Source organism: Dunckerocampus dactyliophorus, chromosome 1 (genome assembly GCF_027744805.1).
Source record: "Dunckerocampus dactyliophorus isolate RoL2022-P2 chromosome 1, RoL_Ddac_1.1, whole genome shotgun sequence".
NCBI classification, from domain to species: Eukaryota; Metazoa; Chordata; class Actinopteri; order Syngnathiformes; family Syngnathidae; genus Dunckerocampus; species Dunckerocampus dactyliophorus.
In genome coordinates, this window is record NC_072819.1 from 11,896,374 (window position 1) to 12,005,116 (window position 108,743).

The following is a 108,743-nucleotide window of genomic DNA, read 5'->3' on the forward strand; positions in this document are numbered from 1 at the left end:
TGATAGCAGGGGGGTAAATTAGACAGATCAATTTCTTCCAAGCTCTTAGCCATTACGGAAGTTTTGATCATGGCGGCACGTAGGCAGTTACAATGGCAAAAGTTGCTCCAATTAGATATGCGGTTATTGTTCCAGTCAATTGAGGGATTATGGAGTTTGAGCCACGTGAGGCCAAGGACTGTGGAAGCGGCTTGTGAGGGAATGATAAAGAATCTGATCTCCTCTACGTGATTGCAAGGAAATACACTCAGTCTGGTGTGTGAAGGTGGCGAGTTGAGTTCCCTCAAGCGAGTGCACTTCCTTAGGAACAGGTAGCTCAATGAATTTAATTCCTTGGCTAGATTAGTGTCGATAAAGCTATCATGTGCACCAGTCCACCAGAGCCGTTATATTGTGTCTACCCCCCCTTACAGTAATTATACCCTCAATTTGTAGTCTTTGTTCATCATACTGACAGTCCGTGTGAGTCTTTTCATACTCACACTCGGTGGAAGATTTGCCTTCTTTAGCCCCGAAGGAAGTCGTGGTCTTTACAGGTTGCCCCTCGCCGTCGGACCAAGGTGTGGGGCGGTGGGTTGGGCGCACCGGGCATCTGGCTATGTGGTGATTCGGTTCCCCGCAGTAGAGGCAGAGGTGGAGGCGGCGACGGCGAGCCCTCTTAGCGGAGGTGAGGCGTCGTCCTCCCAGCTGCATTGGCAATTCTCCATTGTCGGAGCCGACGTGACTCGGTGAAGTATCCACTCTGCGTTTGCCGAGGTCATGTAGTGTCGTGTAGGTCCTGCTGCGTGAGATGCGTGAATCCCCGGCTGGCTTGTCTCCTTCGAACAGCTCCCGGTCACGCTCCCTCAAACGATTATCAAGACGAATGCTGAGATCGATGAGTTCATCCAAAGTCTTAGGAGTCTCAAAGTACCGCTAGCTCATCCTTGAGTCGCGGTTACAAATCTTTGCGAAAAATACCGCGCAATGCGGCGTCATCCTACCCGCTCTCGGCGGCCAAAACCCGGAAGCTTACTGAAAAAGCGGCTACGGAACGTCCCCTTTGCCTCAGGTCAAGCAAGCGATCCCCTGCTTCACTTCCCCTCACAGGGTGATTGAAAGCTTTCCGTATCTCAGACAAAAAATAGGGGTAAAACAAGCTCGCGGCGGGTTTAGCTTTGCTGATTGGCACAGCCCAGACAGCAGCTTTGTCGGTCAATAGGCTCATAACAAACGCTACCTTGGCAGCGTCAGTGGCGTATGTGGATGGTTGTTGGTCAAAAACCAGCGAACATTGGTGAAGAAACTGGTCGCAGGACATGCACTCACCCGAAAAACGAGGAGGGTGGGGAATGCTAGGTTCACGTGTCATAGGAGATATAGTGTCGGTAGCAGTGTTGCTCACCGATGGAACGAGGTATATATGGGGAGTTGGAGATTGATCACAGGTGTCCCTGATTACTCATCAGTGCAGCCATGACACTGCAAGGATAAAACAGAGGCAGCAGCAGAGTGCAAAAACACAGAACATGACAAGTACCTCCCGATATGTCTGTGAATCACTTTAAACAGTGCTGTTGGTAATATCAATGTTGAAACAGTCCATGACTGTAGAAGCCTGTGTGTGTGATTATGAGAGAAAGTAAGAAATTCAATTTGTCTTGTTTTGTTGCAGGGAAGTACACTATGAAGGCTGAAAAAATTCAGGGAGCTTAATCTATATGTTTTTATTTAACTTTACAAGAGTTGCTGCTTAGCTTGTTAACTCCCTGTACTTTTTGTTGCGTTTGAACTTAAAACAAAGATAAGTTATATATAAATGTTACTTTATTTACTGTGGAAACATTTCAGGGAGCCATTTATTTAAGTTTTTATTCAACTTCTAAGAGATGCTTCTGAGTCTAGGAACTCCATGCTTTTCTGGAGCTATTTTTCTCTTTGTTTGGTTAAATAAACATGCTTTAGGCAGTTAAACTAAGTTAAGTGTTTGTTTTATTCCACATTTTTACAAAATTTTTTACACTTTTAGTGCAAATGAATATTGTCTCCAAATATCAGTTATCGGCCTCCTTAACTACTAATAATCCGTCTTGGTATTGGTCCTGAAAAAACCCGTATCAGTCAATCTCTAATGGAAACCATGGAAACACCTCCTGAATCTGTTTTCCTTCAAAGCATTCTTCACTCTCAGACAGGGTGCAACCTAGCTTGTAACCATTAATGCCCTCTGCAGCATGCGCCCTGAATTACAGCTCAGGAGTCTGACCTGAGAGATTCTTCAAAAAAACATGGTATGCCGCAAACTAAAACTGTTTACAAAAAATACATTGTCCCAAATGATTGGAGCATTTTGTCTGTGACATTCGAATCGGTTGAGAAATGTGAGAAATATGGAACTTTTAAAAATGCCCAATTCATTTTCATTGGGGAAAAAAAATGCTGAAAATCAGGATATTTTTCAGAAATAATTTTTAGATAGCACTTCTTTCCCAAGAATTGTGGGACTAGTTAGTGGACAAAAATGTGGATTGATAATAATAAAACAGATGAAAAGTGGTGCAGAATTTTACACACTATTAATGCTTGATGCCTGTGGCTGTATGATGTATGATGTCATGCATGCAGAAGAGAGCGAGGGAGAGAGAGAAAGGGGGAGAGAGAGAGAGAGCCGAGAGAGCAGGCCTTAGAAGAGAAGCGTCATTCCTCCACAGCGGTGTCTCTGCAGTGCACGTCGTGCGTCACCACTTCAGCTCATTCAAGCTCGCCAGTCAATCATTTTCTCCGCGTCTCTACCAACTTACCATATAGGTTATTTTATTGCCACAGTCAGGCTTTCTCTCCAAGTTTCTCTGACAACTTGGATGTAGCCAAGGGAGACGGCGACGCTTTGATCGCATGTGTGCGCGGGTGTGAATACAAACGTGCACGTCGTGGAGACTATGTCCCTGCAGGAGGTGAACGCGAGTGCGCCGGAGGGGACAGCCTGTGTGAAGCCGTGGAATATCAGCGTGGAAGTGCCCAGCATGAATATGAGCTACACAAACGGATCAGTCCTCCAGAAACTCGCCAACAGACCCAAAGGTAAGTATTTATTTCCCCGCCCCTCTCTTTTCCTCCTTTCCTCCACCAATCTCACCACTTCTGTCCACCCAGCTATCATTCATCCATCCATCCATCCATCCATCACAAATTGTCTTTTAACGTGGAATTAAACCAAAGTCTGATAAACAAGCAATTTGTCATTTAGTTATGGGCATTTTTGTTATTGAATTTCATCAGTCCATCTGAAATAGTTGTAACGAAAAACAGTATTCCTGCTTTAAAATGCAATCATCATACCTCATGTGATAGACACGTTGAATTAATGTAATCAGAAAAACTCAATATATGCTGCCTCAGAATTATGCTCATGCTTGTCTTCTCCTTCAGATTTGCAGCAAAAATTTGCTTTCCAATCCACCCTCCACTGAATAAATTATTCACACGCTTTCCTGTGTGCTGCACCACTTGAATTGAAACACAGAAACATAAATGACATGCACAGAGAGCTTTTAAAAACTGTATCCTTAAACTCCACAGCATTTAGTCTTCCATTAAATACTTTGCAAATTTTTTGACCAAAAAAGAACAGATGTGCTGCCTAGGGGTAGCTTTTCATATTCTGTAGTGATGTTGGTGTCGTGCTAAAAGGCACCTTGAGAGTCAACATCTCTCTCAACTTGTATTGATGATATAATTGTACTAATTATCAATAATTAAGTCCAGAAATATATGTTTTTACTATGGCTGTCAAAAATAGCTTGTTAACGGCGGTAACTATGTGCTATATAAATTAACTAACTAATAACTAACTATATAAATAACTACTAACTGGAACTAATTAAAGTAATTACATTAACATTTTTAGTGTAATGAATGCATGCGCACCATGTCGAGCCACCCCACTCTGTTGTGACGGCACACAGAGGCACAATAGTGTCCCTTTTATAACTTTATTCTGACCTGAACACAACAGCAGTGCAATTCCAACATCATGTATGTATCTTCAACTCACAAACACATCTGTAGCCCTCCTTGGAACAACACTTGTCACATTGTCACAAGACAACAGCGAGTTGTATTCAAGGCACTTAGAACGTCACAACAACATCTTTATTAAGCATTTATGTGTGGCCTAAATAAACAGTAAGACAAAGACAAACAGTAGGTGGATATTCTTCACTATTGTAACTCATACTGGGGAAGTACATTTTTCTGCATGCTGTATGCTCGGATATCCTAGAAATTACATCTACACTCCAAACACTGAATTCAACTTAAAACATTCTGTGATGTCTTTGAACGCAACCCATCCAGGCTCATAATAACACGGTTACAGTGTGATTCAAATGTTAAAGAGACTGGTGTTTTAGGTTTTCAGACGTGTAGTATCTTTTAGCATAATTTGAATTTTCAATTCGTTTGGAGCTGTTAATAGACTCAAATATATAAAGTTGTGTCCTGTCATTTAATTTTTTGTTTAAAAAATTACAGTAAAAAGGGCATGTTTCGTGATTAATTTGTAAACTGATTAATTTTATTAAATTTTTAATCATTTGACAGCCCTAATTTTTACATTAACATTTCACCGCTACAGCTGTCAGTCACGGTATTCTGCCTCATTTGCATACTAGTATCTTCTGTTGTGTAGACATAACATAGACAGGAAAACATCACCTTTGTATAGTCTGCCTTAACAAAAGGCATAGTATATCATAATGAATTAATGCTTGTTACCACAAGCTGTAGCTTTACCACAAGAGACAGTCAATGATGAGGAACGAGTTCAATTTGCATAAAGAAGTGCCCCTTTTATACACAGTATCTTCACAAAAAATACAGAGGGAATACAGCGTCATTAACTGCAGTAGCACTCTCCAGTCATTTGACTTTGGTTAGTGACCGAAAGGACAAGGTCCCGCGTACAAGCGGCTGAAATGAGTTTTCTCCGTGGGGTCTCTGGGCTCTCCCTTAGAGATAAGGTGAGAAGCACTGCCATTAGGGAGAAACTCTGAGAAGATCCGCTGCTCCTCCGCATTGAGAGGAGCCAGATGAGGTGGTTGGTATGTGGTCAGGATGCTTCCTGAACGCCTCCCTGGGGAGGTGTTCAGGGCATGTGTGACCGGTAGGAGGCCTTGGGGAAGATCCAGGAGAGGGTGCAGAGACTATTTCTCTAAACTGGCCTGGGAACGCCTCGGGATCCACCAGGAGGAGTTTGACGAAGTAGCCGGGGAGAGCAAAGTCTGGGCTTCCCTGCTTAGGCTGCTGCCCCGCGACTCGAGCTGGCCCGCGACGCTGGAAGGATAGAAGTACAGTCGACGCCCCTACAACATAAATAATCCATTTCGAGAACGTTTACGTGATAGGGTTTTTATGTTATACGAAGCCTAAAATACATGTAAATAGCTTAATCCGTTCCAAGATCTTCCCAAACTCACCCCTTTGGCCCTTCAAAATATTCAAAGTCCACCAAATATGGTGGGAAAATATAAGAAAACGTTAACAAACATAGTGGAGTAACATTCCAATATAAAATAAGGTAATAAATAAGATTACTGTAAATGATTAAAACTGAAAAACAAAAACAATCAACTAGTTTAAGGGCGACAACAAGTACGATGAGGAAGGGAGGTTGAAGGGAGAAGCCTGTCTCTCACACAAACACACGTACGCGCTGTATAAGTCAGCCAATGAGATGAGAGCGTAGGCGGTGCCGCGATAAACAGCCAATCAGATAAGAGCGTAGGTGGTGACCCGATAATCAGCCAATGAGATGAGAGCGTAGGCGGTGCCCCGATAATCAGCCAATGAGAGCGTGAAGCGTCAGAAGGCGTCATCAAGTGTACTCTGTTAGTCATGGAGAATGTTTCCCTCTCTCTCTCGCGCGAGCTATTCAAATAGAATTTCTGAAATTGCACCAACTTGACGCTTTACGTTATATGGAATTTCTAATATGATGCAAAAACTTTACATAAATTCTTTACGTTCAGTGGAATTTACGTAAAAGGAGGTTTACGTTATGCGAGGTACTACTGTATGTTTCACCTACTGACACCTAGTGACCAGTGTAGAATACTGCACATTGAATGTATCGTCTTAATGTCTTTTAGCCCTTTTTATGCTTCAGAATGCTTCATTTAGGCAAAAAATACATAACATTTGTTTAAATATGCATCCTTTTTTTACACTAATAGGCCGAATTTAACCACAAAAACAGTATGATTTATTAAATAATATTTTTTGATATATAATAATATATTTTTAACATTATATTTTTGAAAAACTGTGAGACTGTGACATTCAAACCGCAATGTAGCAAGGGATGACTGTAATTTGTTAAAAACCCTTTGAATTACAATATGCTGGTATTGGTCGACCAGACCTTTGATACTACACACACACACACACACACTACACACTACATTTCAATGTCCAGTTTACAAGATGAGGTTTTGTACCATGTTGTGATGGAGGGTTATGTATGGAAAAAGTGCTTACATGATTCTTTAAGCATTAATTACTAAATTGCATACAGTTGTATGAATCCCAAATTCAACCTCTGCCACCTCATGGAAATGTTGGGGCCTAGTTAGCAGCTTTGTAGTGATTTATGATTTACTGTAAAGGGATCAGGCACAATCCTTGAAACAGTAACCCCGGTTTGAGCTGGACTACGCTGGAACCCTTTACCAGCTTTACCTTGACCTTGCAGCTATACCTGCTGTCCATACTTAGGCTTTAGAACCATACAAAACAAAAACGGACCTTGTAAAAATAATACTAAAATTAAGTTTAAAATAAAATAAAGTGAAGTAAACAATTAACAATTCAACGTGACAATAATTATAATTACCAGTGACGTGTGGTCAAGAGAGCAGAGCCAAATAAAAGAATATTTTTACATTTTCTTAAGTAAAAATTGCTGAACTTCCTGATCAAATATGGGGCAGAAATATTAGATGAGGCTGCCGTGTGCGTCTCTTCTCAGCTTATTGTGCAAGCCCAGCCTACCTTCTGAGTGCGCTCGGGCAGTGCACTGAGTTGGATCAGGATCTGTTTGTCAGCATGTTGCCATAATATAATGTTGCAGAAACATTTATTATACCTGGGTTTCCCCTAGGATTTTTGGAAGGTGTGGTGGTGGGCTGCGTCGTGCCGCCGCTGTGTCGTGCTGCTGCTGCGTCTCTGTAGCAGAAATTTTAAAAAATTATTTAATTTAATGTCGGTAATAATATCAACATTAGGGTTGTTTCCACATGCTTGAACAACAAATGCATTAATTAACTTTAAATGCCTTTCTCTGTTATCTTTTTTCCACTCCTTATCTGTCAAGTGCCAACAGGGCACACGATTTTGCAGATGATTTCGGTGCATGTTTTTCAAAATAAAGTGTAGTGAAATGTTTTTATGATATTTGATAGATATTTTATTTCAAATTAAGTGTGGTCAACATGTAAATAATAGGCTATACATGTATCTATATAGCACACGGGAGCTCACATTTTTTCAGCCTGTGGGCTACTTTGCCCCAAAGATCTACAGTACCTCCCACTATAAACATAGAGAATATATATATATTTATTTATTTAATTGATAAATATGAGTATTTATGTAAATTATACATGTATATCAGGGGTGCACACAATCAAAACGATCTACCTCTTCCTATAAAACATATAGCATATATAAATTTAAGCGGGAAACCTTGTGACTACTATACTAAATACTAATGATTAGCATTTCACATTCACAGTTTCAAAGTTTACAGGTCATCAAAATAGTTGATATTCAGTAATTCACAATTCAAATCAATATGGCAATAAAGATAATTGCTCAATAGTTGTGTACATAAACTGAGTAATATGTCAGTGAAAATAGCTATCAGTTAGCTATAGCATTCATCATGTATTAAATCCAGTTAGCGTTTGCTGTATAACATTACAGATACTGTATACGTGAAATTAAAGGGATTATGCAAAAGATAATGCAGCCGTAGTCAAGGCAACATATTAAAAATCTTTAAACAATGGGTACATTTTCCATTTCATCGTGAAATAGTAGTTTAACAAATGAACTTGGAGAAAACACAGATTGCTATAGTAGTAGAGTTCATGACGCAAAGCACAGCCATGAAGCAATTGACGTTTTTTTCGACATAAGTAGCCGCTACAAGTGAACGGATAACTTTTGTGATAGATATAGGCATTTACCGCTGAGTTAGTTCATCCTTAATCAGAATAATAAAGATGACAGTTGCATTATCCGTGTGTGCCAGCCGACATCTATTCTCCACTTTAATTTTTATGCAGCACCGCGGCACAGGAGCGAATGAGAAGGGGCCTTAATGTCAGCTGACTGATGTCATATGACATCTATGAAGTGACAGTAATGATGCAGGTGACACGCAACCAACACTACCTTCATGATCGCTGTAATGGGCACCCCTGATATAACATACAGTATATGTCCATCCAACTTGATAAGAAGTCCTACCAACACTCATATTTGCCATTTATTCATGATTATGATTTTATTTTAGGCATTCACATTTCTCTCATTGTTTTCACGTAAAAAACCCCCAAGTCATTTCCAAGGTGTGGCAGCTTTTAATGAGCCGTGGCACGCCACCACGATCTATTATATGTAGTGGAAACCCTGTATACACCATGACTTTCTATAGCTTGTGTAATGTCTTTAAAGGAAAACTGCACTTTTTTTGGAATGTTGCCCATCATCCACAATCCTTATGTGAAACATGAACACATATTTCTTTCCCTTATATGTGCATGCTAAAGAGAGAAAACCAGTTAGCATGAGAGCGCTAACATTGCACGTCATGGGACACGCCTGTAAAACCTCTAAAAAACACACCTCTAAAAAATCTCTAATAACGTTTCATTGTGTTATATACATGCTGTAATCATGCATTAGGTACGTTTATGATAACGTAATACTCACAGTATTTTGCTGAATTTTGATCATTTTAAACTAGGCCTGTCAAAGTTAACACATTAATAACTTAACAGAAGTTTCCTTTTTTTTTTTTTTTTTTTTTTACCCCTGTCCTGTCCAGCCTTTAAAGCAGATAGAACTGTACATCAAAATGCCATCAAGTGCTCAACAGATTTACTCTGCCAGGGAGAAGTGTGATATACAATTACCCTGTTATACAGAATTTATTTGACTTTGATGCTTGTTATTAGGCAAATTTGGAGCGACCGGACCGGAGCAGGAGGGACAGAGAAGAAGAGAAAAGAAAACAGGGGGGGTGCGGGGATGAGAGGGGGACAAAAAAAAAAAGAGAGACAAGAGACAAGGACAACAGCAGCAACAACAACAATTGTGACAACAAGAACAGAACAACAGAAACATACAGAACTACATCAGCAAATAAATGTCTGTGACAACTATAAAGACGAACAAGGACATAAGGACAAAGGACAAAACAATATCAACAACCACAATGACAATGCTGTCAATGACAATCACACATAATAGCAGTCATGAAATGATGAACTATGATAGCGATCACAATGACAATACTGCATTGAAACAGTCACACATAATAGTAGTCATGAAATGATTATCTATGATAGTGAACAGAATGATAATTACTGTAATGCACATCATTGTAAAAAAAACTATAGTCATACTGCTGATATCACCGTCGCTGTAATAAAACCAACAACATATAACACCCTGGTTAACTCAGTGAGTAATGTGGGGAAGTACGTATGTACTGTGAGTGTGCATATGTACAGGTATCGCTATGTGGGGAAGACTTCATATATATAAAAGGTGCAAGAATGTGTGGGCGTGTAATTGTCACTGAGAATGCATGAAAGGAAAGGGGCCGCCCTCCACCTCCCAGAGAGCCCCGCCCCAAATAGCCAGGCCGAGCCCCCGCCGCCAGAAGGCCACCAGGCCCACAGGGGCAGGCAGCACAAATATCAGTGCCCCAAGAGCCAGCCCAGAGAGCACTCCCCCCCGGGAAGACCAGCAAGGGGCCGAAGAGAGGTAAACGAGTACCTGGGGCCACAAACCGGCAGGCCCAGAGACGCCCCCACAACCGGAAAGAAGCCCGCCCACCCCGGAAGCGCCAATCCCCCCCCACCGCCACCCCCACTCCTAGGGAGCGGAGCCCGGCCTTCCCCGGGCCAACCCCCGCTCAACCCCCAACACAGGGCCCAGGGATGCAGGAGGCACACCTTCCACCCACCCGACGGAGGCACGGGTGGCAGAGATGTACGGACTGCCGGGGAGCAGGAAGACACCAGGCCACACCCTCCCAACGGTAGGACGCCGCCAGCAAAGCAGACAGAGGAGTCAGCGAGGAGGAAAGCGGGAAACTGAGCAAGCGGGCGGGAAAACGGGCGAGCAGCCAGGCGAACCACCACACAGCGCCAACCAACACCCGTGGGCCAGCAAACCCCGGAGAGGGAGCGGGAGCACCGCACCCGAAGCCGCAGGGAGACGAGAAGGCGAGACCAGCAGCAGACCAGCCGACGGACCCCACCAACCACCAAAAGCCAGACCAGCCACATGCCACCAGAGTGGACAGCGCACCACCCACGCACCGGAGCCCCACCCCCGACAAGCCCACAGACAGACCGGGGGAGGCGAGGACACAGACAGCGGCCCAGCAGACCACAAAGCGCAACGGCGACAAACGCCCAAGCGCCCGGCAGAGCACAACCCCCCCCCCAGCGGGCCCGGCCCCAGGGCACACGCCCTGTATGTAGATGATAGCTAATGATGCAATTAAAATCGGGGGACAGCTGCCGCTCGGAGGGCCACTCAGCTGACCAGCCCCCCCAAACCCTAAGTGTCTACTCTGCGATTAAAATTGGGGGGCAACAGGTCAGTGGCACGGTAGGGGCAAAGGAGCCCCGCAAGGCAGCTCCCCTCCCCAACCACGCCCGACCATAGGCCACCCCCCAAAGTCCTATATGTATGTGAGGTGGTGCAGTGGAACAGGAAGGATGGGGGCCCCATACCCCAACGCCGCCCAAACCGAGCAGGGGGGGGGACCAAGGACACATGACCGACCGGCCACCCACCACAGCCCAGGCTCGGACGAGCAACAGGCCGCACGACACACCACAGGCCCTACCCGGCCCGCCAGGATGCCCAGTCCGGCCCACCCAACCCCCCAGAGGCGATACCCCCAGCGTCCCCCAACACCGGAGCCCCACTGGAGGTAGCGTCCACAGCGCCACCCCCAAACCGGCAAACACCACGGACCAGCCACACGCCCCAAGGCAGATCCGACCGCCACTAGAACAGCGGGAACCGCGCCCACGCGCCCCCCCGCATACCACCACGGCCGGCAAGGGAGCAACACTACGACGACCACAAGAGCACCAGACCCCACAAAGAGCGGAGCACGGCCACACCCACGAAGCACGCAAGCCAGAGGCGCCAGAGAGAAGCAAGCACCGCACAACAGGGCCCACGAGAGGAGCGGCCCCCCGCCCAGCGCCCGCCCCGCCCCCCGCAGACCGGCCACTACTCCACCCCCCGCCCATCCACCAACACGCCAAGGGAGAAACCCCAGAAGGAGGGAGACAACCGCCGACCAGGAAGCAGAGACCAGCCAGACACCAGCAGGTAGCAGGGACCGCCTGCCAGCCCCACCCACAAGCCCCTGGCCAAAGCCACCCCCGACCGCCCCACCCCGGAGCAAGCATCCCCCCGCCGATCCCCGCCAGCGCCACGCAGTAGAACACCACCACGCCGCCCGCCCCCACGCGCACCCACCCGGGGGAGATAGCTCCGCAGGGGCAGCTGGGCTCAAGCACCCGCGCCCCCACCAGGGGGAGAGGCCGGCCCCCACATCGGACGACCCCACGCGGCAGCCGAGCAGGAGGGCCCTGGGCAGACCCCGCCCCACCCCCAGAGGCAAAGGAGGCGAGGGAGAGCCAGCGCCACCAGCCACACACGGGCCCCCCCAGCAGCAGTAGGCGCCCGGCACCCGCAGGATGCAGCACCCCGCCCACCCACCACCCCGGAGGTCAACCAACGCCGCCCCCTGGACGGCCCCCCCGACCCCTCCCCATCACCCGACCCGGACCCCTCCCCACCCCCACCTTTGGCTAATGAAGGGCAGGTTACAAATTGGGATTTCATGGCTAAGTGATTGTTCTATGTCTAGCCATAAATAATCCAATGGGTTAGGTTTGATCCATTTTAAGATATACTGTAACCTGTTTGCAAGGAAGTAGTTGGAGAAGTTGGGGAGTTCTAAGCCCCCAAATTCTTTAGATTTTTGTAATGTTTTGAGACTTATTTGTGCTGGCTTATTTTTCCAAAGAAATTTATTTATGTACAGTATGAATCTAATGACTTGAACCAAATTATAGATGGTTTGGTGGGGATCATGGAAAACAGATAATTAACCTTTGGTAAAATCATTATTTTCACAGAGGATACTCTGCCTGTAAGTGAGATGGGCAAGGTTCTCCACCGTGCAAGATCATCCTCGATTGACTTCAATAGTGGAGTATAATTCAAGCGGATCAGGTCTGACAGGTTGGAGGAAATGTTAATACCCAAATACTTAATGTTTCCTGAACACAGTGGTATAGAGGGGGTGCTCTGGAAACCAAAGTTAATGGGCAGTACTGTGGATTTAGACCAGTTAATGGAGTAATCTGAGAAGGTGCTATAATTGTTAGAGTGAGATAGATTCGTGAAGTGAAGAATGTGAATTATCTAGGAAGAGTAATACATCATCAGCATAAAGGCTTCTCTTATGATGAACATTTGTGGTGTGGATCCCTTTAATATTTATATGTTGTCGAATTGCAGCTGCAAGAGGTTCGATAAAGATAGCAAATAGTGAGGGAGAGAGTGGACACCCTTGCCTAGTACCTCTTTGTAAAGTAGATTCTGGAGAGATGTGATTGTTGGTCCGAACAGAGGCCTTCGGGGTGTTATATAGTATTTTAATCCATGTTCTAAATGAATCTCCAAAGCCAAATTTTTGTAGTGTTGCAAAGAGAAATTTCCAGTTTACTCTGTCAAATGCTTTTTCCGCATCTAATGAGACAATTGTGGTTTCTAAATTATGGATGATAGAGTAATCAATCAGATTGATTAGACGGCGTATGTTGCTAGTTGAGTTTCTCCCCTTGATAAATCCTGATTGATCAGGGTGTATTATATGAGGGGTAACTTTTTCCAGCCTTATAGCTAACGCTTTGCATATTATTTTAAGATCTGCATTAATCAGTGAAATTGGACGATAACTGGAAGGTAGTGTTGGGTCCTTATTCGGTTTCAGCAGGAGACTGATTGTAGCTGAGTTCACGTTTGGAGGCAAGCATGAACTGTCTTTAATTTCCAAAACCATTCTAAGAAATACTGGAGATAGTAATGACCAGAATGTTTTATAAAACTTGGCAGGGAAACCCTCAGGTCCTGGTGCTTTGTTATTCGGCAACCGGTGTAGAGCATTATGGAGTTCTATTAATGAAATGGGTACATCTAAGTTTGTCACCTGTTCGTTATTTAATTTTGGTAATTCTATGGTGTTGAGAAATGTTTCGATATCTGGGAGAGATGGTTTAATCTGAGGTGTATATAGATTTTTATAAAAGCTCCTAAAGACGGAATTTATTTCCAGGAGGTGAGTGATATGACCTACTGAGTTTCTAATGTAGGAGATAGAGCTTTTTCTTTATTGACTTTTAGTTGGTTAGCTAAGTATTTTCCGTGTTTATTGCCATGCTCAAACTTTTCCAAACGTAGTCTCTGCAGTTGGAACTGAATTTTGTGGTCAGTAATTTCTTTTAAGTCTAGTTTCAGTTTCCTTAGGTTACTTAGGATATGCTCATCTTGTGAGTCAGCATGAGCTGCTTCGAGGATTTGGATTTTTTTCTCCAACTCTGATTCTAGTAATCTCTCTTTCTTTTTCTTATATGATGAATATGAAATGATTTTTCCGCGCATTACTGCTTTTGCTGCCTCCCACAGAATACTAGCCTCGACACTGGGTTGGTCATTGAAGTCTAAAAACATTGTCCACTCTCTTTCAAAGTATTTTAGGAAGTCTGAGTCTTTTAGTAATGATGTATTTAATCTCCAGCATCTAGTTGAGCGCTCATAGTTTGGTTAGTAAGAAAAAGAGAGACTGGGGCGTGATCACTAGTGGTGATAGGGTGTATGTGAATGTTTGAAATGTCTGATATGATTGAGTTGCTTGTCAAAAAGTAGTCAATACGAGAGTAGGTGTGGTGCACTGGTGAGAAATAAGTATATTCCCTGTGAGTAGGGTGATAAGAGCTCCAAGCATCACAAAGACCAAAATCATTCATGTATTTCTTCAGTATCGATGTTGATTGAGGCTCACGATGTCTCCCAGCTGGACTAGACCTGTCCACTTCTGGATTAAATACTAAGTTGAGGTCCCCTCCCAAGATCATACTTGTATCCAAATGTGCAGAGAGAGAAGAACAGAAGGCATGAAAGAAGGAGGGGTCGTCAACATTCGGACAATATATGTTGGCAATGCAGAAATGTACATTATCAACAGATATGTTCATTATTATATATCTCCTTTCTGTGTCTGTAATAGTGTTCTGGAGTGTAAAATTCACCCTCCTGTTAATTAAAATAGCTACCCCTCTCTGTTTGGAGTTGTAACTTGCTAAATATGTGTGTGGGAACTGTGGTGAGTGAAGTGTATGGACAGCTGACTTGGACATGTGAGTCTCTTGTAATAAGACAATGTCTGCTTGGGTGTTCTTCAAATGATTAAACATTTTTTGTCTTTTTTCTATTGACCCAACTCCCCTGACATTCCAAGTGACAAACTGTAGTGAGTTCATCCTACACTAGCTTTTGGTGATGTGTGTGTAAACAAGATCAAATGTGAAGTATGTGTACCTGGAAGTAAAATTCATGAGAATATATACAGTACATTTAAATGTATGCTTAATTTGTACATAGGCAAAGTGTAACATAGTAATCCTGAATGAACTGAGCCAACTAAAGCGAGGACGTGATGTGGGTTTATGCATAAGCGAGATGAGCGTGCTTGTGAGTAGTTGTGATATCCATATCAATAGTAGAATATGATGTGTATGTGTAGGAGAATGCGTGCACGTGTATGTATTTGTGTGAATAGCTTGAATTTGGTTGGGCTTGGACTTTGAGGGTGTATGATGTTACTGTGAAGAGATGCTGATGAAGGAGAGAGCTGGCAGACAAGATGATATGTGACAATATGAGGAGGGGAGAAAACGTGAGACAGAGGGAGGAATAGAAGAGGAAGAAAGAAAAAGAAGAAAAAAAAGGACAAAAAAGAAGAAAGGCTGTGCATACATACAGTGGGATAGAGAGAGAAAAAAAACAGGGGGGGGGGGTAAAGTGGGAGCAGACAGTAACATGCAAATGCTACAAGTGTGCGCGCTGCGAGATAGAAAGAAAAGTTACCTGGTTGAGATAGATCATTAGTTACCATATCAATACAGTCATGGTGTTCCTTCCTGGTCGCGGTAAAGTTGTCTATTGACGAAGAGTTTATCCACCGTGATGACAGCTCGGCATCCCTCTTAATGAACTTCCTCCGAACAGGGAACAGGTGTCGGCGCCTGTCGAGGATTTCTCGGGGGAATTGATCGTTGACGCTGAAGTCCGTCCCCTTCAGCTCCCGGCCTCGGCCCTTCACCTGTTCCTTCTGCTTAAAATGTTCGAATTTCGCCACGATGGGTCTCAGCCTACGGTTCTCTGGCTTCTTGGCTACCAGGCGGTGAACGCGGTGAAAAGTGATGTTTTGGATGGCGTTCGCTGGGGGTTTGAGTTGTTGCGCCATGAAGGCCCTCACCGATTCTTCCGGGTCCTCCTCAGATTTTTCGGGAATTCCCACGAAGACCAGATTGTCCCTCATGCTCCGGGCCTGGAGGTCTAAGATAGTCTCCTTCATGGTCTTATTTTCTTGGACGAGTTGTGAAACTCCGTCGGTGAGGTTTCCTTTAACGACGTTAATTTTTTTGACACGTGATTAATGTGCACTGCGATAGTTGATTACCAGGAAAGACTTTCAACACACACGTAACATACAGTACATACATTATAGAGATCTGATTTATGTTATTCATTATGTATTGTGCAAAACTACGACAGGAACAACATCAAATTCAAAGCACTAAATTAATAATGAGAGCCACCAGCTGCCAGTGCGAACCTGCAGGACTTGTTTTTTTCAGAGAGGTGTGCCAACAGATATGCACTCAATATGGTAATCAAATCTTACCTGTATGCATTCCCATGTAGTATCAGCATTTGGGACCAAATATGAGGTGAAAGAAACACCAGAAAAATATAGTAAAGGTGTCTTATCTGTGCATAGTGGGAAAAGATGCATTGCAAAGTTAAATGGTGTGTTCAAGGACCGTGGAACAGAGTGGAACAAGTCGCAGCTCGTATTAAACATGCAAAAAGTGTTGGGATTTCTAACTAAATATATATATATATTTTTTTTAAATAAAACAATGGCACATATTTCCAATATTGTTTGTACACTGTATCGAATTGTTCTGTTTTTAAAATATATAGTTTTTTAATCATATCTTAACTCGTGTACCTAGATGCGTATGGAAGCGTTTATCTATTATAAATAAAAATGTCTATCTGCGAATAATGGCGATTAATTCTGAATTAACTATGAACAAAATGTGATTAATCGCAATTAAATATTTTCATCGATTGACAGCCCTGTTTTAAACTTTACCGGAACTTCTTTCCTTGACGCATTGATTTCACACAGCCAATAGGACTTAATGCTACTTCCGTCAACAACAGCAGCAGCATAGACAGATTGTGTCTGTTTGCTATTACTAATCATGGCAGACTTCGTGAGAGCTGCCTCTACTACTTTTGGACAAATAATGATCCAGGGTACGTATTCACAAAGCTTCTCAGAGTCCTCTCCGAGAGCTCCTAACTTGGCCTAAAAATTCCTAGCAAGGAATTTAGCTTAAGAGTGATTAAGGCAGTTCCTGAGAGCAACTCTGAGCAAGGAGGGGACAGAAACTTTTGTTAGTGAGGAGGTGTAGTTGACCCCGTTGCTAGGTAAGACGCAGTCTTCTAAGTAGGCCTGTCACGATAATGGATCAATCGATTTATCGATTGATAACAAAAACCCCCAAAACAGGTCGATAATTATGAGCCCTCGATAAATTGACATGTACCTGCGCGCCTGCTCCATATGTTAGTCTCTCTGTGGTACACAGCTGGATGACAAGAAGGTTCACTCTGCATGTGTCTGTGCGCATTGGCTCTATATGAAATTAATTAGGAAGCAAGGCCTTGCTTATGCAGCTCGACAATCCGACCACGTTCAAAAAAAGAAAGCTTCTTAGTTTTAGCCATCAGGAGGGCATGACAGTGTGAATGCCTGATAAAAAATGAAAATTTTGAGCAGATTTTGGCTTTTATAGCCTGTGGTCTTAAACTTTTGGTCAAGTGATAAACAACCTATTTCATTTTTTTTGTTTGTTTAAATTACATGTTCCAAATGTTTTTTGCCTCACTCCCCCTTCTTGCTTTTGCATATTGGAGCTCTACGTAAAAACTCATTAAGATCCAAATGTACAAAATGCAAATTCTAGCAATTTTCCAACTGGTCTTAAGATTTTGATCAGGAGCGTGTGGTGTTTGAATTGCGCTGCTGTTGATGTGTTCAGGTCAGAATAAAGTTATAAAGTTATAAAGGAGCGACAGACTCTGTGGGGAGCTACACTGTGTCGCTGTCTGTCGTCAAAACAGAGAGCAGTATGCGCTCAATACGCTAAAGAATTCGCGTAATTAATAAAATAAATTAGTTATCACCATTAACGTGCTATTTTTGACAGCCCTACTAAAAACTAAGTCTTACAGATCACTTACACACATACACAGTACACATATAGGTGAATAATAAACTGTAAATACAGCAACTTCTGATCATCCATCCATCCATTTTCTATACCGCTTCTCCTCATTAGGATCGTGGGGGCATGCTGGAGCCTATCTCAGCTGACTTCGGGCGACAGGCGGGTACACCCTGGACTGGTCGCCAACCAATCGCAGGGCACACTCACATTCATACCTATGGACAATTTAGAGTCACCAATTAACCTAACATGCATGTTTTTGGAATGTGGGAGGAAGCCGGAGAAACCGGAGAAAACCCACACACTCACGAATATGCAAACTCCACACAGAACTGCCCAAGGGAGAATCAAACCCAAGTCTTCCTGATCTCCAGGCTGTTATTGTGTTGGCCAACGTGCTAACCACTAGACCACCGTGCGGCCCATAACTTCTGATCAATCCATGCCAATTTCAGACTTAAAATAATGTACCAATTTAAGCCCCACCCATTTCTGGTTACACCCCGCCCATTACAAGTACTAATACGGATACAGATAATTTAGATGGGTGAACAGATACACATACAGATTATGGTGTACTTGCTCATCTCTACTTACAATGTCTGCTCTCATTGGGAGGCCGACTGAGCAAGACTTCTTTTCTTTAGTTTTTTTTTTTTTTTTAGGGCTTTATAGTCAAAATAGGTGAGTCTTGTTATGTGCATTGTTAGCTCCCACATGCTAACTCATTTTCTCTCTTTAGAACGCACAGAAAACGGAAAGACGTGTGGTCATGTTCCACATAAGGATTGTGGATGATGGGCAAAATAAATAAAAGTGCAGTTTTCCTTTATTGTAGACATCATTATTATTGCTAATCGGACAATAAAATACAGAGAAATGTCATACAGGAGGTCCTTGTAGTACTCACCGTATTCTGAAGGGGCAGGGGCGTGCAAAAGCTGGAAGGTGCTTGCCACTGCCCTACTTCCATACTTCCTTTTTTTGATAGCAGCAAAAATTGGAGAGCAGCAAGTCATATGCATTAAAGATAGTTTTGTGTTCTGCTGAATGAATAAATAAATTTGACTGCCAAGATGGAGGGTTATTTATACAGTATATAAAGCTCACCAGAAGGTGATCAGACTTTTACAACAAAGTATCAGGGCCCGTATTCACATAGCGTTCTAAGGCTAAAAAATAGCCCTTAGTGATGTCACTCTTAGAAAAATCTTAGAATTCGTTGAGTTTTTTTACTTGCTAAGATAAAAATTGTTCACAAAGCGTCTTAGGCCTTAAGAGCTCCTAAGGCAGCAAAATGTTAGGGCCCTGTCACACCTTGACGATTTAGGCAGCGCATGCCTGACGTGATGATTTTGATGGCATACGTTGAACTGTGGACGTTTTTTAAAATTTTGGGCGTATACATAGCGTATTCATAACAAGTTGGACGTATACATGACGTATTAGTAACTTATATAGAATGTTTCTATAACTTATAGACAACTTATACCAATGAATGTGTAGCGTGTTGCTGGCGTTCACAACTTATGCCCAACATCAGTCTAACTTATGCAAACCGCACGGCAGCGTATGGCCGACAATGACGTGCCGTAGCCTATAAAAAGGCTGCCAGTTGATGACTCACCTCGCTAGACATCGCAGTGTCAACATCAGCATCATGCCAAAGAACATTTCCAAGACTGCTGCCGTCAGGGCAGTGACAGAGGGATCCATCACCACCCACAGCCTCCTCCTCCCACTCCCACTCTGATGGAGATGACGCAGGTTGTAATGCCCCTTCCCCTCCTGTTGGTTCCATTCCCCAAAGTTGTTTGAGTATTATTAAAGTGTTGCACTGTGCAATAACACTTGAAGGAATACGTTTATTATCGTTCATTACTGGGGTTTGGTGTCATTATGACGGATGATCATGTATTGTCAAACCTGTCTTAGCAGCCACCTGTATAGAACGGCCACTGAAAAATCACCCGCAGAAAATTTGCATGTTATAGACCCTGTGTATAGCAGTCACCTGTCCGACGTGGGCAGCGGCCACCCATTTTGTATCCCTTGGTCAATATCTGACCGCATGTAGCGGCAAAAATGACGACTCAAGCAGAAGCTTGATGCACGAAAAAGTTTTGTTTTTTAAGCAATGAAGCCGTCGTGTGTAGACTTTAATTACTGAGTCCTAGCTCAGTCACAATCATTCACAAGATCCACACAAACTGTCAGTTGTTCGACATAAAAAAAAGCCGTCTTCTTTGGAGCTTGTTGCAGACAGTGACACCGTTTATTTCCTGGTGTGAGACAATGTGCACTGGTCAATACTGTAATGCCCCTTGTTGTGGGGAAGGAGAGACTCACATCGCCGATGCACTTTAATCGCTTTATAAACAGTGGTTTATTAACCTAGTAGTGCTTTACAACTTTTATCCGCAGTCCCACAGTGCCCTCTACTGGTCAACATGTAACAGTATAATTATATGTATCTGCAAAGACAACAAGCTTCTAATCACAGACATGTTAATATGTGCGTGCACAAATTCAAATCGGCCGCCAACCTGTCTATAACGGCCACCTGCCTATAGCGGCCACTTTTGCCATTTCCCTTTAGTGGCCGCTATAGACAGGTTTGACCATATATATATATATATATATATATATATATATATATATATATATATATATATATATATATATATACATACTTTTCTATACGTTCAGTGGAATTTACGTAAAAGGAGGTTTACGTTATGCGAGGTACTACTATACAGTAAAAATGGGCATATTTCAGACATGTAAATGGTCATTGTTAAATTTATTTTGAACATCGAGGAAAAGGCTTCTTGAGACGTCATCTGTACTTCTGTGTAGAAGGTGTCGGACGTTTCGCTCCTCATCCGAAGAGCTTCGTCAGCAAACTAATAAGTGCTGGTAGCTTAGGCCTTAAATACAGTAAGAGTGGGCAGAATTGGTGTGCCAACACCCTCCTCCTATTGGTTCGTTACACTAAGCCTGGGCGGAGCAGTGGTATAATCCTATCCTGTTATTCACACCTACGATAAAAGGGAAGTGTCGCTCCCTGAATTGGGTATGAACGACTCTGATACTGGCTTGTTAGCATCTATTGTTCTGGCTCGGCCCTGCCTTCACCTCATTTGCAAGACTAAGAGCTGTGGGTTTTGGTCTCAGTAACCTGCTGAACACAGGGTCCAAATTAAACCTCAAACCACCATTCCGATTCAATGATGGGTTCTGTTGTTTGACAAAAATAGCTTCCTTTACTCCTCTTTCAAACCATCTGTTTTCTTTGGCCAAAATCTTTACCTCGCTGTCCTGAAAAGAGTGATTGGTAGCTTTCAGGTGTAGATGTACTGCTGATTGAGGACCACTAGCATTGTCCCTGCGATGTTGATAAAGCCTTTTTTGGAGCATTTGCTTAGTTTCCCCAATGTAGTGCTCTTTGCATTCCTCATCTTTACAGTGGATGGAATAGACCACATTGCTCTGTTTCTGGTTTGGAGCCTATTTTGAACAGGTATGCAAGTTACATTGGAATACATCATATAGTACAATTCACAGTTCTACATGTCCAAAAAGGAGTCACATCAATTGCAATACATTTGTTCTCTTCCTGTATTCCAAATGTACTCTTTGCTAGTTTAAAACACACAAGAAAATGATAAGGTAACATAAGATGTGACATGGTGATTAATCATGATTAATTAATTTGAAAACCGTGATTGATCTGATTACAATTTTTAATCATTTCACAGCCCAATATTAAACATTACAATTACAAATAAAATAAATGAAATCAAGTATGGAAATGACAATTCAGCCGAAGTCAAGGAAACGCATAAAAAGCTGAAGCAATAAGAATATATTACAAGTCATCATAAAATAAAAGCAACAATAACTAGTGTGTAGAAAAACACACTCACGGCTCAGTTGAATTTTGAGTTGAAAGGTTTTGCATGGAACTAACCGCTACAAATGCAGTGAGGACTTTTATTGTACCGCTGAGTTATTTTATCCGGACTTTAGATAATAAAGATAAAAATGCAGTTATGCATGCTGCTTGAGATGCTATCCGCCACAACAGACACCAGTGATTGCTTCCACTTGCAGGGATTTTGATGTCAGTTGATTGATGTGATGTGGACTACAGTATTACTGTACTCAGAAGGGTTATACTCTATTGAACTGATCGATACAGATACATTTATTGTTGCACACCTAATAGCAATGTAGTGTAGTTTGTGAGGAACAAACAAAAAACTATTGGCAACACTGAAAAGAAGTGGATAAGCAGATACTGGATAGTCTGAAACTAAATTGTGTTTAGTTACATAGTTACATATCCTTACATATGTATGGATACTGTCATTAAGTATGAAGTATTATTCACTTAAAGATAAAGGAAAATGTCAAAAATACAATTTACAATGTTAAAGATGGTACACATAATGTTTTGTATCCATATCTTCATCCAGATTTACACAAAATTGCAATGTATTCCTCCGTGGCCCATGATCTTGTCAAACTGTCGTGGAAACTGGTGTAAACTAGCAATAATATGATACTTTGTGTTATGTGGTCACAATGTGTACACATTGGAGACAGTTTACATGAGAATCTGGCCCTTTAAACTTATAGTTGATGTGTTTGCAGGAGGCGCAGTGTTGATGCAGATTTTCTGTTTGTAGTCCTCCGGAGAGACTGCAGTGCCATAATTCAGCTTCTGCTTGTCTGGCTTCCCTTTAAATAGATGTGAGATCACACCGACTGTACAGGCCACTGCACTTCTTCCGTCCTCCCATTTTTCAATTAGCAATTGTTGTACAAACTATAAATTCTCTCACCAAATGTGGACAAGAAGCACAAATTAATAACTAAATTACATCAATGGTGAACAGATATTCTTGTAGAGACCTTGTAAGTAATTCAATACAGGTTAGCTTGGTGCTACCAACAAGATCAGAAATGGTCCATATAATGTAGGATCAAAATATTTTCCTCCATGGGATAGCACTCTGGAAGAAGTAATTGAGTTGGATACTGCTGAATGTATCTTTAAGTTGTCTCACAGAAAGGAGCTCTTCAAAGGACAAATTTGCCACTACTTTAATGAGAACCTACAAAGCACTGCAGAATAACAAGAAGGTATTTGGTTCTGGTGAAGTGCTTATCCCCTTTGATCTTCCACTCCTCTGGAACCCTGTTATTTACAAGGGTTCCAGTCACAGTCAGCCCTTGTGTCATCAGGAGGAGGTTGATTGTTGTAAAGAACCATTCAAGAACATGAGGGTTCCTTGGGGAACAAATGCTGCCAAATGAAAAACATCTTGTTCTCCAAAACCCTTTCCACCTGTGACTATGAAGGTCTTGCCTTGGAAGAATACAAAGTCTAACACCAGACCAGTTGGTATTGCTAAAACAAAAACCTTCAATCCATTTGGGTATGGTTTGCGTGGTACATACGGGTGCACTAGGCATCAACAGTAAACCATTTGCCATTTGAACCATTTGCTTGTCAATGCACAATTTTCCTCTTCTTGGCAGACTTTAGTCATGAGTTTTCTATCAACAAGTCGCAGTAAAATCATCTCTCATTTGAGAATGACTACTTTTTTTGTCATTTGAAAATACAGAACAAAATAGAGTAAATTAATACAAATGTCCACTACAGAGGACACATTTAGACACTTACTATGCTAAAGTAGAGTGAAAATAATTCAGACAATGTTTTAATGTGTTCTTAAAAGACTTTAAAATATCTCAAACCAAAATTTTCTTAATAAAAATATTATGCACACTTTTCCTCTTCCGATAAATTGGACTTGCACTGATGGACGCCGCTTTCCTTAATGAGAAAGAGAAACTTACCAGACCCTCACCCCTTCATACTTGGTAGGAGGCAGGAGGATATGTGCGAGTGCATGGTCAGATCAGCAGACAGCAAGAAGTGACAAAGATTATATACACAGGCAACAGAAGAGGGGTGTTATTTGAGAAAGCAGGTTTGGTGAAAATGTAAATCTGTTTGGTGAGTATGTAAACCCTGAAATGAGGGAAACTCTGGGTTTTCCATTCCAAAAAGAGAGGTACGTCAATCTCTGATTAATCTTAACTTATTCTGTGAGCCTAACATGCTCGTTTTTTTTTTTTTTTTTAACAAACCCTACCCTGGCTTTGTTATGTCTCCTCCCTCCTGCTGAAACTGAAGCAAGCTGCCAGACATGGGGTGTCTGAGAATTTTTAGTCCATGGTTTGATATACTGTATTATTATTCCCAGATTAGGATCTGACCGTTTTTTTGGCACACTCAATGACGTTAATAATTTCCTGCAGCTATACATATCCAATATGACACACCCAGGACATGCCCTTACGTCAGAGTGATGCAGAAATTGCAGAAAACAGGGAAAGTCACTTGTGTATACTGTAGAGCTGTAAAGAAAAGTATCTCAGATTTTATTACGTATACACATAGGCAAATTGGTCAAACATAGAATGTGCCTAACATGAATAATCTTGTTGATAAAAAAAATAATCTTGATTTTAGAGCTTGCTTATGGCCCTGTCACACCTTGACGATTAAGCCAGGGCCAACGTATGAAAAATTTGGCAAATACGCTGGCGTACGTCAAATAAGTTATGGGTAAGTTTTGTACAAGTTAAGAGCACGCTGAAGCACGCCGGCATACGTCGTAGTACGTCCAAAAATGTTGTGCATGCACAAAACTTTTCGACGTATGTCAACGTATGATTCATACGTCCCGCATACGCGGGCAATAAGTTATGCGATCGTTGACGCCCGTTCACACACGTTATTTGTGAGTTACGCACAAGTCGTAATACGTCAAGATAATATCAAGCTACCTTGGCCTTCTTGTGCACTCTCCGGTAATCAGTCTTCTTGATGTCCCAGAGGATGGTGTTCTCACGTAGGAAATCACACATAAGCTGCTCCTCTTGGACATTGAGACAAAACTGTGTCTTCTTGGCAAGGGTTGGCTGAGAGGAGATGGAGGCCACTGCGTCATCTCCATCAGAGTGAGAGTGGGAGGGGGAGGCTGTGGGTGGTGATGGATCCTTCTTACGTCCACGTCCTCGCCCTCCATCACTGCCCTGATACTTCTTGGCAGCGGTCTTCGAAATTTTCATCCGCATGATGGTGATGTTCAAAGGGCAGCCTTGGCGGAGGCCAACGTTCACCGGAAACAGGCTTGACATACTACTGGCAATGCGAACCAGGCTCCTGCTCCGGTTGTACAAGGACTGAATGGCACGTAGTAGCGCGCCACCAATCCCATACTCCTGGAGCACCCCCCACAGGACACCGCGAGGAACACGGTCGAATGCCTTTTCCAGGTCCACAAAGCACATGTAGACCGGTTGGGGTTCTGTTTATAATCTGTTTATAATTTTCATGGACAGAATTTCTAGGCGCAGCCAAGGTGTCGAGGGAGTCCAGTTCGGGGGCACTAGGATCTCATCTCTGCTATTTGCAGACGATGTGGTCCTGATGGCCTCATCGGGCTGTGACCTGCAGCGTTTACTGGGACGGTTTGCATCTGAGTGTGAAGCTTCTGGGATGAGACTCAGCACCTCCAAATCCGAGGCCATGGTTCTCAGTCGGAAAAGGGTGGATTGCTCCCTCCGGGTTGGGAATGAGGTCCTGCCCCTGGTGGAGGAGTTCAAGTATCTCGGGGTCTTGTTCACGAGTGAGGGAAGGTTGGAGCGTGAGGTCGATAGGCGGATCGGCGCAGCGTCTGCAGTAATGTGGTCGCTGTACCGGACCGTCGTGGTGAAAAGAGAGCTGAGCCGGAAGGCAAAGCTCTCAATTTACCGTTCGATCTATGTTCCCACCCTCACCTATGGTCATGAGCTTTGGGTCATGACCGAAAGAACGAGATCGCGGATACAAGCGGCTGAAATGAGTTTTCTTCGTAGGGTAGCGGGACTCACCCTAAGAGACAGGGTGAGGAGCTCGGTTAACCGGGAGGAGCTCAGAGTAGAGCCGCTGCTCCTTCACATCGAGAGGAGCCAGCTGAGGTGGCTTGGGCATCTAGTCCGGATGCCTCCCGGACGCCTCCCTGGTGAGGTGTTTCGGGCATGCCCAGCCGGGAGAAGGCCCCGGGGAAGACCTAGGACACGCTGGAGGGATTATGTCTCACAGCTGGCCTGGGAACGCCTTGGTGTCCTCCCGGTGGAGCTGGAGGAGGTGGTCAGGGACCGGGAAGTCTGGGCTTCCCTACTGAGACTGCTGCCCCCGCGACCCGGACCCGGATAAGCGGAGGAAAATGGAATGGAATGGAATGATGGTGATGTTAATACTGCGATGTCTAGTGAGGTTATGATTTGAGTCATCAAGTGGCAGCCTTTTTATAGGCTACAACACGTGATTGTCGGCCATACGCTGCCGTGCGGTTTGCATATGTTAGACTTGCGTTGGGCATAAATTGTGAACGCCGGCAACACGGAACACATTCATTGGTATAAGTTGTCTATAAATTATAGACACGTTCTATATAAGTTACTAATACGTCATTTATACGTCGAACTCATTATGAATCCGCTATGTATACGCCCAAAATTGAAAAAAACATCGACAGTTCAACGCATGCCATCAAAATGATCACGTCGGTCATGCACTGGCTAAATCGTCAAGATGTGACAAGGCCTTTAGATAATGTTTTTAAAAAAATATGATGGAACAAGTTACCAGTAGATAAATCACACACACAAATATACATACAGTGGTACCTCGGTTAATGTCCGCCCTGGTTAGCGTGTTTTTTGGTTAACATCCAAAATTTTTCACATTTTTGCAAAATGTTTGCCCACTTGTTTAGCATCCAAAATACCATCCGGTTTGTTTATGCTGCCATATTGGATCACAGCCCAAGACGAAATCTCACGATACTTGCACGTGATTGCCCAATGCATTTTGGGCTGCGAGCACCATTTTAGGACAGTAGCGTTTGTTTATATCAGAGTTGTAGAGAGATGATTACATAACTGAGACAAGGGTGCAAGACTTCACTCCGCGGTAACAGTCTACAACCGGGCAGCGCATTGAGGGTGACACTCTATATTTCTGCCTGTCTCATTTACATCCATAACACTCATTTACGGTTCCAACAACAAAACGTACGCTTTCAAACTCACTGTAGCATGTTCGCGGCAGCCGGAGTCAAACATAGCACATGGCCCGAGACACCTTACCTGCCGGCGCACTTCCGCGATATCACTGCTGCCACTGTTTTATTTTTTTTTTTAATATTACATAATTTTATATTTTTACATTTTTGAAAATTGTGGTTGCAGCAGAATAATGTGTATTGTGTGTTATTTTGTTAATTGATGTTGGGGGGGGGGGGGGGGGGGGGGGTTTCCAACAAAACTAGGTACAAGTGATGTTAAATGGTCAATTATTTTTGCATTATTTTCTTTTGTAATAGCATTTTTGGGTTTCTGGAAGGGGTTAATTGGATTTACATTATTTTCTATGGGAAAATTTGCTTTGGTTATAGTTCATTTTGGTATGAGTCTGCCCTTCTGGAATGGATTAATAATGTTAACCTTCTTGGCTAGAACCTTCTTTCTCCTACTGTGCTTCTCTTTGATGGCAGCCCTACGGTTGCTCTCAAAGGAGGAGACTGACTGGCGGACAGCGCGCCGCCAAGCCCCTCGGTCAGCAGCTAGGACTGACCACTGTCGATGGTCGATGTGGCAGGTAGACAGGGATTTTTTCTTAGACTCTTTGTACCTCTTCTTTGGTCCTCCTCTGTCATGGTGCCCCTTGGAGAGTTCACCATAGAGGACGATCTTGGGTAGGCGGTGATCCTCCATTCTGGAGACGTGCCCTGCCCAGCGTAGCTGCGTTTCCATCAGCATGGCCTCGATACTGGTGATGCCCGTTAGTTGAAGTACTTCAGTGTTTGTGATGTAGTCACTCCAGTGAATGCTGAAGATGGAACGGAGACACGGTTGGTGGAAACGTTCCAGGAGTCGTAGGTGGCGCCTGTAAGTGACCCATGACCATGACCCATGAGGGTGGTTAGTACCACGGCTCTGTACACGCTGATCTTTGTGGCTTTCTTCAGGTGTTTGTTGTTCCAGACACGACTATTAAGTCTGCCGAAAGCACTGCTTGCCTTTGCCAGTCTGTTGTCCACCTCTTTGTCGATTCTTGCATCAGAGGAGATGATGCATCCCAGGTGGGTGAACTGTTGGACTGCCTTCAGTTTTGTCACACCAATTGTAATGTGTGGTGGACAGTACGCTTCCTGTGGGGCTGACTGATGGAGAACCTCTTCTTCAAACTGACTTCGAGACCGAAGAGCTGGGATGCCTCTGCGAAGCAAGATGTTACACGTTGCAGGGCAGTCTCTGTGTGGGTTACGAGGGCGACATCATCAGCAAAGAGTAACTCCCGAATCAGTTTCTCTAGGGTCTTGGTTTGGTCCTGTAGGCATCGTAAGTTCATCAGTGCGGTATCGAATGTAGATGCCATCTTCGTTACCGAGGTCATCTGTGGCCCGTTGAAGCATCATGCTGAAGAAGATAGTGAAGAAAGTTCGTGCGAGGATGTAGCCTTGCTTCACACCGTTGATGATCGGGAAACGTTCTGAGAGGTCCTTGCTGTGTCTGACCTGACCACGCTGATCTTCATGCAACTGCATAACCATGCTGAGGAACTTTGGGGGACAGCCAAGACGCTCCATGATCTGCGACAGGCCTTTTCTGCTCAGTGTCGAAAGCCTTTGTCAGGTCTACAAAGGTAACGTATAGACCTTTGTTTTGTTCATGGCATTTTTCTTGGAGCTGTCTGAGCACGAAGAACAAGTCAGTGGTACCTCTGTTCGATCTGATGCCGCACTGGCTCTCTGGGAGTTGGAGTTCTGCCGCAGCTGGTACCAGTCGATTTGGGGAGAATTTTGCCCGCGATGAGAGACGCGTTATACCCCGATAGTTTGAGCAGTCAGACTTTTCCCCTTTGTTCTTGTACAGGGTGATGATAACAGCATCTCTGAGGTCTTGCGGTAGCTTTCCCTGTTCCCAGCAGTATAGGAAGAGGTTGTGAAATTTGGAGTGCAGTGCTGCTCCTCCGTGCTTCCAAATCTCTGGTGGGAGCAGGGAGCAACCACTTTCCCTGACACCATAGGAATGATCCAGCATCTTTGTACTGCTGCTACCACACTTAAAAACCTCACTAATCGTGTACGTGTTACTCATCACCGAATAATCCTAGAAGGTAGAAGGTTCTCCGATCATCTCTGGTGGTCTGCTATGAAGCCTCTTTCATCCTCTCTTAAAGATCAAACCAAACAACATGAGGTGTTGAAACTTTGCTACCTGTGAGGCAGAAGAATAATGGTGTAGCTGACCATGACTGAAGTAAGAATCATTCAATCAGACATAAAGTGTGTCGAGCAATCATGCTAAAATGTTCCATGTCAACACTCTGGGCCATGTGCTTTTGTTTGTCATGTACAAACATTTATAGATGACGCACAGTTGTCATACTTGAGGAGTCAATGCAAACAAAGTCAATTGCCCAGGACCTGGGGGAGTCGACATAGTGCTGTCCCTGTGGGAATCCACATACTGTAGTGCTGTTTCTCAGTCCCTTTTCCCTTCACACTACCACAAGAGATTGAGAGGGTGACATTTGTGTAGCAGCTAGTTTCTATGATGTTATTGCAAATTACAGTAACACATGAGTCAAGCACACTTACTTTTATACAGAATTATTGAAGGGGAAATGTGATTAAACTGTGGTGGCCTTGTTATGACATAATGTTTTTTATGTCCATGTTTTTATTTTCTAAAATTTCATCATGTCTGTTAGATTATTTGGTTGAGAAGAGTAAGAGCTGAATGAGTGACACACAGACACACACACACACACACACATGCCTTTTCAGGTCATATCTGTTGGGGAATTTTCTGATAATAGTCAAATAAAAAATTTATAAAACTGATAGTACATTTACAAATGACAGTGGCTATGAATATGGTTGAATATGGTTGGTTAAAAATTGGTTAAATGTTAAAATTTTGTTGCACGGGTTGCAGTGCAGAATGAGTTCCTGTGCCAAAATGTGTCTGGAGGCTTTGCTGCAGACTTTTGAACTTCTGCCTCGTCACCAACTTTAATCAGCGTGCTCAGTCAGCGCAATGCTCAGCCTTTCTCGACCTCGTCCTGTCACATGCTTTCACTCTCAAACAGATTGATGGTGACTGCGGAGTGCCCCTAAAAGGCCGTGTCCGTGCTGCCCTGCGCTCAATGATGATGATGCTGGTGTGGTGGTGCTTTGGAATCAACCTGTGAAATAGGTCTTCTACAACCATGAAACATGGTTTTACTGTCTTTGAAAAAAACCCTGTGTATAAATATTGATCTCAATCAAGAGACGGATGTTTAATTTTAATCTCCCTTTTCCGGTTTGACAAATGCTTCCTAAAGCAGTGTGCTTAGCCCTGTTGAGGCTGTTTTGCTTCATCTTTGATGGCAAATATTGACATGAGGAAACTTTAATCTGTTGATTTAATGACTCTGGACTCTTACTTCCCTATTGAGCAACAAAATGTTCTCTGTCTCCTTTCCCTAAAACGAGGCTTGTCACGATAATCAATAAATCAATTAAACGCACGACAAATATAAATGAACTAGTTAAATTTTGCTGGCCTCGATATATTAACATGAGCATGGGTGTTTGTTTTCCTCCTCTGTCTATACCAAACAGAATGGATGACAAGATCGCGGTTCCAGCCTCCATCTCTGACATCTCTATGTTCTCCCCGTGCATCGTTTTTTTCCGGGTACCCCGGTTTCCTTCCACATTCCAAAAACATGCATGTTACAGTCGGTAAATTGGCGACTCTGAATTGTCCATAGGTGAATAGTTGATTGTCTATACAGTATGTGCCCTGCAATTGTCTGGCGACCAGTCTAGGGTGTACTCTGCCTCTCGCCCAAAATCAGCTGGGATAAACTCCAGCATACCTCCAACACTCTAATGAAAATTAAGCGGCACAGAAAATGAATGAATACACACCACTAGAACTTATGTTTCAGCTGCCGCGATTCCGGAAGTATAACACACCAAACGCATTTTACTAGGGATGTCGGTGGGCCAATATTATCGTCTCGATATTGGCATAAAAATGTAACATCGGTTGATCTCTATATCAGGTTTTTCCCCATAATGAAAACCGATAATAATAACTGCTGCATGTAGGCCTGTGGGCTTCAGTACTTGCCGTCATCGAGGCATCAAGGGGCGGCATTACTTGGAAATACTTTGTCACGTCCTAAGTTATTCCTCGCAGTCGTCACTGGGCTGGATATGTTGACATCACAGACGTGGGTGTGCTGGTGCAGACAGCACCAGCGTTAGCGAACTCATTGTCAATCGACATTTTTACCCACTTCAAGGGTCACCAAATGTGGAGATGCGATTCACAACGAGACAGGAGTCGAGGTAGGTGGCATCAATCAATTTATCGGAAATTAAGAGTTGAACAATATCAGCATATCGGTTATTGGCAAAAAAAAAAAACAATATCGCACATCCCTTCATTTTACTGCATCCAAAACATGTACTTTGACCAAACTCAGACAAAATGTTACACCTCTTAAACGTAAAAAGCATATTCCACACACAAAGTTGCTAAAAGTGAATCAAGAAAGCATATATGCAAATGAGCTGACGTCTGCGTTAACACACAATGTGAACTTCAGAGTATTTCCGGGTCATTTCTCAGCTTTTTTGTCAATTTTCAGACATAAACAAAAGTGACTGATTCAAAATCAGAAATATGGCGTAGTGTCCATGATATGCATTACATTTTGCTTTTCTACAGATCTATTTGTTCTAATCAATACACTTTGGGGAGCTATTGTTTTACATCATGTTTCCGCGCGCATTTAATTTTACTTTAAAACTCTTGACATTACAATTACAATGTTAAATACTCTTGGGAAATTAAAGTTTATTTCTTTTGATACAGTGTACTTGCATTGTTATACAATATATTATCATTACGTTCATGAAAAAATGGCCTCAAAATAATGTTGACAATAATATCATATATCAGCAATAATTTGTTGGTTATCGTCCAGCAAAATTATTAAATTGTTATTGTCTACCCAAAACTGTTCCCATATTAGTGTTAAGTATGCGATGGTTGTCAGACATACATGTTAACCTGCATGCGGAAGAAGAAAGACTATTTCTATTTTTTTTTCTCAGGAGAGGTTAATATTCCAGTTTCCTTTTGGCATTTTATTCTTTGTTCTTCATCTCCTCTCTGGACTGAAGCACATTAACTTATTTTGTTATATAATGTTAACATATTATATATATATATCATATAATTTACTGCTCAAAAAAATGTAATGAACACTTCGAAAACACATCAGATCTAAACTGGGGGAAAAATGATCTTGAATATCTTTCCTGATAATAAGTAGGTGATGTATTAGTAACAAAATGATGCCACATAATTTGATAGAAATGAAAATCCCCCAGGACACCATCCGTAGTCTCATTAGGAGACTTTCATTTTTGGGGTGTCTTTGATTTCCCCCCTCTATAGGGTGATCATTTTCATTTCTATCAAATTATGTGGCATCGTTTTGTTACTAATACATCACCCACTTAATATCAGGAAAGATGTTCAAGATCATTCGTTTAGATCTGTGTTTTTGAAGTGTTCCTCTAATTTTTTTGAGCAGTATATATTTTTAAATGCAATCAAAATGAGATGCTGTGGTCATGTTCTCTCCTTAGAGACGGACTCGGTGCGCATTCTGCTCTACACGCTCATCTTCCTCATCAGTGTCTTTGGCAACCTCCTTATCATCACTGTCCTGATTCTCAACAAGCGCATGAGAACAGTCACCAACTCCTTCCTGCTGTCGCTTGCGCTCAGTGACCTGATGATGGCCATCTTCTGTATGCCCTTCACGCTTATCCCCAACATACTGGAGGATTTCATCTTTGGGGCGGCCATGTGCAAGACAGTCACCTACTTTATGGGTGAGAACACTTTGTTTACAACTTGGCTTCAACTACAGTGAGTTTTTATCATTCATTTTTCTAGCAGCTGTTTTACAATTATGTGTTTCAACAAGGAATGGGCGTAACAATAAAATATTGTAATTATCATTAAGAATGCTGCCGATTGTATGGACCTGATTGATGAATAATTGTGTTTTGAAGAAGTTGAGGTAAAATAGTGTTGATGGGCTGCTGTTGATTCAGTTTCAGTTGCAACAGTTTCTGCAGGGATGCTGCAGTCTGTTTCCTGACTAATGCCTGCATGTGTGTTCTGATTCTTGTGTGGTGTAATCCTTGCAAGAAAATAGAATAATTATTTTGTCTTAATTACTTAATTGTCAACTCAATTATCTGTTTAAATAAGGAAACGTTTTTTTTTTTTTTTTTACTTTCCCTTGAGGTCGATAAAGGAAATATGTGTGTCAAACACCCATAAAAAAACAGTAGAGGTGGCGACCGCTACAGATCAGCAGTTGCCCTGGTAACGACTGAAAGCCAGTGGAGTGTTGTGCATGGCTATATCTCAAGTATCATGATTCAGATTTTTGACGTTATCAGCACGAGAACCACCAAACATGAGTGGATTCTAATCAGTGACGTGGAGTGAGGTTCATGGCTGGGGAGGCACTACACTGCTTTGAGGTTTTGTTTTTTTATGTTGCTTCGGTTGCTCACTACATAACAAAATAACAAGAAAAAGAGAATATTTCACTTTTTGTTAAAAAAATGTTTTCAAATACTTCTTAGTCCTATTTATTTAGTTAACGAAAAACATTTATGATCTTACCTTTTGGATAAATATGCCATCATTATCCAGGAAAAACTGATACGTTGTTGTAAAAGTCTGATAATCATCCATCTTTGCAGTCAAACCCATTCATTCATTCATTCATTCATTCATTCATTCATTCATTCAGCAGAGCATAAAAATGCCTTCAACGCATTCGAGTTGCTGCTCCAGCTTGTACTGCTGTCAAAAAAAAAGACGCTGGCTTTGCCTCTTTATGGAAGGACGGCAATGACAAGCGCCTTCCAGCCCGCCCCCTTCCCTTTAGAAGTTGCTATATACTGTATTTTATTATTTATATCAACAAAATCAATCATGTCACACTTATATTAAATACATTACACAGGCTGTAGAAAGTCATGGTGTATAACAATTGTTTCTGCAACATTAGATTATTGGCGGCTTGCTAATGAACAGAAACTGGCAGGCGCCATCATCCACGTTTGCGGCAGTCTCATCTTAGGTTTCTGCCCTGTATTCAATCAGGAAATGGTTATAGTTTAATTTATTTTGAACATGCATACCGTTTACATTGAGTGCTTCATTTTGCAATTCATAATTCCACATGTCCGAAAAGGAGTAGGAAGAAGCAGAGCTTATTTTATCCTACCCACTCTACGTATCACATCAATTTCTAATACATATGTTCACTTCCTGTATTCAGCATACACTAATTCACTGTTTACTCATTCTTCCAATAAACAATCAAAGAATTTAATATAATAATTATTCATTTATTTGTTTAACTCTTTTTTTAAGCAAAAAGAAAAGAATAAATAAATAAATAAATACAGTCAAACTTGTCTTAGCGGCCACCTTTATAGAAGGGCCACCTGCCTATAGCAGCCACTGAAAAATCCCCCCCAGCAAATTTACATGTTATAGACCCTGTGTATAGCAGTCACCTGTCCAACGCAGCCAGTAGCCGCCCATTTTGTCTCCCTTGGTCAATATCTGACTGCATATAGCAGCCAAATTACCAACTGAAGTAGAAGCTTCATGCACGAAAAAGTTTTGTTTTTCAATCAATGAAGCCGTCGTGTGTAGACTTTAATTACCGAGTCCTAGCTCAGTCACAATCATTCACAAGATCCACACAAACTGTCAGTTGTTCCACATAAAAAAGCCGTCTTCTTTTGAGCTCGCTATTTCCTAGTCAAACATGTAACTTTAAGAGCATTTGCACCAAAACATTACCGCAAAGTAGGCTGGGAACAGGACGTGCTCCCAGCGACGCTACAAAAAAAAAAAAAACATATGCTAGCATGCATGCGGCAGCGGGCGCAAAACTGAGTTCGGTTGTACTTAAATGAAGTATTTTATCAGTTATCAGTTATTATTAAGCCTCTAGCTTCCTTTTAGTAAGTAAAAACCTTGGCTATGATTGCACTACATTGTCATGTAGACCTACAAACTACACTTGGAAGAACAAGAGGTGAATAAATGTATTGCAACTGATGTGAAACTGATGAGGGGTAGGATTAACTGTAGGCCACCTGTCAATAGCGGCCACTTTTGCAGACTCCCTCTAGTGGCCGTTATTGACTGTACATAAATAAATACAAATACAACAACAAATACAAAAGTTCTTCCTTTTCCCCTGTTGATATCCGGATCCACGTCCTGCTGTCTTTCCTGAATATAGATACATGAGTTCCTAACTCCAGTGATTTTGTTGAGCAGGCCCTTGCAAAGATGATATCAAATGTCCAATGTTATTGAAGGTAATCCTAACTGCATAGATTTTTCTTTGTGGGTTGTATCCTCCATTTTCCTTGTTGTCATGGTAATATGATCTTTAAAATGTATCCAGATCCTTCATATCTTTGACAAGAAGCACTCTTGCTTCTAGTGGTGCTCCATTTAGCTTGATGTAGATTTTGCCGTTGGTGCTCCTCGTACTTTGTATCTCCCTGCTTTCTCAAGTCTTGGGCTTTCTTGATGTCAGCGTTACGTTTTGTCACATGCTCATTCATGTAGACGTTTGTGCCTCTCAGCTTCTTTCCCTGTTTCAGCAGTGCAGTTTTGAATTCCCTAACTCAGGATTTCCCCTAGGATTTTTTGAAGCTATGGTGGTGGGCTGCATGGGCGGGTGGACTGCCGCTGCTGTGTTGTGCTGCTGCTGCGTCTGCATGTTTGTTTGTTTTTTTTAAATGACAAATAGCAATTTTTATTACTTATTTATTCAACGTTTTTTAACAACCAGCAGGACATTAACTAAGAATATTGCAAAACTGTTAATTTAATGGCAAAGTTGCTGAGAGCACTTTAAGTGAATGCCGAAACTCCTTTTGTGGTTATGTGACTAGTAAAAAAGTACATTTTGTACTATTTGACACAAACCTAAATTTAATTTGATTGCCTGTTTTATAGTTATACGAATACATGAGAACTTAATTATTCAATAATATATTTAGTTCAATATAACACGAATAACAAAATAACAATTTAAATATTTTTGTTAGAAATCTGTCCTATATAAACAGTATGAATTGAGAGTCCAGGCTTATGATAACACAGGTGTATCCAACTTGCAGCACTAGGTATTTGTGTTTTACTGTATGTGACTGCCAACATTTAAATGGCACTTTATTTACAAAGCACATCTCCACTCAGTGTGCTCCTTTGTCATTAAATACAGTATATATTACTTAAATTTACAACACAGTATATTACTTAAAATTGTTTTCAAGTTTAGAAATAAACCCTCATTTTTAAGGTGTGGCGGCTTTTATTTTGTAGTGACGGGCCACCACGATCATGTAGCGGAAACCCTGCTAACTTAACGAAGATGACAGGTGTGGTGTTGTTTCTGCCATACATTGGGATGCAATTGTCGATGGTATTGATATCTACATCCACCTTCTATGAAACTGGAAATTTGCAGCTACTGTATGTTGAAGGAACATCCATTTTATTTGGTTCTCCTCTGTTTTGGACTACACTATCTTTTGACCTCGGTGTCATTTGTAGCCCTGTGAGGATTGCCATCCCTGTTTGCCATCACTGGATGTTTGCATGAATCATCAACTTCACTCAGATCATTTAAAAGTGTTCCTTTTCCTTTGTGATCAAAAACATAATTTGAATCTCAATTTTGAGTCTGTTCTGTAAATAGTTTTCAAATAAACAATAAACTTAGCAACTTCTGATCAATCCATGTCAATATCAGACTTAAAATAATGTATTGATTTAAGCACCCACCCATTTCTGGTTAAACCACGCCCACTTCTGGTTTATTCCCCCGACCACTCCAAGTACAGATACGGATACAGATAATTTAGATGGGTGTACAGATACAGAATGGTAAGGCCAAGCGACTCAACTATGCACAAAAACATAGAAATTGTGGTGAAAAAAATGGCAGAAGGTGCTCTGGACAGATGAGTCAAAATTTTGAATATTTGGCTGGAGCAGAACGCAGTTTGTTCCCCCAAAGCGTTAGAAAGTGTACAATAATGACTGTCTGCAGGCAACTGTGAAGCATGGTGGAGGTTCCTTGCAAGTTTGGGGCTGCATTTCTGCAAATGGAGTCGGAAATTTGGTCAGGATTAATGGTGTCCTCAATGCTGAGAAATACAGGCAGATCCTTATGCATCATGCAGTAAATTGATTCTGCAGCAGGACAATGACCCCAAACATACAGACATGGTCATGAAGAACTAGCTTCAGCGTAAAGAAGAACAGAAAATCCTGGAAGTGATGGCATGGCCCCCACAGAACACTGATCTAGGCATGGGCTAGTTACCAGTTTCAAGGTATACCATACAAAGGAGTGCAGAATTATGAGGCAAGTTGTATTTTTGAGGATTAATTTTATTATAGAACAACAACCATGTCCTTAATGAACCCAAAAGACTCATTAATATCAAAGCTGAATATTTTTGGAAGTTGGAGTGGGGCTTTTTTAGTTTTAGCTATTTTAGAAGGATATCTGTGTGTGCAGGCGACTATTACTGTGCATAATTATTAGGCAACTTAACAAAAAACAAATATATACCCATTTCAATTATTTATTTTCACCAGGGAAACCAATATAACAGCTCAACATTCACAAATGTACATTTCTGACAATCAAAAACAAAACAAAAACGAATCAGTGACCAACATAGCCACCTTTCTTTGCAAGGACACTCAAAAGCCTGCCATCCATGGATTTTGTCAGTGTTTTGATCTGTTCACAATCAACACTGCGTGCAGCAGCAACCACAGCCTCCCAGACACTGTTCAGAGAGGTGTACTGTTTTCCCTCCTTGTAAATCTCACATTTGATGAGGGACCACAGGTTCTCTATGGAGTTCAGATCAGGTGAACAAGGAGGCCATGTCATTAGTTTTTCTTGTTTTAGACCCTTTTTGCCAGCCACGCTGTGGAGTACTTGGATGCGTGTGATGGAGCATTGTCCTACATGAAAATTATGTTTTTCTTGAAGGATGCGGACTTCTTCCTGTACCACTGCTTGAAGAAGGTGTCTTCCAGAAACTGGCAGTAGAACTGGGAGTTGAGCTTGACTCCATCCTCAACCCGAAAAGGCCCCACAAGCTCATTTTTGATGATACCAGCCCATACCAGTATCCCACCTCCACCTTGCTGGCGTCTGAGTCGGACTGGAGCTCTCTGCCCTTTACCGATCCAGCCACGGGCCCATCCATCTGGCCCCAAGACTCACTCTCATTTCATCAGTCCATAAAACCTTAGAAAAATCAGTCTTGAGATATTTCTTGGCCCAGTCTTGACATTTCAGCTTGTGTGTCTTGTTCAGTGGTGGTCGTTTTTCAGCCTTTCTTACCTTGGCCATGTCTCTGAGTATTGCATCCCTTGTCCTTTTGGGCACTCCAATGATGTTGCAGCTCTGAAATATGGCAAAACTGGTGGCAAGTGGCATCTGGGCAGCTGCACGCTTGACTTTTCTCAGTTCATGGGCAGTTATTTTGCGCCTTGGTTTTTCCACACGCTTCTTGCGATCCTGTTGACTATTTTGAATGAAACGCTTGATTGTTTGATGAAGCTTGGCAATTTTAAGAGTGCTGCAACCCTCTGCAAGATATCACACTATTTTGGACTTTTCAGAGCCTGTCAAGAAAAGTAGGGCAACTTAACCGTCACTGCCATTGATAGCACCAACGTTAGCTGCCTCGTTATCATCAAGTGGCACTAGTGTGATGAGATGTGTGCCCTCGTTTTCATCCCGTAGTGTGTGGATTCAGTGTGTATTTTACCTGTCTTTTAAACTAATGTTTAAGCACGTAACACTATTTGAGTACATTTTTGGCATATTAACGTGAATATCATAAACTAGTATGTCATTTAATCACTTGTGTAAAATGTATAGTTAATGCCAAAATACACCAATATAGCATTATTTAGCAAAAACATTGTACTCACTCAAAGATTTCTTCAAAATGCACGTTTAGAAGACTTATTCCATTTACAACAGGTTTTCTTGTATGCACCGTAGCGCTAGGTGGCAGAACTCGATGAAGGCACACATGGCATATTACTCATGTCGAGGGTCACCAAATGTGGAGATGTGATTCAGAATGAGACAGGAGCCGAGGATAAATGGTATAAACTCTAAACTGTTTACTTGCCACTGAACAACAAACAACCACTTAGCAACAGTTGCAAACAACAATCACATGACCCGGAAACATAAGTGAAACTTGGTGACGCAAGCAAACTAATCAAAACTCAGCTAATACGCAATCCAACAACTCCAAAACACTTGTGTTGTTGTGACCTGCACATTCACAAGGTCTACATCCACAGAAGATCTGTGGTAAGTTCTCCAAGATGTTTGGAGCAACCCACCAGCTGTACAGACTATCGAGAAGAATTGATGCCGTCTTGAAAGCAAAGGGTGGTCACACCAAATACTGATTTGATTTAGATTTCCCTTTTGTTAATTGATGGAAATAAATGTAATACTTCAATTTTTAAAAACATTCTTAATTTATAGCATGTTGTCATACCTATGTAAAACTTTTGCACAGTACTGTATGTACAGTATGTAGACACGTTCTTTTTCTTTGTTTTGTTTATGGAGGGTTCGCAAACAAAGTTTAGTTGCATACTGCTACCTACTGTATCGGAATGTAGACTCGGTGCCCAGATGTAGACGCGTTCTGCACATGCGCAGTGACACAATGTTCCATCATGGAAAATGCTACGAAACGCATATGATGCCGCTTTCAAGTTAAAGACGATTGATTTGGCTGTCAGAGTAGGAAACAGGGCTGCTTCGCTTTAGTTTAGCATAAATTAATGTATGGTGAGACATTGGAGACGTCAACATAAAAAGCTGACGCAAAGCAAAAATACAGTAAAAGCTTTCAGAGGTAAGAAAAGTAGATGGCCTGAACTATAAGATGTGCTTGAAGACTGGGTAAATACACAGAGAGCGGATAGCCGAGGTGTTTCCACTGTGCAGATCCAACTAAAAGCCAAATCATCGCCCCCGAAAAGAAGATTGAAGATTTTATAGGTGGCCCATCTTGGTGTCTCAGATTTATGAGACAAAAAGGACTGTCCATCAGGGCACCCACGACTTTGTGTCAACAACTCCCTTCCAACTACGAGGAAACGGTTAGAAAATTCCGGATATACACTCAAAGATAGCCGAGAATTCCATGGGACCAGATGACATAAATATGGATAAGGTAACTTTGACATTTGACCTGCCTCTCACTAGGACTGTTAACAACAAAGGTGACTCGTCTGTCAAGCTGAACTGGACATGAGAGCACGCATTTCACGTGTTCCGGCCTGCACAGCATCCAGACAAAAACTTTTTATTTTTAAGCTGATGACAATGCCAAAAGAAACACTTCCGGAAGAAATTGTTGTGGAAGTAAACAGTAAAGGGTGGATGATGGAAATCCTAATGAAGAAATGGTGCTACGGCCAGCAGCCTTGGGGATTTTTTTTGCCAAAAAAAAATAAGCATTGCTTGTTTTGACTCTTCGTCCGGGAACAAACGGTGCATGCAGTCAGAAACTACCATGAAGCGTTGCGAAAGGAGGAAGATTGTGCGAGTGACACCTGGATGGCAGGCGAGTTTGGTACTGTGGGCCCAGCATAGGACCTCAGGACGCAGCTTCGGAACAACGTTCCAGGGGAGAGATGTCCTTGAGGGCCTCCATCATCTGACTGTCAAAAGTCCCAATGCAACTCCCCCAACATCTCGGACTAAGAGATAATGGTCTCCTTCCTCACCCCCTCTGAGGGGGGAGAAGAAAGTCTGGACAATGCATCTGACTTGCCATTCTGAGAGCCCAGGCGGAAGGTCAGGGTGAAGTTGAATCGTGTGAAAAGAGGGCCCATTGTGCCTGTCTGGGGGTTGAGACATTGGGCCGTTCTTGTTCTTGTGGTCGGTGTAAACGACAAAAGGCACCTCCGACCCCTACCTCCGACCCCTCCAGCCCGTGCCTTAACTCCTGCAGGGCCATAACCACAGCAAGCAGCTCTCTATTACCAATGTCGTAATTGCATAAGGCGCAGGGGTACTGTTTCTGGTCAGAGGAGGAACGCTGGGAAAGGACGACCCCCACGTCGGAGTCAGATGCATCAACCTCGAGTCTTACAAACGAGGTGTTGGCTTCTGGAGTCCAGGTAAACGGTACCTTAGTGGATGTAAGATTTGTCAATGGCTCTGCAACCCGACTGAAGTTGTGAATGAAGTGGCGATAGAAATTGGCAAAGCCCAGGAACCTTTGAAGGAGCTTTCTTGATGTAGGAGTAGGCCAATCGACCACAACCTGGACTATAGCTGGATCCGCTTTAAGTTGACCCTCCTCCACAATGAACCCCAGGAAAGGGACAGAAGCAGCGTGGAAAGCACATTTTTCTGCCTGTTTGAGAAGGCGCTGGAGGACAAAACGGACTTGTTGAATGTGTAACTCAAATGTGGGGGGAAAAATAAGAATATCATCCAGATAAACAAAAACAAAGCAGCTGAGCATATCCCGGAGGACATCATTGATGGAACTTTGAAAGACAGCGGGGACATTGGTAAGTCCACATAGCATCACAAGTACTCAAAGTACTTGTACCCCCTCCCGTATTCTAAGTAGATGATATGTGTTACAGAGGTCTTATTTAGTGAAATTATCTAGCAGTGTGGAGAGAATTGAAGGCTGAATCAAGAAGTGAAGTGAATATTCTTTATGGTGATGTCATTTAGTGCGCGGTAATCAATGCATGGCTTCAGAGATTTAGCTAACGGAGAAGAAGAGGGGCGGATGACACCGGATGGGAGGGAGGACGAGATATAATTTTCTAACGCCTCTCTTTGGAAATATTGTCTAGGCGAGAAGATGGAAGTGCAGCCCATGGGACCATAGACCATAACATACCATCCAACCGTCTCTTCTGTATTCCTCTGCCGAAGCATCCACTCATGGAGCCTCAGTTTAATATTGATATCCCCACTCTTTCAGGGGCAGTTATTAGATAAATATTGTAATATTTGCTGTGGATGTGCATATGTAGTCTTTAATCAAGTTCATGAAGCCATGTGGCACGTTTGTTGCTGCTGGTGTGATGCAATTAGTAGCCAACTTAATGGCTCAGTCTGTCAGCTCCCCTGGAGCTGTAGTTTACATAATGTATTTTTCCTTTTCTGCTCTCCAGTGAGCCTGTGTAGGCTTGAAGGCTATTTAAGGGAAAGAACTGTTGTTTTTTAAGTCATTCATGGCATCATCAGGTATAAGCTTGGATTTAATTTCCATAGTTTGGGTGGAGGGGGAAAAAAGCGAGCTTGAGATGTGCCGGGCAATTCAAATAAAAAAACATAAGTCAAATGAATAAAAAATAAAAACAAAATGCGCAGGATGTTAATACATAGGAATGTATATATTCATTGTTACTGTTTCATCAAAAATCAAATTTTCTTAACTAAACAATGCAATTCGTAACCTGTTTGATTCCCTCAGGCAGGAGTAAAACAGAATGTATGTGGACTGAAATGATTTATACATTTGGGCTTGATACTATGGAATCACAGGAGTGCCAAAATTAAAAGGGAATACGTGCGGAAATACAAAGAGAATCAATAACACAAAAGTATACAAATGTGGAAATACAAAGAAAAACAATAATAAAAAAAAAATGCAAATAGTCATATTTTTTTACTATTTTGTCTTTGTTTTTTCTGTATTGTCTTTGTTTTTTCCAATTTGCCGTTGTTGTTCCTGTTTTGTACTTGTCTTTTCCACTTGCATTTTGTCATTGCAGTTGATAATACCATGCAAATGCGGAAGAATGACCCGCCCCCAGTCATTCAAAAGTAAAGGGGGGGAATTTAAATAAGATAAAATAAGGCATTTATTTACCTCTTAAAGAGTGCGCCACATAGCTTCATCATATTTGCATTCATCAACGCAGATATAGACTTTTTTTTATCAAAACTTTCCATGACATTTTCCACCAACTGAGCAATTGCTCATAATTCTCGTTGAACACCTCTTCTCAATTGGTCACCTCAGCTTGGATTGCCAACAGATTTTTTTGCCCTGGGGAACCAAGAAATTCTTTTGTGAGAACATCTAAAAAAACTCCAATTTTTGAATTATATTTTCAAATTAAGCAATACAGCACAACAGGCCATGGTATACGGTCCAATTTACCACTGCTATGGGGTGTTTTGCTTAGATAGCAGTGTTAAATTGGAGCGTATATCACGGTCTGGAGTGGTGTATTGCTTTTACAAAACGGTCACCAACGATGGTAATATGAACGAGGAATACGCGAAAGTTTTTTAATCAAATGAAAAAACATATCAAAAATAACTGTGAAAAATAGTTCGACCTCTTGTAAGTTAGCATTAGCTTGCACTGCACTTGACTGCATTTGGTTGTTGTCATGGAAACGTTGTAGCATCCCTGAGGCGGAGTGATATGCTGTGATAAGGCTTTCATAGTGGGTTATGGTCGATTCATAGCTGCTAACAGCCAATAAGATTGCAGGATTTCACCTTTCCGTTTTACAAACAAAATTATACTTGTCATAGCATAAAGATATAACATCAGTTCCTGTAATCAGGTGGATGTGAAAAGCTGGTCTTCAGTTGTCGTTTGTGTGTCAACATTGCTAGCTGGCCAACTAATTAGTCTCCAGCAGTTAGGGTTAGGGTTAGAGTTAAGATAACGGCCAAAACTACAAATGCACCTGTACCTGTGCACCTGTGGAGGTAATAACCCTCTGAACCTTTACTACAGCTTTTAAAAGGGGGAAAAAAGAAAAACCTTACCTTTGGAAGCCTTGGTCTTATCCTCGGTCGATTTCATCCTTTTTCTTTTTCCTATAAAATAATAAAACATATTAATCAACACTGGTTACATTTGTATCCTCCTAAAGTTTGATTCGCAAAGTAGTAACTAATGATTGTCTTATTTTGATACAGTCTGGATCCCTATGAACAGTTGCGGAAATTTAATACAAAAATGAACATATCCTGGGTATGTTAAAGTCCCTTCTTCATACAGGCCCCATTATACACTTAATCTACAGTATCAGGGCTGTTTCCAACCATTTCTACAAAATTCATGGAAATCTGTCCATAACTTTTCAAGTTATGTTGCTAACTAAAAGAAGGACACATAAACAAACCCTGGCAAAAAAATAACCTCCTGGTGGAGGTAATAACCCTCTGAACCTTTATTACAGCTTTTAAAAGGGGAAAAAAAAAAGAAAAACCTTGGTCTTATCCTCGGTCGATTTCATCCTTTTTCTTTTTCCTATAAAATAATTAAAACATATTAATCAAACTACTTACATTTGTATCCTCCTAAAGTTTGATTCGCAAAGTAATAACTAATGATTGCCTTATTTTGATACAGTCTGGATACCTATGCACACATACCTATGTGGCAAATTTAATAAAAAATGAACATATCCTTTGTATGTTAAAGTCCCTTCTTCATACAGGCCCCATTATACACTTAAAGTAGTCAAAAAGCAAAACCCCTTTTGGCACATTGTTTGGTCTATTTACAGTGTCAATTTTTTTTAAACTTTATTTCATACCTTTGTGGTACCTTTAACGCAACGAGAGGAAGCTACAGCATGTTGATTTTCATCATTTAGTATTTTTCTATATGGTCTTCCCACCACAATTCATCATTCATGCATACTCGACTATATTCAGTACATACCCCTTGGTCCAAGGACATGATCAGACCCATTGTCATCTCCACCACTGTCATCGACTCCACCGTCATGGTCACAGTCTTCATCTCCACCACCGCCATCATGTCCACTGTCCTTGTCATGTCCACCGCCACCATCATTTCCATCATTGTTGTCGTCATCTTCATCACTTTCATCATCCAGCTCACCCTCATCTAGCTCTGGGTCCAATTCATCTAATAAAAAGCAAGATTGAAGGTAAAAAAACATTGTTATGTCAAGTTTGGACATTATGCATGTTTTTATATTTATGAATTCGTGGCAACTAAAACAAAACCTTAATGCATATTTAGATTTGATATTGTGAAAGCCGGTATTTAGATATTCAATAAAAAATAAAAAAAATACCATCACATACCTTCAACCTCAATCTCATCAAGAGACTTTCCCTGGAACTTTGCAAGTGATCCTTTCTCCATTGCCAGTAGAAGTTTTGAGATTTTTGCAATTTCTATAGTTGCCTCTGGCAGCCGATAATGGTCTCTACGGACCCGAATATCATGTCCCAAAAAGTTGGCAAGTTGGTCCAGCTCATTATCCTTGAGGTTGAGTATTTGGGACAATGTTGCTACATGCTTGCGAAGATGTGTAGACCTGAGATATTCAGGATTCTTTGCACCACACATGCATGCAAACTTCCTGATGCAGTCCTGTCCTCTAAAGTAACTAGTGGAGGGGCACTGTGTCCGTCCAAACAGGAAGGGATTATCCTTGTGCACATTACATGTGTCTCTCTTGTCTGCAATAAGTGCTGCTGCTCTGAGGACCTCAGGACTCAATAAAACGGCAACCTTTCACCCTCTTTTGGCTATAATTTCTACCCTGCTGAAGTGCTTGGCTAGCTTTTGCTCAACTTGCGAGAGGCCAGCAGCTATGTCCTCATGGAGCTCAGTCTGATCTCTTCTTTCAAAAGACTCGAGTGTCATTTTTGAGACTTCTCCTGCGCGACGTCTGTTGAAGATAATTATTTGAGCAAGACTCCCGCTCTTTCGGGTTTTCAACAGCCTCAGCTGATTTCTTCTCCAGGTACTGGTGCAAAAAGCTGAACATTTTCTGTGAATGGTAAGGTAGATGGTTTCTTAAACTTTGATTTGGTCAAAGTACCAAGTGCCATGTGGGAAACAAGTCCTGTCCATTCTTTTGTGCAGAGATGTATGAATCGCTCTGCTGCTTTTATCATCTGTTCATCCTCTGCTGCAATGGCCCTACAGAGAATAATGCCACTGATCTTCTTGAGCGAGTGTCCCAATTTCATTGCAAGACTTGGTGTGCGATAACAGGTCTTTTCTTCATCATAACCAGCAACTGTTCTTACAGCTTCAATGACTTTATAGAAGTTTTTTGGTCTTGTACTGTAGCATCTTCAAACCTAAAAATAGAGTTTGTTTTTCTCAAGGTCAACAACAGTCTGCCCATTTCTCGAGCCTTTTGTCTCATATACTCAAACTTTGTTAGATCAGTTCCATGCTTGTTGTAGAGAAACTGACTCAGTTGTAGTATGAGGAAATCATTTCGAACTACAGATGCTACCTCATCTTGCCTCATATTTTTAAGAACCTTCCATACTCAAGGGGAAATTGCTTGGGCACATGTTGACTCTGCAATATCAGCTAGAGCCAAGCATTTTGCTTTACCAGTGGCTTCAGATTCTGAGGCTGTTTTAAAAGGGCACCTCCGTGAATGGCGCCACAGCTCTTTACGGATAAACATGCCTCTACAATATGCACACTGCACAAACGTTTTGGTATTTACAGTCTTTTGATTGTTTTGATTTTCTTTTTACTTTCAGTAAGCCATCGTTATTTGTGAGAACTTCTTGATTACGTATGTTCATAATTGCCTTTGTTCCGCAACTTTTCAAGTAACTTTTTTCTCTCTTTGGAGTTGTTTGGGTGCAAAAATGCTTCAGCAATATCGGGTTCTTCTTTTTCATGCTTTTTAAGGTGACGAGCAATTTTCGATTGAGGTGTCTTACAAACGTAACAGTAATTTTTTTTTGTGCAAGAAGACCCTTTAGGAGCTTGTGAATCTGTTGAAGTTGTTGGAAGGCTCTGGGTATTGCTTGTGGTTGGATCATCATCAGAAGATTCACGATCAGGAACGATGTCTTCTTCAATGCCAAATTCAACAGAGGTTGTGGCATCTCTGTCCTCCTCACTCATGCGGTCTATGGGCTGTGGCACTCTCTTCCTAATTTGCTTAGAAGAAACCAAGTTAGCTGCACGAGCCATACGATGGAGTGGGCTTGGATGAGTTTTACAGACAGACAGATCATCACTATCTGTTCTTGATGCTGGTACACCAGTGCTGGTACATGAGAGATCTTCAGGGCCGGATGCATCACTACTGACTGACGGGCTAGGCACATAGTCTTCATCTGATCCACAGCCGTCACTACTATTTAGAGAGTCATGGTCATCAGGTTCAACATCCTGCACAGCCAAAAACAAAACAAAACAAAAGAAGATAAGAAAAAAAAATAAAAATATTGCTGTGTAAGTCACAATCCAACACTCAAATGTTCAAATTTCATATGGAAGAGAAGGAAATGTACATACCAGTGATGAATTCCTCTTGAGAAAGCAGGATTTGTGCCATGATTTTGAGCACACTAAAAGCACATTGAAATGAAAAATTAACAAGTAATGGTGATACTGACGTGTTCAACATAATATAACTGTGCTTGTACTGCGTGCTTGTACGCCCTGTGCTCTTCATAAGTGAAGAGCACACTTGCACCAGTGGTGTAGTTGCCAATCGAGCTCTACGGTGCTGGGTAGTGAGCACAGGGCCCACTACAGGACGTCGGGCCCTCAGGCCACCCTCATGGAGCCTGTTTCTGGTTGTTTGGTCAGAAACATTCACACCAGTGGCCTGCTGGAGGTCATTTTGTAGGGCTCTGGCAGTGCTCATCCTGTTCCTCCTTGCACAAAGGAGCAGATACCAATCCTACTGAGGGTTGAAGGATCTTTTACAGCCCTGTCCAGCTCTCCTGGAGTAACTACCTGTCTCCTGGAATCTCCTCCATGCGTCCAGGTACCGCAGTGATGCCCTGCTCCACATCTGGGAGGAGATCCCCCAGGACACCATCCGTAGTCTCATTAGGAGCATGCCCCAACGTTGTCAGGCATACGCACAAGCACGTGGGGGCCACACAAACTACTGAGAATCATTTTGGGTTGCCACAATGACATTTTAGCAAAATGGACCAGTGTGCTGCATCATTTTTTCACTTTCTTTTTTGGGGTGTCTTTGATTTCCCCCCTCTATAGGGTGATCATTTTCATTTCTATCAAAGTATGTGGCATCATTTTGTTACTAATACATCACCCACTTATTATCAGGAAAGATATACACAATAGTGTTCTTTTTAAACCACCACTAAACCACCAGGTCTAAACCAGGACTAAACCAGGTCTAAACCAAGTCTAAACCACCACTAAACCAGGTCTAAACCAAGACTAAGACTAAACCAGGACTAAAAGCTTGCCTTTTGCTCCTGTGCTGAGCTGGGCAACTCTTTCTTGGACTGTGCTGTACATGGTTCTTGACAGCATGTCTGCAATTAAAGAGAGGAAATGCAAGTGTTTCTCAAATGTCTACAAACGTTTGAACAACATGTTAGTGGTGGGTGATGTACTCAGTTTTCTTACTCAAGTAATACTACACATACAGAGCAACTCATTTACTTAAGTAAAAGTATCGGAATAGAACTCTACCCAAGTAAAAGTGTTTTTTTTGAAGAATTGTGCTTTTGTGTCAAACCAGGACAAACCTGAAATACTTCCTAGTCTCGATTAAATGGAACACAATTACTGTTCATAGTCACATTTAGTCAATACATAATTCATCAAAGCATGCCTTCCCATAAGAATGGTAAAATATTGCTGTAAACATGGCATAACACACAAGAAAACCTTTTACTTTCACAGAGCATGTTACTAAACTTCCTGACTTTCCAGGTTTGGAAACTAGTTTGTTATTCATTGACCATGACAAGCCCAAATCTAACACATAACCAACTTGTGCGACTTATTGTGTCAATAAATACATTCAGGAAGACATGTCCTCATAATCCAGGACTGTGACATGCCCATCCCCCACCAAACACACACGCAACTTTGCTTCATCAACATTAGTATCGATAAATACATTCAGGAAGACATGTCCTCATAATCCAGGACTGTGACATGCCCATCCCCCACCAAACACACATGCAACTTTGCTTCATCAACGTTAGTATCGATAAATACATTCAGGAAGACCTGTCCTCATAATCCAGGACTGTGATATGCCCATCCCCCACCAAACACACACAACTTTGCTTCATCAACGTTTAAAATGTAAGCTCCTGTTTTACAAGAACACTGCGTCCAGACAGTCCTGTGCTGTCACAGGTCTTTTATAACATGACAATGTGCGGACTTCAATTCCAACTAAAAGAACACTATTGTGTAAAATATTGACATCACAAGAATACAAGCAACTTACATCATCGTCCTCTGGTGTACCAGGAGTTGCTGTGACTTCAGTCGTGGGCCGACTTGTGCTACCAACGAGTTCCTGTAAAAAAAGAGTTGAAAAAAAAAAAAGGCACAAATCTCAGAAAATTCAAAACTGAAATGATTATGGTAGAAATTTCATTTAATAGTCAGCAAAGAAAGCAGAAACCGGGAGTCATGAGCCTGTAATGTAACTCTGAAAGCTTGCCTTTTGCTCCTGTGCTGAGGTGGACAACTTTTTCTCTGACTGTGTTGTACGTGGTTCTTTACAGTGTGCCTGCAAATGAAGAGAGGAAATGCAAGTCATTTTCAAACGTCTACGAATGTCTGTTCAACATGTATGAAGGTTTCTCAAAGTGGCGCCTGTGGTTTGCCCATATATAGGAACTGTGTGGCAACAAGAGAGGAGCAACATTACAACTCGGTGTCTGCAGTTTCTTGTAAGGAAAGGAGCTAGGATGTTAACTGTGACAAACTTGCCCACGCCTTTTCAAACACCAATAACATCTCCATGACCACTCAAAACATGGAACATTGACAATATTACATTATGTAAACACTGATTATAAGGAAATATAAAACCTGAACCCACCTTTGAACACCATGGCCAAGGGGAATCACCATAGTTATAGGTTATTTCTTCGCCTGGAAATATTTCTTTCAAAGCAAACAGGCAAGTGTGGCCTTCCTTTTAGCATTATTTTTTTTCATTTTGCAGTTCGGATTGATGTGATCATTTACTAGTCGCCCAAGCGTTCCATCTTCTTTCAAAGCATCTATGCTGTGGGACAAATAGACGAGACAAAACTTAAAATTTTACATTAGGATTAAATTAAATTATTCAAAATGTCATAAGGGATAAAACTTCAGTGTACTCCAACCTTAGTTTCATGTAAAACATTAATAGCATTTTGTTTTGTTAGAAAGCTATAGTCTAGTCATTTAGCCTACCACAATATCGACAATTTTGAGAGCGAAGGGAGATGACTGATAATAAGTTGCACATCCATTCTGCTATGTCCAAGTACAGTTGTACTCATAAGTTCACATACCCCAGCAGAATTTGAGATTGAGAGTATATGATTCAGAGTATATGAATGATAAGAGAAACTGCATCGAGACAAGCCTTAAAACGTCTGGAACAAAGTAATTAGAAGGAGTGGTGGACAGTAACTAAGTCAAAAGTACATGTACAAGTAAAAAAGTACAAATTTTAGGTATTTTTACTTTTCAGAAAGTACATTTTAAGATGAGTACTTTTACTTCACTACTTTTCAAAGCAGGTATCTCTACATGCAGGTATTCTACTCTACTACATTTTTGGACTGCTGTAAAAGTAAACATATGTTATGGTAGTTTAAATGTGTACTTTTGTAATGAGAGAGGATTATGTTTAATGTTTAGATGTGATTTAGGTTTATATATCTTGGTTTAGACCTCAGTTTGTCCGGGTTTAAACATGGTTTTAGCCCTGAAGTTGATCTGGCCCAGCTTTAGCACAGTTGGACATGTAGTGGCTAACATGCAGCAAACTTACCAATAGTGCTGCCCGTTCAACTTGAAATCAAACAAATAGTTGTTGTTTTTGTCATCGTGGGCTTTACTCAGAGACAAAACTCCACGGTACTCCACCACAAAACTTTTTGGTTCAATATACTCCTGTGTAAACACACCTCTCCCTAAAGAGAAGAATGAAAACATTAACCTAAACTCAACTATTAAGAAGCAAACACTATTTATGTAACAATAAAAAGAATGAGAACAACATATAAACATACAGTCAAACCTGTCTTAGCGGCCACCTTTATAGAAGGGCCACCTGCCTATAGCAGCCACTGAAAAATCCCTCCCCAGCAAATTTACATGTTATAGACCCTGTGTATAGCAGTCACCTGTCCAATGCAGCCAGTAGCCACCCATTTTGTCTCCCTTGGTCAATATCTGACCTGCATATAGCAGCCAAATTACCGACTCAAGTAGAAGATTCATGCACGAAAAAGTTTTGTTTTTCAATCAATGAAGCCGTCGTGTGTAGACTTTAATTACTGAGTCCTAGCTCAGTCACAATCATTCACAAGATCCACACAAACTGTCAGTTGTTCCACATAAAAAAGCCGTCTTCTTTTGAGCTTGCTATTTCCTGGTCAAACATGTAACTTTAAGAGCATTTGCACCAAAACATTACCGCAAAGTAGGCTGGGAACAGGACGTGCTCCCAGCGACACTACAATAAAAAAAAAAACATATGCTAGCATGCATGCGGCAGCGGGAGCAAAACTGAGTTCGGTTGTACTTAACTGAAGTATTTTATCAGTTATCAGTTATTATTAAGCCTCTAGCTTCCTTTTAGTAAGTAAAAACCTTGACTATGATTGCACTACATTGTCATGTAGACCTACAAAGTACACTTGGAAGAACAAGAGGTGAATAAATGTATTGCAACTGATGTGAAACTGATGAGGGGTAGGATTAAATAAGCTTTGCTTCTTCCTACTCCTTTTTGGACATGCAAAATTGTGAATTGTACTATGTGATGTGCTCCTGTTTGACTCATGCATGTTCAGGATTAAAACCATGAACCATGATAATAACAAGCCTAGTAGTGCTGTACAACTTTTATCAGCAGTCCGCAGTGCCATCTACTGGTCAACATTATTATTATTATTTTCCCTTTTTTCCTCTACTGGTCAACATTCAAACTGGACGCCAACCTGTCTATAGAGGCCACCTGTCTATAGCGGCCACTTTTGCAGACTCCCTCTAGTGGCCGCTATAGACAAGTTTGACTGTATTTAAAAAACGCAAGGACATAAGTGCTCAGGGTTTTGCTGTCGCTGTCTAGACAGCGCTGTCAGTAGAGCACTGTCTCTACTGCAGGTAGTACAGATAGATGAGCATAATTACTCATTTAAAATATATATACAGTCGTGCTCAAAATTATTCATACCCTTGCTAATTCTTGTGATTTTTTTCATTTAATGAATAAATGAATGCATTTTTTCAAGTTTGCATGTCAGTGTATGTGAACAACAATTGAAAGAATGACAATACAAAATTCAAGAAAATCTTTATTTCATGGGTATTTTATTGATGGATTCCCAAAAAACGCCATGTTCAAAATTATTCATACCCCTGGCAATATTTCAAATAAAATGTGCCAAATGTGGTAATGTTTCTCCAGTAGTTACTTCAAGGTGTCACAATGGAACAAAAAACACCTTAATATTGTTGGCCAAATGTTAAACACTCATCTAAAAACTAAATAAGACTTCTTTCCAGAAGAGTATCAATAGGGGAAAAGTGTTCAGGTCATTCTCAATTTCTGGTCATCATGGTCAAGAAGGAGGAGCTCAGCAAGGACCTCTATCAGGGTCTTGTATGTGCCCACAGTGAAGGAAAGGGTTACAAGGCCATTTCCAAGCAGTATGATGTCCCTGTGGCAAGCGTTCAGAGCATCATCAACAAGCACAAGAGGTTCAACACTGCTAATAACCTCAGTGGGCGTGGCGGGAAGCGTGAGGTGTCGCCCAAACTTGGCAGAACATCCGCTGAGAGGTCAACAAGAACCCACAGACCTTAAACAAGGCCCTAATTAAAACACTAGACCAGGGAAGGACAAAGGTGTCACGGTCCAGCATCGAGCAAGTCCTGCACCTCCTCAGTGCAAGAGAAGAAACATCTGGAAGCTCGCCTGGCCTGTTCTAGATGTCATCTGAAGCAAGGTCCCAGCTTCTGGTCAACTATTGTGTTGTCTGATGAGATAAAGTTGGAGTTATTTGGCCATATGGATGATCAATATGTCTGGAAGAAGAAAGGAGAAGCTTTCAGGCAAAAGAACACTGTGCCCACTGTCAAGTATGATGGCGGAAACATAATGCTGTGGGGATGTTTTTCCTCCAGCAGCACAGGGAATCTCATCAAGGTCCAAGGAATCATGTAAAAGGAGGAATACATCAGGATCCTTGACAAAAATGTGAAGCAGTCTGCTGAGAAACTCCAGCTTGGCCACAACTGGATGTACCAGCAAGACAATGACCCTAAACACACCGCCAAGGTAGTGAAGAAATGGTTCAAGGACAATGATCTCAACGTCCTGGAATGGCCAAGTCAAAGTCCTGACCTAAAACCCATTGAAAACTTGTTGCATCACTTGAAGACAAGAGTGATGGCTCAGAAACTGACCAACCTGACCCAGCTTGAGGCTTTTGCCAAGGAAGAATGGGCCAACATCCCACAGGAGACATGCAGGAAGCTTGTGGACACGAACAAGAATCGTCTCGAAGCAGTGATAAAGAACAAAGGCTATGCTATTGACTATTGAAGGAAGACAATGGACGAAGGTCTGAATCATTTTGAACATGGCATTTTTTGGGAATCCATCAATAAAATACCCCTAAAATGAAGATTTCTTTGAATTTTGTATTGTTTTCATTATTTAAATTGTTATTCACCTATAACTGACTCAAAAACTTGAAAAACTGCATGCATTTCATGACTAAATGAAAAAAATCACAAGAATTACCAAGGGTATGAATCATTTTGAGCACGACTGTGTGTGTGTGTGTGTGTGTGTGTGTGTTGTATATATATATATATATATATATATATATATATATATACACATACACATATATATACAGTATATATATATATAATTAGTTTAACTAGAGGGACTGTAATGAGATTATGATGAACACCTACCTTTAAATGTGTTGATAAATTTTCCCTCTAGGAAGGGTTTGTCTCTTGCTTGTAGGATATGATCCACAGCATCCTGCTCAGGACTCTTTCTCCTCCTCCTCATCCTTCTTTCTGTCATATTTGCTTTAATAATATATATCCATGTCCAAACATTATCTGGTAGTGTCGATATGACTAAAACTCTGAGTGGCACTACAGTTAAGATTAGAGATTCACAGTATGAGAGAAAACATTACTTTACATCGTCATACAGCTCTAAAACAATTTAGCAGAAATGTTAACAGCATGTTTCTTAACTCTCCTGATGACACTGTCAGTAACAAACAGACTATTATAGTTGAAAAATAGATCGTTTTAGGTAGCTTGGCCCGTCAAGTTCTGGGCATGTCTGTCTGCTCCACAGGTGTAGCTAGCAGCCGACATCGGTGCTAGTTGGAGGAGCAGGCACGGTACCTCGTGTTGGTGTCGGACCTTGCTTAGTTTTACAGACCTACTGCATTAAAATCCCCTACCGAAATATTGTGCATTGTCACTTACCTGCACATTAAATCAGGTGCCTCTGTGCTCATTTCCTCACAATGGCTTCCACACTGTTAGAGGGACTTCCAGCTCAGCCAATCGCCGATCAGAACCCGACGCTGACTGACGTCCAGCTCAGCCAATCGTCGATCAGAACCCAAAGCTGACGCTGACTGACGTCCAGCTCAGCCAATCAGTGACCGTGGGTGGTTAGCCAATGAGTGGAGCTCATTTTGTGTGTGAACGGCGGGAAAACGTGTGTGAAAGGCGGGAAAACGTGTGTGGGCGTCTAAATTTTCCAGTGTATGGAAGAGTCGCTGGACACACAAAATGTCAAGTGAACCAGGTTGTGAGGACATACCGAGAAAAAGAGATATGTGCTTCACAAAGACCTCCTAAGTGCTTCTACACTGTTTGAATTACGGGGACACCAGGGGTGTCCTCATAATTCGGTACTGTCCCCAAAATGTAAGTATGTAAACCGATAAAAAGTCCCCATAATCCGGATATACCAACGCGCACACACGCACACATACCCAACGCCCATTCTGACACATTCACTGCAACAGTTGGACTAAACACAACTCATAACATCACACAGATGTTCAGGGTCACTGCACTAAATAACAAGTGACATTAACTAATGTACGGGGTTACTATTCACATCCCACCAGGAACAAGTGTATGTTGCGTATATCCAAGCGCTCACATCACCACGATGACACCTGTCAGGTTGGGATAATACAAATAAGAGAAACATGAGTAAGTCCAAGCACGTAGAAAAACACTTAAGCACAAATGGGGGACTCAGCCCCTTTGTCCCTTATTACCACGAGATTCAAAACTTAGTCTGTAAAATGTGGACAACTGCTTGTCACAAGGTAAGCCAATTGATGCCAATGTGTCTGATCATTCGCCTATGGTAATGGTTTAATTTATTTTGAACATGCATACAGTTTGTTACATTGGAATACATCCATAGTACAATTCCCAGTTCCATATGCCGAAAAAGGAGTAGGAGGAAGCAAAGCTTATTCAATCCAACCCCCTCTCTGTTTCACATCAATTGCAATACATTTGTTCACTTCCTGTATTCCAAATGTAGTCTTTGCCAATTTTAAAATACATAGGAAAATGATAAGGAAGTATATAAATGTGGTACAGTAGGAGTCAAGGTTTATAATCACTGTTAATAAATGATACAACATCCATCTATGCATCTTCTATGCTGCTTATCCTCACTAGGGTTGCAGGTCGTAATAAATAATAATAAATATTAAGGCTGTCAAAAAAAAATTGTGAACGCCTGTGGTTAATCTGAAAATCTTAACGCATTAAAAAAATAACGCAATTTAATTCCAACGTCACCCCGTAGTCCTCCTGCACAGATGTTTGCGTTCCTCGAGTTGAAAGGCGGGGCACATGCAGCCGGCAGCGATGAATGAGGAGAAGACCCAGGTTTGCTTCACGGGAAATTTCAGTTTCGCTGACGAAGCTCTTCGGATGAGGAGCGAAACGTCCGACACCTTCTTCACAGAAGTACAGATGACGTCTCAAGAAGCCTTTCCCTCGATTTTCATCCAAGAGTCAGTAGCACCACCTTCGGGAAAAGCATAGCTTTACTAATGTTAGCAAGGATGCTAACAACGTGGGATCAAGCCGTGATCATCAAGCTACACGGCAGAGTGCACCAGGCTCGGATTTAACAAAAAGACAACAACTAGGTTAAATAGTGCAGTTACTGAATGGGTTGCCAGAGACAGCAGACGCATCAACGTAGTTGAAGACGAGGGGCTTCACAACCTCATACAGATAGCCACAGGTAGTCCATTATATAGAACACCTTCAAGGGGAACTGTCGTCACAAGAATTCATGAACTGTATGGAACTGAAAAAGCAACAAAGTTGGACAAGCGGGCCAAAACCACATTTGTTGCACTGGCAGGAGACCACTGGACAGCAGTAAGCAATCATAACCACCTCAAGGTAACAGCACTTCTGATTGATGATAGTTGGAGGCTGCACTCATTTGCGCTAGGTGTAATGAAATCGGAGGAAAGACCCTTTTCTGTAATTGAGGGGACGAAGGCCCGCGGAGAGGCTGATGAAAAGTTTCTTTAGGCGCTCCTCATAGTGGTCCTGCTCTTGGAACATTCATCCATCCATCCCAGGACAGCACCTGGCACTGAATTTGAGTGAAGACGTCTCCTCTGTGTGCAAACCTTGCTTGGAATGGAAAAACTCAGACTTTTTGTGCACATTTCACTCCCACTAGGCCACTGCCTTAAAGATCACAAGGAGGATCATGATTGCATCCCACTGAAGAAATCTCAGACAACAGTGTCTCTCCTATGAAAGAATCTAACAGCCAAGATGATTTCAAAAGCATGTGCTCGTCAGTTTCTTGATGTTGCTAAGAAGTGGGGGATAATAGACAAGGTTAACACTGTAGGGACAGATAGTGCTCAAAATATGATGGCAGCACTTGCTGTGTGTCACGCAGCAAATGCTCAGCAAATGAAGACATTTTATTGTCTTTATGTGTATAACTGTTAAAGTTTAAAATGTAGTAAATTGTAGTAATTGTAAGTAAAGGCTACTTAATTAAGCCCCAGGTAAATGTGTGATTAATAATGATTAATCATGGAGTAGACATGTGATTAACCCGATTATTTTTTTAATCGATTGACAGCACTAATAAATATATATTGTAATAATAACTGATGAAAAGGTTAATAATTGACAGAAATGTAGTTGGATGATGAGTTAGTGTAAACAATACAGTATAATACTTCAAGAAGTCCTAAGAAAGGAAGAGTTAAGAGAAACTCCAAGAATGATTAGCCATAGCACTATATGTACACGGTGGTTCAGAACTCTTCTTCCGTGTACATTGTAAACATCAACTGTTTGTACTCTCTTTAAATCGCTCATTTTAGTGCATTGTTAGAGTTTTTTACTCAATCCGTTCCTTGATTCCACATACTAATATGCTGAAGGGTTTTAGTATTGTAGTTGCATACAAGTGTTTTAAGTTTTAAGTGTTATCACTGTTTTACTCCTCTCTTGTTGAGAAGAATTGTATTACGTTTTTTGGGTAGCAGACTTTTGTTTGCTTTATGTATAATTTTAGTTTGAAAGTCTACCAGATCTTCAAATTGTGTACAGTATGTTCTCTGTAAACGACATTATCATTTTCCTAACTGACACTTTTTTTTTAGTTTTTAGAAAGTGAAGTGAAGTATAGTTATTTCCCCATATCTCCACACAATAAGTCAGATATGGTACACCAGAGAGCAATAGGGAGTATGGAGTGATATTTGGTCCAAAACAGTTTTGCTTCATCCAGTACTGAGGTATTTCTTGCCACTTTATGTTGTATACTTTTAATATGAGATTTCCGGCTCATATCATCATCTATTATGACCCCCAGAAATGTATTTTCATTCACCCTCTTAATGTCCACACCGTCAATTTGTACATAAATGTCCTTCTGCTATTACTAATTAGCATTATTTTAGTTCTACTTAGGTTCAGGGATAGTCTGTTTTTATCAAACCATCTTTTTAGTATTGTCATTTCATCTGTGACTTTTTTTTATTTGCTGTGACTTTATTTCGTGACTTTACAGATGTCATTAATGTATAGGTTGAACAGTGTTGTGCCCAGTATTGAGCGCTGGGGTACGCCGCCCGATATATTTAAGCTTGCAGATGTATACTGTCCTTGCGTCACATACTGTATTACTTCCTGTTTGCTAAGTACCTTTTACCCAGCTCAAAACAAACCCTTTGGTTCCGTGCCTTTCTAATTTTTTAATTAGGATATTGTGATTAATTTTATCAAATGCTTTCGTTAAAGCCACGAATATTGTCGCTGGTCACTTTCTGTGGTCTATAGCATTGGTAATTTCCTCATTTATTTTGATCCATTTTGGCTTTCTGTGAGCAATTCATTGTTATTAATAAATTTATCTAATAGCTTTTCAGTGATTTTACGAAATTGTGGTAATAAGGAAACTGGTCGGTAGTTTGGGAATTGATGTTTGCCTCCATTTTTGAAAACTGCTACTGTTTTAGCTATATTCCTTTTGTTTGCAAATATAACAGTCTGAAATGACAAATTACTGTTATACTGCAAGTCAGTGGTTATGCGAGCTCATGAATAACCCTTTTTATTGTTTCAACTCCATTACAATTCGTTGAGGTTTTTGATGTCTTGTTTTTTTCACATCAGTGAGGAACATAGAGTTGGGATTCCTGTCTATAATTTAATTCCCTAGTCTGCTGACCAAGTTTGGTCCAATATTTACCAAGTAGTTACTGAACCTTTCAACTACCTCGTTCATGTCATCATTTTTGGCATTTCCATCTGTAAAATATCGAGCCTAATCAGCTTTCATAGAAACATTCCTTATAATACTGTGTAGGATGTCCCATGTTGCGCTAATGTTGTTTTTATTCTCATCTAGTTGTTTTTATTCTTGTCATCTACGTGTAACCCAGGTCTCATGTAGTTAATTTATAAATACTGGAGTGATTAATACAGTAAGACTGGGCCTGAGTTTGTGTGTTTTGTACACAATAATTTGCAATGTATATTTCTGTCCAATTGTAATAAAGACCTCCACAACTGTATTTTAAATATAACAGATGAACATAAATTTATTTACAATATTTACACCCAAAATTCAAAATGACCCTTTCTGATGAAAAGAATAAATTTTAAATAAAAGATGTCCAAATTGTCAAATAAATTTTCCCAAATAAAATACCAGAGTAATTTATATGTTCTGAGTCTTTCAAATGATCTCTTGGTCACAATAAAGTGAGCAAAAATAAAGCACAATAATAACTCAAATGTCCAAACAGTACCACTATTTAGTTTCCTTGTTTAAACTCAGTTCAAACTTAGTTCAACCAGTTGCAGGCCTGTGTCGTTGCTTGGGTGCAGTGAGGCCTACAAACCAAAATGGCTACTTCACTCAAGAACAGCACAAAATAAAAGCACGTGCACAATAAGTCAATTGGGTACTCACGAATCCTTATGACTGGTTAGGGATATCGATAACGTGTGGATATGCAGTCTTCAGATGTTCTCTTTGATGTTAGCACACTTAGCATCCAACAGCAAGGCAAGGCAGAGCAGCATCACTCAGCAGGCACAGCGCAGAATCATATCCGAAATACAGCAAACAGGGCAAGAACACAGTTCAGCAGCACAGCAGAACAGCAGTGCCCATCCACCCGGAAAGCATCATCTCCTTTAAGCACATAAACTCCATTGAGCTACCATGAAACACTACATCATGTCGAATTAGCATTAGCTTTAGCCGGATGCTAAATTGTGATACCAAGGCCTAATCACATGTGCGATTGCTAGGCTAACTAGCGATTGCTAAATGGCATTACATTTCCATACTTTTACAGCTACAACAAGTAGTTACATAATATATTCACCTTTTGCAGTTCACAAGAAATTAATATCAGGACCATGGGTAGTCGACCTTTGATGATATACTTATTTGTTACTACTTAACGATGTCTCTCTGCTTCCCGCTCCCTCTGTCTAACCTGCACTTTCTCTTAGTCCTGCCCCAAACACTTTGGATTAGCTGTCACATTTACAGAGACCCAATGACAATACAGACATGAAATAATTGACAGACAGCTACTAACAAATTAGAAATACAACTAATACATGTTGCACATTAACCACACTTTCAAATAACAAATATTGCAAACGACTATAAAACATTATTTATTCAACTATTGAACTATAAATAGCTTAACTTATTAAACTGTACATATCATGTCACTGTCACTGTGTGTCTGACAAGGTACTCTGCAGCACAGGTGCCCCTCAGGGTACGGTGCTCTCCCCTTTCCTCTTCACCCTCTACACCTCGGACTTCACACACAACTCCACACAGTGTCACATCCAGAAGTTCTCCGATGACACAGCCATTGTGGGTTGTGTTTCAGAGGGGAACGATCTGGAATACAGGACGGTCATCAGGGACTTTGTCAGCTGGAGTGAGCTTAACCAGCTGCAACACAACACCAGCAAGACAAAGAAGATGATCATTAACTTCCAGAGGAAAACATCTCATTTCACACCGGTGAACATCCAGGGAGCGGACATAGGGTTGGTAGACAGCTACAAATTCCTGGGTGTTCACCTTAACAACAAACTGGACTGGTCCGTCAACACCCACGCCCTCTACAAGAAGGGCCAGAGTCGCCTCCACCTGCTGAGGAGACTGAGGTCCTTTGGTGTGTGCAGGACTCTTTTACGGACCTTTTATGACTCTGTGGTGGCCTCAGCCATCTTCTATGCTGTGGGCTGCTGGAGAGGGGGCAGCACGGACAGGGACAGGAGCAGGATCAATAGGCTGATCAGGAGAGCGAGCTCTGTCCTGGACAGTCCTCTGGACTCCGTGGAGGAAGTGGGGGAGAGAAGGATGTTGGCTAAGCTGACGTCCATCATGGACAACACCTCTCACCCGCTACATGACACTGTGGGTTCCCTTAGCAGCTCCTTCAGCAGCAGACTGTTACACCCACGGTGTAAGGAGGAGAGGTTCCGCAGGTCCTTCATACCGACCGCTGTCAGGCTCTACAACACCTGTACCACCTGAACCATGTTGTAGTCAATATGTATTCTTTACACTGTATTCTTTACTTGCGTATCTTGCCTGCTGCTGTAACAAGTGAATTTCCCTGCTGTGGGATAAATAAAGTACAAATACAAATACAAATATGAGATGTATATATTTTAACCAATTTGAATATTATGAACTCCTTTAATGCATTATCACAATAATTAACTTCCTATCATGCACTGTATGTTGGATAATTTTATACAGGGCTACATACGGAACAATCCGCCTTGCTTCTGGTCTTGTGTGATGGTCCATAACTTGATGTGGGGAAATGCAGCTCCACAATGCTGTCGCTTTAATGCATCACACACACAATCAAGTGAATTATAGACCTCTTTGAATGGCAGTGTGTCCTATAACACAGTTTGACAGAGCAATGGCAGGTGAGCGTCGACTTTGGTCATGAGATAACCAAGTCTCTTTGCTCACAGCTCTGAACACTTCCTACAGCCAATTGAATTCCATTTTACAAAACAAAAGTGCTTCAATTAGTTAGGATCGTATAGTATATTTTTTGGCTAACAATTTCAAATTCACAACATTTTAAATTATGCTATTTTCACATTTTATAATTAACTCACATGTGCTATGGCATTAATGCAATGAAATCTTTCGTAATCGAATTTAATAATAAATTATAACACACTTAACACATTCAAAACCTCCTTTGCGTGATGTCACACATCTCACATGGCCAGCTTGGCTGCTGCTGCACAACATACAGCATGCTACACTAAATGAAGCCCAGCAGTTAGCATAGCAACGTAACAAGCGGAAACAGCATCTTGAAAACAAAATGGTTACAATGACATAAAATATTAAAGATTTGTGTTGAGATTGGCCTTCAATATTAGTATTGGCCACGGCCCTAGTAAGGACAAGCGGCATAGAAAACGGATGGATGGAATATCTGTATAGGACGATATTTAAAGCTGCTTTATCGGTATTGTATCGGGAGTAAAAGGTTGTATCGGGTGAGCACACTAGTGAGCACACAGTCGCTGTCTGTGCGCTGTTTGATATAACCATGTCTTGAGAAGTTGTCTTTGGTGTGACTCAAGTCTAATTAAAAGGGACTGCATGTATGTTGCTCCAGCCGCCAACATTCAAACGTATGTAAGTATTACAGTAAGTTCCGCCAACGTAACACACGCACACGCACCAAGTTATGTTTGTTGTCAGTCAATGATAGCAATCTGGCAATGTTCACCTATTAACCTTAGCTATCACTGAATTTTTAATAACCACACTATGACTCCAAATTGTTGGTCGCTCCTCTGAGACTGCTTGTGTGTACAGTGGTGTGGAAAAAGTGATTGCCCCTAAACCCAATAACTGGTTGGGCCCCCTTTCGTGGCAACAACTTGCGACAACTTGCAATGAGTCTTTTACAGCGCTGTGGAGGAATTTTGGCCCGCTCATCTTTGCAGAATTGTTGTAATTCAGCCAAATTGGAGGGTTTTCGAGCATGAACCACCTATTTAAGATCATGCCACAGCATCTCAATAGGATTCTGGACAGGACTTAGACTAGGCCACTCCAAAGTCTTAATTTAGTTTTTCCTTCAACCATTCAGAGGTGGACTTGCTGGTATGTTTTGGATCATTTGTCAGGAGTGGCGGATGCCACAGCAGGAAAAATAGGATCCCAACGCAAGACTAGGGCGACTTCGTAATACAAAATAAAGTTTAATAACAAAAAGTATCCAAACAGGTAAAGTACAAACAAAGGAAAATCCACTTCGGGTAACAAACATAAAACACTGACAGCATAAGGCTGTCAGGAAAAAAAACTAGAAGTAACAACAGAAAACGCTGAAGGCAAACCAACAGGAAAACACTAAAGCAGTACAGAGCAGGTAAGCACAAGCACAGGTAAAGGGCCAGAAAGCAGGGTAAGGGTAGTGGAGCCGGACTGAGCGGTAGCAAGGAACGGGAGGTCAGGAAGTACAATCTGGCACTGAACAGACGCTGCTGCCTTGCTTAAGAGGAGTCCAGATTGCAGATTGCCCGCAGGTGCGCTCCGGCGTCTCCGCCCACGCCGGCTGAGGTGCACTGCGGACAAATGGCAGACAGGCGGCAGCAGAGCGACAAGCAAAGCGTGACAGTATGTCCCCCCCTCATAAGACGCCTCCTGGCGGCTTACCTGGCTTGTTAGGATGGAGACGGTGGAAGTCGCTTATGAGTGACGGGTCCAAGATAAGGGAGCGGGAGACCCAAGAACGCTCCTCAGGGCCGTAACCCTCCCAGTCGACCAGGTACTGGAATCCTCTGCCCCTCCTTCGGGAGTCCAAGATGGCCTTCACTGTGTATGCTGGATGGCCATCGATCAGGCGCGGCGGAGGAGGCGACTCGACCGGGGGGCACAGGTGACTGGAGGACACAGGCTTGAGGCAGGAGACATGGAAAACCGGGTGTACCTTGAGTGCTGGTGGTAGTTTAAGTCTGACGGAGGAGGGACTAATGATGGAGTCGATCTTGTACGGTCCCACAAATCTGGGTGCCAGCTTCCGGCTGGTTCCGGCCAATGGTAAGTCCCTGGATGACAACCAGACTTCCTGGCCGACCTGGTAGACGGGTGCCGGAATTCTGTGGCGGTCGGCCAGGCGTCGATTGCGGTCCGCCATGCGGTTCAGCGCGGCTACTGTCTCTCGCCATACTCTTCGGGCGCGGCGTAGGTGGATTTGGACCGATGGCACCGACACTTCTGCCTCCTGAGACGGAAAAAGAGGAGGCTGGTATCCATTAGCGACTTTGAAGGGTGACATACCTGTGGCCAAGCTGACGAGTGTTATGCGCGTATTCCACCCAGGGGAGGTGGATGGACCAGGATGACGGGTGTCGGTGGCAGACGCAGCGTAAGGCCGCCTCGAGGTCCTGGTTGGCTCGCTCTGTCTGGCCGTTGGTCTGTGGATGGTGACCGGACGATAGGCTCACCGATGCCCCGAGTAACTTGCAGAAGGACTTCCACACCTTGGAAGTGAATTGGGGTCCTCTGTCGGAAACAATATTGAGTGGAATGCCGTGGATGCGGAAGACATGTCTCACCAAGAGTCGAGCTGTGTCCAGTGAAGTAGGTAGTCCAGGTAACGCTATAAAATGTACCATCTTGGAAAACCGGTCAACAATGTTCAGAATTGTGGTGTTTCCTCTGGAAGGGGGTAGTCCAGTAACGAATTCCATCGCTATATGTGACCAGGGACGGGTCGGGATGGGCAACGGTTGTAACAAGCCCGCCGGAGGTCGATTCGACGACTTATTTCTGGCGCAGACAGAGCAGGCCGCGACGAACTCCTTTACATCCGCCGCCATGGAGGGCCACCAAAACCTCTGCGCCAATGCCAGCTGAGTTCGTCTGGTTCCAGCCGGACAACCCTCTGGAGGCTCCTCCCCTTCAGTTGCCTCCGACACCTTCTTCTCCACCTCCCACCGAACTGCGCCTAACACCCGGGCCACAGGTATGATGGTTTCCGGCGCTGTTCCCTCCTCCGTGGAACTGAAGACTCTGGACAGGGCGTCGGGTTTAATATTGTGTGATCCGGGTCTGTAGGTGATGGAGAAATTGAAGCGTGTTAGGAACAGTGACCAACGGGCTTGTCTGGCATTAAGTCTCTATGCGGTTCTGATGTAGGACAAGTTCTTGTGGTCGGTGATAACTATAAAAGGATGAACTGCGCCCTCCAGCCAGTGCCGCCACTCCCGCAGCGCGAGAACGATGGCCAACAGCTCCCTGTTGCCCACATCGTAGTTCCCTTCAGCCTGTGTGAGGCGACGCGAGAAGAAGGCGCAGGGATGCAGTCTCTGGTCGACCGGGGATCGCTGGGACAGCACGGCTCCCACTCCCGTATCAGAAGCGTCAACCTCAACAGAAAATTGTAAGTTAGGATCAGGATGTACCAGAACCGGAGCGGATGTAAACAAGGTTTTGAGTGTGTTAAACGCAGAATTAGCCTCTGGGGTCCATACAAACGGAATCTTAGGTGATGTAAGCCTAGTCAGAGGTCCTGCTTTGCTGCTGAAATTACGTATGAATCGTCTGTAGAAGTTGGCGAACCCGAGGAACCTCTGCAAGTGCTTCCTTGATTTAGGAGTAGGCCACTCGACCACCGCCTGGATCTTGGCAGGATCGGCACGCAGTTGACCCTTCTCCACAATGTACCCCAGAAATGGCACCAAAGTGGCGTGAAAGTCGCACTTCTCTGCCTTCACGTAGAGCCTATTTTCCATTAATCGCTTGAGAACTAGTCGGACATGAGTGATGTGGTCTTGAAGATTCCTGGAAAAGATAAGTATGTCATCTAGATATACGAAACAGAATTGATTTATCATGTCGCTGAGGACGTCATTAATGAGGTTTTGGAACACCGCCGGGGCGTTCGTGAGACCAAAAGGCATAACCAGATATTCGAAATGCCCCAGCGGTGTGTTAAACGCGGTCTTCCACTCATCTCCATCCTTAATGCGTACCAGATGATAGGCGTTGCGGAGATCTAATTTGGAGAAAATGCGTGCAGAGTGTAAGGCGGAAAAGGCAGAATCCATGAGCGGCAAGGAGTAACTATTGCGGACAGTAATGCTATTGAGCCCCCGGTAATCAATACAGGGCCGTAGGGATTTGTCCTTCTTGGCAACAAAGAAAAAACCCGCCCCAAGTGGCGAGGAAGAGGGTCGAATAAGACCGGCTGCTAGGGAAGAGGATATATATTCCTTGAGGGCTTTTTGTTCTGGAGCGGAAATGTTATACAATTTGGCGCTCGGAAAGGTGGCGTTAGGCAGTAATTCTATGGCGCAGTCGTACGGTCGATGAGGGGGAAGTGTTTGAGCACGATCCTTGCTGAACACTTGCTTTAAGTCGTGGTATTCGCTAGGAATCCCTGTAAGATCTATTTCTTCCTCTGGAGAAATGGAAGGGGGAACATCGGATCGAGCCGAACGGAGGCAATTAGCATGACAAAAAGGGCTCCAACTGGAGACGTGCAACTTGTTCCAATCTATGAGTGGGTTGTGAAGCTTAAGCCAGGTTAGCCCCAGAACTAGTGGCGCGGACTGGGAGGGCATGACGTAAAAACGGATGGTTTTGGAGTGGTTACCGGAGAGATGGAGAATAAGCGGTTCGGTTTGGTGTGTAATGGCCGCCAGGAAGCGCCTATCCAAAGACCAGACCTCTTTACTAGCAGGCAACTTAATCATACTGATATTATTTTTGAGAACAAACGCTGTGTCCAAGAAACAGTCATCAGTGCCCGAGTCAATAAGGGCGACTATGTCAATGCTTCTACCCTTATTTATGACTACTCCCTTAATTAGAAGTCTCTTGAAGGGAACCTCCTCCGCTGTAGTGGCTGAGTTCTGGAGAGACTCACAGCTCCCCATGGCTGGACTGTCCTCCGGAACCGGTTGGTTGCTCCTGGATTTGGGCTTCAGCTCCGCTGCTGATCCAGGAGTCGATCCCTAGTGACGATGGGGTCGAATGGGGCATTGGAGGAGTCGATGCCCCGGATTACCGCAGTAGAGGCAGAGGTCCAGCTTGCGCCGACGTGCTCTTTCCTCGGCGGCGAGGCGTCATCCTCCAAGTTGCATGGGAACCTCTGGCAGTACGGCCACAGCGTCCCCGATCCCTGGTTCGAGCGTCTGTCCCTCCGGAGGTGGTAATGGTATCCTTGTCGACACAGGGATTGACACCCTGCCGTAGTATCCCTCCTTGGCGTACTCTCACACCCTTTCCTTTATGCGGTTCTCTAACTCAATGGCCAAGTTAATAAGGCCGTTGAGGGAAGTAGTGTTGTCCTTGGCCACCAACTCATCCTTAATGTGTGCATCGAGTGCCTTGCGAAAAATACTTCGGAGGACGGTATCGGGATACCCACTCTCTATGTACAGCAAGCACTCGGAAGTCAATAGAAAAGTCCGCCACCGGGCGTCCTCTCTGCTTCATATCTAGTAGTTGATTAGCTGCTTCCATTCCCCGAATGGGATGATGAAACACACGTCTAATTTCTTCAAGGAACATAGGTAAGGAGGTGCGTAGGGCAGGCATAGACGTGCTCGCAACCATAGCCCACGTAGCGGCTCTACCCGAGAGTAAACTCATTATGAACGCTACCTTAGATTGGTCCGAGGAGTACGTGGTGGGCTGCTGGTCAAGCACGAGAGAACACTGGTGTAAGAACTGGTTGCAGGAGTCCGAGTCTCCAGAAAAGCGAGAGGGGTGAGGGATATTTGGCTCTCGCGGCTGATGAGACACAGGTGCGTGTGCAGCTGCGCCATTAGGTGTGTCTAAGGTGTGTGGGGACATACCGACCTCTGGTGGCGGGTGAGAGGAGGTGCTGGCAAGTTGTTGGTTTAGAGCGTCTATGCCAGCAGATAGAACCGATATGGCCTCCATGATGCCTTGGAGAGTCTTCTCGTGACCACCGACTAATTGGCCTTGATGTGCCAGAGCCGAGCGGAAGTGCTCCATGTCTGCGGGATCCATCTTGGCCAGATTGTTCTGTCAGGAGTGGCGGATGCCACAGCAGGAAAAATAGGATCCCAACGCAAGACTAGGGCGACTTTGTAATACAAAATAAAGTTTAATAACAAAAAGTATCCAAACAGGTAAAGTACAAACAAAGGAAAATCCACTTCGGGTAACAAACATAAAACACTGACAGCATAAGGCTGTCAGGAAAAAAAACTAGAAGTAACAACAGAAAACGCTGAAGGCAAACCAACAGGAAAACACTAAAGCAGTACAGAGCAGGTAAGCACAAGCACAGGTAAAGGACCAGAAAGCAGGGTAAGGGTAGTGGAGCCGGACTGAGCGGTAGCAAGGAACGGGAGGTCAGGAAGTACAATCTGGCACTGAACAGACGCTGCTGCCTTGCTTAAGAGGAGTCCAGATTGCAGATTGCCCGCAGGTGCGCTCCGGCGTCTCTGCCCACGCCGGCTGAGGTGCACTGCGGACAAATGGCAAACAGGCGGCAGCAGAGCGACAAGCAAAGCGTGACATCATTGTCCTGATGCAGAACCCATGTTTGTTTCAGCTTGAGGTCATGAACAGATAGCCGGACATTCTCCTTCAGGATTTTTTGCTATACAGCACAATTCATGGTTCCATGTATCATATTTTACTTGGTTCTGGTTATGGTTTAATTTATTTGAACATGCATACAAATTACATTGGAATACATCAACTATTACAATTCAGTTGCACATGTCCAAAAGGAGTAGAAAGAATCAAACCTTATTTAATGCTACAGCCATCCATTTTACAATAATTGCAGTTCATTTGTTCACTTTCTGTAGTTTTTATTCACATTTTATAAGACATGGTTAAGACTCTCCATTGAAAAGAGACAAGTTGAGTTTTCTATTCAAATGTTAAATAGATTTCATCCTGTTTACAGTTGTGTTGCACTGGAACAGTGTTAAATTATGCTGTAAACTATGAAATGTATTTTTTGTTGGATTTTGTTTCACTCTATCGCCGTATCAAGATATTATCGTTACTGTAAGCTATGTACTGCAATTCGTATTGTATCGTCAGGTATCCTGAGATTCCCAGCCCTACTACTCACATCATACTCTGTTCCCCTTCACACAAGATAAGAAGAAGTCCAGTACACAAACTCCATGTAATGCTTCCTCTTCTCTGGTCTCTGCAATTTTAGATAATGAAGGAATTTTAGGTGCTACAGGTGAAAATACGCTGCTTAACACAATTCATTCTAATCAGTTTTCATAAGCACTTCCTTATAACAATCTCTTCAAGATGTAGGGCCATAGATCAGTCCTCAAAGAATTTAAAATGTTTCTTGTAAATTGACTAGAAATGTCAATGACAAATTTAATTCTCATATGCGAATATGGGATTTTAAGTATCGTAGTTAAGTATAATTTCGACTTGTGCATTACAAAGAGACGATGGATGAGAAATCAGGTGCAGCAGTAAAATGGCAGTTTGTGGTGGTTACTACATGTTGCAGCAAAGCATAATGCTGTGGGCATAGTCCTGAGGGTCTCCTTTGTACTTGCTGGTGATATGCAGGTCCAGATTTATTATTGTTATTTGTGTCCTCTAGCCTCACAGACAACAGACTGGCTGAGCTTGCTTTGGTCAGCAGATTGGGTGCCTTTATTTAAATGCATTATGCTGTACCAACATCCTTACAGAAATTACCCTGCCATGTATGTAGAGACTGGGAAATGTCAGAGGATTGTATCTTGGTTGAGGAGATGAATGAAAGGGAAGGGTGCAAAGAAACACTCATTGGTCAGTGTGTTCACATTTTAGCTTCTGGGTGTTAAAACATTGCTTGATGATGGCACAGTAGGAAAGGTCAAGTTACTCTTTTTGCCAGGTGTTAAAGAGATGTCCGCTAAACCAACCCAAGTATTGAACGTATTAAATGTTGCTTGTCTTTTCTTCCCTTCAGGACTCTCTGTCAGTATCTCAACCTTCAGCCTGGTGGCAATTGCCATCGAGCGATACAGTGCAATTTGCAACCCACTGAAGTCCAGAGCATGGCAGACCCAATCCCATGCATATCGTGTTATTGCTGCCACCTGGGTGCTCTCTCTCCTTATCATGATTCCTTATCCAGTGTTCAGCATCATCAAGACTTTCCCCAAGACCAATGGCACAGTAGGCCACATGTGTCGCCTCCACTGGCCTAGTCAACAAGCTGAGCAAACATGGTTTGTATTGTATACATTATCCATCTTCTACCATTTAAGATGTTCAAGGTTATGGTGAACTGGAGCCAATCCCAGCTAACTACTGACACCACTGAGATATAACAACAGGGCAACAGGCAGGGCAATTGCTTTTTCACACAGGGCCTTATAGGTTTGGATTTTTAAGTGTTTTTTAAGGTGTTTTTTTTAAGTGTGAGAAACATGCGAAAAAATAAGAAATCAGGAAGGGGACAAACACTTTTTCACACCACTGTACATAATGTAAAAAAAAAGCATAAACATTGAATGTTCATGCCGAACAAACATTCATGTTTCATTCAGAATCTGTTGTTTAATTCAGCTCCACATTTTACAGGGAGTAGTGATGTAAATACTGGCTCTTTTTAGAGAGCCTATTCTTTTTGCTAGGATCACTAAAAAGAGACGTCTCTTTTGGCTCCAAAGTGGCTCCTCAGAATTTTTTGTCTTATTACCAAACTATGTGTATTGTGTAAAACTAGTTACTAATGTAAAAAATACATGATTTGAAATGTTTACTATTTAAATTGATTTATTTAAATCCTCAATGAACAGCTACAAAAAATATATATTATAGTAGAATGCTATAAAATACAAAACAACACAACATCAACAAAACACAAATTAAAACATGCAAAACAAAAATAAAAAGCAGCAGCTAGGTAACAGTTGTGTATTTACTGAAGATTGGCATTCAAATAAACAACAACAAATGCCTAAGCTTTGAGGGGCTGATCCTGTTTCTCCTTTCTGTTATGATGTGAAGTGAGTAAAAACACCTTAAGTTTTGAACTACAAATAAACTTGGTTCTTAGTTTGTTAATGTAAAATTGGACATCACTTCATCATTCATTGAAATAAATATCATTATTTACAATAATAATTAATATGTTATCTCGGCCTCTCGAAGTCTTGACAGCATAATGATTACATCCAGACTCACCTTCAGCCTCCACCATTTATCTTGCAGTTAGGACTGACAGGTAAGTGACTGAGTCCGAATGAGGCTGAGTGTAATGAGTAGTAATTTCATGAAGATTAAGAAACATGTACGTTTTAGAGCTCGCCCTGTAAAAAGGGCAAGATCCACCTCGGCGGCAACGTGCCTCTCGGTTGTGTAATTCACGGATGTGCACAGCTCCACTATGCTTACAAGTGTGCCCCGGGAGCTGACTGCATACTGACCCCTTGTGACTTCTTTTGAGCGGGGCTGACCAGCGGAGTAAAAACAGAAACTGCAGAACAATACATGCTTTCACTGTTAAGTCCCCAAATACCAGAAAACTCTCCAAAAAAGTTGCTAGATTTGTCGCTAGTCGCTTTTGTGAAAATATCTCGCCAAGAGAGTTTGGAATATCACCAGATTGAGCGACAAGGTCGCCAAGCTGCCAACACCGATGCGGTGTGTGTTTAACCCCGCCCCTCCGCTGTTCAGTGTGGACACAGACGCCGCCACACATCTTGACCAATGACATTTGTATTTAACAGAAAAAAAAGACGTGGAAAAAAAATAATCGGCTCCCAGTTGGCTCCCAAAGACATAAGCCGACTCCTGTTCATTTCAAAGACTCTTTAAGCCAATTCATTCGCTACCAACACATCACTAACAGGGAGTCAGTCCAGCAGAATTGTGATCTTTTTTCCGAGTTTTAGGCAGCACTTGAGAAGCAGGATTCTGTCTGCATGTCAAACTAATCTTGATTTCTTTAACCCTTTCTTAAACCCAGTTTACTCAACTGATTAATTGAATCAAGTCACACTGATAAAGTTGTGTATCATTCACATAAACATTTGTATTTGCTCAGTGACTTAAATAATAGCAGTGGGAAAGATTTTGTAAATCATAACTGACATGACAAACTTTTAAACACACAATTCCCATACTTACTATTTAATTGCAAGTGATCTCTAAGCCTTTGTCTGATGCAACAAGGAGGTCATTAGAAAATGTCATCAGCATGATGCATTCATTAATTCGTACATCTGGTTTCTAAATAACCTATAAGGAGGTTATTTTTGGCCACTCTTCATCAAACTGAGAAAGATAATATTTAAAACTGTAAAGATAAAGCCAGACATCTCCAGCAAATACAAAGACAGTATGGGTTTGGTTTTCCATGTGTTTTGTTATTGGACTTGAAGCTTACAACAAGGCAATAAAACTTGAAATAAATGTTTACTTTATCCTGTCTTATCCTCCTTCTCCTTTTCTTATTCTGGCTTTCTTTCAGGTATGTGCTACTGCTCTTCATTTTGTTCTTCATTCCTGGAGTGGTGATGGCTGTAGCCTACGGTCTCATCTCCAGAGAGCTCTTCCGCGGCATGCAGTTTGAAATGATGCAAAATAACACAGAGACTACTGGTGAGAAAAGTGCTGTGTTCACCTTGGCTGTATGATAAACCATACCAGGGGTCAATTAAAAGTTAGTGGTCTACTCCAGGGACATGTCTTCAAGCCAAAGTCCTGATATATAATGTATTGCAACTCAGTCCCATATATTTGTCAATCACCAACTGTCAAATAAAACTTTAAACATACAATTCTTGGCAACAACTAGTATTTGTTGGTTTTGACACAGAAGTAGAAGCAATATCCATCCATCCATTTTCTATACCACTTGTACTTATTAGTGTAATGAGCTGGAGGCTATCCCAGCTCTTCAGTCGATTGCACGGCAAAAAAGACAACCAACCAGTCACACTCACATTCACACCTTTTCATAGCCTTGTAGAAAAAAAGCCTGGTAATTTAATCAAACTGCCACTTCTTCCACAGAGCTGAAGAATGGGGCTGTTGCAGAGCATCCAAATGATGGTGATGATGGTTGTTACATTCAGGTTTCCAAAAACCCCTCCTCGACCGTGGAGCTCCCCACCCTCTCGTCTAGCGCTGCTCAGCCCAAGACTGAGCGTGCTCGCAGCAACACCTCTGAGGCCAAATTACAAGGAAAGAAGCGTGTCATTCGGATGTTGATGGTGATTGTGGCTCTTTTCTTCATCTGCTGGATGCCTCTGTACTTCGCTAACACCTGGAAGGCCTTTGACCTAAGGTCAGCCTCCAAAGCCCTCTCAGGGGCACCAATTTCTTTCATACATCTGCTGTCCTACACTTCCGGCTGTGTCAATCCCGTCATATACTGCTTCATGAACACGCGCTTCCGCAAGGCTCTGCTATCCACCTTTGCCTGCTGCTGTCGCCACCACCTCTGCCGCAAGTGCTGGTGGTTTAAAAAGCGGGAAGCAGGAAGAGATGACGGCACCACCGCCACTACCATGGGGATCACAATGGCTACCTCTGTCTCAAAGTACAGCTACACAACTGTCAGCACCACAGCCTGATAAACCTCCATAAGAGTGCCATGGAGGGCAGTCTTTTCCTTTACCTGTCATTCTTCATGTTCAGATGTTTTGAATAATGTGCTGAGTAATGCAGCTGCCCTTTGCCCTGTCACTCATATTTGAAGTGTATGTTTCAGAATGTGAGCCAGTACAGTACTTCTGTTGAATTGTCAAGTGCCTGAGCTCCTTTATTTGGTCATATTTACAAAATTATATTATATTATAGATTATTAATAAATACAATATAGTAATTGCACCAAAACATGATCAAGGCTAGATTAAATCCGATCAATTTGAGTAGGGTTACCCAGGCTTTCTCTCAATTTCGTCTTGTTTTGTTTTTGGTTGTCTACCATTATTTATAACTGGTGTTGTAGCTCAGTACAGTCAAACCTTGGTTAGTGTCATTCCAGAAGGTCTGACTCAAACCGAAACATACTCTAACTAAATACATTTTTCCTGTAAGAAATAATGCAAGTAAAGAAAGCCAAAAATGTTAACACAAAACACGTTTTTATAGCTTTACAATTATAGTTTTACATGCAGAAAATAATTCAAAATTCAGTACATTAGTGTTTCTCACCTCAAGTCTCTGCTTTTGTTTGGATCACAGTTGCAAAATAACCCACTATAGAGACAGAAAGTTGCAAGTGCCAGTATTTGATTTAAAAAAAAAGGTGAGAAGCACTACTCATTCAAGAAAAAAAACTCATAGCAAAACATGTAGGCGGAGTCCATGTTGATCCCGCTGCCACGTCGCCGTCTTTGTCAAGTCTCACATCTTCAATTAAGGTAAAGTTAACCTTAAATGTTCATTTATCTCTTTCATTTGTGATTTATGTGCATTTCAAATAGATTTTTGCATGTAAAACTTTAAAAACAGTTTTTCTATTAACATTCTTGAGACTTATGCTGTAACTATGTTAGTGAGCAAATAACTACAGTCAAACGCTGATGATATAGCATAATAGACAGAGCTGACTTCCGGTTCCTGTTTCCTCATATTAGCAAGCTAATAGGCTGCTAACAAGGACGTCTTGCGATGAGAAAAAAAACAAAAAAAACATTATGGACAGTAGGGACAGGCCTCAGCAAGTGTATTAATAACGCATCAAGACGGGGGCCATATTATACGCTAACTGGAAAATGTACACAAACCATGTCATAATTTTGGTGTAAATTTTTTACTTTAACCCAAGTATACGTACTGGGGTGTACGCTAACTGAGGTTGCACTGTACTAGAATATGTGTGGTTTTGCATCTTTGCATCTTTGTTTCTTTTTCCACATTTAGTTATGTTTACAGCTCTATTCCAAAATTTACAAAAAAACATTTTCCCTCTAAAATTTCACACACAATACCTAATGCCACACTGAAATAAATTCATTCATTCATGAATGTTTTTAAGTTTATTAAAAACTGAAAAACTTAAGTACCAAGTGCATAAATCGTCACTGCCTTCACTATGACAGGTGAATTCTATTTCCACTGATTATTTTTGTGTTGGCTGTACAACTTGATTGGAGTGCTCCTATGTTAAATTCAGTTACAATAGACCTGTCTACGGATGGTCCCACACTTGCGAGTGCATGCTCGTGCACAAACCAAGCCAATGCCAGACATCAGAGACAAGATTAGAGGCACAGGAGAAGGGTACACAAACAAGTAGCAACACATGGGGTTGAAGGTGTCTTTAAAAAAGTAATGGGTAAAAGGGTGGATACATGCACATGGTATATTTGAGTGTTTTCCTTTAATACATTTGCTAACATTTCAAATAAATTGTTTCACTTTGTCATTATGGGGTATTTTGAAGGAAATAATATTTAGTCCATCATTTACAGTATATGTGTTGGTTTTTATAGGCACTCTATAGTGTGTAACTATAGTAAAAGTATAAACAATACATACAAGTAAATAATATCAGTTTATGTAAGTATAAATAATACATATAAATTAATATTAATATTTTATTGATAAATGTGTATTTGTAATTTGTCAGCATCTGTGAAATGTCTAATACACATGCTTCTAGCAGACTTTTACTAAATCTGCCATGGAAAAGTGCTTTAGTGAGCTTGATCTTGTCTACCGTACTCTCTCTGCCTTAGATTCAAGATTCAAGATTCAAGAGAGTTTTATTGTCATGTGCATGGTAAAACAGCAGTTATACCATGCAATGAAAATCTTATTCTGTTCATTCTTCCACGAAAAGAAAGAAAACACAAGAAAGAATAAGAACATAAGAAACATAAACACATAAACATATATACCAATAAATTAAGCAACAAAAACAGAAGAGACATTAATACAAATAAATAATACAAATAAATAAATAAAGTGCTATGAGTGTGTGCGTGTGTTGCGTGCGGCGTGTGTGAGTGCTTCGTTGAGAAGCCTGATGGCCTGTGGGTAAAAGCTGTTTGCCAGCCTTGTGGTCCTGGACTTCAAACTCCTGTAGCGTCTGCCTGACGGTAGGAGTGTGAATAATGAGTGTTGTGGATGTGTGCTGTCCTTGATGAGGTTGTGTGTTAGACCACTCTGCTGCAAAATGTGCTCAACATTATTTAAGCACAAGGTTATCGCAAAGCTGAAGTGGTTTAAAACGGTTAAAACAGTGTTTGGTTTTAGCAAACACAATTACAGCCGGAATTCTCTTAGCTTGACATACTGTAAACACTTCATACACCTCTTTAATGCTGTAATCCAACATTCAGAGCACTTTATGTTAAAATAAGAGTTTCAGGTCATGTTCAACCCTTGAACAATACATAACAATACGCTGTAGATAAAATTGTTGCAATACTTACACATACAATACAATACAAAGTGACAATGGAATATAAGTCGGTCCTCCTTTGTTACTATATAACAGCTTCAACTCTTTTAAGTGGACTTTATACAAACTGTTATGAGTGTGTCTGCAGAAATATTTGCGCATGTAATCCAGCATTTAGAAGTTAGAGGTCATCATAGTTCAGGGATCTCAAGTTCTTCCAGTCCAAACCCATCCAGGCATGCCTTTATGGACCCTGCTTTGTGCACTGCACACAGTCATGCTAGAAGAAAGCAGGGAAGCATAGAATTGTCAAGATTGTCTTCTTGTCTTTAAATAATAATGCTGAAGGGCGACTCGTGCTTGTTGGTGTAACAGTATGGAATCACAGGAATGCCAAAATTAAAAGGGAATACATGTGGAATTATAAAGAGAATCAATAATTTAAAAAAAAATTACAAATGTAGTCATATTCTTTTTCCATTTTGTCATTGTTTTTTCTGTATTGTCTTTGTTTTTTCAATTTTTTTCACTGCTTTTCCTGTTTTGTCTTTGTCTTTTCATTTGCTTTTTGTCATTGCATTTACTTGATGGCTCAAGTAATGGCGAGTAAAGGCAATGGCAAAACAATGACCCACCCACAGTGTTTGTGAGGGCGAGGTACTCAGGGCGGGGTATTCTGCCCGGGTGACTTGTCCATACCTGATCACACGATTACTGCTTAAAGTGCTCATGACACCAAAACAAGTTAGCAAGAAACAATAACAAAATGAAAGTACAGTGTTCCCTCGCTACATTGCTGTTCACCTTTCGCGAATTCGCTCTTTTGCAGATTTTTTTAAAGTGCAATTTTGCACATTTTTTTTAAACAGCGTATGAACGCGCATTATGTTTTGCGTCCTGGTGGTGTATTATTTGTGCTCCGTTGCTTGGGTCTGTTATTGTATTTACTACTGCTACCAGTAGAGGGTGTTATATACGTATGTGAGAGTTGAAGATGTGTCCAGACCTGTCCACTTCATCTCAGTATGTATACAGCCACAACAGTGCCGATTGGCCAAGGGAAAACCCGCCCATTGTGTTCTGCGTTCTGATAGGCTGTAGCCTATAATCAATCTCCTTCATGCAGGACTGCCTGTTATCTGTTGTAGCGATCATACATGCTGAATGAAGGCGGAAGTTACGTGGCTGTAGGGCGCCTGGAATACTATAATTTAATTTTCAGTTCATGGAGGACGACGAGGTGGAATATGTTTTAACAAGGATACAAAAACACTACAGCCTGTACAAGCCACGATCAGAGGAGTGAGTGACTTAATTTCTTGTGTCCAATCTCGTAAGTTGATCATTAAAATTCAAACGAAATTTGAAATTTGAGAGTGTTTGAACAACAGAGAAATGTGATAAAATGTTAATGCCTGTCTGAGAAAAGTTGAAGACATTCAAAAAACAAATAAAAACTTTCAAAATTAACAAGATGCCGAACACCAAGAACACCAAGAAAATTAATTAATCTATTATTCTGTGTATCCTCTTAAAATAAGTACTTTAATTTAATTTTCTTTTCGATACGTCCTAATTGCAGAGAATTTTTGTGGTTTGACCACAAAGTGGAGCTGTCAAAGAAATTAGATGTTGTTTGTTGTGGTGTATAACTGTAAACACCAAGAAAAGAGTTTCTCTTTTCAAAGCATCGTCACTGTGAAAAGGAGTTCAATACTCTATCAAAAAAAAATAATTAAAAAAAGCCAAGCCAGGTAATGAGGTGCCTCATAGAGACACATGTGGAGAAGAGAGATGAAAGCTTATACACTGGTACCTCGATTTTCCTTATAACCGTAATTTAATTCAATTAAAAAGATTTGTGTCTATACTTTGTAACATGGGATATTTAGTACACAAAAAGGTGTTACACAAAGTTTGTTTTTAAATTTGTATTAATTTTTTTTTTCTAAATAGTGTCAAACATTGCATGTAAAGCAATTGGTTAGTAGCCTAACAGAAAAGTCAGTCATCGCTGTCTTAATCTTCCTCCTCGGAATTGAACAGCCTCATAATTCGCCTCGTCACACATAGCTGTTCAAAACCCATTGGTGATAGTGGATTTTTGACAGTGTTCCAGTGTCAGGATCCACTGGCAGACTAGTGTTTTTGACCTTCTTTATCAAACCTGGCATTTCTATGGCTCAATGGCGTATTATTTCACAAATGCAGTGAGTCACCAACCCATAGGGCACTCACTGCCGTGGAATGATACAGAACAGGGCAAACAGACTAGTTTGTTTTACACAATATTGTACGATAACTGATACAGTGTATGAACACAGAGGCAAACTTTTGGCAGACATTTTCAGCAAAAACCTAATCATACGAAAACTGAGATGTTCGAAAACCGAGGTTTGACAGTTTGACTGTATTTGTTGCCATTTAATATAACTGTTTATGACATTTGACATACATACTGTCTATGTATACATACCAAAGCTTTTATTTATTTTAATTTGTTATTGAGTATTTGTCACATCTGGTGCCTGCTTGTGCCATGTGGTAATAGTGTACAATTTGTACTGTAGTGTTTCAATGTGTCACGTTATTGTGAGGCTTTGTTGTAGTATATGTAAGGTTATAGATGTTATTAATCCTTTGTTTTCTCTCTTGTTTTCCATGGTTTAGGTTTGTAAGTTATTCAAAAAATGTAATAAATATTGGGGAGATGTTGTGTCTGTGTATTTGTTTTATTCATAAATTAGAAAGTATGTGGTTTGACTCAGAATTTTAAAGAGCCTTTTGGAATTCAATCCTGCACAACCTATAAAAAGTCCTAAAAGTCAGGCATTATTGCCTTTGCAGTGCAATGGGCTGCATCGAGACAAATCTTTCTGTTTTTATTAGTTATTAATATCAACACTTTAGCTTCTTCTAGTTACGTTTTGCCTTTTTGCTCTATTTTTCCACTTTTGCTGGGTTTTTCTTTATCTTATTTCTGAAATGAACCACATTTTTGATACCCATGCGTGTTTTGCCACAAAGGCGAGGTGTTGCCGACGACGGAGGAGTGTGTCCAAGCCCTGCCTTCTTGGCTCTGTCGCTGGGGTTGGGTTGCATTGTGGGTGGGTTTATGCAGCTTTTAGACTGACATTGCATGGCAATAAATCTGCACAATTGAAGGTGGAGCTCCACTTCAGCTCGCCTGCGCGGCGGATACTTCACCTTTGTTGACCGTGTGTATTTAATTACTGAATACATGCATGGCGCAAGAAACACTTCCTGTCTTTCACTTTTGTGTACCTCTACTCTCTAAATATAGTGACCATGTTGCTAAATTGCCAATACGGCTCTCTTCTACGTATGAGGTCAGCCAAATGTAACGAGCAAGGGTGAGGGTACAGACAAGTCCGGACATCTACGTGTTGTGATCTGACAAATATTAAGTACCTTTAATCAAATGTAGAATTATTACAGCTTCTAAAATGAAATACTGCAATAAAATTTTAACACTGTGGCACTTTATTTATTACTGAACTAGACTGTGCAGTAATCCCTCATTTATTGCGTTTAACTGGTTCCAGACCCATTCTCGCTAAGTGAATTTCTGCGAAGTAGGATTCAGTATTAATAAAGAAAATAGTTTCGTAGGTAGAACATAGAAAACCTGTCTATGATTTTCTAAATATGATTGTTACCATTATTGGAGCCCTCTGGGCATAAAATAAGATCCCAATAGTCACCTTTACTGTCATATTACCCAATATAGTAACTATAATCAGAAAAAATAAGCCATTTAAGACATGAATAAGACTCATGCTCGTGTGTATTTCAATAAATGTCGTGGACAGGAAGTGAATTCTGGGATTCAGAGCTGCATGTGTCATTGTTATGACTTATTATTATTATTATTATTATTATTATTATTATGCTATTATTGTACTTGTTGTGAGATAAATAAATATGAAATAATAAAAGCCTGTTGTTGGTGATCTAGTCTGGTGCGTGTTACCAATGACACCTACTGACCAGTGTAGACTACAGTTCATTAACATCTTGTATTGGCTTAAACTGTATTTGTATTTTAATTCCTTTAAGAACATTGTTATGCTTGAAAATGCTTAATTTAGGCCAAGAATACATAACATTTATAACTAAATATGCATTTTTTGACTAATATTAGGCAGTAGTCAACCACAAACAGCAATAATTTATTAATTTTTGAAAAACCAAGATAGAGTGAGGGAGCGGTGTTTGAAACATGATGCAGCGAGGGACAACTGTATTTGTTTATAGATGAAGACAAAATACAGTGTCATAGAAGATCTCTACCAGTGCCCTGCACACACCAAAAACGACGTCAGTCTCCTAAATTACTGGAGATGACTTTGGACTTTTTTGTACAGGGCGTTTGTGTTGTGTTGTTGTGTTGTTGTGTTGCGTTGCGTTTGGTGTTTGTTTAACCCCTCCACAGGGGTTAAATTAAGGTCCAGACACTGGGTAGGTCACAGAATTTGAATGTCCTTCTTCTTGACCCACGCCTTTGCTGCCTTGCCTGTGTGTTTTGGGTCATTGTCGGTGGAACATCATGTGTTAAGTACTAGAGAACAGTATAAGTAAGAAAGTAATATACCACAGAGTATACAGTGATTTTTGGTCAAGGACGAATTTTGCTTTATTTATACTGCAAAAACAACCATACTTGAAACAGGCCCAAATTATCATAAAATGAGACCACTTTTCTTATTTCAAGCTAAAAAATCTGCCAATGGGTTTGCTTGGCTAGAATTCTTAAAAACAGAATATTTTTCTTGTGACTTTAAGAATATAATGAGTCCTAAAATAAGAAATCAGGTCAAATTTTAAGCAACCTGTTTTTAATCACATCAATATATTTAAGTAAAATGTCCTTATTACAAGTCAAGATTAGGCCAAATATTCTTATTAGATTTATAAATTCATATAAAAGTTACTTTTATGAGGCAAGATTTAAGCAAACCCTTATTACATATTCTAGATTTAGGAAGATTGTTCTTTATTGATAAGAAATGTGTGCTTAAAATTACTAGTTGTTCTAATGTTATGCTTGTTTTTATCAGAAATACAAGAACTCCTAGATATGTAAAAAGGAGATAAATCTAAAAATAAGACAACTTTAAAAGATGTTTTCCCATTTTACATACTTTATTTAAACAAATACCAAAATACAACAACCATGCTGTGTCTGTTAAATGGTTAACTCTGAATGGTCATACATATACAGTATATTGTCATGACGTGGCATGGTGATTTGATGGCAATGACTTACAGAGTTGACCCAGTGCAGGTAAAAACTATTTTTATCAGCCGTAGAGCAGAAACCAGGAAACTTGCAGCAGAAATGTGTAACAAAAGACAAAAAGCTAAGCAGATAACAGCCGTATGGCAAACAGGGACCAACCTCACACATAAAATGGTCCAACCAACTAAAGCGGCACGCGGCTGGACTAAATAATAACAAACCAAATTAGCCACAGGTGCGTCCCAGCCAGCCATTTATGGTTTCCAAAACGTTTGCAAAAACATTTTCTGGTTTGGTTTTGAGCATTTGTTGTTTTCCCCTCGGTTAAATTGTTGGGTCCCTCAGGGTGGGCCCCTTCTAACGTTCCCTCAACCCTAACCCTAGCCCCTAATGATGTCTGTATGTTGTTTTCGGGTAGATGTTGGTTGCCCCATAGTTGCAGTGGCCGGTTTTCGGTCCTTTCTGTTACGATTGTGCGTGGGGTGGACTACAGAATGTGTAGGCAGGAGGAGCGAATCACAACTCTTTTTATGTTTGTTCAACTCAGAGGTAGCCACAAGAGGTTAACAAAAAGCGCTGGGGTCCACAGCTTGCGGTGCCCCAGGAAAAAGTCACTAGCATAAAACTCACAAATATATAGGATCTGGGACAACAGGAAAACCCCAGCTGTGGAGACACCGACTCGGTAAGCATAGACGAGCCACGAGCGAGCAGACTCGAATACAACGAAAAGAAACCAGCGCCTCACAGCTGCACCTACTCAGTCTTAAGTAGGGGATTGACCAATTAGACGCAGGTGTGTCCAGCTGTCCCAGCTCCTGCCGCACACCCAGCTGTAGAAGACGGAGAGAGAGAGAGAGAGAGCAGAGAAGGGCGCAGCAGCAGGTGATCGTAAGACTTTCTATGTTATTTGTTTGTTGTGCTTTTGGTTCTGCTGCTTCAGACGTTCCACTGTCCTCATTCTTTCCCAACTGACCTAAAAAAATAATAAAGAAAAGTGTGAAGACAAGAATAAATACATAATCAAAGAAACATGACAAAATTGCAATTTTTCTCACCACCACAAGCGATTGAAAGATTTAAAATTAATTTCATATTTTGAAAATTCACCAACTGAGACAAATGAAGAAGCATTTTAATTTACCGTGTGTGTGAGGCAAAGTTCATTGTGTGTCAAACTCCACTTCTTTCTGGCCGGTCACTACAGTGCAAAGTGAAAATGAAGCCAAGTTACACATCAAAATCTCTTCAGTCAAACTTGGCATTCAACTGAAGTACAATAAACTAACACTAACAAAAGTTAGTTTGCAACTTCCTGGTCATGAAATGGTATTAAACTGTAACTGAAAAACTGAAAGCCACACACAGGGTCCACAGATGTATACACTGGTGGAAAAGACCGTTCCAATCCCAGGTGGCAAACTGGTTTTTGAAAAGATTCATCAGGGTGCGTGGTGTTGACCCCACACAAGCAAGCACTTGGCGACAGAGGCAAGGAATCAAATCAGTCACATAACATACACCAAGTTATTCATCATGATTGTTAGCTCCAAGCTACAAAATATGAATTTATTGGCAGTCTTCTTAAATATGTGCATAACTATTAACTTACAGGGCTTGCAGGCATACGGACAGTCCTGAACAACTTTCTTGGTTTCTGACCACATTCATCTGGAAAGAAAGAGCATACAATGTGTACAGTTAGGGAAAAGAATATTGAATTGTATAAATAATGTAGTCTGAAGGGGTCTTACCATCACTACAATATAAGACTGATGCCAACCTCTTTGGGCATCTACGCTGCCTCAGAGTAGGGATGGTCGCATCATCCTCCATCTTCTTCAGTGTCCTCTGCCAGTTGTTGTTGTGGTTCTGGTAACTGGTCAGGATGCAGAAGTAGTCGCATTGCTTCTTGCACACATAGCCTTTTCCACTTTTTCCACTTCTCGCTGTGCCCTCTTTTATCGCTTTGTGTAGGCCTGTGGCCAATCTCCGTAAACTTGAAATTGGCAACAGGCAATCCCTTCAATGAAAATTAAAACAAAATCATATGTGCCAGGATTTGCATTTCTCTGGATTGCATTGGAGCACCTAGTAAAGCATGTTGTTTTGCTCAGATCACTCAATAAGCCAACGTGACAGACGCAAGCTTGATAAATATAACTGTAGGTGAATTGTACTGGATGTACAGGTACGACTATTACATGCTGGAGAAACATTCAGTCATATCAACAGCCACTACAAGTCCATTAATGAATGGGGTGCAGCAGAGTGAAAATGGCCAAGCTATGTTAGCAAGTAACATACTTTATGCATGCCCAGAGGAAAATTTTATTAAAAATAATTTTGAGATTCTCATCTCACCCTCATTTTATTTTCTCTTTTGTCTCAAAATGTTTCTCAGTTATTTCTCCTAAAAAAATGGAGAAATAAAGTGAGACTGGATAAATGTAAGATGCAGATAGATGGATGTCGGTGAGCATCTTACCGTGATATTGTGCACTTAAATCTGCACTGCACAGCTGTAGCTAGTTTTAGTTTGCCCTCCTGCGATTGGCTGGCACTAGTCCAGGCTGTACCCCGCCTCTTGCCCAAAGTCAGCTAGGATGGGCTCCAGCATACCCGCGACCCCTAGTGAGTATAAGTGGCATAGAAGATGGATGGATGGATAGTTTGCCCTCTTTCAGCTGACATTAAAATGACATTAAATTACATTAAAATGAACATTAAAATGACATTAAAATCTCTATGAAAAGGTGATGTTCTCTGAGTAATAGAGCATTGCTTACGTGGAATAAATCCTGATCTTAGATTCGAAAAGGTCAGTTCCCACAGTCTATTAGGTGGTAATGATTAAAGAGATGCCCCCAGATAAAGATTTTTATATACTTCCTGTCATGTGCTGTAGTTTTGCTTTGCTTCCGCCTGTCTGCCTTGTTTTGCAGTGGCCCAGCAGGGGCGGAGCTGTCAGCGCAGACCTGTCACCAGTAATCTCTACTTGCTCTTAAGCATGGCTGAAGTTACTCCTTGTTGCCAGATTGTACCTTCATGCACACCTTTTTTCTTTTTTTTCTTTTTTTTTCTTTTTTCTCCTTGACGGGGAAGGACGTGTATGGCAGGAGCTCTGTTGATGATACTGGAAATTTTAACTATTTTGGTGCTTTCTTGACTACACTTCATGAACACAAGATCAGTGCTGATGGCTGAATCCCCCATCTGAATTCCTTTAACTTGGATAGTTGAGAGGTACAGATACAAGTATGGATACCTGCTATCAAGTCTAGCTAATTAGGGAAATGCTGAAGTTTAAAGAGGTTGCTTAGCAACAATGTCAAACACAAAGGAAAATGATACTGGCTCTGAACTTGCAGAGGAAAATGATTCTGGCTCTGAATTTGTAGTGGACGTGGACATAAAAACAGAGTCAGGATACCTAAATATTCCAGGATACCTAGAGTGGAAAAATGCTACCAATAAGTTCAATGAAACCTTCGCTAGTCGCTTGGAGATTAGAGAGATCACTCTACCACAAATAATGCAAGCAACTGAGAAACTGCATTCGATGGCAGAGAAACATTCAGCCTCAAATGTAGCTATAAGGAGGGCTATAACGTCTCTGGAAAGAGATGTTCAGAGTAATTACAAAAACCTCCTTATAGTCACAATGGATGTCAGTAATGGTATCACAAACATTATGGCAGAAAATAGAGCACAGAGCAAGTCTATCACAAACATTATGAAAGAAAATAGAGCACAGAACAAGTATATCAAAAAACTAAGAAAAGAAGTCAAGAAGTTGCAAGATGAAAATGCAGACCTGGGTGCTGCTCTTAAGGAGGTTTAATACCCTATGGAAGATATCAAGGCTCTGCAGGATGATATTAAGGAACTGTTGAATGACAATGCTGCCTTGCGCTCTGCTCTTCAGGAAGCGATAAACTGTAAAGAAAATACAGCATTTTGCAAGGATGTTAGGGTTCAGCAGGAAGATAATGCTGCCTTACGCACTGCTCTAAAGGAGGCTACAAACCCTAAGGAAGCCATCGCATGTATTGATCTTAAGGACGCTAAAGACCCCAGGGAAGAAAATACAGCATTATGCAATGATATCAACATTCTACAGGATGACATCAAGGCACTATTGAAGGATAACGCTGACTTCCGCACCACCCTTGAGGAAGAGAAAGAAAGCAAAGGAGAATATCAAGGAGCAAATGAAAAACTACATTGACGAGATGGATCAGAATGCACGAATTAATGATGTGGTCCTCACAGGGCTCCAAATTACACCCAAGTCAAGACACGTTCCTACAATAAAGCAACAGATTGCTAACGTCCTACAGTCGAAGGAGGTGGATGTGGATGTAAACAGTATTGACACTTGCGTCCCACTCCATGGCAGAAACAACACCGCACCTGTCATCATTAAGTTCACCAACAGGGAATTGAAAGCTGCACTGCTGGGAAAGAAGCTAAGAGGCACCGACGTTTACATGAATGAGCATCTCACAAAACGCAATGCCGACATCGCCAAGAAAGCACGAGACCTGAGGAAGCAAGGAAAGATTCAAAACACTTGGAGCACTAACGGGAAAATCTACATCAAACTAAAAGGAGGTCCAAGAGTCGCAAGAGTGCTTGTTGTCAAAGATATCAGCGATCTGGATACATACAGTATTAAAGATCATACTACTATACACCCTACAAGACAGACCAATACAACGAGAAGGACTACATTCCATAGCAATAACCTTGACATAGTTAATAAAAGGAACTCTTGTATACAAACCCAGCGTCACTAGCAGTGCAACACCAAAGAGGATGTGGATATCAACAGGAGAGAAACTACTTGATAAATAGAAAGGGAAAAGGAAAGGAAACGGAGGAAAAAATGGGAAAAAAAACAACTTACCTGTATACTGTATACTGTCTATGTATACTGTATATGTGTGTACTTGTGTAGGTGCAGATGTAAGTGTATATAAAGTATATGTATGCGCGTGTTCGTATGTGCACACATGTATGTATTAGCAATTGATGTGCTACGAAGGGGGGTAGGATTAAATAAGTTCTGCTTCTTCCTACTCCTTTTCGGACATATGCGTGTTTGAAATAAATTAAACCAAACCAAACCAAACCAAACCAAACACCTGCTCTGCGCTCTGCCCGGCCTCGTGGTGTATCTAGCGTTATCCATAATTCTGGCTTTTAGCTCTATGCCTTGTTGCCTTGTTGTTCCCTGCTAAAGTTTTCTCAGCAGCAATTTTCAGTTGTACCCTTTTCCCTTGCAATCTTTTTTCTGCAAGCGTTTTCTGTTTTGTGTATTTTTGGACTTTTGGGTGTACTTTATGGACTGCTGTCAAGTTACCTCTCTGCGAGGACACTTTTTGTATTAAAGATCTTTTTGTCATATCCCGGATTGTGTCTCCTCTGCTTTGGGATCCAAAACCTGCCACTGCCAGACCTGACAGAGCAATCTGGCCAATATGGATCCCGCGGAGGCGGAGCACTTCCGTTCTGCATTATCACACCAGGGACAGTTAGTGGGCAGTTACGAAAAATCCCTGTGTGAGATCATTGATGCTATTGCCACATTCACTGCCAATGTACGTGACGTGCGGTGCGTTGACTCAATGGCTGGAGAGGGTATGCATGCACCTACTCCCGGAAGATGCAGCTCCGCCCTGCGGTGCAATAGCCACAAGTACTTCCACGCCATCTGTCGCGGCACCCCTCGTGCACCGAGAACCCAACATTGCTCACCCCCACGTTTTTTCAGAAAAATGATCCTGTGAACAATTTTTAAACCCATGTTCGCTGGTATTTGATCAACAGCCCAGCACATACAGTTTTGATCAGTCCAAGATCGCGTTCATTATGCGCTTGCTCACAAACAAGGCTGCTGCTTGGGCTTTAGCCGTAAGCAAGGCCAAGCCTGCCTCTCGTTCATCATTACCCCTATTTTTGACCGAGATAAGAAAGGTGTTTGACCACCCTGTACGTGGCAGAAGGGGGCGGGGGTCGATTGCGCAATATTAAGCAAAAAGGACGATCAGTTGACTTCTGGGTTTTGGCGTCCAAGAGCGGCTATGTCGAGGTCGCGTTACGTGGCATATTCCACAAAGCACTGAACGCCCGTGTTAAGGACGAATTGGCAGTTTTTGGACAGCCTAATAGACCTCGCTATCAGACTGGCATTATCCGCCGGCGTCGACTCCACCTTTGCCTGTACTGTGGCGGTCCGGATCATCCGATACCCAAGTGTCCAGTCAGACCTGCTCGACGTCGACCGTCGCCACCATCAATCACTTGCTGCTTCCTGTGAGTATGCTAAGGAAGGGGCAACAACAGGCGAGGAAACATGGGCTAGACACAGACTGCAGATTGTTGGACCTATTTCGGGGGGCGGAGGCCGTAGCATCCAGATTTCGGCCTTGATTGATTCCAGGGCAGACAACAGTTTCTTGGACTCATGGTATTGCTAAAATTAAGCTTTTAGAGCCTAAAGACGTACATTCCCTGGATGGGTGCCTCTTGGCGGCGGTTACGCACCAGACGGAATTTGTGTCACTCCGACTGTCGGTAATCATCACGAGTCCATTCGTTTCTTCATTATTGAGTCCCAGTCCGCACCGGTAGTATTAGGGTTTACGTGGCTCAAGTTCCATCATCCCTTTGTCGATTGGGGGAGGGCTCAGATTACTAGCTGGATTACCCTTTGTCACACCAATTGCCGACACGGCAGTCGTCAGAAGTGACAGGGCAGTACATATCGAAGTGATCAAGGCTACGAGTTCTAGCAGCTTCATCAATGCATTACGGAGGTTCTTCGCTGTTAGGGGCCCAGCCAAACAAATACGATCTAACTGTGGTACTAATTTCATGGGTGCCTCTCGAGAACTGAACATGGATAAACCAAGTCAGACGGAGCTCTGACTTGGACTGTGGAGAAGTTCCTCAGCACCCAGAGCTACTCGTGGGTCTTCAATTCTCCCCGGATTGAACGCATGATTGGCATCGCCCGGTGCATGCTAGACTTCATGCTGCTTGAACAGAAAAAATCCCGGCTTACCCATGAAGTCCTCACCACCCTCATGGCTGAAGTCATGGCAGTCATGAATGCAAGACCGCTCATCCCAGTGTCATCAGATCTTGAATCTCCCGTCATCCTCACACCAACAATGCTTTCGACAAAAACAAGCTCCACTCCTCCTCCCGCTTGCAATTTTGAGGAAGCAGATCTTTTCAAAGAAGAATGGAAGCAAGTGCAGAGCTTGGCTGACACTTTTTGGAACACGTGGAAGTGTGAATACCTCAAAACGGCAAAATGCAGTGGCAAAATATTCAGGAAGGTGATGTCATTCTCCTGAAGGACAATCAGGCAAAGAGGAACGAATGGCCTATGGGCATTGTGACAAAGACCTTTCCCGGAGAAGATGGTTTGGTTTGAAAAGTTGAGATAGTAGTCGTCAAAGATGGAGTCAGAAGGACTCTCTCTCTCGACCTGCCATCCACTTGGTGCTGCTTCTTTCCCCAAAGACTGTTTAATTTGGGATCTCTAAAGACCCCATGTGGGGAGTGTTCAGTCTCCTCAGCAGAGCCTATGTTTTTTGTGTATAGCACCCCCTTGTGGACGTTTTAAGCAATGCTCAGTATTGTACATCCGGGTGTTTTCCCTTCTTTGTAAACATGACATTAACGTGACTGGTCAGTAGTCATTTCATATCGCAGCTCTCGTTGATCTTTTCTTAGTGAACAATTCCACTCCTGATCTTCATGTTCGTTTTCCAGTTCCACTACCCTGTCTTTTCTTGTTCCTGCAGCTAAAAGCAACGTCTGTAATTGCTGTTTGTGTTTCTTAATATTAAACAGTCCTGCGTAGCTTTTTCTTTTGTATTTTTGGCTATGTAGCTTTAATTTTTTATCCCTGTCGTTAACTTAACTTACATGTAGCCAACATTTGTGATATTCTGATTTAACTTCTGTATTGTATTGTATATTGATTTCTGTACAGTTTCACAAAAATCCTATAAATGCTCAAGAAGATAGACCTGCTTCTGTCACCTTTTTGGAACCGTTTAACTGGTAGGCTAGCAAGGCCTACACAATGAAAAGACGCTAATTGGCTAACCCCATGATACCTATGTCAGATTAACTCTTTGACTACCAAATTATTAAGACAACATGGGGAACTAACACAGCTAAAAATGAAGATCGGTGATCTACAAGCTCATGTGTATCCCGTTCATCAAGCGGCTCAACAAAGGCTAATCTTGCCGTTGCCATAGCAAAAACAAAAGCTGAAGTGGCACAGGCTACAGTAGCTCATTCAAAAAGGGAAATGAAAGTTTGAGCAGGCTCGCATCCAAGCTACTCTCGATGCACTTAAAGAAGAAAAAGAAATGGCCTAGCAGAGGCAAACACATTGCAAGCCGCTTCATCAGAGACAGCATCAGAGTTTGAAAAATTAGAAATACTCAGTGAAGCCCATAGTCAAGCTCTTTCAAACAGACAATGTCAACACACTGCCGCCTATGTGTCAGAGCAATCCAGCCTACATTCAGTGCCATTTAGCATTTGTGAGCTACCATTTGAAATTGACAGGGATAAAGCTGTTGAGCCAACAAAATCTAACCGAGAGAATGTGCAAGCTACCTACAATATGCCTCATTACACATCTCAGGCTACTTCTCCATAGAAGAGTGGCCCATCATTTCTCATTCAGCGGTCGGTAGATGGAAACTCTTACAAACCCAGTTACCGGAACACTGATCAGCAGTCACTGATTCACATCCAGCAGTCACTGCGTGAGATGCTCCATGAGCCTAGACAGAGCCAACCTGAAATCACAAACTAACTGGTGGTGACCTCAGGGCTCACAACATACGACGAGCAGCCACTAAACTACTGGGCCTAGAAAATCTCTTTCCGAAGTGCTATCATCGACTTGGACCTTACTGAGAGGGAAGAGCTAAACCTGCTAAGTAAGTACCTAGGAAAGGAGTCAGCTGAGCAGGTGAAAAGAATTGCAGCAGTGAATGTTAGAAATCCACCCCTTGGACTGGCAATGGCATGGGAACGGCTTGATGAAACCTCCGGCTTACCTGAGGCTGTCGAGCTGGCTCTCTTCAGTAAACTAGAGAGCTTCCCTAGAATTACCATGAAGGATCCTCAGAAGTTACGGGATCTTGCAGATCTGCTGTCAGGTGCCGCCTATGGTTACCTACGGTTACCTGGACACCTAAAAAAGAGTTAATCCTATCGTGGAGAAACTCCCACACAACATACAAGAGAAGTGGATGTCATTCATTCAAAGTACAAGCGTGAACATCAAGTCAGCTTCCCAGGCTTTTCTCTGTTTCTTGACCTCATCCGTACAGAGGCAAAAACTCATACAGACCCCAGCTTCAACTTCAGCCAGTACTCTACGGGAAGAGAGAACGCATTGGAGAGATCTCCGAAGACACTCACGCATGTTCACAAGACTCAAGTTTCCCCAGCTGTAGATGGAGAAGATAATGAAAGATGTGACCCAAACAAATATTGCTCCATTCAAACCTCACCCTTTGACGAAATGTAGAGGCTTTCAAGAAAGGAGTTGGAAGAACGCCAACAACTTCTAAAGGAACACTCCATCTGCTTCCAATGCTGCTCCTCCACTCAGCACCTTGCCAGAAACTGTTCAGCTGACATAAGGTGCTCAGAATGTGAGAGCATAGGCCATGTAGCAGCTCTCCACCCTGGATTCTCTACCTGGAAGTCTAAAGCACCAACTACGACTTCAGATCACTGCGGGGAGGAAGACAAAGTAGATGTCCAGGATCCCATTTCTAGGCAGGACATCGCTTCAGCTTGCACTCAAGTGTGTGGTGAAGGACCCAGCGCGAGAGCATGTGCCAAAATATGCGTCGTCAACGTATACCCAACTGGACACAGAGAGAAGTCCAAGAAAATGTATGCAGTACTCGAACAGAGCAACTACTCCCTTGTATGGTCTCAGTTCTTCGACCTCTTCAATGTTTCAGGGTGCTCCTACCCGTACACGCTGAAAACATGCGCTGGGCTTAAAGAGACTGCAGGGAGGAGAGCCAGTGGAGTCAAAAGATCAAAGTGTGAGCATTCCCCTGCCGACGCTTCGAGAGTGCAACCAACTCCCCAACAACTGCTCTGAGATACCTACTCCATATGCAGCCTACAACCACACCTACCTGAAGCGAATCGCCAACAAAATACTTCCACTTGATCCGAATACTAGCATACTCCTCTTGCTAGGCAGAGATATATTGAGGGTACACAAAGTCCATGACCAGATCAGCGGTCCAGACAATGCTCCATTTGCCCAAAGGTTGGATCTAGGCTGGGTCATCACCTCAGGTGAGCAGCTACAAAACATACATCCTACAGAATGGCCACAAAAGCCATCTACAGTCATGCACCAGCCAAATCAGAGTCAAGGCGAAGTTCAGTCACTCATCTACGCATCAATACTGACCAGCACCTACCTCCACACTGTTCAGTAGAGACAGCTTGGGGCAGAACATCTTTGCACAAACAGCCAATGACCACCGACTCGCACCATCATTAGAAGACATCAGATTCCTTCAGATCATGGACAGTGAGTTCTATCAGTATAGCTCCAAGAGCTGGGTGGTGCCCTTACCTTTCCGTTCGCCAAGACAATGCCGACAATAGGAAACAAGCACAAGACCGCTGGCTCTCACTCCAGCGCACTCTGGAAAAACATCCTCAGATGAAGGCTCAAAGTTCACGGAGAACCTGTTCAGCAGAAAACATGCAGAGGCCGCACCGCCCCTACGAGACGGACAAAAGCACTGGTACCTACCTCTTTTCGGAGTATACCATCCCAAAAGGCCTAACAAGATCCGTGTATTGTTCGACTCAAGTGCACCATGCGAAGGAGTGTCATTCAATGGCGTCCTGTTCAAAGGCACTGACCGTAACACTGACCGTCTGTTAGGTGTACTCATGAGGTTCAGGAAGGAGTAGGTGGCTATCACTGCAGACATCGAGCACATGTTTCACTGCTTCGTTCTGAGGGAAGACCACAGGGACTTTCTCCACTTCCTATGGTTCAGGAACAATGACCTTAACTACGACATGATGGACTACAGGATGAGGGTCCGCCTCTTTGGCAACAGCCCATCCCCTGCTGTGGCTATGCACAGCCTACGGAGAGCTGCCAAAGAGGCAGAAGCGGACTATGGCAGTGATTACAAGAGAACTTATCGACTGCGAGTTCTACGTGGACGATGCACTTAAGTCCTTCAATAATGAAGAAGAAGCTGTTAGTGTTCTCCGCCGAGCTCAGGAGATGCTTGCAGCCTCCAACCTCAGACTGCACAAAAATGCATCAAATCGTTCAGCTGTCATTGATGCATTTCCCCCAGAAGACTGCAGCAAGGATGTCGGAGACTTGGACCTCTTTGTCGATGACCTACCCGTCCAACGTAGCCTGTATTTGTCGTGGAATACAGTATGTGCACAGACTCACCTTCCAGATTGCAGAGAGCCAGAAGCCATTTACTCGCAGAGGGGTGTTGTCCACAGTGAACAGTCTCTACGATCACCTAGGCTTCCTCGCACCTGTCTCTGTTCAGGGAAGACATACTCAGCGCGCTTACCACTCAAGCAGAAGATTGGGACTTCCAAGAGACATGGAGACTGAGTGGACCAGCTAGAGAGGGTCTCTCCACGACCTAATAGAATTATAGATACCACGCTGCTACACACCCTTCTCCACGTTGGGGCCCAAAGAAGAGAAGTCTTTGTCTTTGCAGATGCATCAGTGAAAGCAATAGCCTACATTAAGGTGACAAACAAAGATGAATAAACTGCAGTTGGCTTTGTGTTCGGTACTTGTAAAACAAAGCTGGCTCCGCAGCCCGATCTTACAATTCCCAGACTCGAACTGTGTGCCGCTGTACTCGCAGTAGAGATCGCCGAGATGGTAGCTGCAGAGATGGACGAGATATTTGACAACATAATATCATAGATTAACATAAATCTCTAAAGACCCCATGCAGGGAGTGTTCAGTCTCCTCTGCCTATGTTTTTTGTGTAAAAGCACCCCCTTGTGGACATATTAAGCAATGCTCATTATTGTACATACGGGTCTTTTCCCTTCATTGTAAACATGACATTAGATTGTACTTTACTGTGCTTTATTAATCCCACAGCAGGGAAATTCGCTTTCTTTTTTTTTTTTTTCTTTAGATTAACGTGACTGGTCAGTTTCCAGATCCACTTCCCTGTCTTTCCTTGTTCCTACAGCTAAAAGCATCGTCCGTTTATGTTTCTTAATATAATGGTAGCTGGTGTAGCCCTAGTAGGCTAAGATAGCTTTTTCTTTTGTATTTTTGGCTATGTAGCTTTAATGTTTTATTCCTGTTGTTAACTAAAATTTACATGTAGCCAACATTTGTTCTGATTTAATTTCTGTATCGCATTAAAGTTTCACAAAAATCCTACAAAAATCCTATAAAGGCTCATAGACCTGCTTCTGTCATCTCCTTTTGGGAACTGTTTAACTGGTTGGCTAGCAAAGCCTACACAGAGGAAATTGACATCTCTGGACGTCCGCCCGAATGTCATGACCTACGCTAAGTTTTCAGTAAAGATAGAACCCAGACATTACCTCCGCACCGACCGTACGAATGTGCTATTAAAATTCTTTCTGACGCACCATTACCCAAAGCCAGATTATATAATATTTCTGGTCTGGAACAGCAACCCCTTAAGGAATATCTATCGTCTTCTTTTGCCGCGGGCCTTATTCGCCCTTCCTCGTCGTGCCGGGAGCAGGATTTTTTTTGTTGAGAAAAAGCATAAGTCTCTACGGCCCTGTATTGACTACCAGGGGCTTAATGAAATTACTTTTGCAAAGCGCTACCCTTTACCGCTCATGGACTCTTTCTTGGACGCTTTTTCTTCACTTCACTCGGCGCAAGTATTTACTAAATTAGACCTTCGCAATGCTTACCATCTGGTGCGGATGAGGGAGGGGGATGAGTGGTAGACCGCTTTTAATACCCCACTCGGCCATTTTGAGTATCCGGTGATGTCGTTTGGCCTCACCAATGTTCCCGCAGTCTTTCAGAACCTGATCAACGGCGTCCTCAGAGACATGAGTAACCAGTTTTCCTACATGTATCTTGACATCTTAATTTTTTCCGGAGACATTAAAAAGCATGTCCACCATGTCCACCTCGTCCAGCGGCTATTGGAGAATCAGCTTTTTGTAAAAGCGGAGGAGTGTGATTTCCATTCGGCATCCCTATCATTCCTGGGGTGGAGGTGGAAAGAAGGGTGTTGGAAGCTACAGACGGAATGGAGCCGCTGGAAGGATGCCCTCCAGGTAGACTGTTCGTGCCACCAGACTTAAGATCAGAAGCGCTGCAGTGGGGACATGCCACTAAGGCGACCTGTCACCTGTTAGGCGCACCCAGTTCGCTGTTACACAAAGGTTCTGGTGGCCATCGGTATCTACGGACGTCAAGGAGTTTGTCTCGGCTCTGGTGGCATGTGGTTGGTCTGGCTTCTGGTGGCTGGTGGGGTCCATCGGCTGGTCTGCTGCTGGTCTCGCCGTCTCGGCTCTGGTGCTTGGCCTCCCTGCGGCTTGGGGTGCGGTGCTCCCGCTCCCTCTCCGGGATTTGCTGGCCCGCGGGTGTCGGTTGGCGCTGTGTGGTGGTTCGCCTGGCTGCTTGCCCGTTTTCCTGCCCGCTTGCTCATTTTCCCGCTTTCCTCCTCGCTGACTCCTCTGTCTGCCTTGCTGGCGGCGTCCTGCCGTTGGGAGGGTGTGGCCTGGTGTCTTCCTGCTCCCCGGCGGTCCACGTTCTCCACACCTGGGTTCTGGATTGTATGTCTGGGACCCCGGGGTCCCCGGCTCCGCTGCTCCTTGGGTTACCAACGGGGGATAGGGCGAGGCTTCCGGGTGTTGGGCAGTCGACTACTGTGTGTGCGCATGTGTGTGTGTGTTTGTGTGCGCGTGCGTGTGTGGTGTGTGTGTGTGTGTTTGTGTGCGTGTGTGTGTAGGAGTGTGTATGTGCGTGCGTGTGGGTGCGTAGGAGTGTATATGTGCGTGCGTAGGAGTGTGTATGTGCGTGCGTGTGTGTGTGTGTGTACTTTTATTTATTTATTTTTGGGGGGGGGGGGGGGGGGGGAATACAGGAGTTTGCTCCGTGGGGTCGGGTGCTGGGTGATACATCTCTGCCGCCGGTGCCTCCGCCGGGGGTTGGAGGGTGTGCCTCCTGCATCCCTGGGCGGGGCAGCCCTGTGTCGGGGGTCGGGCGGGGGTTGGCCTGGGGCGGGCCGGGCTCCACTCCCTGGTAGTGGGGGTGGGGGGGATTGGCGCTTCCGGCGTGGGCGGGCTTCTTTCCGGTTGTGGGGGCGTCTCTGGGCCTGCCGGTTTGTGGCCCCCGGTACTCGTCTGCCTTTGTGGGGTGTGATCTCTCGCTGGTCTCGGGGGTTGGCTGTCCTCTGGCCCGCCGGCACCCTGTCTTTGGCTGGGATTACCTCTCTTCGGCCCCTTGCTGGTCTTCCCCGGGGGGAGGGCTCTCTGGGCTGGCTCTTGGGGCACTGATCTTTGTGCTGCCTGCCCCTGTGGGCCTGGTGGCCTTCTGGCGGCGGGGGCTCGGCCTGGCTATTTGGGGCGGGGCTCTCTGGGAGGTGGAGGGCGGCCCCTTTCCTTTCATGCATTCTCAGTGACAATTACACGCCCACACATTCTTGCACCTTTATATATATGAAGTCTTCCCCACATACAGAGATACCTGTACATATGCACACTCACAGTACATACGTACTTCCCCACATTACTCACTGAGTTAACCAGGGTGTTATTATGTTGTTGGTTTTATTACAGCGACGGTGATATCAGCAGTATGACTGTAGTTTTTTTTACAATGATGTGCATTATAGTAATTGTCATTCTGTTCACTATCATAGATAATCATTTCATTACTACAATTACTGTATGTGTGACTGTTTCAATGCAGTATCGTCATTGTGATCACTATCATAGTTCATCATTTCATTGCTACTATTATGTGTGACCGTTTCAATGCAGTATTGTCATTGTGATCACTATCATAGTTCATCATTTCATGACTACTATTATGTGTGATTGTCATTGACAGTATTGTCATTGTGGTTGTTGATATTGTTTTGTCCTTTGTCCTTATGTCCTTGTTCGTCTTTATAGTTGTCACAGACATTTGACGGCATTTAGATCTACAATTCTATCTGCTTTAAAGGCTGGACAGGACAGGGGAAAAAACAAAACAAAAAAAACAACAAAAAAAAAAAGGAGTTTGTCTCGGCTTGCTCTTTGTCAGCTTGCTCAAGAAAGTCATCACATTGCCCACCCGCTGGCCTTCTACAGCCGCTGCCCGTCCATCCCGTCCGTTGTCTCACATAGCCCTGGACTTCATCACCGGCCTACCACATTCCACTGGCAACACGGTCATTCTTAATGTCGTAGACTGTTTCTCCAATATGGCCCATTTTATTGCTCTGCCTAAACTGCCATCTTCCCTGGAGGTTTTAGGTGAGACAAGTATTCCACTTGCATGCTTTACCAATGGACTTGGTTTCTGACAGGGGTACCCAGGTTGTGTCTTGTGTATGGAAGACCTTCTGTAAAGCGTTGGGAGCAGCAGTCGGTTTATCGTTGGGTTACCACCCTCAGACCAATGGACAGACAGAGCGGGCCAACCAGAACCCGGAAGCGGCGTGGCGCTGCGTCTGTCACAGACACCCTTTGTCGTGGTCCGCCCACCTCCCCTGGGTATAGTAATTTCCCAATTTCCTTCAACTTCCAAGCAGCTGTCAGTCTAAACTGACTCACAAGTTCACACCATCACCTCACACCATTTTGAAATGTGCCGTTTGACCTTTCAGCAGTGTTTCGCCAAGGGAGAATGAACTCCTGAACATTTGACTTAATATGTAAATATTTTAAGTCAATAAGCCTGGTTTGCTTCAAATATTTGTTCTTATGTGCAAGCCCTGCAGCATGCAAATGGTTTTTTGAAACATAGCAAACAATGATAAACTAGAAACCCAACTACGTAAATATCTTACAACATTGTGCAATATAAAGTGTCTTTAAAACCATTTTATTTTTCCACTAAAAGAGTAAACTTTTACGAGTGAATCAGTGATTGAAATGCATATGTTGTATTTTAAATATTACTAAAGGCCTTTAACTGTATACTCTTTGTGACGTTTATGCTGCAAAAATCATTACAATTTATTTATGCTTACTTCTACATGACCCGCATTGCATCATGAATTCAGCCATTATGCTTACTGCCAATCGCCAAAGCCTTTTCGGCCCTGAAAAATGTGCAGTTATCTTGGGGACAAAAAAATTACACCTATGAGGTACATCAGTGTCCACTTAATTTGACTTCTGCTGTAGCCGAATCTATGACAGTGTTGTGAAGGTAAAAGCACCCCAGATCATGATGGTGCCCCCTCCATTGTGCCATGTGAAAAACATCTCAGGTGGGCTCTCCTTGTCTTGCTGGTAATGTTGGAAGACATCAGGACTGTCAGGGTTACAGTTTTTCTCATCATAGAATAAAACTTTTTTCCGCCTTTCAAAGTCCCGTGTTTGGTGCTCTCATGCAAATTCCAAACGGCAATTTTGTGGCGTTGAAGGAGACAAGGCCTTTGAAGACGTTTTTTTTCTTGAAACCCTTCTCACGTAGATGGTTATTGGACTGCACTTGGCACCAGGTACAACCTTTATTTGGGCTGAGGATCGGCCGTGTCTTTACAGCCAATCAGATCCTCTGGCTCAGGGCTGATTAATTTTTTTTTTTTTAGTTCCTAACCTTCAGTCCTTTAAAAAGTTTCAAATGACTGTCTTACTGTGTCGAACCTCAGCAGCGATGGCATGCTGCGAGAGGCCTTGCTTCAACAAATCGACTGCTTTCTATCTTTTTGGCCTTTGCTATCAAGAGATCATGACTGTGCGAATACCTCACAGAAAATGACATTGAATCCACATTTTTCCATAATTTGGGCTTTTAAAGGCTGTGGTCTTAAACATTGGATCAGCTGATGAACAGCCTATTTCACTTTAATAGTCGTTTACAATAAATTGCTCACTGAAATATTTTTTGGCTCACTCCCATGTCTTCTTTTTGCATTTTGAAGCTCTACTTAGAACCTCTTTAAGATCCAAACAGTGCAAAATGTAAATTCTTACAAATTTTCAACTGGTCTCAAAATTTTGATCAGCAGTATATACAGTAGTATTTCAGAAGACGCTGTGATGATGTGATGATAGTATTCTACACTGTTCACTAGGTGTCAGTGACCAAGCACAGTAGAAGTACCAGATTTGATCAGCGGAACATTAGGATTTATTGCAGATTTGAATTATCTCACCACAGGCACAACAATAATAACATCCATCCATTTTTTATGCTGCTTCTCCTCATTAGTGTCGCGGGAGTATGCTGGAGGCTATCCGAGCTGACTTTGGGGGACAGGCGGAATACACTGTGGACTGGTCGCCAGCCAATCACAGGGCACATATAGACAAACAACCATCCACTCTCACATTCATACCTATGGACAATTTAGAGTCGCCAATTAACCTAACATGCATGTTTTTGGACGGTGGGAGGAAACCAGAGTACCCGGAAAAAAAACACGCACACACAGGAGAACACACAGAAATGCCCAACGGAGATTTGAACCCAGGTCTTCCCGATCTCCAGACTGTGACTGTTTGGCCAACATGCTAACCACTCGACCAGGGGTCACAATAATGGAAATCTGAACAGACTTACTCCGTCCGCTTGAGTGTTCAAGCAAAATCTTGTCATCACAACAAGCAGGTATGATATAAAAAAATATATATCAACAACAGAAAATAAAAAAAATGCACCAAACAACAGATAAACGATGTATTCTATGTGTAACCCCCGCTGAAGGCATGTGTAGATCTCGGTGGTACAGGTCTCCTGAGCTCTGCATTGTGTTTATTGGTGGGAATTAACAGGAGACTTGGAGCTTGCTGACAGCTACACCACATGTTTGTCGCACTTACATGTTTCAGATCATCAAGCAAATTTAAATATTAGTCAATGACAACACAACTGAACACAAAATGCAGTTTTTAAGTAAAACTTTGTTACTATTAATGGAGAAAAAAATCCAAACTTACATGGCCCTGTGTGGAAAAACTGATCAATCAAGCGTTTACAATAACTTGCAATGAGTCTCTGAGAGCTCTGTGGAGGAATTTTGGCCTCCTCATCTTTGCAGAATTGTTGTAATTCAGCCACACTGGAGGGTTTTCGAGCATGAAGCGCCTTTTTAAGGTCATGCCACAGCATCTCAATAGGATTCCGATCAGGACTTTGACTAGGCCACTCCAGAGGCTTCATTTTGTTTTTCTTCAGCCATTCAGAGGTGGACTTGATGGTGTGTTTTGGATCATTGTCCTGCTGCCGAACCCTAGTTTGTTTCAGCTTGAGGTCACGAACAGATGGTCGGACTTTCTCATTCAGGATTCTTTGGTGGACAGCAGAATTCATGGTTCCATTTATCACAGCAAGTCTTCCAATCACTTTTTTCACACAGGGCCAGGTAGGTTTGGATTTTTTGTCTCCTTTAATAACAAAAAGTTTAATTTAAAAACTGAATTTTGTGTTCAGTTGTATTGTCATTGACTGATATTTAAATTTGTGTGATCTGAAACATTAAGTGTGACAAACATGCAAAAAAAAAAAAAAAGAAATCAGAAGAGGGCCAACACTTTTTCACACCACTGTATATATTCCTTGAAATATAATGGGTCTAGGATAATATACACCAAGAAAAACACATTATTGCATAAATTGGCTTAAAACCAGCTTTTCAACAGGCATGTAAACACTTCAATTGGATTGTGTTTGGCTTTTAAAGATCGGCTTCACATACCTAGATGTCACAAGTGGAGAGGCCACTTGTAAAGGGGCGGATCCCAAATGCAGAGACAGACAATCCAAAATCAGATACAAAAAGGTTTAATAACAAAAGGCGACTCGAAGGTGGGAAAAGTACAAACAAGGCAAAAGTATTAGACCAAAAGTATAAACAGAAGACGCTGCCAGCATAAGGCTGACAGGAAACAACTACAATGCAACTAAGAATATTACAGGCAAACCTGAGCAGGATATAAAGGTGAGTATAGCAGGCAAAAGCACTGGAGCAGGTAGCAGCAAAGGTGAGCCAGAAAGCAGGGTACCAGGTAAGGACCCGGACAAAGTGGTACAGGTAGCAGGGGTTGACAAGGAGTACAATCTGGCAAACAGTGACTGCTGCCGCTGGGTATATAAAGGGCACAGGTGGAATTGCCTGCAGGTGTGCGTTGAGGACTCCACCCACACCGGCTGAGGTTGCACTGCGGCCTACCTGGCTTACTAGGGTGAAGACGGTGGAAGTCGCTAATGAGTGAAGGGTCGAGGATACAGGAGCGGGAGACCCAGGAACGTTCCCCAGGACCGTATCCCTCCCAGTCGGCCAAATACTGGAACCCTCTACCCCTCTTACGGGAGTCCAAAAGAGCCTTCACTGTGTAAGCTGGCTGGCCATCGATCATACGTGGCAGGGACAGCGCCTCGGCCGGCGGGCACAGCTGGCTGGAGGAAACTGGTTTAAGGCAGGAGACGTGAAATACTTGGTGTACCTTGAGTGATGATGGGAGCTTGAGATTGACGAGGAGGGGCTGATGATGGCGTCAATCGAGAAAGGTCCCACAAATCTCGGAGCTAGCTTCCTGCTGGTTCCCGCTAATGGCAAGTCCTTGGCCGACAACCACACCTCCTGGCCTAGTTAGGTGCCGGGACCCTATGGCGATCTGCCAGGCGTTGATTGCGTGCAGGTGTCTGTTTTAGTGCCGCTATAGTCTCCCGCCAGACTCTTTGGGCGCGGCGTCTCCGACTCCTGTGAAGGGAACAACGGGGGCTGGTAACCGTAGGCAACTTTGAACGGTGACATACCTGTGGCCGAGCTTATGAGAGTGTTGTGGGCATATTCCACCCAGGGGAGGTGGGAGGATCACGATGACGGGTGCTGGTGGCAAACGCAGCGTAATACCGCTCCGAGGTCCTGGTTGGCCCGCTCTGTCTGGCCATTGGTCTGAGGGTGATGTCCCGAGGATAGGCTGACTGATGCCCCCAAATCTTGCAAAAAGCCTTCTATACTCGTGAAGTGAATTGAGGCCCCCTGTCAGAGACAATATCATGTGGTATGCCATGAATACGAAACACGTGTCTCACCAATAGGTGTGCCGTTTCCAGGGACGAAGGTAGTCTTGGCAGATCGATGAAGTGGACCATCTTAGAGAAGCGGTCCACGATGTTCAAAACGACAGTGTTGCCTCGGGAGGTAGGTAGTCCGGTGACAAAATCAAGGCCGATGTGAGACCAAGAGCGGGATGGAATGGGCAATAGTTGAAAGAGTCCAGCTGGAGAACAGTGAGAAGCCTTGCTGCTGGCACAGACAGAGCAGGCCGCGACAAATTCTTTGACGTCCGTCGCCATGGATGGCCACCAAAACCTCTGTGCCACCGCCGACTGTGTGCGACTGACCCCGGGATGACATGCCATCTTGGATGAGTGCCCCCATTGTATCACGTCCGACCTTAGATCCTGAGGAACGAATAGTCTTCCCGGTGGGCAGCCATCTGGTGATTCCGTGCTGCTAGTAGCTTCGGAGACCCTTTTCTCCACCTCCCACTGGACTGCCCCCAACATCCAAGCCACAGGTATGATAGTCTCTGGTGCTGCCTCCTCCTCCGTGGAACCAAAAGTCCTGGACAACGCGTCAGGCCTAATGTTGCGAGAGCCGGGTCTGTACGCAATGGAGAAGTTGAAGCGGGTGAGAAAAAGAGACCACTGGGTTTAATGAGCGTTGAGTCTTTGAGCAGTCCTGATGTATGCGAGATTCTTGTGGTCGGTGATGACCATGAAGGGGGGGGCTGCGCCCTCCAACCAATGACGCCACTCCCGCAGCGCCAGAACGATGGCCAGCAGCTCCCTATTGCCCACATCATAATTACCCTCTCCTTTTGTGAGGCAACACGAGAAGATTGCGCACGGATGAAGCTTCTGGTCGACCGGGGACCGCTGTGACAGGACGGCTCCCACTCCCGTATCCGATGCGTCGACCTCTACAAGAAACTGTAAGGCAGGATTAGGGTGAATTAATACGGATGCAGTAGTAAAAAACTTCTTAAGCTGTTTAAACGCCTCCTCCGCCTTGGGGTTCCATGTAAAAGGTATCTTGGAGGATGTAAGTATGGTGAGAGGTTCGACCTTGCTGCTAAAATTACGAATATATCGTCTGTAAAAATTAGCAAAACCCAAGAACCTCTGCAGATGCTTCCTTGTTTTTCCTTGCCATTCGACCACTGCCTGGATTTCAGCGGGATCGGCACAATATACCCCAGGATGGACACGGAGGTGGTGTGAAACTCGCATTTTTCTGCCTTGACATATAATCGGTTCTCAAGCAGATGCTGAAGGACTAGTCGGACGTGGCGGGTATGATCCTGTAGGTTCCTAGAGAAGATACAGATGTCATCAAGATAGACAAAGCAAAATCGATTAATCATGTCTCTTAACACGTCATTAATAAGGTTTTGAAAAACCGCCAGGGCGTTAGTGAGCCCAAAAGGCATTACTAAATATTCAAAATGCCCCATTGATGTATTGAAGGCTGTCTTCCACTCCTCTCCCCTCTTTATGCGCACCAGGTGATATGCGTTACGGAGATTCAATTTAGAGAATACTTGGTCCAAATGCAGGGCGAAGAAGGCGGAGTCCATTAGTGGAAGGGAATAACGGTTACGGAGAGTAATACTGTTGAGCCCCCTATAGTCAATGCAAGGTCTCAATGGCTTATTCTTTTTGGCAGCAAAAAAAATCCCGCCCCTAAAGGAGATGAGGACGGGCGGATAAATCCCGACGCGAGAGAAGAGGAAATGTAATCCTTGAGAGCTTGTTGCTCTGGAGCGGAAACATTATATAACTTTGCATTGGGTAGGGTGGCATCCGGTAAAAGCTCAATAGTGCAGTCATAAGGGCGGTGCAGGGGTAGGGTTTGGACGCGGTCCTTACTAAAAACCTGTTTAAGGTCATGGTAAACCTCGGGTACCCCCGTTAAATCAATCTCCTCCTCGATGACGGGAGTAATGGGAGTGTCAGTGACAGCAGAGCGCAAACAATTAGCGTGGTAAAAGGAACTCCAGTTAATAATACGCATCTTGTTCCAGTCAATAGATGGGTTGTGTAACTTAAGCCAAGTAATACCTACTGTCGGTGCCGAATCCATCTCCATGGGTGTGAACGAAGCAGGCTTCCTCTCCGTCGATGGGGTTGATACTGGTTGCGGTGTAGACGGGCAGGTATCGATCCTCCTCTCCTCGACGTGTTCCTTTGCTCGGTCCCTGATGTGATTATCCAATCTTATGGCCAAATCTATAAGTTTGTCAAGTGACACTGAATCGTCTTTGGACACTAACTTGTCCTTTATACGGGCATTAAGAGCCTTACGAAAAATGTCCCGAAGGACGGCACTATCAGTGTACCCGCTCTCGACTGCCATGACACGGAAGTCGATATATTTGGCTCCCGTCCTGAATTAGACACTAGTGTTGATAATCTGGCAGGAGTGGCGGTAATCACCGCAGCTTTGGCAGCCTCGTCCTCCTGCGGCAGGTGTGCACATACCCTCGACAGACGTTGGTCCATAGTTCCTAGCGCCAGGTTTAGTGCAGAAACGGTGTCCATAAGATCGTGCAGCTTCTTATCATGGCCGCCGACGAGCTGGCCACGGTGAGCCAGGGCGCTGTGGAAATGATCCATCTCCGCGGGATCCATAGTGGCCAGATTGTGAGTATCGCAGGCAAAAGCACTGGAGTAGGTGGTAGCAAAGGTGAGCCAGAAAGCAGGGTAACAGGTAAGGAGCCGGACAAAGCAGTAGAGAGCAGGGGTTGGCAAGGAGTACAAACTGGCAAACAGTGACTGCCGCCGCTGGTTATATAAAGGGCACAGGTGGAATTGCCTGCAGGTGTGCGTTGAGGACTCCACCCACACCGGCTGAGGTTGCACTGCAATCACAAACACAGCAGGCGGCAGCAGAGCGACAAACACCATCGTAACACCTAGATTATGCAATCGGAAAATGGTTCTCCCTTGCATGTGTAACCCGCCCTGCTTCACACTGCCCCACACCGGGGATCGAACAAAGGACCTTCGCAATGGGCAATGAGCGCTGACCACACTGCCAAAAGCCCGGACTATCGACCGTGTGTTCAGCGCAGCTCTCAAGGCAGAGGGAGTGAGGTTTACCAATATACACTTGCGCAGCCTCACAGGCTGGCATCCATTAACACATGTACAGTCATCCCTCGCTCTATCATGGTTTTTCAAAAATTGTTAGTTTTTTTGGGGGCCTGTCCAGCCATTGGGGCAGATAATAAGATACTCTCCCCCTGTTATATAGATTTTATTTGACTTTATGTTTATTGTTATTCAAATTTGGAGCAGCCAGACTGGAGCAGGAGGGGATAGAGAAGAAGTGAAAAGAAGACATGGGGGGATTGCGGGGACAAGATGGGAACAATACAGAGAGAGACAACAGCAACAATTGCAATGACAATAACCAAATAATGGAAACAAACATGACTACATCAGCAAATGTTTATGACTACCATAAAGACTATAATACAGTAGAAATGACAAGATAATATCAACAGCCACAGTGTTGATGTGTACTACTACTGTATTGAAACAGTTATAGTTATTAGTGGTATTACTGTAGTAGTAATGCAAATTAACCATAATAGTGAACAAAATGACAATAACTGTAATGCACACAACTGTAATAACTATAATCTTATTGCCGACATCACCATCACTGTAATAAACCAACAACATGATAACACCATGGATAAATCAATGAGTTATGTGGAGATGTGCGTATGTACTGTGAATGTATATATGTATGCGTGTACATCTCTGTAGATGTGTATGTGTGCATGTCTGCATGTGTATATATAGATATACACTCCTGATCAAAATCTTAAGACCAGCTGAAAAATTGCTAGAATTTGCATTTTGCACATTTGGATCTTAATGAGATTTTAAGTAGAGCTACAATATGCAAAAACAAAAGGGGGAGTGTGTCACGTCTTGTCTTTGGCATAGTGGCGATGACCCCAGTATGCAGAAAGCAGGCACGAATTGCAGGAAAAACTTATCTTTTAATGGTGGCTGCAGCGCAGCGGCAGGAACTCAAAAGGAACAAAGCTTTGCAGTAGCGTGTCAAGCTTACATAACACAGACACCGACACCGACGCAAACGAAATGCAACAACCCAGAAAGATGCACGCACCTGAACTAAATAGGACAACTCAAATTAGCAACAGGTGCAAGAGATAAAGAAGAAAGCAAAGCAGGCAGACACAAACCAGGCAAAACAGGAAGTACTACCAAAATAAGAGCATAAAACAGGAACTAAGGCATAAAAGTGTAAACACACTAAACTGTCATGCAGGCTAACACATAGATCGTGACAGAGTGAGACAAAAAGCACTTTGAAAAAGTAATTTATTGAAAACAACAATTAAACTGAAAGAGGCTGTATATCAGCTGATCAAAAGTTTAAGACCATTGCTCAAAACATTTAAAAAAAACTCTCCAAACCAGAATAAAAAATGTTCTCAGTAGGACTCAGTAATGAGTAGCTCCACCGTTCTTGTTAATCGCTTAAAAAATTTGTTTGGGCATGCTTGATGCGAGTGTTTCCAGGAGGCTAGTGGTAACATTGCTCCAAGTGGTGAAGATGGCTTCACAAAGGGCATTGACTGTCTGGAACTAATGGCCATTTTTTTAAAACTTCACTTACCATCCATCCCCAAATGTTCTCTATGGAATTTAAACTGAGGGTAACATGCAGGATGGTTCAAAAGAGTGATGTTATTCTCCCTGAAGAAGTCCTTGGTCAAGCGAGCATTGTGAACTGCCTGTCCTGTTGAAAAACCCAGCTGCAACATCTGCATGTAGGCAGTCGCCGTTTGACGACCCCGCACCAACTGAAGCTCCACTGTTCCACTGAATGAAAAAGCACCCGAGACCATGATGGACCCCCCTCCACTGTGCCGGGTCGAAAACATCTCAGGTGGGATCTCCTTGTCATGCCAGTAACGTTGGAAGCCATCTGGACCGTCAAGGTTACATTTTCTTCTCATTAGAGAATAAATTTTTTCCACCTTTCAATGGAAAAAATGTTTGATGCTCCCTGGCAAAGTCTAAACGGGCAGTTTTGTGGCGTTGAAGGAGACAATCCATAGAGAACGCAGACCCCTATGGAACAGGACAACCCCAGCAAGGCAGACACAAAGGCATACACAAATCTATATTTTGTATGAAAGCTCTTTTTGACTTTGCTATACAGCAAACATTTTATATTGTCAGAGATTCTATGCTCAGGATTTTAGTTTGAATTCAGAAGGCTATTATTTCTTTGTGAATAATGGTAGATTTATTATGTTGGTTACTAAGAATATGCTGAAGTTTGTTAATTCTATACATGCTGCTAATGGTGCACTTTACTTTTCCTGCTGCTCCTCACTCAACACGACATGGCAATAATACACAAAGTTAACATTTCATGAACGTTGACAGCCAGGTGATGGTATCTGAATGGGATAATAAGTTATCTTATATGAAGACTTACCATATAGTCCCACATAGAAAAATACAAAGTATTGTTTTCTCCCGCCACTGTTTGAACTCAAATGTGAGCTGCTTGGTCTCAAAGCATTCTGGCTCTACACTAGGACAAGGGGCCTAAATAAATGGCTTGCCCCCCCTACATCAAAATTATAGAGTCGAAAACTCTGCCAGAAACAGCACAAGACTGCTCCCTTCATCTCTCATCTTGCTCTGTTGCCTCTGTCTTGAAAGCTGACACCACATGACAACTTGGCTTTTGATTTTACATTAAAAACAACTTTCCAGAAAACTAATAACAGTTGGCTGCATTCTTGGATGTTGTTAAAATTGGGAATTGAGCAGTTTTCACATCAACAAAAAAAATCCTTACATATTTGTCATGCTTGCTGTAATGGCATAGGGCTTCCAGCTATTCCAGAAACATGATGATGGTGATCACAATTAGGAACAGCAGCAGCCAGAGGCGCTCCTTGTACCTCAGGGATGTTAATAGTGCGTCAGCACTTGGTATTTGTTCTTTGGCGAGGCACAAATGAACACGATCATTCTTTAAAGTCTTCTACCAACCAGGAATTTTTAAAAGGAAGCCTGCAATAATAACAAAAATTATGACTTAAAATGGCTACAATTATAAAATCTACTGACCATCAGTACTACCAAGATTCAAATCTAGGGAATCTGTTTATTTTACATTTTCTCTGTTATATAAGTGGAAATTCCTGTTCTTATTTTTGAGTCAAGACAGTGTTTGTGATGAGCCATAATGTAGAAGAGTGGGTGGCAAGACATGTGGGAGGAGTGTTAGCATCTCATTTACAGCATGTTTCTGCAGAGAGTAAGCTATCTGGATTTAAGTACTGTGAGCACATAAGACACAAGAAAGGAAAAATCTTTTCCACAACGCTTCCCAAAACACTACACATGCATGGCCTGTGTCCAATGAAAGGCAACAGAAGGTTTCACCACTATCGGGATATTATTTTAACAATAGCTTTATTATAGTCCTTGCAGAAGTGGAGAACTGTACAGAATCATACTATCACAAGCTGTTTGTAATATTTTGGTTGTCATCTTTGGCAATGTTAGAAGTAAATGTAGATTCAGCTACCAGTGTCTGCAGTGCTCACTAATCAAACATAAACCTTTCCTATGGCACCATCTTCTGGTTAACACAAGATAATGTTAATTTTTTTTAAAATACACATACAGTGTAGGTATACATAAAAGTACATACATTAAGCTACCAATATAACATTGCGGTTTTGGGAAAAAATGTCCGAACTTGACCTCATAATGTTTTCCAAGCACTGCACACAACATTGAACTAACAATATAATTTATCCTACAATTTTATCCTACAATTTATCCTTAACAATGAATTACCAATCTGCTAAGAGCCATGGTTTAAAATTGGAACATTTATATCTTGCTGAAGACTAGCTATTGGAGCTGTCTCACGTCTGTGTTGCGTCGCGCTGTGGAACACATGCACAACAATGGACAGGCGACAGCATGCAGTGATCCAACAGGAGAGAAAGTAATACTGAGTGATTGTGAGGTCAGATTTTTTTGAGGAGTCA

General features: G+C 42.6%; 1 protein-coding gene and 2 long non-coding RNA genes across 6 annotated transcripts; 1 reads left to right on the forward strand and 2 right to left on the reverse strand.

The window, feature by feature from the left end:
• The first annotated feature begins 2,767 nt into the window (after positions 1-2,767).
• Positions 2,768-78,838, forward strand: cckbra (cholecystokinin B receptor a). Of its 2 annotated transcripts, XM_054797036.1 has the most exons (5): positions 2,768-3,060; positions 32,693-32,941; positions 69,739-70,000; positions 72,250-72,380; positions 72,795-78,838. In XM_054797036.1, the coding sequence occupies exons 1-5, from the start codon at positions 2,919-2,921 to the stop codon at positions 73,355-73,357; spliced, it is 1,347 nt and encodes a 448-aa protein (XP_054653011.1). In that variant the 5' UTR covers positions 2,768-2,918; the 3' UTR covers positions 73,358-78,838. The 2 variants fall into 2 exon arrangements, with proteins under 2 accessions (XP_054653011.1, XP_054653019.1); XM_054797044.1 differs by lacking the exon at positions 32,693-32,941.
• On the reverse strand, positions 27,305-49,501 carry LOC129192749 (uncharacterized). 2 transcript variants are annotated; one of them, XR_008573483.1, is made up of 6 exons: positions 49,428-49,501; positions 47,495-47,547; positions 45,295-47,368; positions 44,903-45,112; positions 43,999-44,049; positions 27,305-43,261 (listed from the first exon to the last, which is right to left on the reverse strand). It is a non-coding gene; the product is annotated as an uncharacterized LOC129192749 (long non-coding RNA). The 2 variants fall into 2 exon arrangements; XR_008573482.1 differs by having other exon boundaries at positions 47,495-48,495; positions 49,428-49,491.
• LOC129192756 (uncharacterized) lies at positions 49,646-54,740 on the reverse strand. 2 transcript variants are annotated; one of them, XR_008573486.1, is made up of 5 exons: positions 54,677-54,740; positions 54,140-54,331; positions 50,976-51,117; positions 50,031-50,219; positions 49,646-49,715 (listed from the first exon to the last, which is right to left on the reverse strand). It is a non-coding gene; the product is annotated as an uncharacterized LOC129192756 (long non-coding RNA). The 2 variants fall into 2 exon arrangements; XR_008573484.1 differs by having other exon boundaries at positions 54,140-54,717.
• Positions 78,839-108,743: the final 29,905 nt, after the last annotated feature.

Excerpts from the sequence above, each read along its gene's own strand:
- cckbra (XM_054797036.1), top strand. The coding sequence starts at position 2,919 with ATGTCCCTGCAGGAGGTGAACGCGAGTGCGCCGGAGGGGACAGCCTGT. Across the intron at positions 3,061-32,692 it reads ACTCGCCAACAGACCCAAAG|AGACGGACTCGGTGCGCATT; the intron begins GTAAGTATTTAT and ends TTCTCTCCTTAG. Across the intron at positions 70,001-72,249 it reads CAACAAGCTGAGCAAACATG|GTATGTGCTACTGCTCTTCA; the intron begins GTTTGTATTGTA and ends GCTTTCTTTCAG.